At 46.6% G+C, this 109,980-nt stretch overlaps 1 long non-coding RNA gene across 1 annotated transcript; it reads right to left on the bottom strand.

The window, feature by feature from the left end:
- Window positions 1-26,278: 26,278 nt before the first annotated feature.
- On the bottom strand, window positions 26,279-96,422 carry LOC142601970 (uncharacterized). The gene is made up of 4 exons (XR_012835531.1): window positions 96,377-96,422; window positions 48,543-48,585; window positions 27,064-27,183; window positions 26,279-26,718 (listed from the first exon to the last, which is right to left on the bottom strand). It is a non-coding gene; the product is annotated as an uncharacterized LOC142601970 (long non-coding RNA).
- Window positions 96,423-109,980: the final 13,558 nt, after the last annotated feature.

Below are 109,980 nucleotides of genomic sequence, written 5' to 3'. Positions count from 1 at the left end.
GCGGTCTAATAGCTTTCAACCTGTGGCCTGTTTCTCTGTGAATCCAAGCCTACTAGAAAGGTGCTTAGATTGCTGTAAAGGCATTCATGACTCCACCAGAAAAACTTGAGTGTGAAAATCAAAGCTGTGAAAAACACCAAATTTTGCACAGATGCCATGATAATAATAAATAAAAAGCAGGCAAGAGGCTTTTCGATGAGCCGTTAAGACTCATCAGCTGAGTTGTCAGCTGGAAAGGAGATAGTTATTTTCCCTCTTTTCCAAAACAGGAGTTTCTTTTGCCAATATCTATCTGGATTGATATCCTATATGCTGGGGACACTGTTTCTTCCCCTTCTCTGTTCTTTATCCCAGCACTCAGGCAGAAAACTTAGTTTAAGCACAGTTGTGGTTATCTTCAGTATCAAGATGCCCTGTTAGAAAAGCCTCAGTTGTCCTATATAGTCAGAGAAAGAATTCAGAACAAACTGATTGAAAACCCAGGGGATGGGAGAAGAACCTTCCCCCTCTGCTTCTCGTGGTCCCAAAAATCCAACACTTTTTAAAAAGGACGTAATTCCACATTTTCTGCCAAACTTGCCATTGTTTCTTTAAGCTGAGGTAAGATTCCAGGGTTTTTTGTGCGCTTTTCTTTTTTTGCTTATATGCAGCAATAATTCTACCAGTACAGGTATCAGCTGGTGCTAGCACGAGCTGCCATCGGATGAAATTTGTGATCCAGGTTTGTTAAAACTAGTCTCATCAGGCTCGGTACTAGGTAAGGGGCACATGCTTGCACAAATCTGAAATGCTGTTGAAGAATTTGGTTTTCAGGCTTTCCAGCCTGTTGCCATCCTGCCTGAATTTGGTGGGGAGGGAACATAAGGCACAGAAAGCAAACTAGTTTTAACATTTCCCAAGATTCACACTTTTCACTTAGAAAAGGTGTCATTTTTCCCCAAAATCAAAACAAGAAGAATAAATTGCAATGAAACAATCGCGCAGTGTCTGTTTCTGGACCTTGCGTTTCCTGCAGATGTTCTCCTCTGGGGCAGTGGTTTGCCTCCATGCGATGCTGAGCCTTTGGGGACACGTTCCTGCACCTCAGGCATTTTTGCAAGGTGTCAGCCTCGCTTCTCACCTTTATTTGGCTGCACATCCATTTGGTTGGAGCCCCCGAGGCCTTTATCAAAGCCCAGCAGAGCCAATAGGGAAATTTCTTATTAATCCAAGGAGCCTTAGATGTGAATGCCAGTTTACAGACCTGTGGTGGAGGAGAGAGGCTCCAAGGGAGATGGAGGAGAGACCTGGTCCAGCTCTCCAGGGTGGCTCTCCGGCACAAAGTGTAGGAAATTAGGACAAGTGGCAAATTGGCTCCAAAAGCACCTACTTAGGTTAAAACAGGCTGCTGATGTAGCTGCACCCACCGGGAGCCACTTCACTGCTACACCCCACCTTGGAAGTGCAGGCTCTGAGAGCTTCCATGGGCAGAAAATCAAGCTGGATTCAAAGAGAAATCCGCCTGCGTTTCATCAGTCTCTCAACAGAATCTATCAAATGCAGCAGATCAGTCAGGTTTTGCCTGATCTGCTCATTCCAGCCACCAGCACGAGCCTGGTCCCAATGATGGTGATCTGGTGAGGCAGTGAGCCTGAACCAACAATGAAAAACCTGTATTTAAGCAACTAATGAGAAAACCACCTCTTTGACTTCGGCACACATATTGCTCAAGCCACCAGAAAAGAGTAAGGACTTTGTTCCACCCTCATCATCATTCCTATCTAGTAAATTGGCAAGGAGTTAGGACATTGCCAGTATTTCCACAGATGCAAAAAACACCCCACCCCCCAAAAAAACACCATAGCCCATTACTCACATCCCCAGAGAAATCATAATAAGAGAGACAGAGTTTACCACCTTCAAGCAGGAAATAGCTGCCTTTCTAATGCTTGCTAATTGCTTCACTTAAAACTAGTTTGATTACTTGGCACCGAGACAGTATTTTAAACCTGAATTATTGCTTGGAACTTTCCTTTCACCTACCAAGAGCCTAGGCCATTAAAAATGTGTAGCAAAGGTCTCTCTGCGAGGCGCAGGATTGCCTGTTAACTCTTTTATGAATCATAAGACATGTTTGGCTTCTGGGACAAATGTCTTGCCGTCTTAGTGTACACATCGTGAAAACGAAAGTGTTCTTTATTAATACTGCAGCAGGCAGAGACAAGCGTGCACGTGGAGAAACGCAGGTTGCTGAAGCAAGTCACAGTACGGAGCTATATCAGCCTTATTCCTAAAAGCTGTCACCTGGGGTGGGATCACATTTTCACTTTCTGAAACCAATAGGCCAAATCTGTCACTCTAAGATTCAGGTGAAAACAAATTCTTTCTTAACTTGGCTTGGCTTTTTCCAATCCGGTGGGAATTACAGTGCTACTTTTAGGGGGTGAAGGACACCAGGGCAGCAGTTACCAGAGCATGAGTTGTACGTACTGACCTGCAGGAGCAGACTGGTTTAGGGCTTGGCTGTATCAAACATTGTCATTAAAACTGCCTTTGTCACAGCACTTCTTTAGGATCAGAAATTAACTTGCATTTTGTACTTGACAGGAAGTTATTAAGAAATCTCCACCGTTACAATAAAACTGATGCTTAAATTGCAATCTTTCAAAAAGAATTTGAATCTCAATACGAAGCATCAATAAGGTAAGCAGCAGCTATGTGGTTGGTACATCCCTGAAATGTCTGTTCCTGAAAGTCTGCCTTCAGGTGACATTCAGGTCTGGGGAAAAAAACAGGCTTCATGGGAAGGGATGTGTGGGACAGCACCCAACATTGATCCGCCTCTCCAAACCCTGTACAAAAAGCTTTAGGGGGATTTTCAACCACCTCCAACACCAACCAATTACATTTCCAATCAAACTCAGTATGAAATTTCTTTATCCTCTTGGAAAATGAAGTTTTTCACAGCTACACATAGGCTTTCACGTAGGACAGGGAACAGTTTGGGCTTTGTTGTTGTCCATGCTACTTGGGAGCAGCGATGCAGACTCTGACCTCTCATTTATCTCCAAGGAATTTGTCAACTCACAGCTTTGCTTCAGAAAGCCAGTGAAATAAAATGTACAAGAAAATGGTGATGACATGGGTGTAAAACACAGCCTGAATCTAACACAGGATGTTTTGAGGCAATTAATCAAAATATGTGGAAGAGGGTGGGCTTTGCTATCGTGCCATTGCTTTTTTAAGCAGCAAGCATCCAGAATAAAATTAACACTTGAAAAAGTCTTAAGTGCAACTCAGCCACAGGGAAAAGGCTTCCTCTTTGCAGGCCTGCACACAGGTCTGTACCCAGCAAAGCTTTACCCAGATGTAGAGTTATAGCCCCTGCATCTGCACTGCAGAAAGCTGGGACCATGCTACCTATTTCTGCTCTGACCAGGGCAATTGTTAAATTAGAGAATCTCTAGTGGCCAGGAGAACATTTTGGTCACTAACTAAAATGTTGGCCTATTGATCAGGAGGCAAGGAATGAGGTCAAAAGGAACAAAGGTATCTGGGTCTACAGGCAATTGGAGGAAAACTTAATTTTTTTAATTTTTTTTTTTTTTCATTTTAGGAAGCCACGTGTAAAGTTTTCCATGGGAAGCAGACAGATGAAATATGCAGATATAAGTGGAAGAAATACTTAATGCTATCAGTCAAATGATGGCTCTGAAGGTGTCTTTGCAGCTGATGTTTTTAAGTCTCTGTGTCAGTTGGGAGAAAATGAAGCCATGGGCCAGTTTCTCAGCTGGTGCTGGTGACTAAATATTAGTGATAGCGGAGAGTCCCAGCTGGGTGCTTATGCTTTAATGTCACCAAAACTGAGGATAGGAATTGAAGATTAGCATCAAATAATCCTCTTTCTGAGGTGACACCCCCACAAACCCCTGGAAAAATGTTTTCAGCAAGACTGCGCTTAGTTCAGACCACAGGACAACAGAGAGAGGGACACAAGACACTGGCCACTGGTGTCCCACCAGCCCCTTCCAGCTCCAACCCCAACAATGCTCATCATGCTGCAGGGCACAGAGATGGAGGAGCTGCCACGGTGGTAGCCAAATACATCTTCTTGCATGCTGCAAACCCCAAGAAATGCAATTTCCTATGGAAAGGTAGACTGGGGCAGATGTGGGGAAAAGCATCCTTTAGAAGGGTAATATCACAGAAAAAGAGGCAAGGTAATGTTTAGGAAAACACTGAAGATGGGTCCTTTTATTTGAGCAAATGAAATCCAGGCAGAAAGCACAGACACAAAGAAATCTCAGTCAGCAGACATGCCCTGGGCTGGGAGATGTCTCATCTAATCTCCAGTGTCAACACCAATTTTCAGTGAGAAAGGACACTACCAGCGCTGAAGGTGATGCAAGTGCCACCTCTGACATGACAAATACCAGTTCCAGCTTCCTGAATACTAATTTTGACACCCAGCATGACCGTAATGGGTGCAGGATTGATTGAGTACACCATGCTATAAGAGGAGCTCCTTAGCTTGCTACATATAAAAAGCCACCCCATGCCTCCAGGATAAACATTTGTGTTTTTATGATCTTTTCTCCTCTTCAGCCCACTTCCTGCATCCTTTACCAGCCCCCCAAACACTTGATGAAAGACTTATAAAGATCACGGCAGGAACTGAAACTTAACATTTTTGTTTTCAAGCTTCAAAAATATTTCCCAAACATCTCTTATTCCTCTACAGGAAATCCCTTTTAAAACATTCTCCAGTGAGCAGTTAAGTAGTTGAACCAACACACATACCATCTCAAGTTTCTGCTGGTAATTAATAAACCAACCGACAGGATGGCAACTTTTATCATTTCGAGATAAATGTTAATGTGTCTGGTTATATCCAGACCTGCGCTGATGTGATCGGAAAAGCAAATTAGACAGTGTTGTAGTAGTCTGCTTAACATTCCTTCTTTTGTGCTATTACTGTTAATTTATTCCTTTAAGCCAATTTTTGCACTGTCACTACTGTGAAGGTTTTCTCAACAATTTAATTACAAAAAAGAACCCTCTAACATGAAATTGCTACAGGATAAAAATCAATATTTAAAGTGTCAGCTTAAAAGCAGCTCATATCTTCTGTGTGTGTGAGGGGGAACATGTGCACATACCCATCAAGCCTATTTGAATGTGTGAATTTATAAACTCTCCTTTTTTTTTGTAAGGAAAACATTTGCCTTGATGTTCTATCATCCTTAGAACTAAATGTTTCTTGGTTAATTGAATAAACATTTTTGCATTGCAGAAAATAAAGAGAAGTTATTATCCCTTAAAAATTCCATACATCTGAGGAGGTCCAAGACTTTCTGAGAACCCAACATTTTATAAAGATTTTTGAGCATGCATAATTTTTTGCCCATAAATGCCACCCACTCAGAAACAAAGGAGCTAAAGTAGGCTGTAATTACTTCCCTACACAATAGATTCCAATTGCTCCTATCAAGAAATATTACATAATTATTATAACTTAGGTCTGTGATTATATATTTGCTCAAAGGAGAATCACACATAATAGAAAGCAGTGGGACTTATGGCTCTTCATCTATTGTGTCAACTCATACATTTAAATTATTTGATTAGAAAACTAAATAAATACCTTGAATCCTAAACAACACATTCACATCAGCTGTCAGGATTGAAGGAAGTGATAAATGATGGGGCACGCATATTTGTATTAAAAAAATGGAGAACTGGGAGAATAGAGAGGAGAGGATATGTTCTGCGTCTGCTTATGTCCGTCCATCCATCCATCTATCCATCCATCCATCCATCCACTGAAGTCGTGGCTGTCCTCTATGCATATATCTCATGAGGAATTTACAAGGAGATGATAAATAAGATCTTCTCTCCATAGAAGATGAAGACAAAGGTCAGCCTGTGGAAGATGTCAAGAGAAATCAACTCCTCCTCATTTTCTTCTTCATGTTCTTGAAGACTCACCCTCTCCCCTCCCTCACACCAGCTGGGTTCCTGGCTATTTGTACAATTTTCCAACAGAGGCAGGGCCCGCACATGCTGGGATGTGGGAGGATGAGGAGGCAAGGCTTCACAGGGGCTTACCACATTTCTCAACAGTTTTGCACGTCTGATTTAAATCGGCCATTTTTCATGCTCACAACTCACGCCTCAGATAACCCGCATGTCTTTGGTGCTACCAGCACTTAGAATAAGTCCTCCTGCTTCATACCCTTGGATAACCTCTACAAAACAAGAGGCAGACAGCTATCAAAACCAGGACAAGCTATTAGCTAGAGAGAGCAGGCTCCGAGGACCAGATGTGGGGCTGCTGCTGGAGAAAACTGTAGAAGTTGGCTTTCCCCTTATAGACGCACAATCCCCCTCGGTATTGAACTGCAGTTCGCAACGCAGTCACCTGTGCTTTGCACCAACACTTTGGATTTTCTGACAAGCAAAAAATAGAATTAAAAAAAAAAAAAGAAAATCCTTTTAGGCCTGCAAAATGCCACACCCATCACAGTAGCGTGCGAGAGAGGAGGACACCAATTCAAATTTTGGCATCGAGTCCAGTCATCTCTGTTAGGAGACGGGGTGCAGCTACATGGCCATCATGTACGGCGGCTGCCGATCGGTCTGTGACCGCACACTGGCGCGGAGCCAGAGTAACTTCAAAGAGAAATGCCACAAGAAGCTGATTTTTCGTGTGTGTGTGTGTTCTTTTATTAGGAATTTTTATATTTCTGCCTAGTAATAGCAGAAATAATATCACCATTTCCCAAAGTGTAACAAATCTAACGTGTCGTACATATTGGATGGAAGTAATTTAACATGAGCGCTCTTTAATTTCATAGATCTCTATTGCAAACAGTTCTTGGTTAATGATCGGGAGGTTTGCTGTTTTGCCTTTTTAAAGTCAAATCTTTTGAAGTCCAGATGGAGAGGGTTTTTTACAGCTGCGCGGGAAGAGTGACACTGATACATGCTGAACTCTGCGGGCGGTATTAAAATTCTGCCATCTACTTTAAAAGGATTTTTGAAAGTCATTTTAAAGGGACATCATCAATTTGAAGATCACTTTGCATCTCATAGTATTACAAGTAATATTTCAGACTACCACACGAAGCCAGCTGTGGGGAGAGAAATGGATGCTCTGTGCCAAATAAGCCTCTTTTTGCTCTGTATTTTGACAATATTTTGCACTGGACTTATAAAAGCTTCAGGGGGAAGTTGCAATTCTGTGAGCAGCCATCATTGCTACTGGATGGCCAGGTAAGCTCCAGCACCGGCTGCAGGTGCTTGCACCAAGCCCAGCACTTCCAGGAGCAGCTAATGGCTGGGACTGGCCTTGCTCCTGCACTTACAGGGATCTTCTTGACAGCAACCAGAAGTAGAGAAATGCCGGTGTTGATTTCCTAAAAAGAACGTCATCTTTTGCAACACCCTTCAGCATTAAGAGAGCATTTCGGGATGCAAGGAAGCCTTCTGGTTCCAGCTGCTTTTGCTTCCGCTGTGACCTCTTTTAGTTTTTATTAAATCTTGGTTAGGAGTGTTCATTGTTCAACACACAGACCTCTAATTTACAAGGGGCTGGGACTGTGCTTAATTTGCAGAGAGCAAAAATGCTTCAGAAAGGGAAAGTTGTCCCCATCAGAGAAACTTCTGGAGTGGAAACAATGACCGAATCACTTGGAAAGGAAAAATCCAGTGCAGGGAAACGTGAGCCGGGTGGTGGCCTAGAAAGGGGTTGAGGAAACTAAACACTTTGCAACTGAAGTATATTTTAGAGTGGGGACAGGCAACATATTTTAAACTCCTTTTCACAGTCACCTCACCTGCTGGGACAACGGTTTTATGAGATGAATCCATCTCATCCCTCTCTGTTTAATTCACACGTCAGCTTGCAGAAGGAATGAAGCACACCTGGGCACGGTGGCCACAGCCAGGGCCAGGACGGTCTGGGTCAGGGCTGGATCCATTCTCCCTTGGCATCCTCCCTGCAAGTCAGTCTCTGGAGGTTTGAACCTTGTGATGTTTTCTCTTCACAATGTATACTCTGAGATATGTATGTATATTCCTAAGGAGGATGGGCTTAAACTAATCCCGACACAGTTCCCTTTTATATTCATTTTCTTGGGCAGGTATTTGTACAGCAGCATGGACAGGTCCCAGAGGAGCCTGCTTTGGGAAAGTGTCACTGCTTCAGGTTGTGGCAAATTTTGGTGAGGTTTTTCCATTAAGAAAGTGCCGAACCAGCATGGCCCTGAACACAAGAAGCACTGGCAGAAGAAATGAAGCACACTTGCCTACACGTGTTGGGCTGTTGAGGTTTCTCAAATCACCTGCTGTAAATGAATGTCAACAAAATCCCCAAAGTGCTTCATTTTCCTCTAACACAGATGCACACGGAGATGGCCAATATCTTGGGGCTACAGTGTCCTCCTCAAACACTGGGGGTCAGACTTAAAGGGATCTAAACTAAGGAAGAAGCTTCAAGCCTAAGATTAAAGTGGCATGTTGGGCTGTGCCTTTGTTCCCCTTCAGAGCACCCGGCACCTCAGGAGGTCATGAGGTTAAATTAATTAGGAGACTGGGAAGCCATCAGGTCCTACAGAAATTAGTATGATGATGTAAATCACTAATCATCATTTTTGCCCTGTTCTGGTCTGTCATGAGGATCGATATCTATTGATCAGCTGGATCCTAGCAGCTGATAGCTAGTCCTCAATATCTGCTTTTTCTGTAGTATCCCTTTAAAACATGCATTTTAAAAATACTCTTATTCGCATTTAAGTCATTTTACATGAACTTAAATAACTGGATTTTATTTATTTAGTCAAAACCATTCTGCAAGATACACCATGCTCAGCATTACAGATGCAAGTGTTAATAACGTCCATCAAGAACAACTGCTTATGAAAAGCCTCCCCAGTATACCATAAACACAGAGAGGGCCACAGGTTTGTGCTGCGGCAGGGAAAGGTCCCTCTACCAGGCACAAACCCCATCCTCTGTGATCTTGAACCCCAAAAGTGCCATGGCAGGGGGGATCTCATTTCCCTGACTGGATGGCAGCGATGCAGAGATCTTCACTGCAGGTATATAGAGCAGAGTGAGATGGGGATGGATGCTAATGCACAAACCAAGACAGACCGGGGAGGGGGGGGACCAAAGATGTGGGCAGAAATGGGGGAGCAAGCGGGGAAGGCTGGCAGATGGGTTATGTGGTCAGAGCTCCCCCTCCTGATAGCTCAGCACCAGCCCTTTTGGGACGTGACCTCTGGTTTTACCCTCTGCAGGGATGGAAGCAGAGCCAGGGCTTTTGCTGGTGTCTCTCAGCTCTCTACGTTACATCCAAGCTCCTCTCTGGTCAAACTGCTAGAAAAAATATAAAGCCATTACGTATATCTTTAATTAAATTTAAGGTAGCACTGGTGTCATTTAATCTTCAGAAAATAGCCTAACGTTGCTATTTCCCTGATAAACTGGAATTTCCTTCCAGTCTGACACGGTGATACGCTACAGCCCTTTCTTTGGGGAATGCTAGATTTTCTTTTTCTTTTCCTTGCACTGGTGATCCCTGTGTAATTTCATTTAGCAATGCCACTGTGCTAGTCTGGCTGGAAGGGAAAATCCTCACACTTAAATAACTGATCTGGAGATCCAGTTCCTGAGGAAGAACCAAACATCTCCTGCAACATATTAAGACTTTTCTAATTTGGCTTTACATTTCCTAGAAGTTTTTGAACAAAATGTGTGAGTCAGTGGGGCCACAGACCCAGAGGGAGCACCCAGCTTGTCACAATTTATTTTATCCTCTGATTTCATTTGGATTTCAATTAGACTCATCATGGGGATAGAGAAACAAACAAAAAAACCCCCGCTAAATAACAAAAGCCATAGATACATTCTACAGCCCTTGCCTTTTGCAATATAATTACTTTAACATGTAGAGATGGGAGAGAGGGGTCTTACCCATAATACCGGAAAGCTTTTACGGAATAACACAGAATTATTAAACTTTTCAGAAAGAATCCAGTTTGCAGTTCCCACTGCACATTTACCTGGGCGATTTTCCCTTTTCCTGTGGCCGAGAATCACTTTGTATTACACTTTTGCGCCTATAAAAGAAGCCCTTGTTCACAGCTGCCCTGAGGTGCTCATAATGTTATTGGTTCTGTGCTAAGAAGTTGGGGTTGCTGTGAATTCCTGCCTTGTGGCTCTCCAATTCACAAAAGTACATACATTTGCTGAGTTAGCTAGGCTTCATGGTGCCCAAAATCCCGCGGGGAATGAAACGTCCTATCGGAGGAAGCTTTGAAACTCTAGTTGCTCTACAACACTTTTCTGGGGCAGGAGAGCACACAAAGCATGCTTCTGTGCTGTATTTACCGCTTTTTTGTGGATCCAGTGCATAAGAGCTGCATTGAACCTTTGCAGAGGGGAGAGGTCTCCCCTTGGAAACATGCAGGATGCAATGGAAAAAAGAAAAAAAAAAATCAGTGCTTTTCACTCCTTACTGAGTCCCTTGTGCCCTGCACACAGGTGGCTGCCTGAAGATGCAAAAAACACTCACGGGTGAAGGGAGAATCAGCCAAAACAGTAACTTTCCTGGCTCAGATGCACTTACTGAAAAATAAATAAATAAAACCAAGGCCGGTCGGCGCACGGGACGCCTGCGGCACTCACATCCCTGCCGCTGCCACAGATAACTGCTGAGTGCTATCGGAACCACTTGCCGCAATGCTGAGAGCAGGGACACGCTGCAGATGTGTCCCCTGACACACAGCCTGCTCTTCCAGCGTGGCGGCTTTCTTCATTGAACACCCGTAGGCAAAAGAGCCTTTGAAAAATGCCTGTTTCTGGCACAGCTTCTCAAATGTATTTTCTTCATTTTCTTCCAGCGCTAATTAGATCCAGGTGAGAGCTGGTGGACTCTAGTCTGGGGTTTGGGGTGGGGGAATGTTCAGGCAGGATGAACCAGCCAAGCACCAGTTAATTTAGCTGACAAGGTGCTGCCCAATTAAAAACCATCAGCAGTAGTTTCAGATTTTTTTTTGGAGGGATGGTGTCTTTTGTTGAGCCCAGCTTTCTCCAGCACATCTCCTGCCAGAGGTGAGGGCACCTGAGAGACGGTTCCTGGAGTAAGTCCCCCTATAGAAGGACATCCCTCTGCCCTGAAGCCCTCTCCCCATGCAAAACACATTGGACAACCTCCTGGAGTGGAGAGGACCAGAGCGGATGCTGATTGCCAGAGACAAGGCCAAAGGTGACAACATCCTAAAGTGCAAGCTGGCACTTCAAAGGCTGGACAGTCCGGTCCTTTCTTGCACGGCATGACATGGGATTAGCTGCAGGGGGTGATGTGGACAGCTGACATGGGATTATCCTAGGAAGAAGGGCATTACCGATGCTGTTTCCATGCCATCCCTGCTGTGGGAAAGCAGTAACACATCTGACAGCTCGCCCTCACTCCAGGAGTCATACATGTGCTCAGGACACATCCCAGCTGCTCATCATTTCCGATCGCGGTGGATTGCTGGTTATGCTTGTGTGCTCACACACACAAAGCACATGCAAGCAGGCAACATAACTGGCACGCTATTTCCTCACTTATAATGAAAAGCCCTGGCTGCCTTAGGCTCCTTAATCTGAAATTAAATTCTACATCGGCTGCAGCTGATCACGGAGCAGGGCATGGGGTGGCTGCGGAGCAAATCACAGCTCAGCACTCCAGACGTTTGCGCTCGCCCCTAACGCCCATGTCATGTTGCCACCAGACACATTCCAGAAGTCTTCATTTTCTAGGCATGAAAACATTTTAACAATAAACAGAAATTCTTCCGATTACATGGTTATATTCGGCTGCTGAAAGCAGACTCTTATTAAGCTAGGCAGAGAGCAATTAATGTCATGTAGGGAGCAGTCTTCCACATGGCAAAAAGCTGGACTAATATATCTTTCCCACCTCCAACAGCTGGGACCATGAGTTAAGGCTCCAAGTTTGCAAAAGCTTATTAAGGCACTTGCTGTAAGCATGTGAGCAGCTCTACTAAAATTGGAGCCTGGTGAAAATCTGGCTGTAATGAGATCTGTGAAGGTTTTAGCATTAAATTTAGTGAGGATGGTGTTTTCTCTGTAAGTTTCAAAGGGTTTTACCTTCATTTCACTCCTTCCCACCACTTGCAACCTGGATGGATATTTCTTCATTGATGTGCCAGACATTGAAATAATATAGAATTGGATTTCAAATCTGATTGAGCTAGAAGATCTTCACCAACCAAAATCTTCAAAGTTCTTTATTTCTACCCTTTTTCCAAAGGAGTCTTGATGCTATTCTCATGTGTCTGCAGCACACTGCAGCTTCTAAAGAAAGAAAGAAAAAAAAAAAAAACCCATAAAGAAACCGAGCCACAAATTGCTTCACAATTATTTTTACCACCTAATTTGGTGCACGAGGCTGGAGGCTTGCTCTTTGCATACTGTAATCCTGCCACAAACTCAGGAACAGCCCGAAAGGCCATGGAACAGATGAGATATTCATTATCATCTCTCTCATGTTGCAGCTGTGACAGAGGCCCTGGAGAATTTGCCCAGCATGATATTTGCAAATGCCTGTTCGCCTCTATATTAGCTCAACTAAAGAACTGGTGCTGAGGACGACGTTCCTCCTATCGCCCACCTCCCATGCAGCAAACGCAGCCGTACCACCTGTAAAGTGCAATCTGGACCAACTTTCCTGGAAATCTCCGCCCAGGCTTGCTGTCTGCCTGCTGATGCTATGCTTGGGACGTGGAGCAATGAACCCACCACAGCTCAGGCTGGAGTCTCTCATGCTCAGCAAGCCAAAGGCTCAGGATGTTCCAGGATTTATAGATTTTTGCAGTGAATTATGGTGCTCACTGATGAGACAGGGAAGTTACAGTAAAACCACTAACTCCACAATGAAAGGGCTTTTATACGCTCTGTTGCAGTGGTGGTTATGGCTGCCAATTTCGTACAATTCACTTTCAAGCACAAGAGCAGCACAAACTGGTTTAAGACGATTTCTGAATGATGAATGCTGACTTGAAAGGTTTCCAGTACGACATAATTACTCTGCATTAATGTGCAATGCACAATGGTCTATATGTATCTCAATGGGAATCTCAGTGGGACTTCGTGGGCTCCTTTCCAAGTAACCTCTGCCAGGAGTCACGTTTAGAGTCCCACAGGCTGACATACAAATAGATCCCATATTCATTCCTGAATTATTTCTGTGCAGAATCAGATGTGAGAGATCCAGGGCCATATTCACTGGTGTGTGGCAGCACACAATTGTACTCAGCTGTAGTGAATACAGCCTGTTTTATTTTCTTTCCTTGGCCTGCTGTATTTTGCTTTGGCTAATGTATGCACACCTTAATCTTTAGTCGCCCAGAAACAGACAATTCTAATGAACTCCCTATGGCTTTAAACAAAGATATGTTTTCAGTAAGTGAGGTTGGGGAGGGGAGACTCAACCACTTGTCCTGAGCAAAGGCCAAACTGAATGAAGAATTAATTTACTTATTCCCAGCTAAACACCATGGACTTTGAGATTTCACCTAGCCCTCAAAATGAACTGTAATCCTTTATAATGATTGTCCTTCTGCAAAGACCATCCCGGTACTGTTGTTGGGTAGATAATTAAATACTCAGCAACATTCACATCATCCTGATCAGTTTTTGAATGCCTCAACATTTGGCAGGTATTGCTTTTTTTATCAGTGCTAGAGGCCCAGGTACTCTGGTGATGAGCAGAGGATAAATTTATTCAGGGAAAAAAAAAAAAAACACAAAACCTCTTACTAATCAGTTCTTGGTCCAGAGTTAAAACTTCTCTCCAAAGCTCAGAGCTATTTGAAGCAGGGATTTTCACCTGGGCTCATTTCCAATGAGCATGATAGCTGTATTAATTTTGTACCACCACACTGCTCTTAGCCCTGGGGTTATGGCACGCTGCTGCAATTTGCCTCGTGGGAAAGCCAGTGGGATGCTGGGCAAATGAAAGCAACCCTAATCACAGCCAGCAAGTCCTCCTCCCAGAGCCAGTGTCTCCAGCCCATGGGATAGAGGGGGAATATTTTATTAACATTATGGGTGAATCCGCTTCCCTGTTTGGTTTCGTGCTGCCAAATGCCTGGGGTGGAGGCAAAGGCAGCTGTGAAGGGGCTGTTAAAAGGACTTGGAGGAGTAAAATCAACGGTACAGAGAAGTGCAGAGATAGGCAGCTTCAAAGGCATAAAGATAACAATGGCTGGACACATCCCAGGTGGAGTGGGTTATTCTTCCTAGAGCTAAGCCTTGGATCAAAGGAGACCTCAAACCTCCAAACCCTGGAAGGCAGAGCAGGTTTGGGTGGGTGATGGTGAGGGTGGTGGCAAAAAGAGATGAAGAGCAAAGGAGGATTCCCTTCAACATAGTCAGGGCAGGGCATGAACAGATGAGTTCATTTCTCGCTGCAAGCAATTAGCTGCCTGATACAAAGCAAGAGAAGGTTGAGTTTGTGCAGAACGTGTAGGACCCATTTTTACCTCAGGAAGCAAGGTTTACATGAGGACACAGCCTGTTGGTTCCTTTCCACCCTCAAACTTTTGAACCAGCTTGCCAATTTTAACCACATTCAAAAGAGGGGTAGATGCCTCCAAGATAACACGCCTACTGATTTGTTTCTCACTGAACAAAGAAATATTCATCACCTTCATAAAAACAGGGAAACCCAACCAAGCACCTCTGAAAAGGGAAAGGGAAGAGGAATGTCTCTAGCTGTTCCCATTGGCCCCTGGCTGGCTGGCAGATCAGCTCATCCTTATCTCCCACCCACCCAGGACACAAAGAGTAGAACAGTTATGAGCCATAGCGGTTTCTGAGTCACACTTCATCAGTTGATGCCCTAGGCTTCAGTGCAAAGCATTTTCCCAAGCTCAAACCCACCAGATTCACAGCAGGGGTAACACAAGGGTGTTGGTACCCTGGGCCCGTGACTAGGTGAGGAATGGTGCCTGGGAGGGGAAAGTTCTGAACTGAAATCTGAGGGGAAAGTACTTAGACCTCAAGGATGGTTCCCCCCATAATGAGACAGCAAACCGTGTGAACTAAATAAATAAAATGTAGTAAGTAATGGATGAAGCTGAACTGTTTGGCTCCTGCAGCGGCCCTAGTACAGCAGGAACAGAGACTCAAGGCTTCTTGTCGGAGCAAAAGGATGTTCTAGTAATTAGGACATTCACTTTTAGGTTAAGACATCCATGAACAGCCTCTCTGCCACAGATTTCCCAGGTGGCCTTGTGCACGTTGCTTGCCCTCTGCCAACTTCCCATCTGTTGAACCTCCCTACAACAAAATCATCAATAAATCACTATAGCCCTTTCTGATTTGGTCATACTTGAGGTCTTTGAGTTGTTTAAGAGAACAAACCTGGGAATGTAGGCAGGTATACTGATACAATTGTACTTTTACCAAAAAACATGCAGCTGAAATCCCAGGACTGACTCGCATGTCTCTTTTCCCAGAAGTACCAGCCTCTTCCAGCCATCTCGCAGCCCACAAAAGTCTTTCCCTTGGCTTTTTTCAGAGCTGTGGGGCCAATGCTCTTTCATCTGCATCCCTGGCTTCCTGATGGGTCTCCATATCTGCTTTCAGGGTTTTGTTTTAATTGCTCCTTCCTTATCAACCCTGTCCCCAAAGGTCATATGTAACCATGCCGTCACCAGAAATCTATTTAAACAAGCAACACCTGGTGAAAGCCCTTCTTACACACACATTACACGTGGGGAGAGGTCAGGACAGTCTCAGATACTCGGCTCCCTTGGGGAACAGTTGCTGTTTCCAGGCCAGGTTTATAGGAAGCAACTGATATAATTGGAAAAAGGTCATTCTTTCAAAAGTTCATTTTTTTAAAAGTTCTTTTTTTTTTTTTTTCAGGAACAAACCCTGCCTCCGGCTTGAAATATTAGCATTGCAAACCACAACAGCTGAGCACTTCTTGATTTTTACATTGGCGGGGTGACCAGCTGGGAAGGAGAGAGCTCTTCTGTGGCTAAGAGCCTGTCTTCCTATCATGCTTAATGTCAGACACAAATACGTTGGGGTTCAGCCCAGTTTCTAATTCCTGGGTGTGGTGCTGAGAGCTGCAGCCTCACTGGGGATTTGCAAAAAGAGCAGCCGGGGCTTGTGTAAACCCCTGTTTGCAGAGGACACGTCTCCTTCCTAGACCTGCTCACGAGCACAGCGTGGCCAGTGCCAAATCCCACTTCTCCTCATATGCCTGAGGACCCCGTTAATGCAGAGGGTTGTTTGCACAGACCAGCAGGAAGTAGCCTTTGGCCAGTAAAAGGAATTATTACCGCTCCCCAAGGACCTTTGCAGTGTGGTTTCTGGCCTGTCTCCACTCTGCTTTTTGTTTAAAGTAATCTCCATTGGCACTTGCTTTCCATCCTCCCCCAGCCAGCACTCACAGACGTGCTAACGGCCCCGTCAGCGACTCCAAGCCGGTCCCACCAACCCCGTCTCGTCCCACTGAATTCAAAGGAAAGCAGCAAAATGCCATGCATACGTGCTTTAAAATGAAGCTTCTCAGAATAATGCAAAACCATTGGCAGTGCCACTTTTACCAGCTCCAGGGCCAGAAAAAAACCTGAATGCAGCTATTTATTATCTGCTTTGCAGAAGAACCAGTTTAAGTTTGACCCGGGTGAAGCCTGGCTAAGTCTTGCAGCTCTTTTCCCAAGCCCAAAGGACCATCACCTTTGGGTCTCTAAACACCGTATCTAGCTCCTCTATAACTCCCATCCTGCTACCAAAAAACCACCCTCCAGACTGACTTGTTTTAGCAGATATATCCTTCTGGATAAATGAGGATTCAATAGTCTGGCAGTGGACTTAAAGACCTCCAGCTCCAGGTTCAGGTCCACCTGTGAACTTGCCCAAGGCAGCATGGCAAAATGGGGCAGGGAAGCAGGAGATTTGGCCAGGGAGGGCTCGCTCAGCCAGCACACGCTCTCCCAAATACAATTCTGCTGTAGCTGCTCTCAGGAGTTAAAGGCAGCAGAATCTCCACTTTATTTTAAATTCTGACAATACACCCAAACGCTGAGGTTTTGTCAGATCTCCAAAGACTTGTCTTCACTACTAAAAAGCAGTTATATTTCTTTTTACTGGAAGGTAACTAATGGCCAGCAGCTCCCTTGAGGTAAACAACACAGCCGAGACGGAGGACTTGAGTTTCACTGTGGGTAAACTCACCAAGGTCAATCCTGTATCCCCGCTTGAAGTTGACCTCTGAAAATTTATCTCACAGGGTGCTTTAGTTTTACTGTCTCATTTGTGTTTTTACCTCAGGATATTGGATGAGCACTGGTTCCCGTGGGGTTGAAAAAAAAAGGATTTTAAAAATTTAGCAGCAAAGGCAAGACCAAACAATCCTTTTCAAGGGGAGAATATCTCTACAGGGGCTAAAACAGCTGTTCTTTGTATAAGTCGACCGACACAGATGTATATGCTTTTCCCCACTGGCAGAAAACAGTGTAAACCAAAGAGACAAGCTTGCACTCTCTAGGAAATACTATCACCAAAAAACCGTATCACTAGCAAAGTGTGTTTCGCTCATATAAATCTACCAGCTCTTTCACAGCAAAACTATGGAGGAGGAGGGAACTCTTATACTGCCAGCAAGTTAACAACATTTTTACAGGAGATATTCTACTCCTGGTAAAAACCCAAATACAAAAACACAGCCCTGGATTTTGGGCCAATAGAATTAATGTGAAATTGGAAAAAAACAAAGTGCTTGCTGTTTGCAAAATTGCATTATGCTTTGTTATGAGTAATTACACAAGGAGAGTAATTTTTTTAAGAAGCCTGTCTCCAACACAAGACTGCTTAAAATGATTTATATCTTAAAAGCATACAGAGGGTTGAAAAGCGAACTAAATCACATTTTGCCCTCTGCCATGCACACGTAAATACAAAATGGTACAGCTGAAATCAGGGAGTTGTTTGTTGTTTTCCAAAGCACTTGTGGACACTTTGGCCCACCAATATTTTAAGACTGACCCAGAAAAGGATGGGAATGTCCAGTCTGTGCCCTGGATTTTTCAAACACAACTGGTGAGTTTTGGAAGAGCTTTTAGGGATTTTCTCTGCCACCATTGATTGATTACACCTCTCCTTCCAACGAAACAAACAAACAAAAAGTTCAGATATTAGTGCCTTTAACCTACTGGCTGTTGAATTTTCATCAAGAGATTTCCAACTTTAAATAATGTATTAATTTGACCTGACCAAAAGAAGTAAGAGCTAAGGAGAGCGCAGAACTCCCAGCAAAGTGTTCCCTTTCCTTGCCCTTTCTTGTATGATAAAACTACCCTTTTTCACAGAGATTTTCAAACAACAGAGTGCTACAAACACAACATGAACCTCTGATGTAGGTGGGGCAGGAAGTTATACTATCTTCAGCTAATATAAATAAGCATAAAATAACAGCAATCTTTGTGGATTTACATAGCTGCGTATCTACCCTCTGACCATCCATGCCCTCCCCTCTTTCTGGAAAATCCCCTTGGGCTTAGAATGTACATCATCAAGAAACAAAGACGGCACAAGCCCATTATTTTAGCTTGCATGTCATTTAAGGAATGAGAATACTTTCTTTAATAGGGTGTTTGCTAGCTGTTTACTGAAGAGATTGTCTCTTGCTGGAGGTCATTTTCAACTGTACTGCGAGATCTGCTTTAAGGAGGCTGCTTAGTGCAACCAGAGCAACGTCAGGAAGGTCTGAAGAAATAGACTTTCTGAAGTTGTTTTTTATTTTTTACAGAGGAAGTTGCTTTAACCTAGATATCTGCTCAGAAAATATATTTTCTGTTCCTAGGTTGTTTGACTTTAGGAGAACAATAAATTCCCAAGAGTTCTTACAAAGATCAGTCATGCCTCTTTGTTTTAATGGCATATTTTGAAGTTTTGCCTCCAGAATATTGATAAGAATCAAAGTAACTTTTGATATATGGCATTAGATATGCTTCAGGAATAAGATCCCTCTCAAGTTAGACTGTCTGCAGACAACTCGGACCACCCACTTTCAGCTTAAACACAGCCTGTTCAAAGTCTACAGTGATTCAGATCAGAGCAGTAACTGTCTGCTCAAACTGTGAGATCTTGACATTCATCAGACATGTCCAGCGCACATCTGATAACACAGCTTAAACTGCCCAGGGCCATTGGAAGGCAGGTGAGGGAGAGCTAGGAAATATCAAAGTTGGAAACAGCCTAATCTTCAACTCAGCACACTACACATTTTGAATTTCACACGCATTCCACAAAATTCCCCAAGTCCCAAAAGCTTTAATCCAGTCACTTTGCAACATATGTGTGTTTTATTTAAAAATAAATTATTCAGTATTACTTTTCCTTTCTTGTATCCAGCTGGCAACATTTTCAGTTAGTTTTACAGGAGCCAACATAACCTCCTGTTAGTTACGGTATTGTCCATTTGTCTACATCTTCAAGTAATTTTCTGCAAAGCCTTTGGACAATGTACGCAGTTGACTTTTCAGGCAGTTAACCCAGTGCTCTAGCGACTTCACATTGACACTACCAAGACTTTGGCCATGCATCTCCTAGACTCTGTGCCAATGATGCTTGGAGATGGGCACATCACCGAAACTAATCCAGTTGCCTACTCCAGCTAAGAGCTACCACTCAGCAGCTCATTTCAGGGAACTGACTGTGGCAGAAAACTGCTGCAAAGATAAAGCATTAAACTAATGTGTAAGAGACATCACAAAGAGAAAACAGGCATCTACAGCAGACAGAGCGATGGAAACATCAGTGCTGAGGTTGGTAGCTGTCAGAAAGCCCCTGGAAAGGAAAACTGAGAAATGTTTGATCAGGAATAAAGAATAAGCCAGAAATCCTCATTAGACAGCTACATAAGACTATGACAGGTCTCCACCTTGAATATTGTTATTTGTTTGCCTGTCACCATCTCAGCAAGGCAACAGTGAAACAGAGATGGCACAGAGGAGGGTGACCAACACGTTCAGGGGTACAGAAGCTGCTCGGTACCAGGAGACAAAGACACGGCCCTGTTAATCCCAGGAAAGGAGAAAAGGAGAAAACAAAGCTCATGAATGGCCCAAGGGGGGTGAATGGGTAGGTTTTATTCACTACCCCACATATTGCAAAAGCCTGTGAAATTATGAGTGGCAGATATAACCAGCAGCAATAAATAGCCAGCAAAAAAAAAAAAAGAGTTGCTTCATCACGTATTATGGGTTTAACTGTAGTGCTCCTCACCCCAGGGCACAGCAATGGCTGGAAGTTTCCTTTGCTTAAGCAAAGTTTGAGCCATATTCATAGGAGAAAAGCCCCTCGAGGTCTGTTAAAGACAAAGATACCAACTTTGACCTGTGAACTCTCTGCATTGCAGAGCAGTGGAAGTGTCTATTGGAGAGTTATCACTACATGCAAGTTTTCTCCTGCTACTTTTCCCCAGGCATCTGCTGCTGGCTATGGTTGGAGGCAAATCAAGGTGTACTTTTTTACAGCTCTGTGTGCTTTTCACCCAACCCAATACAGCTGCTACACCTGCCTGCAACTGGGGTCCGTAACTCCCCTGATAAGAAATTGTTTCTGCACTCACTGCGCTCGATAACTTTTACTTCTTCAGCCGATGGAGAAGTTTTTCCTGTCCTGCAGAAGACCACCAATGAGCTGAGAAGAGCTTTACCATGCAGGTTTGCCTTCTTGCCTGAGCGAGAATTTTCTGCAGGGAAGCAGCATGGGAAGCTGGAGGTGGTTTTGCCACTTACTTACACATTTGTCATGTTTGAGAAAGGCAGGGAGAGATCTCTGAGGATTTAGGCATGACTGACATGACGTGAACATTTGAATTGATGCAGACATGTGCAGATGAGGCTGGTGGTCTGTGACTGAGAGGAGAGGGGACTCCTGAGGCGTGCAGGGGGACTGAACAGAGACAGTGATGTGTGTGACAGGATACAACAGCAGGGACAGGTGATGGGCTTTGTTTTGCTATTTCACAAGATGCCAACAATCCGTATGAATTCATGAGGAGTTATGTGTGGCCTTGGGTAAGAGAGTGCCTCCTCCAAGGAAAGGGCATCAAGGTGCCTCCAGACCTGGACCTTGTGTCCTGAACCAGACAGGGCCAGAAAGACCAATCTTCCCACCTCATACTTCTGCCTCTGCCCATCCTCCAAGCGTTTAGGACATTGCTTGGGAGTCTGGGGAAAAGTGGAGGCAAATGGCTATTCCCCAGCTCCCTACTCTTGCCCTGCCACGTGGCCTTCTCCAGTTTTCCAGGCAATGACTCCCCAGCTCTGTTGCCTCCCTCCTGATTGCTCTTGCTCTGTAGGATCAATAACCATCACAGGCCAATCTCATGGGGTGGACCCAGGACAACATGTACTGTCAGACAAGATTATTTTGCACTATCCAACAGGAGACACCATTATTCTGGGAAAAGCGGTGCCTTCCCACAGCCAGAATTGTGATCCATCACGACCTTTGCCTTGCAACGCTTAACATGGTCAAGTGCAGGATGGCTGGCAGCCCAGTGCCTGTTCAGCATCTGCCCCTTTCAAAGCCTCCCAAGCAGGAAGAACACAGGCCGGAGGGTTCATCACATCTTTGAAGGTCATGATGCACATCTGCAGCTCGCATGATGGGAAGATTTTGTGCCTATGGGCCAAGCTGAGCTGAGACCCTGGAGATGAACAAATGGAAAACCCTGCAGAGTGCAAAAGGGAGGTGAGGGTCTTGAAGGCTCCTTCTAATGGCCATCTCATGAAGAGGCAGCTGGGAGCTCCTGGGCTCACACAGAGGCTGCTCAGCCCCAAAGCTGCTCTCCTGGAGCAGGAGTCAGTGGCACCAGGGCGACAGTGCTGACAGAGATTTGTTTCAACCAAGGAGGATAGGACTGCAGAGACGTGGTGCAGGACTCTGCACAGGTACTTGTCAAAGTGCAGTGAAGGCATGTCTTTCCCCTCTCCTTGTTGCCCAGTTCTTTGTCCATCTGTCTGTCAAGACCAGCAAGCTGAGCGAGCACAAACTCACTGAAGTATAGGGATGGGTTTACACATTGCATGAATATAGGGATGCACTCCTGCATCGCTCGCAGCCATGTGCAAGGGGGTGGCACAGAGCCCCATGTGAGAGGGGACAGGGCGGCGATGGGCACAGGACTAGCTCTCCCTGCTGCTCTAACCTGCCTAAATGCCCTGCCCACATTTGCAAGGCGAGGTTTGTTTGAGAAAAGATTTTTCCTGCCATTTCATGTACTTTACCAGACGCTGCAAGCCGTCTGCGTTTCACATCCTGGCTGCCCACGGCTTCTTTTTCACCCCAACCGCTCCCCGCGTGCCATGAAAATCTGCGTACTGCATATGTAAATGTAAGGAGACACGCGGCGGTGTGCGGTGATGAAATGGCTGTTTCAAGAGGCCAGCAGCAGCACTGAAGAGTTATTGCAGATATAGCCCATTTATTTTATACAGCTTTACATATTTTCAATAGCTGCTTAGCCACATCCTTACCTATAACACAGGGCTGCTTTGAGCAGCCGTCGGGGGAGGGAGGGGTTGCAAATAAAATGTTGTTTCTGAAGGAGCTCTCTTTGCTCCAGGGTAGCCCAGCTTTCACTTTTAACAAGTTTTTTAAGAGGGTTTACAGCTGTGTGCGAAGGGAGCTGCAGAGCGTGGCTGCAAGGGGTTAATGCCTCCAATGGCTGGCACATGCCGCCAGCACTGAAGATGTCCATCCATCTGTCCGTCCATCTGTCCATCCGCCCATATGTCCATACATACATACCAAACCCAGAAAAGAACAGCAAGCCCCAGCCATGGGACATTGTGGACAGATTGGGGCTGGCGGGCTCGAGACTGCCACCAGGAGCTGAGGACATCACCCAGTGAAGGATGGGCTGTGGGACCATGACAGCACGTGGGGGCCCAGAGGGGAAAGGCCTCCACAGGGTCCTATCCCCAAATTTCCCCAGTCTGTCCCATGTGACCATTCAAGAGGCACCCTCCCTGTTTTATCGCAGGTCTTACAGATGTTTGAAAGCATGGGCAGGAGTCCCAGCTGCTAGAACACAGTAAACATTGCTTTTTGCCAGGGAGGGAAATGTTTCTGACCCTATGCTTTCTGGGGGAAAAAAAAACCATAAAACCACTAAAACCTAAACCAAGAGAAACAGAGTCTGGCTGCACCCAAGAGTGTAGAGAAGTAGGCCAGAAGTAAAAAAAAAAAAAAGGTTCTGCAATGTATTACACTAAGCTTTTGGCCATTTGGCCCCAGCAAACCAAGTTTTGGGAGTGATTTTTCATATGCAGCAAGATTGCCAGCCTGCATATTGGCTTGAATTAAAAGGTGACCAGCAACAAGGTGGAGGGACCTCAGGGTAAGAGCAGGAGTCCCTCGAGCTGTGCCTGCTCCAGCAGTGACCCCCAGGCTGCAGATGTCGCAGAGAGGGGTTTGCTGATGGCGTGTGGAGAGAAATCCCCTCCCTGGTCCAGAGGTACCTGTCATTTTGCAGATGCTCGAAGTCCACACATGAGTCCAACCCCATTGCATACCTGACCCTCCGTCATGCCAGCATGTCCCCTGCTCTTCATCGTTCTGTTCTGCCCAGTACAGAGCAATGACAATCATTGCTGGAAGACATAATTGCTGTTTTTCCGTAGGAGGGCACTGCAGAAAATATCTCTGCATTGGATTTTGGGGTCATGCTAGAATTGCAGAAAGATCCAGCACCAAGATTAAGCAAATGATTAAATATGAAAATGAGATTTTAAAAATGCTATTATTGATCTCACATAATAGAAAGCAGTTTCCATATTCTAGTTAAAAAGAAAGAAATCCAAATTAGACAGCCTCTTATTAAAAACCCTCCGCTCTATTTCTTGGTCTAGTGAAATTCCCACGTGCGATTTTTATTCTGCTGTCTTAAATGATTGTCTCCTTTTAATCATCAGCGAGAAAATTAACCTGCTGAACAAAGACACTTTCAGCATTTTCATATTCAGTCGCATAATAAAAGACAAACTTAGGCTAAAACATCCAAATTGCTGCAAAACCAAAGGAGAGACAAAGACATTCCAGGGGGAAAAGAATCTGTTTCTCTGAAGCACAGCAATGCACTAAACTTCTCTGAATCCCCACCTGCACTTGTCATGTGCCATCCCCACCTTAAACAGAAGAGTAATTTATCACTGCATCACTTCATTACTTTATTAGCTGTAAACACAGCAAAGGCCCACACCTATAAAAAGCATGTTTAAGGCGGTAATTAAAGCAGAATAATTGACCAGCTTGAGGCTGCAGCAGGGAACTGAGTGCCAATCTGGTATTTTTATTAATACGAGAGCTCACCCAGTGTACGGTGACAATGAAGGCAATGGTGGGATTTGAAGGGGGTTGCAGGGAAAGGGGGGGCTTGGTGCAAAATTACTGCAGAGCGTGAGCTGAATTCAGGTGCCTGCTGGAAGCGTAAGCTCTTTAATTTTGCCATGCTCGGCTATGAAGGTCCCTGGAGAGGTGAGGTGGCTGTAGTTTAATCAGAGTCATCTATTTGTTCTCAAGTGCAAGGACTCCCTTCTCTCGTGCATTTGAGCAAGGTCATTGTTCGGTGCTGGTAATGCATGAACGCGCAGCGGCTCCCTCAGATTGCTCATTAGTATTCCGTACGTTACACGGGCTAAATTTGCCATTTCATTTAGAAGGATCCTGTTTGCATTTTTCTTCTATATCATAGGCCTCATCAGAAGAAACAGGTGCTACTGGGAAAGATCCAATAAGCATTTATGCATATTTACAGCAAATACTGGACACAGCTTTTTGCTTAACATTCTGAATATTCAATGAGGAGTTCACTCTATGCATTACAAAAGACAGAAAGGCTAATTTGAAATTAATGCTGTAAATATTTGCAGAAAATGAGGGGTAAAAACCACAGCAGGAAAAAAATCCTGCTGTATGCCAGGGTTGGAGAGAATGGCCCAGAGACATACTGGGCCAGAGCAAGCCTGGACCTGGTGCAGGGTCTGGTTCAGCAGGACATTGGGCTGCACCTCGAGATGCAAAGCACCACTGTCCTGCGGTGACAGGGCTGCTTTAGTCCCCTGGTAAATCCAATGCCCAATTCTTACCATCATTTATTCCAACTGTCTGATGAATCAAGGTGCTAATGAGTTAATGCACTTATGTGTTAAGTCCAGTGCTGTCCCGAGCAGACCCTAAGCAGGTGCTTGCTTTCTGTCACGGCTTCTGCGGGAGCACCCACGGTTCCTTGAGGCCCTGCTTCCATAAAACACCGTTTGCAGATAATTCAGTGTTAGTGCAAGAACATGCTTTTAGGGATTGCTGAGTCCGAGAGGATCAGCCCTGGACCTGCTCCGAATTACCCCAAAACTGGTGGGTTGGCCCATTTTCTGTCTTTTGTCTGCAATGAGTTGCTGCCAGCACAATCAGCTGCCGTGCAAGAGGACTTGTGCCCAGCCTGGCACGAGCAGGAGAAACTCAGTGAAACCTCTCCGCTCCACAAACCCAAGGCACGGGCACAGCTACTGCAGTGGTTGAGAAAACCCACGCTGATTTCTGCCATGCATGATATAGCCACAAGCGCTTCCTCTTTTTTTAAAAGATAATTAGGGATGTCCTTTTTGTCGATATCTATTTCCAGGTTTAATTCATTATGAACCCCATCTTATGCCACCGAGAGTGTCAGCCATTTTTGCTTTTAATTGCCTATTCCGAGCATTAATGTGTGCCCATGTTCTTATGGAGGCTGTTAAAAGGTAAACTCTTAAAGTTCCCAGGCTCTCGTAATAACACAGAAAATATCGTTCTTCACACCAGCTAGACTGGTGCCACAATTATGCATTGACTGGCTTGGCTTTAACATTATATCGCTTCCTGGTATTTGAAATATTCAGTTAAAAAAAAAAAAAGTAAATAAATAAAAAATCTGGTCCCACCAGGAAACAGAGAAAGTCCCAGAGCCTCTGAACGCTCCTTACAAAGAACTCCCTTAAAATCCTTCCATGAAAAAAAAAAGAAAATAGGAAACTCGGCTAATAACACTTTTCTACATAAATAATGTAGATTGTAACTGGCCTTCAGAGAAGCCTGAGCACAACAGAGGTCTCTTTGTAAGGCCGAGTACTGATTACATGCTGCTGAACGCTTTCATGATGATAGCTTTTCATACTACAGCATCTCAAGCACACTTAAAATTAATAAGCCAGGCTGCCTCCTCCCGGGCTGCACCATCCCGGCAGACGTGCCCCGAGATGGGTATAACCCCAGCAGATGTCAAGTAAAAGGACCTGGGCCTTTCCCAGAAACGTTTCCAGGGCTGACAGGCTGCACGAGCTCAGGTCCCTGCTGATGTTCGCCTCTGCCCTTATACAATAATAAAGGGATTAGACAGCACGTCTACCTGAAATGGCAGGAGACAGGATCTGGTGACCCCCGAGGTTACCCCTGGTCCTATTCCTTAATGAAGCAGTGAGATAAGCCCTAATGCATACATATCTTTGGGAGAGGAGATTGCTATTAAAGCCTCTTGCGAGGACTTTAATCCCAGAGGTGGCTCTGCCGGGTCCGTGGGCAGCGCCGCTGTGCAGAGCTGCTGCTGGGCCAGCCCGGGCAGGCTGCTTCGCCAGGCAGCAGAGATGTTTTGACAAGATCCTCCTTCAAAAAAAAAAAAAAATCAGTATCCCCCCTAATCTCCCTCCCCCCAATATTACACATGCAAAAATAACCTTTTTTTTTTCCACTTCCCAATGGGAAGGTGTGGATGTAAAGTAGCACCTCTCAGCCCTGGTGGGACCCAGAGCTGGGAGCAAAGCTGCCCTGTGGAAACCTCTTTTGCTGCACCATCCAGTTTCATCACTCAGTTTTTGGGGTGCTGGGGACACTCTAGGCTCTTGTGCGAGTTAAACACAGCTAGCATAGCTTAGCAGTGCGAGGAGGACTGCACCTGCATCCTCTCCTACCAGGAGCTGTTTTCCTGGTGTTTAAACATGTGATGCTCACCTTTAGGTATCACCATCTCTAAGAGATCTTGGTCCCCTTGGCTGACTGCACAGGAAGGTGGCAAAGAGCATGATGCCTTTTAAGCAGATAAGAAATCCCAAGAAGACCAAGTTTCATACCCTAAATGGGAAGCAGAATATTTAAATCAGAACTTGGGGGCTGAAAGGCACCCAAAGGTCCAGGCTCAAGTGCTTGGCTTACAGCTGCATTTGCAAGGGGAATAAAATGAAAATACTCATGTTCTTTCTTAGCAAGAAATCCTTGGTAGAAATCATCGTAGTTTGCACGCAGAGACAGGTCAGACTCTTAGGTGTGTGTTGAATTGATATGTTATTGGTACGAAGAAACTCCAAACCTAAAAGCTGAGAATAGCTCACTTCTAAATGCGAGCACAAACCTTGAAATTAAGCACAATATTGCTTCACTGCGAAAACTGCCACAAAAGAGCTCTATTTTCTGACAGCCAACATCCCAAATTAAACAGCTTCCACGTGTGTCAATAAAAGGCATTGGGTTCATTATTTGCAGTCCCCCAGTGACAATTTCTAGTCCCCTTTGGTAAATGTCATTACGGTTCCAGACAGACATCTGCATCATGGGCAAATTGACTGATAAATGCTCCTTGCCGGGAAAGCGATTCCTGATGCTGCAGGCAGCTTTGCCAGTGCATGAGGTCTGGGCAGCCTCTCCCGGAGCTGCATCGTCTGTGCAGGTGGGGAGAGACCATTGGATCCGGACAGGGCGCTGGGTGAAACTGGACTGTCTAATGTGTAAACATGACCCGGTCCAAAGTCCACCGCACCAGCAGGGAGAGGCTCTGGGTTTCCTGGTTACAGTTCTCCCTCCTCTTCACTCCCAGTTTTCTACTGCTCTTCCCCAAGCAGTTTTCATGTCCTGTCCTCACTCTGCCCACAGCCTACTTAGCTCTAGACATAACTCTTCCTTTTTTATTCTCCACCAAAGTGAAGGCTATCAATGGATAACTGTGGAAACTGCAAGTGAGTTGTTCCCAGCATGGTGCAGCTGTGGGCACGCGTGGGGAACTCTGTGTTGATCCTCTTGAGGAAACCAAAGGTCTCACCTACAGCTTGTGGCTCTTCTGGTGGGGCCCAGGACAGGACCTGCAGCAACAAGACCCAGACCATGCACAGAGGCACATGCTGGATTCGCCTGGCTCAAAAATGACATGTCCCTTTTCCTGCCCATCCTCTGGTGTGTGACCTTATTCTTGCACAGCATTGTGCAGAATGTCCCGAATAAAAGTTGCTGGACAGGAGAGAAGGAGCATGTAATTTTGGTCCAGGACAGATGGCAAGCCTTTCGCCTTATATTATGAACTCATATTGCATTAAATGAACCTTCACTTGGGCCTCCTTCCCCTTCAAACTGTCCCGCACTCAGTAAATCTACTTGAACAGAGAATTTAGTTCATTCCCCAAAAGAAAAAAACTTAATTGCTAAGCAGTTTATTGGGGTTTCTAATTGATCAGCAGAAGCATTGTTAACCTGGGTATTTGGCAGCGACAGCAGACCATTCCTGCCTGACGTGCACTGTCGCTGCGGCATGAGAAAAGGCACAAGAAAAAGCAGCGGGGCTGACTCTGACCCCACTTTCTCCACTGGCCCAGGACGGCTTCCAAATTCCACTTGCATAACTAACAGCAAAAGCAGGCCCAACATTTTCTGTAGCAAAACTGTCTTTGTGTTGAAAAATTAACCGCTAAACTCTGCTTTCCAGTAAATGCCAGGCTGCTTTTCGTTCACTCCATCGCTACAGCTTTGCTTAGTTTATTATTTATGTCTCCTTTCAGAGTTTCCCACCTGCACCATCTCTATCAATGGGCACGAAATAAAAATCAATAGCAGCCGTCCTGCTGGTCGAATGGCACAGCAGCAGCTCTGGTGTTAGATCCCAGCCAGGAACCAGTGGACGATCGTGCTGAGAAAACAGGACCATTTTGTGCATGCCTGGTGGTTAACTCCAGCTCACTCTTCTGCAAACCAGGAGGTTTTGGGGGCTGGATGTGTGGAGAGGGAGGAGCAACTGATGTTTAGGGACATGGGGAGCCAGTCACACACCTGGGAGGCTGCAAGGAGCATCATACCTGGCTGGTCCTGGCTGTCCCTTTCATCCCTTCCCAGCAGAGATCTGTTCATCCAAACTGCCAGCAACAGGGATTTCTACAGGCAAAATACAGGTGTTTCACTGTCCTCCTTACAAGTTCTTGCTCAGCTCCACAGTTTGGAGGAAGACAGTGTTGCATCCTATGGATTAGTCCCCTATGGCATGGGGAGGCTGGAGTTCGAGATACATGGCTAAGCCTGCATGAAATTCCAGTTCAACTTTGCAGATGTGTTGATGCTGTCACTTGGTTCAAAAAAAATTATGTACCACCTGGAAAGAGTGATCCTAAGTCTTTAAAAGCAATGATAATTGGCGGTGAATGTCTTGCAAAGAGTGAGAAAGAGCAGAAGAGAAATTTGGCTCCTGTTCCTAACAGAGACACTCGGAGAAGGTATTAAGTACCTCTAGTGTCTCCGACACAATATCCAACTCCTCATCTTCAGTAAAAAGGTAAGGGTTTTTTTGGCTCTCCATGTATTTAAATTTTAGGTCAATCTGTTCCCCACCAGCTTCACGTCTTCCCCCTTACTAGTGTATTTATAGAGAAATTGAGTGCAGCCCAGTTGGTCTACAGGACAGTAAACTGGCCATGGAGATTGACTGCCCAAACATAATTTGCACTGGTAAGGTATTTGCATAGGGTTACACAGCAGTGTTCACCCCTGCATGCCTCTGCAAGGCACCTTCGAGATGGCTGCACTGTTCGATGCACAGTGAAGCACATGTGTGCATGCTCCTGGCAGAGGTGCTTGGGTCTGTTCCCAAAGGCTGGGCAAGCTGCAGCATGCCCAGAAGTAGCCTGTTGGACTCACATAGGCTCAAAGACATGTCTCCCTGCTATAGTCCACATCCTTTCCATGTTACAGTCTCTAGAAAGGGAGAACATGGCTCTCAGCAGAAACCCAATGGAAGTGCACTGGGTCCACCTCGGCCACATGGACATTGCCCACTGGTTTATCATCTCCTTCCAGGGACACAGGACACCGGCAGAGTCTCAGTCTGAGCGTACTTAAGGGACACACAGACTGAGTGCCCTGCGGGACAGGCGCTCACAACAACAGCCCTGAGGGACTCCCAAATGTCTCAGGAGCCACAGCCAGTGCCAAGCACGAGGATGAATTACTCACAGCAAACACAAGGGAGGCCGTGGGACCATTAAGGAAGCCCAAATCACAACCAGCCCCTCTTTGCAGCTACACTTTGCCCCATCTCCGCCAGTTTCATCTCCCCGTGTGCTGTTTTGCCTCCCTCCCTGTGGCACCAGCCTTATGATTCAGCAGGAGCGAGCACAGCCCAGCTCAGACAGGGAGCGGCTTGCTGAAACCCGGCTCCTCCGGTATCCATTGCATTTGTTGCTGAGCACCATCAGGTTGCTCTGAAAACACAGTGGAAGTAGTATGATTTCTGGTGGCTGCCAGGTTTTCCCCATCTTCACGCCTCACCCCCAGCTGCCAAGGACTTGCCCCCAGGAGATGGCAGCTCGCCATGTTTGTTGATGCTTAGTGGTGCAAATGGACTGGAAGGGCACCAAACCCAGGCAGGCCCCAGTGAAAGGGCTGCAGAGCTGGAAAGAGGGGAGAGCGTGTGAGAGCGACTGGAAGCGCCCCATGCCTTTACACCAGCCCAGAGGCACTGAGAGCCCACTGGGACCGTGCAGAGGCTCAGCCCCAAACCTAGCATGGAGGAATGAAGGGGGAAAAGGAGAATGAAAAGCACAGAAGACCTGAGATTGCATTAAATCGTATCTGAATCCAAATTACGCCTTTGTAACAGAGAGGACTGTTGAAAGCCAAGGTAGCCCATTGCTCCTAAACTGCATCCTTCCCTCTGAAGGAGGTTGCATGGGTCACCTGTCTCCTGCGTATGGAAATCTTTACATGTCTTACTCTGAGTTATAGGGCTGGAAGGAAATGGGACAGCTCCAGGACTCTTTGCCAGGTCCTACCCCCAGGGCAGGAACCAAAGCTGCAAGTGTTGGGCCCAGGAGGGTTCATATGTCCAAATTCAAGACCTCTCCAAACAGCCAAAGGGAAAAACTTTCCTCGTTATCAGAAAGAAGCGCTGGCGTACAGCTGGGCTCAAGCAGGAGAGATGTAGCCCACAGACACCTGATGCTGGAGGCATACCCTTCCCCTAGCAGTTATTTAGAGTTCTAGTAATTGCTATACCAAACGTTATGCTCCTTACAAAACACAAGACAGCAGCAGAGGTTTTCAGGAGACGCGTCCACCTGTGGGGGACTTTCACCCCCACGTGCTCCTGGTGCTGAAGGTGGGTGCGCAAGACTCCTGGGATGCCTGTACAACAGCATCTGCTCTCTGTCTCTAACTCGGAGAGCTAATATAGCAATTATGGCAGGCTCAGGATTTTATAACTTGTAAGGCATAAGCATCCCCCCAAGAATTTTTAAAAATAATGTAAAAAGCCTTATGTCTTATAAGGCAAATCAATGGTACAGTGGGGATCTGTTTCTCACTCTTTGTACAACTTACTACTGCACTTTGCTGTTCCAACCTTTAAAATAAACCTGTACTATATTTGCAAGAATCCCTTTGCCATCACAAGGAAGTGAGAGAGACTTACAACAAAAACACAACTTCCACAGAAATCACACCTTCCTAAACATTAGAGCTCAGTGTGAGAGGTAGCACCTCCACAGTTTGCAGGAGCAGAGACAGAAGCAGAAAACACTGAAAAGGACAGTGTGCCTTCTACTCTGCTGGCCTCCGGCAAACCGCAGCCCGAGTCCAGCTGCGACTTGTGTTCATAGCTGCCGGGTCAGCAGTGCCCGTGCATCCAGGTGCAAAACTCACAAATTACCCCAAGGCTTCAGCTATACATAGGGGAGCTCTGCAGGTCCCTGCTGAGGTCCTGCCTTTAAGGGAAAAGCCACGCTTTCCAGTGGCAGTGCCTGACTGGGACAAGCTCCCCAAACCACACATCTGAAGTGGGGGTCCCACCTCCTCAGCCGTCCCCGGTAGTGGATTACACCAGCCTGGCTCTGCGCACTGGCTCTTGTTCCCGTCCCTGGGAGGATGGGGCAGAGCCTGGCCAGGGACGGGAGGGATGCCGCAAAATGCTGTGATAAATGCGCAGAGCTCCTGCGGAGGCTCACTGGTAACAGTAAAAGGAGCTTTGGCTTCAGGGTGAGCAGGACCAGGATTTCATCCTCCCTGAGGAAATAACTCTGTTTAACTTCTGAACTCTGAGCTAAAGTAGCCCAGGCAGAGATTTGTGGTCCGTGCCGGGACGGGAGGAGGTTTGTGTGCAGACTCCAGCCAGTCTGCAGAGCAACTTTCTGGAAAAACAGTTCAGTACAAGAAGGCACTTTGTCTCAAACTTCCCATTTGCTGCGATCCATTGGCCTCCTCGCTGCTGTAAGGCTAGGAGTTTTGACATCATCTCCTTTGCCCAGCAGAAACCCAGTGATTTAACAAGCCAGAAAATACATCCTTCTCTTCCCTTTTCATCCTACAAACTGAGACTGCAAGCTGATGGGAGCAGCTACCAGTACCACTGGGACTCTTGGACTGCCTCTGTCTTGTGCCAGTATTTCTGACCAGTGTACCCACTGGAGACACAAAATCCTGGACCAGCCATGGCCAGTCTGGCCTGGCAGGAGCTGAACATTATTAGCTCAGTCATTAAAGTTACTTATACAAATATAGGAAAAAAAATACTTGAAGACTGGGAAACAGCAAAGATCTGCTGCTTCAGCTCAGTCTGCTCCTGGAGTAGTGTCAAGCTATCCACAGCAAGTGGAGAGCAGACTGCAGCACCGCTTAATCTAGGGACATACTTGTATGAGTGTTTCCTCGTCCCTCTGCCGACCCGTCGGCTCTTGTGGTTTCTGTAAAAACTACTAGAGCTGCAAAGAGGCAGCTGTGTCCTCAGCAGCTTTAACCATTTCCATGCCAGCTGCCCTGAGAGCAAACCGCAGCCTGCACCCCGCATCCAGCCCTTCTCAGCAGGAAAGGGTGAAAGAGGTAATAAAATAAAATAAAATAAAATAAAATAAAATAAAATAAAATAAAATAAAATAAAATAAAATAAAATAGCATGTGATGGACATTAGCTCTGTCAATAAGTTCTGACCCCCACTGATGATGAGAGTAGGAGGAAAACGTAGACTGAGAAGAACATCTATCTTGTCAGGACAATTTTGTCAAGACTTGAGTTGGTGATTTACTGGCTGGGTTGTACAAGTTGGACTGCACCTTGAAACAGCTTTCCCTTGATGGCTTTGGTTTTCTGGCTTCAGCCCCTGTTCCTGAGCTTTCAGTCTATTTCCAGCTTCTCCAGACCTGGGGTAAGGTATACAGAGGAAGTTCTTACTCCACTACATCACCCCAAATGTTTATGCCTGGAGCATACTCAAGAGCACCTCCCTGACTCCATTGGCAGTGGAGGCCAATGTCAAGAGCAGGTCATCAGCCATGGTCTCAGGAGAGCCCTGGGAAGGCAGCCGGGTGGACAACAGTTAGGTGGGAACATAGCAGTGACATAGCAAGCTACATTGCACAGCCGGTAAAGAAATTATAGATCAGGAATAAAATATGAAACACACATGAATGCAGACCCTGCTGCCAATAATTTTCACTCTTGGCTCAATTACCATTGCTCTTTTTGCAGCTGCACACATGCAGTCATTACAGAGCATTTTGGCTAAAAGCATTTTGTCTTCTTTTTATGTCTGCCAGCTGAATCAAAGGTCTCCATGCAAGTAATGTGCACCATGACACAATCCATGACACTTTCCTGGGGAGCTCTGAATCCCATAAAGCAATAAATTGATTACAGCATGGAAAGACATGCAAGATCCTCATCTTTCTTCGATGGAACAGAGACACAAGTGTTGTCCTCATGAAAGGCCACATCTCTTTCTTTCAAAGGAAAAAACACTGCCCCTGAGCAGGAATAAACTGATTTATGGCTAACGTGATGAACTGGGGTCATTAATAAAAACTGTCTTCCCTCTGGGATAATTTTCTGGCAGCGTTATCTGAGCACACACCTTGCATCTTCTTTCCTGATGAGACATGTGCCACACACAAGGTCATGCAACAGGGTAGCATGCTTCTGATCCCACGTATCAGATGCAGCATGTCAGGGCGGGGAGGGGGAAGAAGGGAGGGCACAACAAGGGGCTGTTTTCTACCCCCAAAGCCCAAATGTGGGCAGGAGGTTGTAGCACAACAAACCATCGAAGGGGCCATAGCCATCAGAACACAGATCAGCCCAACCCAGGAGGGGATGGCTAGGAAAGAGTCTGAGCTGAAAGCAGTTACTGGTATTTCTCCAGCTTCCAGCCATTTTCAGCACAAGGGTTTCCCAAGACAGATGTGGTTCCTGTGCAGTTAGCAACCCTGGGTGGATCTCTCTTGCATGAACTTGTTTAGTGTTTCCTGGAGCCCCCATCAATTTTTTAACATCTGTATCCACAGCTGGTCAAGGGGCTGTGGTTGTTCTACAGGCAAAAGACTATCATGGGAAGGTTCACCTCCTTTTGTTTGCTGAGTTTCTCCTAGCTTCCTCAGATACCCTCTAGTCTTTGTAGTCGAAAAGAGAGTGAAAAGTTGTGCTTTCTCTCAGTAAGTCTTCCAAAGTAGATGTCTTAAGATGCCTATCTAACAAACCCAGAAGACATAATTTTCCTGACACTGATAAGCACATTTGTAACTCTAATCCTAATTGCTCTGTGACCTCTGTGATATTCTGTCATGGGAAGGGTTGCTGGTTTAGAGTTCCCTCAGGTAAAACCATGCCAAACTCCTGGTGAATTACTGTCAGCTCATGTTAAGGCCTTCCCAAAGGAACTTGTCCATTGCCAGCAATAAATCTCAAATAATGGAAGAATTCAGTCAAAGCCTTGGTGCATCTAGCCCTGAAAAACCAGGCTGTTTGCAACTATTTCAAACAGAAACCTCCAGAATTGCTCAGGCAGTTTTGAAGCAGGCCTTGGCCTTGACACTCAAGTATCAGGAATAGCTGGTGACTGGCTAGAGGACCTGTGGATTTAAAGGCATAAACCCCTTTCACATTGCAAACCATTAAATCCAGAGCAAAGCGAGTCCCCACAGAGAGCCGCAGCATTCACTGCATGTAAGTGACCCTCCATCACTTTTTCCACACAAGCTGGTGTGAGCTGCAGGACACCCCCCAAGTGAGACTCACATGTGCTTGGCTCAGGTAACGCTGTATCCGTGGGTGTAGAAAACAAAAAGTGATACAGGAAAAAAAAAATCAGTCCAGGAATCTTTCTATACACATCAGAAAATACATCTAGATTTATAGTTCTTTTTTCCAAGCAAGGCAAGAAATCTTCCGAGTCAGCTGCTGGAAACTGTGAGAACATGCCAGAGAAAGGCTCTCTTTCTAATTCAGACCTCATCTTAAGCAAAAGTTTTGGGGTCTCCAGGTGGCCACAGGGTCCGCTGTTCTCATGCTACTATTGCAAGTCCTGCTTAGCAGAATTATCCTGATTCCCAGAGATGAATGCACACTTGGCCTGTTCTTTTCTGACAAAATTCAGCTATAAGAGCAAGGTGTCCAGATGCAGACTTGGATGTTCTTGAAACCTTGCCTGTAAAAGTGTTGTGGAAAGTGAACTAACTGGGGGGAAAAAAGGATAATGCTACAAAATCACTGAGATTTAATTATTACAGGATCATTATGCAATGCTATAAGCTCCCAGCGAATAAAATTATGTTACTTCTTGGGATAGATCCGAGCCCACAGTTTTACACTGCCTATTCACAGCCACAATGGCAATGATTTAACATGTAAATTAATGTGTCTATCAAGCTTATCCAGCATTATCCTGATTAGTGATAAGCATTTTCAAGGAGACTTTTACACTCAAAAGTTTAAACCAACCCCTGTTAGAGAGCAGGAGGGAATCAAACACCAGGAGAGAACATCTGTAGGTGAACTCTGAGATGGTCCTGCAAGGATGCCCATGCTAAGTGCTCACAGGTGTGCAAATCAGGGTGCACCAACAACAGCGGCTCTTCAGTGTCTCTGCTGCATTCATTTTGTCTTGCGTCGGTTTGTTGAGAGGAAATTTGTTTCTTCTTAGCTTTCTGCCTCCTTCTAAACCAGCACATTTCATCTCTGTGTCTTTCTTAGGAAATACTGTGCTGCTCCTGGGGACTTTCACTGGCCAATATCCAAGTTACCTGTTGTCCTCCCTTTATCCCCTGCCTTCTCATCCGTTTTCCAAGACTACAGACAGCCCGTTGCAAGGAAATCCTATTCTTCCTGCTTGTTTGGAGAACAGCTAGTCTCAAGGTCACTTTTGTATATAAATCGCAGATATCATTATATTAGCACCACTATTCAGGCATTCAAAAAACAAATCTAAACAGGAGAGCTCATCAGTTTAGCTGTCTCACGGCTAAACCTCACCATAATGCATGGCTTCCTTTCTTCACTGATTACAGTACAGTAGATTCATTACTATTATTTTTAATTTGGTTATATACAACTGCATGATGTCTTTTAATTGCCTTTTTTTTTTTTCAATTGAGCCACGAAGGGATGTAAGCAAATTATATGGCTTAACAATTCTGCCTACTGCAGACAGACTTGTGTGGTCAGTGTACCAAAGACACTGTGAAAACATTACCTTTTACTGGAAGTGTAAACTCAATAAACCCCCAGGAGAGCAATAAAAATGCAGTAGCCAGCAGATTTAACAAGGACATGCTCAGTGCACAGTGTAATCTTATTATGTGCTTAATGCCCAGTGGAATTACAGGAATTTGATTTAGCAACATCAGATTTCAGTTTCTCAAATTATACTGACTGCTTACAAATTAAGACTGCGATTTGGGATAATTGCTTTTCATTTGCATTGGCAAAGCCCATGTATTATATTTATTCTCACTACACTGTTTATATTTTTGAAGTGTCACGGAGTATTGCCTTTGGGACTTAAACTGGGGTGATGGAGAGCTTTCCTTTGCATCAACGACACTCATGTTACTTCCCCATTAAATCCGAGTAAACGTTCTACCCTGGTGATCTTTATATGCTTGAAAGGTCTGTTTTACGGTTTCCCAAACCTGACTGAACACAGTGAAAGATGAGTGAGTTTCTGGTGAAGGACTCTGTCTTCCTCTCCATCAATCTGATCTGGGACAGCGTCATTGGAAAGTCAGTGATCTGTAGATGTACAGTGAAGAAAGAAGTGCAACACTGTCCTCACAACCATACCAACATTATACTCAGGAGTGTTTTCTCATTTGACCCTTTTTTGGGCTCTGCCACTGCAGTGTGTAAATGAACTGGAGAGAATGAGGCAGTGAGTGATTAATTACCTCTGGGGAGGGGAGTCACGATGTCAGCAGGGCCACCACTGAACTAGCCGGTAACAGTAATGCTTGCAGGACTATGAAGTGGATCAATGAACGGCTATTGAATGGCATGAGGGCATTATGAGCACTTGAGCTTTGGAACAAATGACTTCGTCTCAAGAGAAATTAATTAAATAATTAAGTCTAATGGAATGAGCAAAGGGCACAGGAACACCTCTGGAAGAAGACAGGAAATATCTTTGCTGCTGACTTCAGCTTCCATGTCTAAGACATCTGTATAATCTTAAATAACCCTCTCTGTGCGAACTACAGTGTACAGCAGCATTACTTGATTTACTGAGGATCATTCATTCAAACTGGCTCATACAGCAGTAATTCCCCAGGATATTGGCATATCCTGGGCTGGAAAACCTTTACTGCTCCAAAGTCATTAATAGATCATAATGAGTTGATTAAAAAATTAACAAGGTAACAATTAAGTATTGTACCATTGGGCAATAAATGTAGCTGCAATTGGCAAACACATCAACAGACTTCTGAGCAAGAAGCACTTCTGTTTACTTCCTGCACAAGACATGAATCCAATGGTTCTTACCTGAGGCTGGGGGAAAAAAGTGTCATTTAAGCATTTTATGATGGCCATGGATATCACCTTTGTTTTGATGAAGTAGAACTGAACCAGCAAGCCTTTTAACCTGTGATCAAGGCATTAGGTGGCAGGTCAGCTGTAGGTAACTCAGAGACAGCTACAGAACTTCCCTGACTCAAGACTCATTTGGAAATTTAACTTGTTCCTTAACAACACTGTGTAAAATGACAATGAAGTCCTCTAGCATTTTCCCAGACTTCAACTCATATTTGCCAAGGGAACAAAAAACCAAAAAAAAGGAACACTATTCCAGTAGCTGCTGTGGCAAGGCTGCTGCCCAGGGCTTTCCCGCAGTGCTGGGACCCTTTTCCTAAGTTGAATAAGAGGTTTGGACACCGTATGTGCAGCCCTGAGCCCCTCCACAGGTGCTGTGGGATAGTTCTATAAGTGGTCAGCAATAGCCCCAGTGCCCAGCCACCACCTTCACCACCTTTGAGACCCCACTGAGGTAGGACTCATCCTTTCTCTGCATGGCCACGAAAAGGGTTCCCTGTGGCTATGCAGAGCCCCAGTGTCCCCATAAAGCTCTGGAGAGCCTAACCAGACACGTACAGAGAAAGATTTGCCCTGGACCTGGTCTTTCAAAGCACAGAAGGGTTCACCCAAGATCAGCAAGAGAGAAACCCAAGGCGCCAGGTTACTGCTCAGCGCTTCCTGGCAGCCGAAACCAGGGAGATCTGTTATAGTCCTTTCTCCACTTCTCCAGCTCTGGTTCCCAGAAGGATTGTGTTCAGAGCTGTGTTTCTGGCACTATTTTTAATGTACTTTTAATCTGCCCCATCTGCATTTCGGGAGACGCGGCTCAGTCACCTTTCCCAACATAACGCCTGACAGATTTATGTGTGTCCGTTCTGCACAACCATGCTGCACTGTGCTGTTAACCTTCATTAAGATGTTTTAATAATTGAATAAATTATGTGCCAGACATGTAGTTTAATCCCAGAGTGTAGCGAAACAGAGGACAATGACATTAACTGCAGCCTTAGAATAAATATCACCATAAATACCACTAAGCAGGTATCACATGAAAACACCTGCCCTTGACATTAAAAAACATGCCCAGCCACACTGAGAGGGGAATACAATACATAATACATTACATCTTATCTGCATCTCAATACCATTAAATGAGCATGGTTAATGCTTTAATAATCTGCCAGGGAACATTGTGGGCTCTGCATCTGAGCTAACCCATGAAAGAGGAAACTCATCTGTTGCCCTGAGCAAGATGAAATATCATGGGCCACCCTTGGCAAAGAGGGATTTTTTTTGTGCAATGACATAGGGAGGGTTCAGGAGGAGTCAGTTCTGTCACTGGTTATCCTTCAAAGAGTGACATCAAATTAGGAAAGGAGGACGATCTCACGGAGATGCCTGTTTGTCCCGTGGAGGGTGGATAAGGGATCCCAGGGGAAGTGAGGATGTGTTGGGGAAGCGTATGAGAAATGAGGGATGGACAAAGGGCCCTTCCCCAGGGTATCTCAGTGTAACTCACAGACCTGTCTGCTGCTAAGCAGCATCTCCCAAACCCCTGTTTGCACCCCAACCCCGTGATGGCCACAGGTGGTTCTGTCTCCCATAAATGTGTCTATCCACTTTAAACTCATTTGTAATCTTTGTCCTCTACAGTTTTAGGGTGCAGCAAGTGCCCCTCCTGATGCACCCTGTAAAGAAATACTTCCTTGTGGTTTTGCACCTCCCTGGCATCCTCCCTGTCCTTTAGGAGGGATGGTGCATTGGTGAGAGCTGTGCTCCACACCCTGCATGGCTTCACAGATCTCCATCACACCCCTTTCCCAAGCTTTCATTGTGTGGCAGTTTGTAACAGATACTGTACTTTTAATTAGTGAGAATGAATCCACCAAAGGCATTCAGAGCCTCCTTGCTTACCCACGTGCAAGTCTAGGGAAGGTTGGGTAAAAAAGACAATTTGGGCCAGGGTGGGTTTGTTTGGATGCACACAGTGACCAGCAGGACAGGACAGGAGGACGTTCAGCCTGCCAGAACTCACAGGGCAGGTTGGAGATTAATTTTCCAGCTTTTAATTTATCCGTCTCACCCAGGAGTTCGGTGTTTTCCCTTCTTTATATAAATATTTTTTTCTTGTGCTTATGATTTTTGTGTTGTAATAAAACAGCTTCAAAGATCAAAAGCTCTTGGGGGGTCTTTCGGCACCTTCAAGGAATTAAAAAAAAAGAGCTAGGTTAGCGGGGGGAAGCCCTGCTTCCAAGCAGACTTGCGTGCACACATGTTTCCAACCAATGCTTTCATTTTGAAAGCAAGCAAGGAAACCAACTTGAAAGTCAGTAATTTTCTAATTTTCTTCTATAGGACAAAAAAAATCTAATGAGGAATTTTTGTTGGAAGATTTGGGAAAGCAAAATCCAGACCCAGAGTCCAGGTATGATGCTTTCCTCATTTGCATTTGCACCTGCTAGCAATCAGACTGGAATTTGCTGGTATCTATTGCTTCCTGATCCCAGTCAATTTACTGTAAAAGAAAATCCAGATGTAGGCACTAAACTGATTCTTTAACTGTCCCTGTTGGCAGCAAGGTTTGGGGACAATTTCTGTTTATTTGCCCATTGCTAGGGCTACTGGTCCTGTGAAGGAAATCAGCAAAAGTCAGCAGAAAACAGTTGTAAGATTGAGCTGTAGAGAAAAAAAAAAAAAAAGAAAAAAGAAATCAGAGTCCCTTTGGGAAAAAATGCTGGTGCCATTGAAATCCACATCAAAACTTCCAGTGAGTTTAATAAGGGCATGTTTAGGCCCTGTGCCTAGTTCTGCTGGCAAAAGAGCATTATCAGTAAAATGCTAAAGACCCTCAACGGGACCTGATTTCAGCAAGAAATTAATATGCAAGGCTCCCCATTCTAGCTCTATTTTTGGGTACTGCAACACATTATCCCAATCCAAATTGGGAAAGAGAAATCTAAAAGTGCAAAAGCCATTTCGCTCCATGTTTAGAAAGAAGCTGACATATCTGAAGCAAAGATTTAGATTGAGCTGCGCTTATCCAAAGGAGTTTTCTTCATTTTACAAGCCCCAGCAGATTTTCCGCTGGGACAGACTCACTTTCTGCACAATCCCTGGCCAACATGGGAAGCCGCAGCCCTGTCAGCGTTTCTGTCACCAGCACAGAGAAGAGGCAATCCCAGTTCAGCTTTGGCTCCCATGGGATGCATTTTAGTGTGCTTAGGCTGGATTTTATGCCGTCCCATATCATTCCTTCACCTCCTTATTTATCATTTAGGAATCTGGTCCCCCGCCCTCCTGGCTTTGCCCTACATCCAGAGAAGGGACATGGGCACATGCAGCATCGCTGGTAGCGGCTGAGGGCCGATGCAGGATGTGCTGCAGGATGTTAGAAGATGAAAGAGGACTGCTGTCCCCAGCCGCGTCTCCTGACCCCCCTCCGCCAGGAAGAGCCGGCAAGCCACTCCGGCAGGCGAGCAGCCCCTGCGTTATCTCTGAGAAGGGCTCCGGCGTCATGGTGGGGCGAAACAGGGAAAACAAACCACTCACTCACCCTGTCTCCAGGGGGGTTAAATGTGAAGTTTAGATTAAACAAAGCATGTAATGAAATATCTTACATTCCCATTAACGGAAATCATAGATGCAATCAGGAAGGACGAACTATGGGGTCACGTTTCCCCCTCTGGCACCGTCTTTGTCTCTCACACCCACCCTCATGCACCACTCAGACCCACACGTACACAAACACACAACCGCTGTCCTCCTGGCATGCTCCCCTGGGCATTTACAGGTGGGACGTCCTCCCCGAGCGGCAACCCTTCGCACCACAGCAGTGTCAGGGCCAGCAAAGCAAAACAGTCCAGCCTGCTTGGGATTGCCAGGGCTTCTAAAAATAATCCAGGGTATTTTATAAGAGATTTAAAGGTTAAAATCCAGGTGAGAAGAGGTCCTTCACATTGGCAGCCGGTTCTGCAAGCTACTGTCCCCCCCAAGCATCCCCGCTGCCCTCCACAAGCCCCTGCTGCACCCCCTCAGCCCCCCTCCGCTCTGTTGGACCAGCCTTCCCCTTCCCCTCAGAGCCAAAAAACCTTTGCATTTCTAAACCTAATTGTTTTGTCAGAGCAAACTTTGAACTACTTTTGAAGTAGAAAAGACTAGGCAGAAGAGAGGTTAAAATCTCCGACGGTCGCAGCCTTGCAGGGTGTCCTGGCTCTCGCCGTGCCTCCCTCCACCTGGGCAGCAAAGAGCTGCTCCCACGTGCTGGGAACAAGCAAGAATTAAACAAATCCCATCTGCCACCGCCGCCGTCGGACCAGAGCACCGAGAAAACGCACACCGCACCACAAACACTGGGAGAGCTGGCAAAACGTCAGGAGGGTAGAGCAAGACGACGCCATGTTCACAAGCTGTAATCTTGTTACAGCTATGCCGGGCAGTCGAAAAGCTTTTATTGGGGCAGGAGAGTTGCCATAAATAAGTCTTTCCAGACATGAAGATTTTCAGTATTTTAACTTTTGGAGCTGCAATTCCCAGTGAAGGTCATTGGCTTTAGGCAATGGGTTTTTAGGGAGAAAATCTGAATGAAGCTGATTTAGTCAACGAGCCGGAGGCCAAAACAGCTTATTTAGCCCATGACAGAAATTAGTAAAATTGTACACTTCTACAGAGGCCCTGCATGGCCACGGGTCTCCTTTCAAGAGCTGGGAAACACAAAATGTTCATTCCTCTCCCAACAAAGCCACACACAGGGCATCTAGTGACAAACATCACTCCCCCCCTGCCCCTCTGCAGCTGCCCCCATGGGCGTGAACCACGCTGGGTGGAGCACTTTTTTTAGCTTTCAGCCTCCCATTATGGCTGCTGTTCCCATTCACTTCAATGGACTTTTTGGTCCAGCTGAGAAGAGAAGTTGTGGTATTCGTCCTGCCATGCGCTCACCTCTGCTGATTTCGAATCAAAGCATTTAGCAGGACTATCCTCCAGCTCAACCAGACTTCACAGGTTTCCATTTTCAACACAAAGGCAAACACACCCGAGTGGAAAAACATCGTTTCCCATGCCTGCCTCTTCCTACCTGCCAAAGTCAGAGGGCAAGGCAAGATTTGGTGTGGCAAGCAGCTCCTTTTCGTCATCCAATACTGCGTTTCCTAAGGCTTTGGCGGTGCTGCTCCACATCAGCAGCAGATCTGTTCAGCTGGGGTTCCAGGAGGGTGGTTGTTTTCAGGGTACAAGGGCCCTTCTGCTTTCCAGCCAAATAGCTACAACTAACAAAAACATTGCTGGTAAACCATGTGTTAGCAACATATTCCTGATATAATCCAACTAGATTTATTGTTGGCAGTATGAAGATTTCAGCAAGGCACAATATGATTTTTTTTGAAAGACCACACCTAATTAGCTGCATTTAAAGTAACGTTCATTAGCCCTTTTTCCACAGCAGAAACTAAACAAACATGCACGCTGACCAAGCAGAACTGAGAATTTTTTTTCCTTGATTGCCTTCTGCATCCCAGAGGCTGAAATTTGCTTTTTGTTATGAATGAGTTGATTTTTTGCAGGCTCTGGCAATCCTTTTTGACTTCACATCTTCCCCGAAAGCTCTCCACCATTTCCTCAGGGAGCTCTTCCCACTATCAACATGCAAATGCTGAGATCACAAACCCCGTATTCAACCCACGCACTCCAGTAAAGAGAATACAGAAGAAAACCATCCCCTCCGTCCTACTTCTCAGTACCTGTCCTGCTACATCAGGGTTAGCCCCTTGTAGGAAAGGACTATTTTGTTAATAATTGACCTGCTTGTAATCTGCAGGGATAATCCTTTTCTTGCTAGGGAGCTGTATCTCACCCGAGCACAGCCCCTCTCCAGCAAATGCTACATTGCATCTTGGTAGGAAATGCTACATCTGGGTGCTTTTGTCACTTCACAAAAAGCATCAGCTTACAGAGATGATTTATTTAGTCCCAGATAACAAACAGACACCCCACTGTTAACATCTCTAACAACATGTTCACCCTTCAGTAAGTTACCAAGAAAACACTTGTAGATCATTACTTCTGTCTAAAACTCATTTGGTAGCTCCATCACCCTCTCTCCTAAAAAGCCCCTGTGGCTCTTTAAAATACTAATTAATCTGTAAATGGATTATTTACTTATTTTTACATCAAACCACCATTTATTCTTTCTTCTAATTCTCCTATAAGCAGGAGAAAGCTATGCTCCCAATGGATAAATTGAAAAGACCTCCTAAGCATGGCACCCAACAGGCCTACACATCTCTCTGCCATCCCTTCTCCAGGCTGTATTTTGATGCTGGTACACAACCTGGACACAGCTCCAGGGCTGAGCAGCCCCATGGCCAAGCAAGCCATGTCGTTGGCTGAGGGAACAGCGAGAGCCCTCGTGGTACGGACTGATGGAGGTCCCACTGGATGCAGGCACAGCAATGTAACTGCTGTTAGTCAGATGCAATGCAGATGTCTGTAACTATTTGGGATGCTGATTGCTGTGACTCAGTGCAAGGTCCTCAGCCAACTGATAGCATCATAGCACAAGGAGGATAATAATTTCTGATTGCTACACGGTACAGCAACAAAAGCCGTCTCAGGGCTCCTGTTCCATTTTGGCATCTGCTCTGTGCAGCATTACTCATCATCTACAGAGACCTCTTAGTCTATTAAGCAAGGAACTTGAAGATTTAGTCTTTTCTAATCATTGTACCACCAGTGCGGCTTGAGGAATGAATACTCAGCCCAGCTCCCCTGTCCCCACCCAGCCTGTCCTCTGCTCCTCATGCTGAATACATTAACTCCACCAGAAAATATTTGTGTGCATCAAATTTGGTGGGGACTGGGATCCAAGCCCCTAAAAGAGAAAAAGCCAAATATACATTAAACAATAGAGACAACTGAGTGTTCTGCAGCTTGGAGAGGCATGTAGAGCATTCCGTCATTAAAACTTAAACATAAAATAAATTAATTATATATGGCAACAATAGGAACTAAACCTGGTCTGTGTTTTTAAGGCATCCTAATTGAAACCAGACCTGGGTTTGCACTTCCTTTGTGGTCCAGGTGGACGCTCATTGTCCTCTGAACATAACGAGGGTGCTACAAAGGCTTTTCCCCAGCCCTGCAGCCCCTGTTCAAGATCACAGCAGCTTGCTCAGTTTGAGAGCTTTCTTCCTCTTGTTATACAATGCAGGGAGAGGAAGCAGGGGTTGTTATTGCTGCACTGAGCTTGGGCTTTTGATAATATTAAACTGTTTAGGTTGGATGTGAAACCTGACTTTGTCGAGAACCATATGGTGCTTAAATGATGTTGCTGCCTTGCAAGTCTGCAGGGTGGAAAACAGGCCCAGGTTCCACAATATCTGCAAATTACCAAAGCTGTGAATTTAATGAAGAAGGAAGAAAGATTAAGGAAGTTCTGTCTTTAGTGGCAAGGGTATAACTGAGCACAGGAATACCCAAGGGGAAGAGAAGATGCCACTGCGATAAATTACAGAACATGCTTAGGTGTGGATTTAACTATGCACTAAGAAAGAAGGAGACTTCGAGGAGCTCGGAGCTCACAAACCTTAAGCTGAGACACTATCCTCTCACAGGCTAGAGGGAACATCATCACCATAAACCTTTTATAATTGTAATGATCATCATAATTTTGAAAATCTTATTTGATAATGATCAATAGTGATCACCTGCAATATTTCAAAGCTTTGCTTTTATTAAAACACAGCATTTGCTGCATCAGGGTTCAGTGCGTAGTTGGTGACACTCATCCAGAGAGCACACCACACTGGAGGGATCTCAGTCGGGATCTCTGGGACCAGCACACAAACAAGATGATCTCTCAAGGGTGTCTACTATTTTCTGCCTCTTCAGCAGTGCTGTACGTAGCTGGTGAAGTGCTCCAGCATCCTTCGGGATGAAAAGTGTCATGTAAGTGTAAAATAATACTGTTAAATGTGAGAGGAAAATATGCACTCATGGCCTGGAAGCATTCTCTGCAATGGCATGAAACATCAATCCAGACTTCCTCAGCGGCAATAAGAACCATGGGAGTGTTCTTCTCCAATATGCCCAAGATCATATATTACTTTTCTGCTACAGCAAGGACTTTTATTTTTTTAAAAAGAATAAAAACCCAAAACAACGAACAAAAAAAAAAATTTAAGACTCTTTAAAAATTATCTTTTAATTTATTCTATTCATCTCAGGAAAGGCAGAACTACTGGAAGAAAAACCTCGGATGTAAGAAAATTTCTACGACAGAACTGGGGCTGGCAGCTGAATTCATTGCCTTCCACACTTGCATCATGGGGAAAGCCCTTAGAGGGCTGTTACCAAAGGACAGGGATGATTTCTTATGGCCCAAGCCTTCCAAGAGGTGGCACAAAAATCAAGACAATTCAGATAGATAGTCTTATTAGCACCTACATCCAACCCTGAGTATACATCTGCTGAAGGCTATGGCTCAAGCAGGGTGCACCAGCTCCTGCCAAGCCACCGCATTCATTGTCTGTTGCTGTAGCAAGTCACACGATATAACCTAATGGAAAAGGTCCACGTAAAACCAGCCCAGGTATTCTGCTCTGTCAGACAACAGTTTCAGTTCTCTGAAGGTTAAAAATCATCTCCTAATGGTCAGCCTAAATTACTGATGGTCCGTTTGTGTCTTCTTGTTCCTTATGTCCGATAGTTTTAATATTCTCCCCTCATGCTGGTGTTCAAGCCTAGATACACTTGTGGAGTGAGTACATGTCTCCCCAGCTCCTCTTTGGTGTGTAAAGAAGGTCCCAAGAACCCCAAGTGATGGACATTCCACAGCCTCCCCACTCTTCTACCACACCGTTTTGCGATTCTTACATTAAAAGTTGTGACTAACATTTAATCTAGACCTCCATTGCTGCAGATTAGGCCTAATTTGTTTCCTTCCTTTTTGCAGCAACTTTTGATACTTGAAGACCATCTGGACATTTCAGTCCTCTCTGGACCACAGGTTCCCCAGCTGGTTTGCTTCATTGCTTTCTGCATTGCCCCAGGTGCAATTCTCCCATTTGAACTAGCAAGAAACAAGTAACTGTGAACCAGGTGGACCTTCATTAACACTGTCATCCCTTTCCTGCCCCTGGTTTTGTCTCCCACCATACACTCAGTCTGAACTCTGCTCCAAGCCAAGCAAACCCAGCTCTTCTCATTGTTCTCTGTCCTTACCATTCCTAGAGCTCTAGCCACCTGTTTTTCACAACAGACTTACTAATATTTCAGGACTGTATCAACTACTGATACCCACAGGCATCTCTTTTCCTCTTGTCTAGCCTAACTAGCAAGCTGGTCCCTTGTAGTGGGAAATCCCATGACTCTGCGCCCATGCTGTCCCATCCCAGCACTCTCCCTTCCCTCTCCAAAGACACCCACCTCTTCCCAGAAGATTATCCAGGACTCTGTATCAGGGACATTTCCCCAGCTCATGTTGTCCAAGGTGTCACAAGCTCACTGGCAACTAATTAGAGCTCATTTCAAGGCCAACTCTTGTGTGACTTCCCCAGCAATTTCTTCCCACCCCCCCAAAAGTCTCCTTTTAGCCAAGTCCACTAGTTCTCTCTTTTAGACTTTTTATATCCACTCACATCCAATCCTTGTATTATTCTTCCCCTGTCAGCTCACCTAGTCATTTTTCACAAGGCACTATATCAAGTACTTCAGTGAATCCAGCTAGGAAATGCCATAGATCTAATCTATGTCTAGAAAAATCCATTATTTTATCAAAGATATCAGATTCATACAACACAATCTGCCTTTGCTAGATCCAGGCTGCATTCTCTCCAATTTCCTATTTACCTCCATGCTTTATTTTTCTCCCTGAATGTTCACTTATATCCATATAATTGGGGTCAGACTGCTGGGCTCCAACCCTTCCCTCTCCCCTTCTTACGTACAGATCTGTCTTTCCTGTTACCTTCAGTCATTGCCTGCTTCCCCCAGTTTGATACACTCGAGAGCCACCGTTGCTACTGGATGTGCAATGCAGCATTTTCTGTGCTCTGGTCTGGAGATTTTCTACCTTGTTTCCATCCCCTCACCACCAGCCTGAGTGCACTCAAGTCTGAAATTGGTTCCTCTCATGAATGTGGTAATTTCTGCACCCACAGTCTCATTATCACTCTCCCACCTGGTTTTGACTTAATGTTCACTTCGTTGCCTTACTCACAACTGGGGCAAGTGATTTGATTTGCTTTCAGGCCACACTTAAGGTTATCTTTAATATCAGCCTCAATCTCATTACACAGAAAACTTCACTCCCTTCCTTTTAAAATACGTCTATTGAGCAGAACTATATTTGTTTAAATTTTCTTCTTATTTTTTCCAGACCATCAGCCACATGTGCTGCTTTGCTGATGGGCCTTACCTCCAGGAAGAGGGCCAGGTAGTCTTTTCCTTGTAGACATCTCCTGCAAAGAGACATCAATGGAGAATGGTTTTAATTTCCAACTCTGTATCAAGAGCTTGAGTCAAACCACATCCACCCAGCCTTTGGGACACGTTCCCTCCTTGTTGTAATCGCAGAAACACTGATTTCTATTTCCAATTTCTACTTCCAAATCCAATTTATAACAAGAAAACCCTGAGGAGCCCCGGGGTGAACAGCAGGTAATGAGGAGGAGTGAAAAAGACAAATAAAAGAGACACGGCTCAAAATGACCCTGTAGGGAAAGACCTGGGGGATCCCTCAAGCAGCCAAAGGAGAGGTGGGCAGAGCCCATCTGTCCGCACCCCAGTCACCACCCTCGTAAAAGGGAGAGCTCCCAAATATACGAGATCATTACAACCAGGAGCTAAGCCCTTCCGCAGTGCCTGTGCATGCCGTAAGGGGAAAAAAGTGCTTCTGCTAGCACCGGAGAGGTTTGCCAAGGAAAGAAACAACTGCTGGCAGCCTCAGCTCCTGAAGATGTCAAAATGAGTGTTCAGATCTTGTCAGAAAGACAAATTAATGTCCAGATGGGCTAAATCTGATCCATCCAAATGAATGGAGCTGTTACTGATTGATACCAGTTAGAAACATGACCTACTGCCTAGTACTCAACAAAGCATGGGTATTCACAGTTTTTAGGAACCAAACGCTACAGGATAAATAATCTGGAAAGTCTCCTCCATTTTCAGAGTTGCTATGTTTTTATTTCTAAATGTTTGATGAGGACACAATTTGCATATTCTCCCCACTCCCATTAGCAGCAGATTATGGCATGGAAGCAGCACATTTTATCACATGCAGAGCTAACACTTTGCTTTGGCATCTGTAACGCTGGAGAGTAGTCATTTCCTCCTGGGCATTTTCGGTCTGTCTTCCAGGTCCTTTTAAGTCAGATGGTCAGAGCTGTGTCTGACAGTGTACTAGGACGGAGCTTCAGATGGAGTTAATGGTCATTCGCCCTGCCCCCCGGCCCCCCCCAAATCATTAGGCTTAAGCAAGAAAACAAGCAAGGTTGCTCCAAACAAAGCAGCCCTGACCTAACCCCCAGGAGCACATATGGGTACTATCTGGGGCTCTGATGAGGTCAGGAAAGTCTGCAGTGACTTTGGTTGTCATTAGAGATTTCATTACAAAATAGCAGTGTAAAGGTATTTACATGATTTGCACTGCCTGCACCCCACAGTCACCTAAATGTCTCTGCCTTGCTGAAGTCAATGGGCAGTAGTCATCTGTCAACCTAAGGATCAGAGCCGTGCAATTATTTGGGTGCTCACAGGAGACAGACCCACTTCAGGAAGCTGGATTTGGGTTCTCCAGGGACTCCACGCTTAGTCCACCCTCTCCCCTTCATGTGAGCCAATTCCTCCTGCCTTATGCATCTGAACCCCTTACTGCACATGGGAAATTACTTCTCTTGCAAAAGTCAAAACCAAATCAGCAGCACTTCTGAAACCACGCAGGAAGCGCTTTAGAGGGGACCTATAATCTTAACTTTGGTCAGCCTCATTGGAAATTACACTGCACAGCACGAAAGGCATCAGAGGGAAAGGCAAAGCTACATCTCTGGAGTCACCTATGTGCTGTGAAAAAGCGGATTAATTTCACACTGAAACCACAAACGCCAACCCTCCATGCTTCATGCAGGAATGAAACCCCCAGCAGAGCCTCCTACCCAGCTTCTTCAGACCACCCCGCTTCCCTGCCAGCCGAAACACCCTGATAGCGACAGCCAGAAGAGTTTTTATCAGTCTCTTTCCCTGGTTTCCCATTATTCCTAAAGATTTGCATTGCTGCGGAAATTCCCAGCATTTCAATCTGACCACAAACCTTCACTAAAGAGACTCTCTCACAGTTTATTATGAGTCCATTTTATGAAATGAATGTGATGGTAGTCTACTAATTGATATCTGGCAGGAATTAAATGAGAATGACTTCTCATGCTGCTGCCTCCCTGGCTGGTCAGTTCTTTCATTCCTCTATGCATCAGTCAAAACTGAGTTAGAGAAATTGCTGCTAGCATTTGATCAAAAGATGCACCAAGCCGAGATCTTGATTTGGATGGCACGGGAAAGGCTGCTTCTCCAGGAAGGAGACGTTGAGAGGGTAAATGAGTGACCCTCCGAAAATCTTTACTGCAAGTTTTACTTGCTGAACATTTGGCAAATGTGGAACTTTTACTGGCTAATTTCACATAATACAGCTTTTAAGCTAGCAGAACAAAAAGTAGATGGGAGTAAGGAGAATTAAATAGCAGCTATTAAAAGAAAAATAATCTTGCCTTTCATACCTCTCTCTCATTTTTTCCTACCTCTTTTTTTTTTCCCCCTCCATTGTTTTGGCAGGTGAATTTGATGCACTAAATCCATCCCTGGTGGTACTATACCAAACCAGCATTTATATGTCAGGAGAAGAGCAAGTTTTGACAGTAAAAACCCAGTTACAGGCCACAATGTCATTACATATTTTTTCTGTGTTGCTGCAATGTATTAAGTGAAGCCTTGCTTAGAAAAGTGGATGTAATCAGTGAAATGAGAGAGCCTAAATAAGTATTTACACTATGGAAATCAGAATGACTTCTCTAGATAACACTTCTTGCATGCCATGGAAAAGCATCTTTTGTCATTATGATAAAGCAGCATCAAAACAGTATCTTTGGAACCAATTTTATGCAAAACACCCATTGCAGCTGAGTAGATGGGTACACTATTTTGATTTCACCTCGGCTCAAATTTTACTCTAAGGCCCTGACCTTTTTCATACGTGACAATATTCAGATAAACATAGCTCTGCTTGTAATGGGTACCTGTGAGACTGATTAACCAAAAATAAGAGTGTGCATTAGGACTGAACTAAGTTCATTTCACATGGAAATAGCTTGCAAAGTGTTAGAGGACCCAGTCAGGGAATACAAACAGCAGCATGTGGATGAGGAAGTCAAAGCACTAAGAATAAATTACAAATATGTCACCAGCTGCACAGTTGTGATGGCTATTCCACACCTCAGAAGTTGCTCCTCGCATAATTTCAAATAACCGATACATCCATAAAACATCTGATTGAGTTAGAGTTGGTTAAAAGAATGCTGTACTTACTGGAAAGTCTAAGGTGAAATCTGCATAAGGAGAAAAAAACTGTACTAGCAAACACTGGAAGTTACATTAAAATATCAATCAGTATTTCAGGTACACCTCTCCTTCATTAGCCTGGGTTAAAGTGTCAGTGGATATGTTTTTGTAGTGCAATGATTATTTAACCAATAGAGGATCCATTTCCAAATCTCATCATGCATGGAATTTCTGATAGTTTCAATTTACAAACTCAGAAAAATCCAAAAGAAGGGCTGGATCCTGCACGGTTCTTTCTTTCCTCCAAGCATGCCGTTGGGTGGATTGTTTTCTTTACACCCCCCCGTGCTCCCTCTCTTTGGGCCTCCACCACCATAAGGGCAATATCACGTCTCTTGGCTTGCAGGATGCTATTTCTGGAAACACCATCTTGCAGAAAGCCATGGCATGGAAGTTATGATTCATACATTTCATAGGAGCAGAAGTGTTAGTGAATTTGGGCAGGTGGCGAGGTGGCACCGTGAGCATGAGGTGGCATGACAGATGTCAGCAGCCAGGAAAGTATGCTCCAGAGATGCAAGACACGAAGAGTTACAAGCCCCTGGGGAGTTACATCCACTTACATCAGACCTGGGAAACTGGGCATCATAAGCACGCTGGCATTTAATGTTTTGCCTGCCATTTTTGCAGCTTATGTCACACTGTGTCCACGCCGTCTTCTGTGTCTGAAACTTCTCCCTTCTTGGCTTCTGTTTGCCTTTCAACTCCGCCTTCACCACCTCTCCCACTCTTTCCCACACCACCGCTCAGGCAGGACCAAGACATGACACCATTTCCCCTGCAGTCTTCCCCCTCTCCAGCCTTGGCCATCCCTCCTGCTGCCCCTCACGCCTGGCACTTTCCCCTCTCCTTCTTGCCAACACGATCACCTTGAATTCAGCTCCTTCCCCAGCTCTGTTGTTTTCTCTCCTCCGGCTCCAGTCATTTTTAACCGACTTAATGTAAAGATCCTTAACTAGGGAGACACAGCACAAGAGCAGCAAGAAATGCTTTGCAACACTGCATGGTCCAAGGCATTTCAAATCTGAAATATTTTCTTAAGTGATAAGTTCCTCAGCAGCCCTTGCCCAGCCTTCGTATTGCAAAGTGTTGAGGTTTGTAATAAATCATAGCTTCCACTAAAGCCGGAGCATGGCCCAGCCTCAGAAAGGTGTTGGACCAACTCCACAGCTGCTTTCCAAAGCATCCATCTTCACCTCACACTTTGTGCTGCAAACAGGGTTTTCAGACCTCTTTTTCAAACTGCTCTGAAAGGACTCTCTTATTCTGAGGAACAGTCTTAATAGGGAACTTTTCTTATTTGGTGGGAAGAATGGATGCTCCTCTGTGGGCCAGGGGAGAGAAAATAGCTCCTCTGACAGCAACAACCCCCTGTCCAAGGCTCATGATTGCACAAGGAGAGGGAGCCTGGAGGAGTAGGAAGAGGAGCCCGACAGAAATTCAGTGGCACAAAGAGCGTTAATAAACCTACAAGCAAAACCTGACACAGGAGGGAGAGCAGCACCAGCCACAAAAATTTGTGAGCATCTCTCTTAAAAAGTAGGGCTGCTGTTAGGGACCGCAGTGTCCCATACAAAATGAGGCAGCAGCAGGGAAGGATGCTGAATGCTGCTCGGTCCCTCCCTGCCGTGCCAGCAGCTTCACAGGCTGTCCTGGGCACAGCGTGATTGAGAGCCCCAGGGCTTCCAGGGCCAGGACAGCACAAGCCAGCTGGACCCCGTTTTCTGGTGACAATCCACAAATCCTTCCCCTTCACACGTATAAGCCCATTCATCTCGCCGTTCTTCGCAGCGCTGGCCATCTCTCGTATAAACACTGTGTAGTGTGTGTGGCGCGCTGCAATACTTTAAGGACATTGGAATGCACTTTATCAGCACTTTTAAACACTGCAGCTTTATGAGGGGAGCCTGAAAATGTATTTACCATTCCAGACCACGCACAGATGTGCTTTTAATATAACATCCTGATGTTTTTCTTCTCTTCTCATGACCCCTTGCTGTCCAGGCAAGGGTGCTCACCCTTCCTCATGCCACCAGATGCTCCAGGAATTCTCCCTGGAGCACCAACCACCAGAGATTTCCCTGAATCGAAGCAGCTCCTTCATGTCTTCTGCTGATGTTCTTCTATGGGTGCTGTGAGGTTTGCTTTATGAGGACTCTCCTTAACCACCCTCACTTGCCACATGTGTGTTTCCTAACTGATGTCACCAGTATTTACATCTCTCCAAGGACCTTCCTCCTGTGCACCAACCATGTGTGCAGAGCTGTTGACCGCTCAATGTGTGGCATAGTAGGTCATGCAGATTGCCATGGACAGATGGATGACCCGGAGCTCTTCTGGGCTCCTCCCAGGAGGCTGAAAGCTAGAGATATTTGGGACTGAGGGGAAATGCCTTCTGTGGTGCTGAAGTCACCATGTGCTTTGAGGCAGAGCCTTCAGGAAGGCTCTCCTGATCTCAGGCCCCCAGCCTCAGTAGTAGTGAAAGCTCCGCAGTAGTGAAAGACAAACAATGAAAAATTCATCTTGGTTCTGCTGGTTGTAGTGGGTCAAGGGAAAGAAACCCTTCCCAACTAAAGGAAAAAAAGAAAAGAATCTAAAGGGCAAGAAAACATGGGGAAGCAGGAAGGAAGAAGAACGTGCAGAAAGGTCTTCCCTTGGGAAAAGCAAGAAGCACTTAAACCCATTTTCTCTAATCTGAGCTGCTGTATTTACAGCTCCATTCGGCAGAAGTTGTTTCCCAGCTATATTCTCCTATAGCTGTGACGTCTCGCTTCGATATTTACTATTTATGTAGAGCCTCCCAGGTGTTACACCAGGAGAGCTGCCAGGCCCAGCAAAGGCAGAAAAGCAGAGGCAAAACCCCCAATCCCTCTCTGGTGCCAGCTCTCAGTGGCTCACAGCAAGCTGCTTGCAGAGAACCAGGATCTTCTGCAACACACAGAAAGTCATCAGCTCATCCAGAGGCTGGCATCTTACGCTAGTCTTAACTACGAGGTTACCCTCCCCATTTCTGGAGCAGGGCTCACACATGTCCCCGTGGGTGTTGAAGCTGGTGCCCCGAGAGCTCAAAAGCAACCTTGGGGTGCAGCCACATCTCGGTTGCTAACGGCTGAATGAGGTCCACTGTGACCACTGTGGCTGATCACAGGCAACACAGCACAAGGCAACACATAAAACCCACAAGGTCAACAAATGACAAGAATGTAAAATAAACTCAGCAGGGACTGGCTCAACAGGAGCACGATTTGTTCCTATGTGAAGATCCACCTGAGACCCTGCACACCATTTAATCCTTGGAGCTGGGGCCAGCTCCCATTTCTGTCAAGGGAAGATTTTCCATTTACTTTAATGGATCTGGAACAGGCCCAAGCAGAGCTGTATAATAAGCAGTGTTTTTATTCAACAAGAGAAATAGCCTGCTCCCTGATTCCCTCCTACTCCTCTGCACCAGCTGTAGGTCAGAATCTGCCACTCCAGATTTTCAAGCTGAGTCTTCTCCCAAGGAGCTGGGTGTTTGAAACAAACCACCCAACCAAAGTGGCATTTTCAATGGGGAAAGAGATTTATCCAATTGCCAAGGGCAACAGCTTCAGATGATGAGCTGGACTATGCCTGACTCAAACATCCACTCGTTTTCTGAAGAATGCCATGTTGATATTATACCCCTCTTAGTTTCTAAACTGGGAGCTTCATACCTCTTTACATTTCCCTTTAAAAACATTTCTTATCTTGGAGCAGTAGCAGGAGCCCAGACAAATACACAAGTTGAAAAGACAACAGAAACATTTTGTGCCAAGGAAGGATGGATGTAAGTGAACCTGACTCTGATAACCATGGAAACAAAACACACGTACGAAAATGATTCACACTGTTTTGAGGACTGTTCTGGAAGGCAATAACTTACTGCTTTAGAGGCAGCACAGCAAAACACCGCAACCAGAAAGCCAGGAGAGATGGGTCACAGAAGGAGTACAACTTGTTCTTAGTCCTCCTAGAACCCAACTCAGGCCAGGAGCCTGCGGTAGTGAAACCTCAGGGCATACCACTGCAGCCACCATCATCTTTGCAGCTAACCTGTGTGCACGTAGGTGTGCTGCCAGCAGTGGGGTAAGCTCCTTCCCACAAAGCTGCATTCAGTCTCCCCCCCATCACTAGAAACTGCAGACTGTGGGTTAAAACCATGCATGAAGGTCTGCATGTTGGGGAAGGGAGCAGGACAGTGGAGCCAGCCACCAGCCAGCACCTCTCAGGGTCTCAGCTACAAGTTTCCTCCAGCTCACCATCCCACAGGTAATCCTTTGCCTGACGCAGTGTCCAGGATCTCCAGCCTGCAAGCTTGGGCTGAAAGAAAATATATAAAACAGATACTGCAACATGCCCAGGTCACTTTCTGCAGGGCTGTCACACAGCATCGGACAGCCCGTCACCCCCAGTCTGCTCCCCCTTGTGCTGTGCACGTGTGGGACCTCCTCTGCTCTCCCCACGTCTCACGCTAACTCCTCACCAAACAAACAAACAAAAACCACACATACTCCCCCAACACACTGTAAAACGCCTGAAACACAGTGATAGCTTTTAATCCTCCTGGCAGCACATTACAGCAGCTTTCAAACTCCAAACAAGCTCTACACCACCATGGCCTTACTTGTGAAATTATTTATCATGGGTTGCTTTATAGAGTCTTTTATAAGCTTCATATTGGCTAATAATGGCCTGGAGGTCTTACGTCCTCCAGCTTGACGGATTCCATGTTTACAAGGCTGGGAGCTTGACTCCTGGAAGAGATTTGCAGTCTGGAGCCATGCTGTCTGCCTGACCGTATGCAATGAGTATCATGTATGCATTAAGTGTTGTGTTGCGCCTCGAACCCAGGGCTAGGCTGGGCGATGGGTGCCTGTGTCCCATGAGAAGCAGAGTCACACATGGCTCGTCCCCTCGCATCCTGTTCGGAGTCAAGTATTTGTCACCAGGCGTAAATGAGAGATGTGCTTGCATCTGACAGTGCCCCCAAATAAAGTGGAGGCTGGCAAGGCTTTTTGCAGCAGGGTTTTCTTGGCTGTGGTACGTCAGCTCTGGGTAACAGCCATCCCTTTGGAAATTATTGGAGACTTTAGGAGTTTTCCAGTTGCTCTCCACCTCAGATTCCCATGTCAGGTGGGATCCCAGCCCAGGGAGCACCTCATCTCTCCATCACCCATGGGAGCTACAGGTACAAGATCCTTCCTCAAATCCCCTGGGAGGTGCAGATAAAGCCAGACCTAAGAAAATGCACAGTTTGTTTATTATAGCAGTCAGTTCACAACAGATATTAACAGATGGGAAGCAGTGAAGAATAAAAATGTTGTCGTTGGGTAACAAGCTGGTAGCTTTTCATTCAATGACCTAAAATATAGGTATGGTTATGACATTAGAGTCAATACACTGGGATTTGGGACTTATAAAATAATACTCAGCTACAAATTACACAGTAGCTGTAAGATTAAAAGTCCAGAGATGCAGGTAATAGCTTTGTTAGGGGTTTTCTGAGTGCATGTGTTTGTATAAGCTTATATATAAATGTAAAACAAACACAGTGTGAAAGATGAGAAAGCTCTTCTACAATTTCATTTTTTATTGACCGAAACAGGGAAGAGCCATAAGGGAAAAGGTAAAAGCTTTTGTTTTGGAAAATGACTGCCGGCTTCGGAGAGGTGTAACTGGCAGGCACTAGTTAAGAGCTAGGTGTATTAAAAGAACCTCCTGTTTACAACTAAATCACCAAAATAAAAAATAAATAAAAGAAGCAAAGAGGCACCCACAAGAGTGCCATTTTTTTATCTTTTTTTTTTTTTTTATGGTGAGCTTTCTCTAGGCAACAATGAGAAGAGACTAAATTCTTCCTCTCAGTTCAGCATCAAGAAAAATCTGCAATGGGGAATGGGCAGCCACAAACACCCACTGCAGTTGCTACCTGAACACTGGGATTTCTTTTCTTGCTTGGAGGGGAGGGAAGGAGGCAGCATCCAGGGCTCCTGGACTTGATCCAAGGAGTTGCAAGCAGCCAGCCAGCACTGCATTGAACAGCAAGAGGCAACCGGATGCAAACACAGGCGTGTCATGGCACAAATGCCGGCAACTGAGCTCAGCCATGGCTCGAGAACCGGCAAAGTTTGCTGATCTGTACAAAGTCTGCGGTGTCAGCTCTGGTATCCCAGAACATCTGGTTTAGCCTCAAAAGGGAGGGAGCAGTCACAGGTCTGTTTCTGATGTCTGCTCTGCATGAGCTCCGCAACACAGGGAAAAACCAGCCCACAACATGGCCACGTCTCGTGGTCATGTCTGCGAGTTTTATGGTGCTTTCATACTGCCGGAGCAACCAAAGGAGGTGGGGGTAGGCGTGCACCTTCCCCAGCTGGCTGGGCTGATGCTGAGCACAGAGTGAAAGGAGTTTGTTCGGGATACCTGCCCACGTGAGACACCATCCTCAATTTTTGCTACTTGCCCAACACCGGTTGCCAAACAAACTCGCTGACGCAAGGCGGGCACTCATGAAATGTTGCAGTCCCACCACCCCGCTCTGTACTTTTGTTACCAGCAATAGCATTTTGTAATAGCGGCAGAAACCAGATGGCCCCAACATGAAGCCAGAGCACAGCAACCTCTGTTCCTTCCATTTTCAAAACTTTCCCTTGAATCTGTTATTCACACAGGTCATTCTCTGCAAGGTTAAATGAAAACTGCAGCATGCTCCATACCTGCCAGATAAAATTAGAGCTTTCATTGCACAGCACTCCAACACCCTTCCCTTTCTCCATGGGAAGTCACAAAATTATCACCAAGCTGCTTAAACGTGACAGCAGAGAGGATTTGGAAGAGACATTTAGGAGCAGGAGAGCAAGATATGTTTACTGGAAGCTCATTCCAATGAGAAAAAGTAAGATGGTTTCAGTTGCTGAGTAAAAAGTGCTGGTTTAACGGTATAGCCAGCAGGCGAGATGATGACATTTTCTAGGAGACTGGAAAATGCTTGGGGCCAACATCACACAGCACACAAGAGATGATTCAGTCCAGGAGATTTAGGTACTTTTGAAATAATAGTTAACTTAAATATCTTCTCTCATTTGATAGCCAGAGGGCATTGAAGGCTGAACTTTTATAAAGCTGGAAGATCTGGGGAATGCAAAATGTGTTCAACTAGGTGAGAGAGCTCTTCCTTTTAAACACTTTCTGAGTGCACAGCCTTCTGCAACTGCAGAGTGCTGCCACTGGTCTCCTTCAACCTCAGTGTGTCTTTCTTCTAATACCAAGTAGTGCTCAGGCCACTTTCCATTACCACAGCCAGCCTTTCTCCGAGTCACAAGCTGTACAAACATCAGTCCCATGCTCTCGTTTTGGAACTGCTGGCCAGGTGCTTAAGGGCAGTGTCCTGGCACTCCCCATCATGGTCCATAGGCAGAAGTACCTAGGACTCAAGTGTCCCTGTCATGCATATTTACATGAAAGTCAGTCCTGAAATAAAATCTCTGTAATATACTAGTTTTGCCTTCTGCTTTGTGGGCAGCTCCCTCAACTCTCTCCTTTGACTGCAGATCCCAAGAGAGCTACTCCTGGCTACCTTCCCTTTTCCCACCTCTTCAGTGTGGACTTTAAGTGCTGAAGTTAGTTTCTTCCAAAGCACAAAATTCCATGGAGGAACACAGGAGGTCTGAGAAGCTGCAATAGGTCATTTACTACTTATCAACAAAAATGAGAAAGGAAACCAGAGCTGATACTGCCAGACTTCCCAGAGCTGGAGTTTGCTGGAGGCATGGCAAGCTCTCAGATCCGTACATCAGCGGTACTCTGGCAACACAGCACAAACAGCTGTTTGCACGTAGGGCACATAATATGGAGTTTCATGAAGAATTCAATCAGAATCCTTACACTAATGGCTGGAAACAGCTACGTGTGAGATGATCAAGATAAAGTGGTATGTCATTTGTATTTCTACAGGACCTGCAGAGACTGTTCTGTTCCTTCTCTCGATAGACAGTCTTCGTTGGCTGTAATTAGTGCAGCAGTGCAAGGTATAAAACAGTCATTAGCCTGGGCAGGAGAAGGAGAGGAGCAGAAGAAAATCACCAGCCACCATGCATGGAGCAAACCCACCAAAGCAGGATATCACCATTGCTTCCAAGCAAGCTGAATTTGCAAAGGGGAATCCAAGAGCTGAAGCTCAGGCCAATGTAGACACAAGACTCTTGTTCAAATATTTAGGGCATGACCACAGTATGTTGGATTTTTTGTCTCATATTGGCTGCCCAGAGCCTGGAAACATACCTGGAAGGCAGTAAGCACTAAGCCTTAGAGTCCGTCTTTTTGCCAGCTTTCCAGGAAACATTTACTTCTGATTTCACAGTTTCAAACTCAGGCTGTCATCAGCATACAGCTCGCTATAAAATGGGGATAAGAGGTTCTTACACTGTTATCAAAATCTTTTGGGGAATGAGGGGAATGGAAGACAGGTATTCTAGTAGATACAGACACTTCAGTAGCTGAATAATCTTCTTAAAGATCCTGACTGTGTCCCAGCCTCCTATTCTCCCACCTCTGTGGGGAGAATTTGCTCCCCAAGCTCTGCTGCACTGGTCCAAGGGCTTTGCAGAGCAGAGGGAAAGGCAGCGCTGTGGTCAGCGGCTGCAGCTTGATCCTTCTCCCAGTTAGACCAGCACCGTGAAAGCTGGGGTGAACATGACTTTACCAACAAGGCTACAGGACACATGGGAACAACTTCCAGCTGCGCTGTCCCGACTGGCACGTACAAACCACTTGATATGTATAGTGAAACTCAGAGCTTTGATATTTCCTTTTATCTCAGAAGGGAGGAGAATTGCTTCCCCTGTAAGCCTCACCTCCTTCAGCCACCACTTTCACCTTCATATATCTACAGGGACACATTTAAAGTAAAATCTACCCTCCAAGGTCACACTGATGTTTATTGAGAAGACCTGCCCTGACACCAGAGAGTGCACAGCGAGGGCTCTCATCTGCATTTCCCTGGCACGGGCACTGTCAGGAGCACTGGTTAGCAGCAGGGTAAGGGACACTGGGACAACCGTGAAAGAACAACTATGTTTTTTTCACCCTAGCAACTTAGGCTTCCATCCCAGACGATGCAGACCACAAGGTGTGGAAAGAGGAGCAAAAATCTGCCATGGTCACTGTTTTTGACCAATGAACAGGCTGTTCTTTGACCACCAGATCCCAACAGCACTTCTGAAATCCTCGTTTGCGGGACAGGAAGGCAGCTCTTTTCTTGCGGCGCTCCCTGCTGTAAGCTGGGATTTATGTAATTACACCACCAGCACAGCCCAGGGCATGTCTGGCCCTGGCCCTGAAGTGAGACGAGCAGTGGGCTGTGGTGAGCCCTGCCATGGCCAAAGTGCTGGTCTCCGAGCCATCCAGGGAAGAGCCAGGTGAGACGAGCCCTGCCCGGACCACACGTGGCAGGACTTGACCCTGGGACACACCAGACGGAGAGATACCACATGGCTGGTTTTGCTCCCAGGAGCAACAATCTCCTCGGACCGCCTCTTCATCCATCTCACCCCTTCAATACTTGCAAAACTAGCCATCAGTATTGTTTGTGAGACACTAGAATTATTTTTATGAGCAATGCATCTCTGTAATGTGGCAAACTTTAAATCATTCTGCGTATTGATCGATCGTATAGTGTGTATGCATACAAATAACCAAAGTTCATGCCTAATAAAGTGCATTTCCCACCAAAGATTTAGTGAACAATGCTTCAGAGAAATAGGCTAATGCATAATTGATCAAGCTTCCAGGAGTAGAATCACTTCTGAAAATTTACAGTTCTTTTGATTATGTTGGCAATGTCCAGACAAATGTTGGGGTAGGAAAAAACATTAAATTAATTGCAAGTAAATACTCACTTTTCATTTGTTTCATGAACTGATAGACATAGACACATACTCTAAATATTGAAACATAGACACGTACCCTAAATATTGGAAAATTAAACTTATTTCTCATTTTGTTGTCATTAGTGTTTATAAATTTACGCCATCCGGTGCCTCAAGCATGGGCACAGGCAGAAGCCCTGGCACCATCGCCTCGGGATGCCTCAGCACAGAGGAGGAAGCAAACACCAGCTAAACACAGAAATGGATTTCAGACACAATTTCATTGTGGAGATTAAGAGCTCAGAGCAAATCAAGGGGCTGCTGGGCGAGACGTTACCATGCAACAGCAGTTCACATGCTCCTGGTCCCCCACCGGTAAAAGAGAAGTGAGGCGAATTACTCTTCTGTCACAAGCTAAAGATATCACACTGAGACTTACTTGAGTTCACCCTCCTGAGAAGGAAAAGAGGGGTTTTTAGTAGCCTATCCTATAATAAATTGTCAGGTAAAGCAACAAACCTGAAACAGCAGCTAGAATTCAGATGTAATTCTGATTTTTTTTTTTAAAAAAAGATACGTTTCAAAGAATGAAGGCAATTAAGTGTTTGACTCAAGCAGCAAGAAAAGATGTGAATCTCTTGGGACTCTTCAAGTGAAGAAAAGACTTTTTCTGGAGGTGGGAAATGGCCAAACACCGGTTCCCAACATGAGCCCAGTGACCTGTGGGTAACTTCCACAGTCCGCACCAGGCTGATATTTAAACAAGAGGATCCCTCTGTCTCTTACACAAAATAAAGAGGTGACACTTGGCCAGATCATTCCTGGAAGTGTCTGTGGCCATTTTGTGCCCTGACCAGCTGGTAGAAGCACAGGAATGACAGAATAATTGAGGCTGGAGGGGACTTCTGGAGGTGTCTGTTCCAAGTCCCTGCTCAAGGCAAAGCCAGCTTAGAGCAGGTCATTCAGGGCATTTTTGTAGTTGAGTTTTTAATATCTCCAAGGACTGAAATTCATGCCTGTTTCAATGTTTGATCACCCTCATGATCAAAAACCATTCCCTAATACCAAATCAGAATTTTCCTTGTTGAAATTAGCATCCAAAGGAAGCAACTTGGAAGCCTGAATAAAGCATCGCTATTGCTGGAGATCACCTCAGCGGTGAGGAGCATTGGCACAGCCCCAGTTGGGTTTGTGCTCCAGTGCAGGGTTAGAGAACGGTCTTGCAGGACCACACCAGCATCCCTCACACTTCTCTCCCAGGACATCTCGGCCCTTTCTGCTGATTGTAGCAAGCTGTTGTGTGGTCTGTGCAGGGAGGCTGCAGCCTGCCAACACTTTGCTCTTTTCAGCTGGTTTAATTATTCTCTCATAATAACTCTTCCCCTTTTTCTATGAAGAACAGATGATCAACACGGGTTGCATGGCGTTTCAAAAGCTGCTGTGGATATTGAGGGAGAGCTTTCCAGCCACCTTCCTCCCCCCCCCGCCCCAAATCCACAGGGGCTGAGCTTGCTCGACTGACTCCGGGGTCCTAACTTCAACAATGACAGTGTTGCCAATACTGATATTAAACTAAATGCTTTCCATGTTGGGGCACAAGTAACAGCAGTCAATATTTTGGTGAGGCTGAATTACAGGCAGCAGTTGCAACAGCTGCCTTTAGTTTTGGCTCTAACACCCTGCTCCCCAGTGAGGAACAACACACCATTTGATGAATTCCACACTCTGTTCTTGAGTTACAGTTTATTAAAAGATGGATTAAAACATTGGCACAACAGTGGCCACAGGAATATTTTTCCAGGAACATCATCCCAGAAGGCTTTGGAGACACAGAATTGTGTCTAAATTGGGACACCATTCATACACGGTTTGAACTGGTGTTCAGAAAGCCAATGCTCATTGTTAAAGAAGTATTTTGTTACCAAGAAAAAAAAAAAAAAAAATCTATGTCCTCTGTGGGCTCAGTATTGGCATACATCATTACAGGTATGGTAAAGCCTGAGAAGCACCTTTTGAGCTTTGAAATCAAAGTATAGAGACCAGCAAGACTTGGAAAAACATTGATTGCAAACAGCTGGTAGGCATCACATGTAAGCAGCAAGATCAGCACCAAGTTCAACACGTTCCAACTGCGCTGTCTGGATGCAGAATTTAATGCAAGTTGTGCAGGAGTTGAGTGGCCCTTCCAGGAGACAGACTTTACCTGTCCTGTATGAATCCTGTATCCCATTTTATTACACACACTCCCAAGTCATGGCTTTTACAGAAAAAGTGAGACTCTCTGACTATGATCCAGGCTTTAGCATCATGGAAAATTCATCATGAGTAATCGAGTTAGTTCCACACAATGCCATGACAAGTTATAACTCAGGAGGAGACAGGGAAATGGTGGGAGCTGAAGTCAACACAAGCCAAGAGGCAGCAACAAACCCCTGTTTGAGCTGAAATTCTCCTTCACCTCTTCACTTTTCCTGCTGAGCATGCAAAATTGTTCAGGAGATCTTAGCCAAACCATTTGGGGTGAATGAAGACACAGGGCAGAGACTGAGCCTTCAGAGCTGTGGATTTGATCTCTGGTGCACTGGGGAAGCCCGAGTTCAGCTGTCTACTCGCGTGCCAAGCCAGTAATCTGGCCACAATCAAAGAGGTGAGAGCACTCACCAGTCCTGCTCAGCCCAGCATTTCCCTGCAGCTGAGATGCTCCATCCTTTGGAGCATTCCAACAGAGGGATGGGAGATGCATTCCTGCGCACAGCACTAGCTATCATGGACATCAACTCTTTCCTTTTATAAGGGAGCCGCACATCTCCAGTGCTGTGAACCATTCAGCCAGGGTCAGAGACTGAAGGGTTAAATATTAACCCAAGTACATGCCAGATTTCAAATTAACTAGCCAGTGTGAAAAGGAAATTAAGCTCCTACATGCATTTAAAATATTCCCCATGCAGCTTAGCCGGAGGACTGCATGGAGCCGCTGCAACGCACTGGCCACTGTGCTGTGGCCAGACCTCCTGGAAAACATTTGCTGGATTTTTTTTTCCTTGGAACAACTCCCAGCTTCACCCTGAGAAAAAGCGCCTAAAAAGACCATTTTGTGGAATTACACTGAGATGCAGAGCTGCCACTTGCTGGCAGGCAGCAGGCATGTACTGTGGTGGCCACAGAAGCCGTGGGCACTAATGAGGTGATAGCAGCAACGAGAAGGTTCACAAGGTACTGTGCGTGCTGCAAGGATGGGCAGGGGAAGGGCACCCCTGGCAGACTTTTTTCAGATATTTCTTTTCCTCACTGCTTTATCCATGAACCACTCCCCACCCCGGGGGAGCCTTCACCAACCCACCCCCTCCACTATGAAGCAAGGAGTTAAGGCATCATCACCCTGGCACCTCTTGCCCTCCCCAGTCGTACTTTCCATTTTCATCACTAACATATACAGACACGTGCTAACACCCTGTCCTTTGGGGAGCTGGCCTAGATTTTCCAAAGTCTGTCCTCACACCACAGCACGTCAGAAACCACTGGCAGATGTGTGGAGGAGTGGGAGTGGAAACTATTTTACATTTCGTCTGCTTTTGTGCTTTTGCATTTGCTGTAAGGGCCTGCAAGCTGGGTTCAGTCCCATTGAGATATCATAGAATCACTGAATGGTTTGGGTTGGAAGGGACCTTAAAGCCCATCTAGTTCCAACCCCCCTGCCATGGGCAGGGACACCCTCCACTAGCCCAGGTTGCCCAAAGCCCCATCTGACCTGGCCTTAAACACTTCCAGGGAGCCAGGGACAGCCACAGCTTCTCTGGGCAACCTCTGCCAGGGCCTCAGCACCCTCACAGGGAAGAATTCCTTCCTTATATCTAATCTCAATCTCTGCTCCTTCAGCTTCAGGCCATTCCCCCTTGTCCTGTCACTCCCTGTCCTTGTCACCAGTCCCTCTCCAGCTTTCCCATAGCCCGTTTAGGGACTGGAAGGTGCTCTAAGGTCTCCCCGGAGCCTTCTCTTCTCCAGGCTGAACAACCCCAACTCTCAGCCTGTCTTCATAGGAGAGGTGCTCCAGCCTTCAAATCATCTTCATGGCCTCCCCTGCATTAGCTCCAACAGCTCCATGTCCTTGTTATGTTGGGGATCCCAAAGCTGGATGCAGTACTGCAGGGGGGTCTCACCAGAGCAGAGGGGGAGAATCCCCTCCTTCGACCTGCTGGTCACGCTGCTTTTGATGCAGCCCATGATATGGTTGGCTTTCTGGGTTGTAAGTGCACATTGCTGGGTCATGTTGAGGTTCTTGTGTTGAGATACTCCTTCTTAAAATGAGATTAAAAATATTTTATTTATTTTTAACTGTACTTCGTACCACATAGGCTCTCAACCCACCATAACAGCCCTGCTCCTGCATTTCTTTGAAAATTAGCTTGCACATAAGAGTTCTTTATTCTTAAGCTGTGTGTGATGTGTCCCAAAGCTGGGTTGGCAAAAGGATGCTATCTTCAGAAGTGAGTAAATATTTTCTCGAGATGGGTACCACGAGAGTCCTTTCCACATTCCCTCCCAAAACTAGACAGATGTGCATACAGCTGCTTCTATAGCCTAGTACCAGCCTTCACAAAAGGCAGATTTCTGAGAGCTGCTGTTGAGTGCTGAAGACAAGCCAGCTTGAATACAAGAGGTAAATGAATATAACACCACTGACAACTTCCACAAGACTGATCCCATCCTAAACAAGCCAGCCTTGCATCCTCTCTATCTCAGCTCTGATAACCCTGCTCCTGCCAACAGGCCAGTCCACTGGCAGCCTCAGTTTGCTGAAATCAAAGTCTGTTGGAGCCCAAACCCCTTCCCTGGGAGGAGCGTGAGGGTACAGATATCCCTCCCACCTAAAAAAACTCCTCTTTCCTACAGATGCACCCAGCCCAGACCGCCAGATGTGTCAAGCAGAGCTCCATCGTATGGGCTTCCTGAGATGGGAACAAGGGCTTTTCATTACTGTACGAGAAGTAATTTGCTTCGCTTGCAGCTTCAGCCAAATCGGGCCACACATGCAGAAGTTTGGGGTTTACATTAGCATAACTCCACTGGCTTTTGCCAGACCGTAACAGATGTCCCCCATGTCTATGGCAGGTTGAGTTCAAGTCAAGCCCCAAAATAGCACAGATCTCTAGCAGTGAAAAGACAAAAGTTAATTCTTCCAGTTCTTTTACCATATGTTCTATTTTGGTATGTAGCATCTTGCAGTAGAGGGAAAAAAAAATCTTATATGCTGACATAGGCATTCATTATAAATATTTCAAGTCTGTCAGTCAAGCCTTTTTCATCTCACCACTTAAGGGAGCCTTCATCCACACAGAGGACCTCACTCAGAGCTTGATGTGAGTGTGGGATCTTCAGTGAGAAAACACCTGCAGGTGTCCACACCTTAATGCAACCTCCTCTTGGAAACCAGAGTATCTGCTGTTTAAAGGTGCAGCTGCTGAGAACTACCACAGGCTTTCCAAAGCGGGGGGAAGCTCAAGGAAAGAGCAGTTCCAACCCACAAAACAGAAGGTAGGATTTTGTCCTGAGGGCAGGCTACAGTTTCTAGTGCACTGTCTGCATGTCCCTCACATCACAGCTGTATATAGTACTGGAGATCAGAGTGTTGTTTTCCAGAGGAAGATGTCCCACCACAATGTTCTATTGCCCCTATCCAGACACAGTGACATTTCTCTAGTTTGAAGGTTTTACAGTTTTTTCCCTCCATTTTAGTTGCCCTTAATTTATCTACACAGGAGACCTGACCTCTGTGGGAATCTGTTTTCCTATCAGAAAGCACATTGGGGCATCCCACCCCTTCAAAAGCCAGCTCTTCCTTTGTATCTGCAGCTTACAGTGCTGACTGCACTGCAAAGTGACATAGCTGGAAAATGACACGGTGACACTCACATCAAGGAAAGGTGAAGTCCCCAGAAACACAGGCATCTGAAATCAATAGCAGCAGACCCATTTTATCTGCAGAAGACTTCCTCCAGGCAGGCAACAAGTGAATTACAGACATTTTCATGTCCCAGATCTATCCAGACTCAATCTTAAGCCTCAGCTTCACAAATCACTGCACAGAAGTGGAGCAGAGCCCAGACGCATCCCTTTAGCTGGTAGCAATACTGGGAAAGATGCATCCCTTTACATTGACATAAATCTCAGATCATCACAGCCACACACCAGAGGAACATGCATGGTCAGCTGCCACAGCTCAGCTATGGCTTAGCAAACTACACTTTTTTCTCCATCGACCATTCACAGGCACACAGTTTTCAAATGCAGTCAAAATTCAGAAGGGCTGTGCAAAGCCAGAGGAAGCAACCTTGATCCCGCAGAAGCTGTCACTGGTGTCCTGCCTCTGACTCAAACAGCTGCTGCAGAGAAAAGCTTAGAATTGAAAGATCAGCTGGGTAATAAATCATTAAAAAATAGTTCACCTAATAAAGATGATCCTTCCTTCAAAAGGCTTGGTGATTTATAGCTTGCGTATCACTAAATCAAATACATCTGTTCTCTCGCATTTTACAGTTTCCATTTTAACCACTCCTAGCACTGGCCTCCATGATAGCACCTGGCACAATGGACAGATATTCCCTTACCTCTGCAGTGATGCCAAGCTCTCCGGGGCAAGGAGGGGATCACCGTGCGAGGCCAGGAGAGGTGCACACCACGCAGCAGACACACACCACAGTGAGCAACCTACGTCTTTCTCCGCCAGCCCCTCTCTCCCACCATTCTCCTGACCCCACCATGGCTCTCCCACTTCCTAGCAGCATGACAACCTCAGTCCCCAGCCAGGGTCCCCTGCAGCAGCGGTTTCCCTGACATTACCAAATGGGACTCTCTCCATCAGCATTTCTGGACACTCGCAGTCCCGGATCTCTAACACTTCCACTAACAAACCCTCCTTTCCAAGCGCAGGAAAAGGGCTCTTCACCACCAACTGCATCCTTCTTCTTCCCAGCAGTTCTCCAGGACCACTGTGCAGGCAGCCATGTGCACTACCAAGGACTGGGACCAGCACAAAGTGCTGACCACATCCCAAACGCACCACGTGGGGCCCAAAACCCCCTCACTCTTCCAAGCTATCTGTCTGTTACAGGAACAGCAACAACCATCCCGGGAGAAGAAAAGCTCCTCCTCATCCAGGGGTGTTGTGCCTTCCCCCCAAAAGGGTCACTCTCACCAAATAGGAGGTGGCATACAGAACTAGGAAAAGGTGAAGTGTTTTCCCTAGCAACAGGAGAGGCGTGTAAGTGAGCGGGAGTCCTTCGCTGTGCCTGCTCTGGCACACACGGCTGCACTGATTGCAGTCAGGGCAATGAGGGAGCCAAGCTGTAATGAGTATCCTCCAGTGAGATAAGGTAAATTCATGCCACAGTCTTCCAACTGAATAGCTGTAAATACAATCAGGGCTGGATTTCAGCCAAGGCTGTGTTCAGCTGACAACAATTTACAATTAGAAATGAGGCACAGTTTTCTTTTAAATAGTGGGACTGCATCCCCAGGGCTGCAGGGGATTTTCCATTGCTGGCATTATTTAAACTGAGATTGGATGTCATACAAGATGATAGAAATTATGTTGGATGAGTTGATTACTTTTTGACTGTATCAGCCACTACCTCAGATACTAAAGGCTCATGCAAAGAGCTCTCATGAAATAAGAGCAGAATCTTATTTTTTAAGATTACCTTTCCCGTCCACATAACTAAGCACCAGAAGAGCCTAGATAGAAGGTTGTGTTAAGTGATTGATCAACCCTGTGGCTCGCCGAGAGATTTCAGCTGTGGCAGGCATCTCAGTGCACTGATAATGCTGCTATCGTGGCTTTGGGCTCACCTGCACTTTTCACACCACCCCAGTGGGACTCTGCAAGCCATAGTGGAGAAGGCAGAGAGCTTCGCACACCCACACCAATAAACACTGGCTGCTCTCATGTCCTTTTCTCTGGGGACCCTGTCCTACTTGCAGGAGGAGGAAGGAGCCCCCACCGCTATAGGTAAGGGATGGGGCAGCACAACTAAGAGATCAGGGGGATGGACCAGACACTGTGTCCCAAAGCTCCAGATGATTGGGGAAAAGAGGGGAGTGAGGAAGAGGGTAATCCACATAGCCCCACTGGGTCCAAAGTGCTTGTGTTTGTCTCCACCGAGTTATAAATTTTGGCTTGCACCAGTGAGTCTAACCAAAAAAAGCAACCAAATAAATACTCATTTGCTTCTGCAAATCCTACATCCCTCTCTGGAAACATGCACACAAGTAGTTACACCCCAGTCACCACCACCTTCTGCTCGAGCCACCGACACCCCCAACCTTGCAAAGCTCCTGCAAACATCAGCACCCCTTTGCACCGGGGCCACATCCCAGCCAGCAGCCCACCAGCTCCCAGGGTGTGCAGCCCCTCCTGCACCACTGCCAGCATTTCAGGCTGGGACCTGGCCATGCCAGGGAAGGTACTGAGGGTGTCCTGGAGGCAGAGCATGTCCTTGTCTCTCCTTCCTCAGGGGTCAGTGAGCGAGGACCAAAGCCAGTGGTGCTGGAGGAGGCAGAGGCCCCAGCTTGGCCCTGGTCCCAGTTGAAGACATGATGTAGCAAGCACTTATCTATCTAGAAGAGGTCAGTCAAGTGCCTCCCACTTAATATTTAAAAGCTGTTTCTCTTTTCAGCCCCAGGTCTCTGGAGTGCTCGTGGCTCATAGCACAACAGACCACATTCACATTTTTCAGATGTGTATAAATGTTAAAAATAACCTGCCAGGTTTCTCTTCAAGCAGAGATGAGATCAAGCCTCTGAATAGCCCATTGCGACTCCATCTCAATTTGTGGTGATCCTTGGGGTAGAAGGGAAGGGCAGGGGGAAGAGGTAAAGGTATTTTATAATGGAAAAAGTGATGAAACTGCCTGTCCCCTCCTCGCCGCTCTGCACACCGCTGCACAATCTCCTTGCTGGGTGAAGAGCTGTGTTGCGGGAATGGGTCCACAAAAGACTCAAGGAAATTTACATCATTGCTGAGCAAGGGCAGCTGGTCGCAAGAGGCAGAGTGTTACCAGGCTATGTGGCTTGAGATGGGACCTGATTGATTCCTGTTGCAGAGTAGCCTGCTCTTGCACAATATTGCTCCTTTAGCTGATTAAGCAGGAATGCAGTTTGCAGCAGGAGAGTTACGCTTGCAGTCCTGGGGAAAAGAAAAAACAACAGGAGGAGGAAAGAAGATGTTCCTATTGCTTGAAAAGACACCAGGGACGGGTGTTAAGATCATGGCTCTACCTGTGCACCACTTCTGTCCGGGTCAGGGCTTTGGGAACACGAAAGGGTAGATTATACAGGCACAAAACTGCAACAGGACTCAGAGAAAGCTGCAGCGGCCTCAAGAAGCTGGTACCCAGGCACCCTGCTCTGGGTCTGGGTGGCAACCGAGGCTCTTGGCTTTGCACATACCATGAGGGACAGGGCAAGGCGACAGCCGCTCAGGCAGACCCACCTGCAAGGTTATTGAACCTGCATTCTTAGGAGTCACATTTTACTGTATTCTCTGGATAACTGAGGAGGGGCATAACTGTTGCCCCTACTGCTACAAACGGGTTTCTGGAAGTTGAAAGGAGTTCAAGAACTGATTTTTTTTGTTGGGCTGGGAAAGATTTTTGAGGGGAGCTCACCTTTTGCAGTTTCCATACCACTATTTGTTCAATAAATCTCATTGCCAGCTGGATCAGGCTTTAAGATACCAGACAAAAGCCTGGATGCATTTCTGTATTGGAAGCCTGACTCCTGGGTGATGTGAGAACAGGAAGAAAAGGCAGGGCAATGCTGAAGGGCCTCATATAAACAATGGGAAGAGTGAGGAGGGTGTATTTCTGGGTATTGCCCCATGCTCGTATCAGCACAGCCTGCCCCAGAGCCCCTTCAAAACCCAATGCCCTTTGCTCCCTTACTGCAAGTCCCACCAGGTCAGCAGACAGCTGGTTGCCTGGGACCACGTACAGGAGCACGGTGCTCACCGCAGCACCGGCGGCTGCCTGTCAGCATGATGGATCAAGTGAGCCAGCAGGATCGACCGCAGCCAAGTTCGTGCGTGCGACAGAAAATGCTCAGACCAGGGGCCGAGGCCAGACTGTCCGAGCATCTCAGAAGCTGGCCCTGGAGAAATAACTCCATGGACCCACCGACCTGTGCGGCCATCAAGTGCTTATTTGTTTAGTTGGGGCATATTGCTCTGCTCGCCAAGAGAAATCTTAGAGGGTGTTTTCTTTGTACTGGCTGGGAGGAAGGAGAATTTGTGGAAGATCCAGAAAAAGAAAGGAAGTTCTGTGGTTTGGTTTTCTTAGGGGGTTTCCCCCCTAGAATTTATTTTTCTTTCAGTTTGGAGAGATAAATCTTCTCTCATGCTCCACTTCCAGACAGAGCGGGAACAAAGGACAACAGACACAAGACAGAAGGAAATCACCTCGTGACAAGAGAGACAGGAGAAGGTCAGGCCCAGACTTCTCAGAAGAACAAAAAATGCCCATCAGTCCTGCAGACCAGAAAGAAACAATCCTCCTCTCCCCATTGCCGTGTCCCTCCTCAGCAAACCCTCCCCCAAAACGTGGCAGATTGGAGAGAGGCCAATCATTGCCTCATCAGCATTCAGCAGCACCGCCACAGCATGTGGGGGACGGAGGCGGTGAGCAGGGAGAAGGCAAGGCATGGCTCTGCCTTACACGTGCCCTCTTCAGCCCTGGACCATCCACACCACGGCATGCTCAAGCTCCTGGCACAAGGCAAAGATCACAGATGGCCCAGAGGGGCACATGGACACGGATGACACACTTTTGCATGCCAGCCCCTGCCAGATGCAGCATTCGGGGTTTGGAAAATGGAAGGGGGAAGATGGATGCACAGATTGGCTCAACTGTATGAATCCTCCCCACAGAGGCCAACAGAATGACCCTCAGGTTTCCTATTCCCTTCCCAGCTCTGACTTAGTGTCAGCTCTTCTTCCTCACTTCTGCACTGGGTGGGAGACTGGAGTGTGCAGGGGAGAGGACAGAGGGGAAGGGAAGGATCGCTTGTGCAAAAATATTTGCACACTGACACGGGGACACACAGATGCAGGATCTGTGCAGCATTAGCCCAAGTGCTTTTGGCCAGGGAACTTCTTATAGTAGGTGCTGCTGATGGGGCCAAGCACTTGCTGCTCTGCAGTCCCTTGTGCAGTGGAGGGACTGGCTGAGACACTTCTCTGTCACCTCTCATGCTGGTACAGGTGGCAGCTGTAGAAGCAGGAGCAGGGCTTTGGCTGATTTCTGTGTGGCAAGTTTACAGGGACAGCTAGAGCCAGTCACAACATCACCTCTCTCCTGACACCTGAAAAGACATGCCATCCTCTTTCCCACTCAGTCTATCAGCAGCAAAAGGGCCAGATGGCACCTTCTAGCTCAGCATATTTCTGTGGGCTAGCAATGACCTATGGGAGCCCTGACGTGCAACTGCAGCACCCAGTTTTCCAAGCATCCTCCTGTTTAGGTGCTAAGGGCTGTGTGGCTTCAAGGTCAGAGGAGGTCAGATGCATCAAGCCCTGTGCAACTGGTTAAGATGTCTTCCTATCTTGCTCTCTCTGAGTCCTGGATCCCAGAGCTCTGACACTGCCTCTGTACCCATTTCTTCTGTCTCAGACCTCACTGAGATGTTGGTGCCAGGCTCTTCATCTCCTTCCCTTTGTGCTCCATCCTGCATCTCTTCCTGCCTGTTCAGCTGCCATCTCTCTTTCATGTCTCACCTGATCTTCAGCCACAATCCCTGGCAGAGTCCATGTCTTCCAATTTCCACCCTAGATTTGCTCCAGTCCAGCTCCCACCCTGCAATCTCCATCTCCAGGGCCGATTACCTGTCATGCCAATTCTCAGGACCCATTGTCCAGCTGCATCCTCCCAGTCACTTTGAAACAGCCAGCTGTGGTCTTTATTTTCAAGTCTTTCCTCCCTTGGCCTCATGACTACGATCTCTCCTTTTTATTTCCCCAACTTCTTAGTCACTCCTTGTGCTCCCCAGAATTACGCTGTGAGCGGTGTCAACTCCCTTCTGAGACTGTCCCTTACCAAGATGCCTACAAAAAGGCATGAATAAGACTAGTCATGTGCTAAGACCTCTGGCCGTTCAATACTTTCTCATTATTTCATTGCACTTCGCACTCTGTCTGTCATCTTCTGAGGGCTCTTGTCTTAAGCTATGATGCAGCTATGGGCTGCTTTCTGGCACACAAATATCCTTTCATTTGGAGCAGCCCGTGACAGGGCCTCTTCAGCATGAGAAAAATTGTATATAAATAGCACACAATACACCTCACCCTTGTGATCACTGCAGGGACACAATTAATGAACAAGCCCATGGTACATAAAGGTGCATTCAGACTATGAATATCACAAGCATTTCAAAAAATATCCTGTGTTATCTTCGCACCATAGTCATGACTGGTGGGATTTATTTTCTCAAGCTCTTTCCAATGGCACTGTCCATCAGTCCTGTTATGAAGGTCTTGGTTGCTATTACAAAGGAAAATTTTGATTCATCAGTGGATTCGGCAGTAATTTTTATGGCTGTGGAGCAAGGAAAGTTGATTAAAAGAATCATATACAGAAAAAAGATCAGGATGCATCAACTGTTCCTCTCCCCAGTGATAGCATATTTGGCGTTTGTGTTCCCTACCCTGTGGCCATCTACAGATGGGGCAGAGTAGACCCTCTTGCCTAAAACAGCTGAACCACCATGCACAACACTTATCAGAGTCAGGATCAGAGCAAGCCCAAATTATTGCACATTAAAAAATATTTAACATTTTATTGTAGGGAGAGGGGTCAGCCTCCCATTGCTTGATGAACCATCAAGTACATCCTGCCAACAGCTGGAGAGCTAATTACAGCCCCACGCCTTCCCCACGGGACCTCATTCCTTTTCCCAGAAATGTGGCGGGGGGAGGTCCCCGCTCATACCAGTCTCCCCATGTAGGAATGGGGCTTGGTTTGTTTTTATGTTCTACATACACACAGAGAGCTGAGACCTGGGAGTCCATCTGAAGAAAAAAAAAAATCGGAAATGTTCAATGTGCATAAACTCTTTGTTAGCCTCTTTCCAGTTTTGTTTTTAATGGTTTGTCTCCTATTTTTAAAATCATGTTCTCTAGGACAAAGTGAAGGAGAGGGGAACCCCAGTTACATAGCTTTAAGTGGTGCCTCTGGAGCACATTATTTATCAGATGCTGGAGTTATAGGCAAATGCAAGCGGTAGGTTTTGGTGAAAAAAATTTTGAGATTTGGCGGTGAAGGGAATCTGTTAACCCCTTCTGAGGGATCTGAAACAGACAGCTTAAGAAACCAGCAGGTGATGTGGGTAGGGTTCTTTCAGAGGTCTTTACCTTGACAAAAATGTGGCAGGTTTCTACAGAATGATAATTGCTGTGCTTTTTCAGCCCTGATGACCTCTCAGGGCCCCTCAAGTGCTGCCTCCTGGCATTATGCCATGTTATAAGCACACACATCCCAGTTCACACACTCTCCACTGTGAAGTTTCCACCACTCTGCCATACAAACACCTTGACAGCAGGCTACAGTGTACAGGGAACCACATATATCAGCAATGCAGATGAAAGAAAACATGGTGCCCAGATATGCAAGTATCCTAATTCCTGCAGTATGGCTCACTGACTCTGATCCCCGTGCCTCAGCTCAAGGGGTTTGACTGTCAAACAGGACAGATCCTACTACTCTGAAGGGCAAGCAGAGGCAGTAACGAGGACTGCAGTATGGCAGACAAACTACAGACTCAGTCAAAAATTAAGAATTCTCCTCCCTAACAATGAGCCAAGGGCTCTGCTCCCCTTCTTAGATACCATTTGTGGATGGCGATGAGAGACTGTGGTTCCTCCCACTGGAACCAGCCACAGGCAAGGTGGTGGCTCCAGGGAGAGGCCATAGCACTTCTGCCAACCAGTGAGTCCAACACTGTCATTGCCTCTTCATCACCACCACCAAAGAGGTCACGATGCAACCTGCAGAGCAGAATGGGTCCTTCGAGGGGAGAGGGGATCTCCTCTGAGCCCTAGCGTGCATCCACAAGTGATTCCACCTCCCAGTAGGGTCCCAACATTGCTGTTTTCTTCTCTGTTGTGCTCAGCGCAAAGACAAGAGCTCCCGGGAACGCAGGTGGAGATCAGCAAAGTGCTGTTTAATATAACCACTCTTCAATACCATCTCCTTGAAAAATACCGGTGCGCTGCATCAACACACAGGGGTTTATTCGTATTAGATGACTGAGTCTGAGCCCACCACGCAGCAGGAATTTTTAATGTTATTGTTCTGCCTCACTAGCATTAGATTGAATGTCTACACCTCTATTTCTCTAAACGTTGCCCATGCTCAGATGCAGAGAGGCCTTTTCCTTTATGCATTATGCACCCTTGCAGTCTGTGGTGGATGTGATCAGAGCAGGTTAAAAGCAAGCCCAGCCCCACTCTGCCAAGTCTGTGCTTTAGGAATTGGAAATTGTTTACCATTGGCCATAATGGCTATTTCACACAAACACCAGAAGCTCAGATAGAAGCTATTGATAAAATATTCTGTTAGCACTACAGGGAGCTTGCTTTGATGGCCCAGCTGTGAGAACATTTGCAAATGTTATACATCACACGCCTATTAGAAATAGATGCGTTTGCTGAATTTTGAAAGAGCTGGCTTAACAATATGAGTATTACATGGAAAGACGCCAACGTGACACTATTACTACATCGTTATTTAAGATTTTAAGCACATCAGGTTAAAAGCATAGGCACTGTTCATCCAAGCATATGAAGGTGATGAAATCATTTGCACATCATCCATTCCAAGAGCCTAAGGACAGGATACTATCAGATCACCTGGCAGCATCTGATTCTTAAATTTTCTCCTGCTTTCACAGTGAGCCCAATCCCTTGTGTTTGCCAGGAAAACAGGTTTCAAGAGAAAAAGAATCCACTGTTTCCTTGGTTATTTGTTCCAGTGGCTAATCACTCTAATATGATACATGTGCAGCTTAATTCTGACTTGCATCTGTCTGCTGTCAGCCACAGGTCCTTGTTCTGTCCTTCCTGCAAGGTACCCAGGGGTTTATCTCCAGGGAGATGCTGCAGTGATAATAGAGGTCACATCACCATCTTCTTGCTGTGAAGAAAACAGATAGAGCTCTCTAAGCCTCATGGCGCAAAGCATCTTTTCCAGTCCTCAAGTCACTTCTGTGCCTCCTTTCTCCAGGGACTAATGTCCCAAGCTAGCTCTGCAGGGCAGTGAAAACAGAGCTCTGGTTTCTACTCCACATTCTGGTCCAGCTCTTCTGTGCTGCATGGCAATCTCCGTCACCATCTCCATGTCCTGGAGCATGACCACAGTGTCTCCAGGAGGTGACAACCCATTTAGCACAAGTGACCTCTTGTTTCTCTCTGGATCTGGTACAAGGTGTTCAAATGCACACTGTGTGAACAGGTCTGGTTTGCCAAGGAACCCAGGTCACTGTTATTATCTTAACTACCTCTTGTCTAGTCCCACATTCCTTTCTCAAACTAAAAAAGATGCTTCAAATGTCACAGACCAGACAGATTAAGGCATCAGGGTTACAGCTTTAAAATCATGTCCAGAAGAAACTCCTATGCCATTCATTTCTTCCCTCTTTCTCCCCTTGGCACTGCCATTCATCACGTCTCTTTCTCTCACAGCCTCAGATCTTTCCTGCAAGAAGAGAATAAGAAAGAATGAAGGAAGCCTGGATGAGAAATGCTTGTGGTACATATCATCCACCTGTGTGGTAAATCTCTTCAGAACCAGGTATGTTCTTGCTGCTAGCTATTGGTTCTAAAATGTTAAAGGCAATAGGTGCCTTATAGCCTCCACTCCAACAGAAATTTGGTCTCTCTAGCAAGGTAGGAGGTAGGTGATGGCTTGTTTTGCATAGTCAGTGGAGCCTTTGGAATCAGCTCCTGTGAGTATCTTCCCCTCCACGATGGATGACCATCCCTCCATGTACAATGAATGTCTTCCTCTCCATCCATCCGTGATGGATGTCCATCCATCCATCCACAACAGGTGTTCATGATGGATGAAGATGACATGTACACACACAGAAGGACCTGGGACACCACATAGTGTGTCCCACCTGGGACACACTCAACCCAGGCGCTAGAAGCTGGTGGGCCGGTGCAACAACCAAGCAGCCGCCTGCGTCTGCACTGTGCAGCTCTGCTGCCGTGCTCCTCCGTGCGCACAGGCACGCTCTGTTGGAGGTGCGAGAGAGAGTGTCCTTTCAGCCCTTCTGCTTCAAAGTGGAGGGATGTTTTTCTGCGAGACTGCCACAGGGATTTTTAAACAGGCATCCCATTCACGCAGAGGTCAATTAATGTAGGCACCTTTGGTGGTATTTTCAGAAGCCCCCAGATACCAGAGGGTTTTGAAACACTGCCTGCAATCACAGAGCTGGGCTCTGTGATTACCTGGACCCACATAGCAGCACTGAACGCTAACTGGCCCCAGGTTTTGACAAACACTCATTTTGCTCTACTCTGTATATACCACCACCCTGCAAGAAAGAAGGGCTGGTGTAATTAGGGTCGCCTAATTTGCTGGTTGCTGTATTATCCATGCCCAGAAGCTCCAGGCTGTTTCCTTCTCACAGCCATGGTGATGAAAGAGCAACACTGTGCAAGAGAGCAGCAGTGGCTGTGGGAGACAAGGAGACACTGTGATGTTAAACCTATTTTTTTCTCGCAGCCCAACCCCATTCCTCTGTCCCTTGAAACATCCTTGCTCTGAGTGCCAAAGCGATAGCATCAGAAAAAACAACTGTCACTTGAATCTCCTGGAGAAAAAGGCCAAACCTCCCGTGCCCTCTGTAGAGTTTACATAGGGGGGAAAAAAAAGAAACCCAAAACATCACTTGACTCGGCAGGTCTGCTCCTGGGAACCCAGAAGGATGTTTGACCTTCTCCAGACAAGCACAGCAGTCGCTCTGCGCTTCCAGAGAAAATCTCTGCAGTTCTGGGAAGTTCGGGGAGGGATTCAGAGGAGGCACCGAGCTCTCTCAACCAGGAAACAGGAGGACAGGCTGCAAAACAGTTCCCTCCAGGGAAGCCTGGATGGGGAGAAAAGAAATAAAATTTTTCCCACACTGAGATTAACCCCAATATTGGTGTTTCTGGACAATAACTTTTTTGGGCAACACTCTTGGTTGGGCTTTGTCAGGAAAAGAAGGAAGAGCAGCTGAAACATTAACACTTCCCTCTATAAGAAGCCAATCAGACAGTCCTCAGCACAGACGAGAGCGGCGTTTCCTCTTGCAGTGCTGAGCCCTTGGAGATCCCTATGCAGATTTGGTACCAGCCATCAGGATGCTGAATGAAAGGGACATTTAGAGTGAGCTCAGACATGGGACAAATGATGCTAATGATAAATCCATCCCCCGACACGGGATGGACATGGATGTCCACAGCTAAAATAAACAAATGGTCTGGGCAAGCTGACAGGCTTGTTTAGATTCTGCTTGGAATAAATTGCAGTGCCCTTTGATCCCGTGATGTTTTTGGCGCCTGTGTTGCGCCCTAGCAGCAGGGTATATTTTTCTATCCCGAGGAGCAAGTGGATGCAGCTGCCTATAGGTGATTTATAGTAGGAAGTGATTCACAGGAAATCAAAGCTTCTCACACAGTAAAAATTGCTGTCTTTTCACCTCCACCATCAGTGCAATGATTAGAGCTCTGGGGACTTTGGTTGGGAAGATCAGCAAAGTGTTTTGTGCTTAGCATAAATCACTTTCTGCCATGACTCACAAAGGATGCTCACAGTGGGCTGCACCTGTCTGTACATCCTGATGCATGGGCATTGACAGCATTTGCATTCAGTCCCGTTCCAGGGATTTGAAATTCATATTTCTGTGCTCTCTGCAGCAATGCATGGTGGATTCGGGATTTGGATTTCCTCTATTAATCATGTCATCATTTGGGATTTGGATGTCCTGCACAACTTGTAGTTCAGAATGGGTATGAGCGCTGCAGGGGCATTGTCCCTGGCCATATACCCTCACGAGCTATGCCACACAAGACTGTCTTTTGTCAAATGTCTGAAGCATGTAGCAAAATTAGGGCTACATTCAAGAAAACGAAACCCTACCAAAGTATGCTTATCACTAATAATGCCTCTGGATCACCAGACATGTGATTTAGGAGCTGGTTACTGCCTCCAGTTTCTGATAACTGCTCACATCAGTCTCAGAAGCCAACGAAGCACTTGTTTATTACTGCAAAAACTTGAGACCCCATGGAAAATTCAGCAAATACCCCTGTGCTTCTAAGAGAAGATTTGGCTCCTGTTGTATCCACTTTGAGTGCAAAGCTGAGTCAAATGAGGAGGATTTGCCATCAGCATAATCAGAAACATGGTGAAAGGGAAGGATGGGATTAAGACTTGGCTGCTGGCAAGCATATGTCACTAATTGTGCGGAAATTTCTATGCTCAAGCTAGTGATAAAAATCAAATAAAAGAAGTGTGAAAACTCAGCTCTGGAGCACACGCCTGGCTAGTTAAATATAGAGGCGTGTGTACACAAACATACAAGTCCATGCTGAATGTTTATTAATGTTTATTAACATAAATAAAGGTCCTAATCTTAGCTAGTGAGCATCAGGGCTCCCACTCGAAACATTAAAAAAGTCAGCTATAGCCCCCCCAGCTCCTCCTTGCCTCCCCAAGATCCAGCTCCCAGGGAGAGTTTTCAGCCAGTCTGACATCTACACGGGCAGCATTTCCCTCTGTTAACCCATGACTTTTGCGCAGCTTACGTCTCCACAGCATCCCCCATGCTAAGCAGCAGAGCGGCAGAACTACTCTTCTCAAATCTTTCTGGGTTTTCCCCTGTTTTGTCCCTCAGACACAGACTGCCCCTCAGGGGGTAGTTAAAACCTGGGGAGAAGCTCCATTCTGGGGGGGGGCATTCCTGAAAACTGCCTTCAAGGTAGAGTGCTGAAGTCCTAGACTAGTTTGGGCCCACAGAAGACACCAGAGGAGGGACTTGGCGGAGCTGGGAGAAAGCAATGCTCTCTTACCATGAAGAGAAAGGCAGGGCAGGGAACAAGTGTGTCACCTGCAAATGCACCCTTACGGGAATCGGACCACATGCATAGGCATCGAGGTAAGGGGTATTTATAACCACATCCCTGGCATGGCCTTGACACCACTGAGATGTAGAAACTTAGCCCCACCGATTGCATTTTGCAAAAGCAAAATCCCAGCCAGCAGCAGCTAGATAGAGGAAGATCACAACAGTTACAAAAGCAGCAAACACGGTCCAGTGACACCAGTTGCATGGGCAGACTGGGACATGCATTGGTGCATCGCCATTAGTGCAGACCTTGGAGATTTGGGGGGAAGAAATCCAGTGGTATAAGCATAGGGAAGCAGAGGTGGCTTGTTTGTTCTTTTTGCAGAGGAGGCAGGATCTGACCCTACCTGAAGGCAGCAGAGGCTGTGGGAAGCACCAGGAAGTACAATGTGCTCCATCTTTCCTCTAAGCACTTAAGTGGTTTACTGTAATCAGGGCAGCAAGTCTCTGTTTTATTTTTGCAAACCACTTTCTTTGTAGTGGATATTTGGTCTGGGGAAACTTTTTCGTAGTCATTGCAATAAGTTACATTTATTGGCAGCAGTAGGAAAGATTCAAAACAACTCAGCAAACCAGGATTATTTCTCCAGCACAATAATGACAGGGATTTGAGAAATCTTGCCCCTGTGCTTTGTCTTTCATCAACATGAGACCAAAAGTGTTTCAGCCTGGGAAAATTCCAGAAGAGAAAATTGCAGCAGAAAGTCTTTTTCATGGCTTGCAAGAATTGCCTGTGAAAAGATATGCCCACCCTTTTCCACTGGGAAGCCTTCCTATTCAAGGTGGTTAGCCGTAGGCCTTTCCTCTAGAAAGACTGCTTGGTCCTTTTTTTTTTTCTGATCCATCCCCCTCTCACTGACAATATTGTCTTTCAAAACATACAGTATGTTTATTTGATCTTCCTTTATTTTAACTAGAGATTTGATTTCTTTCCTGATTGGGTGGGATGCATTTAATTAACAAAAAAAAAAAACCCAACCCAACCTCATTCATCCTCATGACATTGTAAACTATGCTGTAGTTGTAGGTAGATACAGGCATCCTGTTTTTCCCTCTCCGTATCTGATGAGGCCAAAGAAGCAGGAGGATAATCATGTCTTTAGGGTAGAAAAAAAATATGGATTTTTTTTTATAGACCAACACATATTTCTCCTCTGAAATATAGGGCAACGTTGCCAGCATGAGGCTAGGATGGGGATAGGAAATGAACAATCAGCCACTCTTCCAGAACTCTGTTCTGATCAACAGATCTGGGTCCCTTTAGCCTCTTCGGCATAGCTCCAAAATTGAAGAGAACAGAACAACTGCAAAACATAGCCCTGAAACTCCATCCAGTTCTCACAAACACACGCAAGTACATGTATTTACTGAGCAATAATTCAAGCACTCTAATTGTATTTTATAGCTCTCTTCCATGCAAGTCCTGAAGCAGACAGGCAGATACTACTTAGTCTTCATAGAGAGACATCTCTAAAACCTTCTCAAGTCACCATAGGTGGGATCCCATCTGAGATTAGGTGAACTAAATTTAGGTGTCTATATGTGAGCTAGGTGTCTAAACTCCTGTTACCACATCGTAAATATTAAAAAACTTCATTTTTTATAGTCTGACATATATTGAAATATAACATTGCCAAGTGAGACAGCAAATCAACAATGAGTATCTCCAAAAGGTGGTAAAGCATCAAGATAGATATCAAGAATTAAAAGCAATTCAAAAGAGGACACTTAAGAATAACTGGATACTGTTGAGGCACAAACATTTTGTCTGCTATTTTGAGAGGTTTTAATTCACATTGCAAAAAAAAAACCCCTCCAACATTTGGAAGATTGTAAGAGACCTTGTATTCCAGCCATAAATCCTTCTGCTGTACCTAAGAGACATGACTCTTGAAGAGGTTAAGTTCTTGGTAAGTAAAGTTCTTAGCAAGCAATCTTTTCCCACTGAGTTGGCCTCTTCAAGTTTCTATTTATGCTGCTAATGAGGTTCCCACAATCTCCGGGAAGCTGGTCTGAGTTCTAATTAAACAAGACTTGAGGAACTATTCTGCCAAAGTAAGCGCTGGATCTACCCACCCCATTGACTGAGTCATGCAGACTGGATAGATGCAGGCTGGAAATGTAAATCATATATTGACATGGAGAGTTATACTCTCCAGTGAGGGTGCTTTCTACAGCTGCGGCATTTATTAAACCTCTGCCATCATCCAAAAACAACACTCATAACTTGAACAGTCCCCAAGGCTAAGGAATCTTCCAGGACTCTTCTGGCCATGTTCTGATCAGGAGATCTGGGCTCCTCTGACCTCTTGAACATGGTCCCAGGCGTTAAGAAACAGGACCCTGGAAACTACAGCTCTGGGATTCCATCCAGTCCTTTACATAAAACACACATGCACATTTACTGGTAGTAGAATATGCTTGTGGAGCTGCAGTATTCCAGAAACAACCATGCCATAGACATGAGGACTACAAATGCCAGCTTGGCCTCAGGCGCAACGTGTCTCCATGTCCTTTCCAAGTCAATATTTATTATATGAATTTACTTATTATCGAAACCATTTTAATGGGTAAGTGCTAAAATGCTTTCACTCACTCCAAGTCAAAATGCCAAGCTATCCATTCAATGGAGGCCACAACTGTGTCCTCCCCATGAGTGTCACTGTAAGAAAAAGGGACCAACTGAAAAACACAAAACCAGCTTCTGTTTCACCCCCATAAGAAACACGTTTTCATAGCATTTTATGTCAGGTCCTGATGAGGGCCAGCAAAGAGCAAAGAGTGGAGTAACTCTCCAAAGAGACGTGTAGCAGAGACAAGATTAGTGTTTGTTCATCCCAGGCCAATACAAACCATCCAGTCTGTGAGCACTCAGGCATGTGACAGTGTCTGCAGACTCTGACCAGACAATGAAGGTTTTCCAGCCAGTGCTGTGAGAAAATGCCATAGTCCCCAACCTCTCCATCCAGACTGAGGAGGAGCAATCTTCACACGGCCTGCACAACTTAAGGAAAACAGCCTGTACATCTATGTTAAAGGGAGATGTTTTTACTCAGGCCAACCAAGAACAGTGATAGTGAATAGTATGTTCAGTTTTCTAATTATATCTTTCCATGGAGGGAAGCAGTTGGCCACGACCATGTTATGTGGCTGGAAGCATTTTCACCCCAGCTGGGGCTGACAGAAAGGGAACAAAGGAGAAAGTTCACATTCTGTCTTCTTTCCCCTATGCTAACCTCAGAAAGCCTGTGCCTAGCCCAGGCCAGGGGTGAAGATAAGTCCAGGCTGTGGAGGTGGTGACCTCCACACATTTGTGGTTCCAGTCCCCGCATTGCACAGGTCTGGTCAGAGGGCAGAGCACACTGAAACATCTCTCTAGCCTGCACACCTGGGCACTGCAACACGGGAGGAGGAAGCTTCTGGTGGACTCGCTGGGGTCTCAATCCCAGATGGAAAGAAGCTGTTATAACCACCTGAGAGCAAGGACTCCCGCCAGGCATGAGCGGAGAGGCTGAGCCACCCCTCGCTGTCAGCACTGACTTCGCGTTCAAACCTTCGCGCCTGCAGACCCGACTCATTTTTGCTAGGCCGCTGTGCACAATGAGTAACACGGCACAATGTTAGGTGCCAGGCGGCCTGTGCTTGTGAAGGACTGCGTGAGCTGATTGCAGTGCAGACCCCGTGGGATCAAACCGTTAGGGGCCATATAGACTGCAATAACACTGTGGAAACGTTCCTTTCTCCAGCAAAATATTTAAACGCTTTTTGTTGATAAAACAGTGTTATCATGGGAGCTGAGTGCCTTAGAGGAAATATTAACAGCATATGTGGTCAGATAAGCAGGAAGGCGTAAGCGAGGAGCTGCTGCGCTACACGGCTCGCTGCTTGCTCCTGCTGCACGTCAAAGCAGCTGCATGGAGAGGGACCAGGGGAAGAAATGTAAGGAATCAGTGGCAAATGTTAGCAAGACTCAGCTCTGGAAATGTCCTGCACGGTAACAGCAGCAACTGGGGAGCCCAGAGGCACAAGGCTGTTCAACCCAGCCGCTCCACAGCCTTCGTAGACCCAGTCGAGGACCTGCTGGCATCAGTGGATGGACTCCAATCGACTTGGCTGGGGCTTGAATTGGGCCCTTTAGGAACCGAGACAAAGGACTAAGCGTCTGACTTTAATTGATGACTCATCCATCACCACAGCCCAAACTCCTCTTGACAAGTAGAGGGAAAAACCCACAAATTAAGTGACCATCGCCTGCCTTCTCCTTTCTTGCTGATTGTAAAGGAGAACTTTTGACCTTTCTGCCTCATACATCATGGCTTGGCAGGAGCTGGTTGCTCACCCCGGCTGAACTGTGCCATGCATGTAGCCCCATACAAGAGGTGCCTTTCACGTGCTAAATGATCCTTTCCTCCCCCCGCCTTTGCTCTACCACAACAATATAGAGAGGGACAATGGCACAGCTCCATGGCAGAAGGAGGAGGCTCTCATTAGAAGCCTCTCGTTAGGGATGAAAGACTGGCTAGATCATCCTGCTGTCATTTTTGCTTCATACTGATTTCCAGAAGAGGTCTGGTGGGAAGCATAAGTGTTATCCTGAAAGGCTTTTTCCCTCCAAGCAAGCTCACCAGCAGCAAACTCACTTGCACAGGGCATGGTTAGGATGCTGGCAGTGGGGACAATAAAAGGCTGCATGGGACTGGGCATTACAGAGGTAGCCAGCAGTGCGCTGCGGACAGGACAGGAATTCAGAGAGCTCTTCAAGGACTTGAGGCAGGCTTTGAAAACCTTAAGCTTACCCTCCATTAGTGGGGTCAATCACATGCCAGGCAGAGTGGCTGGGATAAGCCCCCTGCAAAGTCCCCCAGTGGCACAAAGGCCAGTAATGCCTGTGTAATGGTGCTTGGGCTGCAGCCCAGGGGTGCCTTTGAGATGCGCACGTGGAGGCAGGGCTTCTTGGCACAAAAATGGGCTCTTCCTCCAGAAGTGTCCGTGTCTAAGACAACACCGCTCTGCCAATAACCGAAGAAGAAGGCACGAGTGCTTCGAAAGCCAGTGAAACAGATACGTTCCTGTTACCAGGGAGCTGGTAATTACTGGGGAAGGCAAAAACGTGCAGGCAGCTGACTGCAAAGTCAGGCATTTGCTATAAAATCCTTCCTACAACCCTATGCCAAAATATTGTCTAAAGGCAGCATTTCTTGTACGAGCCACATGTCCCATTGTCCCACCAGCAGCAGAAAAATTTTGGAACAGAAGCCACCAGTCATGTGTAGATATTGTGCAGGGGAAGTTTTGCTTGGTTTGAATTCAGGGATGAATTGGGAGACATTTCACCTCTGCTACAAGGGCCATGAAGATAACGCATAAGATGGAGAGATCTCAGATCATCCCCAAATTGATCTTCACCCCCTGAGCTAGGTTTTTATTGTGACAACTGAAAGCACATGTTGCTTAAAAGACCGTATTTGTTGCATTACAAACCAATACAACAGTGCAAAAATTTAATCCATTTGCTTGGTATTTTACCTTGAAATCACCCTGCTTTGTACCTCAGCTTGCTCTGCACCTATAAATTTGGGAATCAAAGCCTGAAAACCCAAAGAAGGTAAAATAAAGGGAACCTAAAATGGATAGCTCAATACTTTTAAAATGTTGAGCTTTTATAGCAATTCTAAGAGGTAGATGGGGCTCCATTCATTGCCTTTTACACCCAGACCATGATCAGATCAGCACTCTCAGATCCTCTGCAGAGCTTCATGTCCAAGCAAACATCCTGCTTCTGCCAGCTCACCTTGGCCCCACTCACCCAGTCCTGCAGAAGCATATGACATAGCTGCTGCTTCCCAACTCTGCTCCATCGACCACTCTACCAGCAAGAACAAGCCTTGCTTTTGAGCTGTGGTGTTCATTTAACACACCTTCACTTTTCCAGGAACACACCTGTGTCTTTGCAGCCTCCTTGGAGGGCTCCGCAGCCCATGAAGGGCGGAAGCAGGCTGCCATGTGGAAAGGCTGTAATCCCCATTTTTATGACCTTCCCTGCAGCTGCAGATAGTCGCTTGTGTGCTTTGCGCCCTGTGCTTTCTCAAAACAAGCAATTCAAGCACCAGTTTGGGCTAAAGGCAGTGGGGAAGGGAAAAGTATCCCTAAGCACAATGAGGAAATTCAACATCGCTTCCACTGCCACCAGTGCTCTACGGGTCCCTGCAAGAGGTCTGAATGCCTCCACCAAGGCACTGACCCATGTGCGCTAAATTACCATGAAGCACAGTTTCCAACAAGACAAAGATGACTCCAAATGCATCTCTGAGGCTGCTGCTTTCAGCACATCTGTCCTCTTAGCCCTCTTCCTCAGACAAATGTTTCGAAACCAAACAGGTCTCCAGCCAAAACCTGTCCTGCTCAATGGGCACCTGCTAAACACCACAGCCAAATCCTGCACCTTCCCCATCCAGACCTGCTGGGTTAACTCACAGCTCCACTTATCTAAAGCCAGCCCAGACCACCAGCACCCATCAGTGTGCTCCATGGCCAGGTGGGAAGCACTGGCAGTACTGCTGTCTGCTGCAGGGTAAATACCAGTCCTTAAACCGTGAGTGACTCACGCAGAAAAATCTGACTGTCTGGGCAATGCTTTTTGCAAGCACTTCCACTGGAGCTAACGCAGAAGGAAGATAATAAGCAAAGCAAAGCAATCACAAACTGAGTTGCTGGCAAACATAGATTAAACACGTTTTAGTCTCAGTCATATGTGAAACTTTTAAGACACTTGTATAAGGCATTTTCACTGGTCAAAGTCTTACTTAAGGCCTGCAGGGAACAGTATCAGAGATGATGAAAAAAGTGGGAAGAAAACAAATCGCCCGTAACTAGATTTTGGTTAAGTGGGAGAAACAGAACCTGTGGACCAATCTCCTTAACTGGGAAATCAGACCAGAACCTGCTGAAAAAAGCCCTTATTTCTGAGATGCTTAAAAACCATGGTCAGATCCAGCTCCCTGTTTTGCAGCTCTGGTAACGGTGCATTTGAAGGCAAGGAGCCATGCAGAGCTGACGGCACTGTCGGAGCATCCCGGTGGGATCACACCTTCCAGGCTGCAACACCTGAGCCGCAGATGAAAGAGCTGAGCTTGCAGCTGGGCAGCCAGGTTTGTATAAACATTCGGTGCCCTCTTCAGAGGGGCCATTACATCCCAGTTTGATAAATGTGTAGAGGGAGAACCTGGGATGTTGCTCTCCAGCTGAAACCTCCTTTTTCAAATCCAGGGCTGCTGGCCTGAACTCTTATCAATCACTCGGTAACGGTGGTGTGCGCAGGCTGTAAGGATCCAGTAAGGGCAAATCCCCAGTCTGCCGCAGATTTGTGTCCTGAAAACTGATACAATCCTGAATGAAACAAAGGAAAGAAGGGGAAAAAGGTTTGGTGAAAGAAGATGAAGGCATCTGAAAAAGCTGAGGGCTTGGGGGAGCAGGGGAGAAACGTTTGTCACTGTGTGCAGAAAAGACAGCATTGAGAAGAGAAATGGCAGATGGGATCCTCTAAGCTTCATGCACATAATAGTTCCCATCATCTTCTAGTGAGGGACCTGGAAGTGTGGGAGAAAATCAAACAGTGGTGACACTGGGGTGGTGTGCTGGAGCTATTTCCACTGCGGGGAGTTCAGCCCTCAGTTCATACAAGGGGGAGAGAATCACTGTTTTTATGGGCTCAGAAAAATGCATGAAAATTTTCACACACACCCCTAAAAAGAATAGCCCACGAAGCTCTGCCCAGTACCTCTGTGTCTGTGGACATGTCATTTCTCCAGGACAAAAATTAAAAAATTAAGAAACAGACCCTGCATTACTGCATTCAGGTCCCTCTTTTGGAGCATGGCCAGGGGCTAGGTGTCAGCAGCAGATCACCGCCGTGATCAAGAGAAAGCAGCTTCCAGCATCGATTCTGAAAGCCTGAAAAGTATTTGATACCTTGTCCAACGCCCCCCACCTCCATCCCCAAAGCTCCTTGAAAGAGAAACATCTGTTCCCTCAGGACTTTCACTCCATGTCATATGGCCACTGCTAAGTGCCTGTCCCCAGGCACAGCGAGGGTCCTGCTGCTGATAAAGAGGAGAAGGGGGCTGGGAGCCCAGCTGGGGGCAGAGAGCCCTCTGGACCACGGGGGATGGAGGCGAGATGAAAGGCGTGTGTATTTTCCCAGGTGATCCCAATAGCATCTCAAAGCCTCGGCTTTCTCGCTCTGGCTTTAGCTCCAAAACAAACAAACTGGTGCCAATGTGAATATGCCGAGGGCTGACTGATTTGAGCCTCTTGTTGTGTTTTCACAGTCAGCAGCCGACTGGAATTCAAAGGAGAAGGAAAAAGAAAATAATAATAGCAGATTGATAAGATTCCCCAACCGTTTCTGGAAAACACAGGGCTTAAGTCCCAGCCAGGCTGTGCGAAAAACGGGCCCAGAGAAGCCAGGGCTGTTCCAGCACGAGAATATCAAAGCTAAAAACAAGGGGAGTTGTCCCAGCAGGGATCAGTGAGATAGCGGCTCGTTTTCTCTTTCCTCCTGCTGCACCAGATAAGAGCACATTTTGGGGACATTTAGACCTCCCAGGGCTGCAGCACCATCCAGCAACCCACCAAAGCCAGCAGCACAGATTCCAGCGCTCTACCAACAAGCCTCAAACGTCTCAGGTCAGGAGGATCTTCCCGTGGGAGCGCATTGGTCCCTGTGCATCTGTGCTGGTATTTCTTCTGCCTGCTCGGAGGGGGCTGAGTGTTCTCAGGCTTGCAAATACTGCTGGAAAAAAGGGACATGGGGACACCTACTCTGCCATTCCCAGCTGCACAGGTGGAAGACTGTGTTTGTGTGTGATTGCTGCAAGAGCTGCTCCCCACGCAGCTCACAACCCCAGTCTTTTCCCATCACATGAAACGAAATCCAGCAGCCTCCCCAATCTGCTGCGCAGCTCAGAGATTAGTGTTTCTGTTTCAGACCTAAGGAAAGACTTAATGTACTCAAAAACTTCTCTCCTGCCCCCCCACCACACAGTTATACGATCTCAGCAAAATAGAGGCTCCTCTGGCAAACCTCTCTTCAATCACAGCCTTCAGGAGTAGGAACAAAGTGGGATTAAGCAGGAGAGAGCAGCTGCACGCTGCACACCAGGTCTGCACGCAGGGCAGGCTGCTCAAAGGCAACACCGCTCTGACACCCACCGGTGCCTCCCAGAGAGGAGAGGAGACCTCCGAGGCCACCAGAGACAGACAGACAGACAGGAAAGGGACAAGGAGCTGGAAAGCAGAGACAAGCTGTCAGGCAGTTAACGAGGAGGGGAAGAGTTGATGAGCAAGAAGCAAAGGACCGAGTCTCCTTGCCAATTGGAAATGCCTGGCAGGCAGGAGGGGAAGGGTGCGGGAGCAAAGACAGGCTGGCAAGACGAGGATATAATTAACAGGGTATCAGTTCCCCTAATAAGAGCGTGCTGGGATAGCAGCATGCTGGCTCCTTGCTGACCTGCATAAGCTTCGTGGGCTCTTTGAAGTCGGCTGCCTGCCGGGGCTGGGGCACACATAAACACACCCGCTGCGCGTCCCATCCCGGCGGTGGCACACGTCGTGCTGGCTGCAGAGCTGAGGGGATTATGAAGCGTTATGATTAGTCCCTGGAAATCCCTGCGTGTGTTTTGGCTGATGGCAGCCGCTCTGATAAAGTGTAAAGAAGGGGACCCGCTGGGCAAGTGCACTTTTACCATCTTCTGCCCTGGCTGCAAAGTGAATCAGCCTCCGAGGCATCTCCGAGTCTGGGAATTTCTGTTTGTGTCCTTGCCAGTCGCCGTCTTGCCTCATCAGACCCAGTTTTGGCAGGGAGAGGGATTCAGTGCGTATCTTAAATCTTTAAATCCTGGAGTTACATGAGTTATTAAGAGAAGCACAATGTTGGAAAGAAAATAGGAAAACCTGAACCAAATCTACCTCAGAGGTCTAAAAACAAAGGGGAGTAAAAAGGTCCCATGTTAACTAAAAGTCTTGTGTGACTCCTAGGTTCACTTTTGTTCTCGTGGGATGCTGCAGAGCTGCAATCCCACCCGCAGGACTGATATTGCAGGTGTCCACATGGCTGTGCAACCTTTTGCTGTTCAGACCATGGCTGCGTCCAGCTCCACTGGGCACAAGCTGATTGCAAATCCTAGCTCTGGAGACCTAGAAGCTATTTACAGGGATGGCTGAGAATCACCCATCTCTGCTATAAGTACGAAGGAAAGGACAGTGAAGCTGTGGTCTCTCATGTGGTGGCAGGGATGCTTCAGCTGAGTCCCCCATCCCCTGCCCACCAGCTCTGCCCACATCAGGGAATAGATATGGTTTGGGGGGAAAGCCTCGTTTAAGAGAGAAAAAAAAAGGGGGTTTTTTGTCACCTGGATGATCTCCACAATCCACTAGCAAGATAAAAAAGGCAGAAGTGAGCAGCTGGAAACGCGGTCTTTGGTCTTTAAGAGAGTGTTAATATAGTTGTGAAACCACAGCCTGAGGGGACATGTCCCTTCATCACAATTCATTGCCCATCAGGAACAGGGGACATTTCTCCCGCTCTAGTGAGGGGTGGGGATTTCTGACATGTCCTTACAAGGCAGCCTGTCCCCAGACCATCCCCCCCATCAGTCTGCCTGGAGACAGTCAGGGACCAGGGACACATGCCACCCACAACAAATGAGCATGTTTCGGATCATGTCCTATTAAAAGATCAGCAGTACAACATGGAAAACAATTAAAAAATGACAATAATGGATGAGTTCATTCCACCCTGTCTGGAGACGCTGTTTGCCATTCCCAGGGCCAACCTCTGCCCTGAGGACCCAGCCTCCAGCTTGCAACCCACTTCCAGGGGGGAGCCCCCCTCCTACCAGTGGGATCCTGTTGTGCTCCCTTGTACATCCTACAAACCCTGCTTAGGGTTGCGACCCTGTGTTTAGGAGAGTCAGTGGCCTGGGCTTTCCGCACAGGGCAGAGTTGTTTTGACTTCATTCAAAGGGAACAGAAATACAGTCTGCAAATGTAGCCATCTAGGAAAGGATCCACTTTTGTTTCCTAAAATTTAGCATCCTCCAGCATCCAGTCTAATAGCAAGCATTATTCTGCATTTTGAGCCAGCCCAGATCTAATCATTTACAACAAAATAATTCATCTCCCTTACCCTGCCCAGTAAATACTCCCAATATGTCGCTTCAGTGTCAAACTTCCCAGAGTCATTACCCTCCCCAGCATCAGACTCCCCGGCGACGTGCAGGGTAGCCTGAGCCAGAGACTCCTGCCACAGTCAGCAAACGAGCGTGTTTTACATTAGGCACATTAAGAGGAACGGTCCTATTGCAAGGAATATTAAATTAAAGGAAAACAGCAAGGAGAAGGATTCAATGCTGGTTACACACAGAGGAACAGAGGACCAGACCTAGATTTAAAGCATGTGGAAGCACACTGTAATTTCCTTGGTCTATTTGAGCTGTCTAAAGTTACAGACGCAGTTATGGTTGTTTTTCATAACTCCCGGGACCGATGGCAAATTCACTCTTATGTTATCTCCTTTGCTTCTCAGGGCAGTCATGTTATGCCATAAAGTCCTTTACCCCATGAATCTAGAAAGGGAAATCCTCTGTGGTCCTACACTAGAGCTCAAACGAGCAGCACAGCCTTGCTGAAGAAGTGTATGTGTGTGTCTGTGAACGTGCATTTGTGTGTGTAGGTGTTATCTGACGCATCTGCCGGTGCAGCAGCCCAGGGCTGTGAGGTTTCTTGCCTATGGCACAGCACCAGTGCTGCAAGCCTTGCACTCAGACCCCAATAAATCAGCAAACCTGTCCTGTCTCCTCACCCGGGCAGACTCCAGCTGCATCACCGCCACTTGCTCCCCAGCTAGTCCCCCCCCCCCGCAATCTTTGCAGACATTCCATGTATTTTTTCCTCCCCTCCAGGCTTTTCCCACCTCCTGTCAGCCTGTAGTACTTGGGGAAAAAAAAATGAGATTCCCCTTCCAGGATTTACTAATACCAATACAAAATGCAAAACCACCAGCACTTCTGGATCATTGTCTTGCCACATGGGATGGCTCAACCACGAGCAATGCTCGGGGCTTGTGCAGAGTCTCTCATGCTGTGTGGGAGCAAGGCAGCAGCAAGACAAACCAAAAAGCTGAAAGTAACACCAGGAAAAATGGGGAGAGAAAGATTTTCAAGGTGGTGCGAAACTGAGCCCATGGAAAGAGTGGAGACACCAGCAGAACAACCGGCATGAGAGATACCACTTAACACTTCTGGCGTGTGGTTTTCCAGGTGAAAACTTTCATGCACTGTTCCCAGGGTCCATGGTACATACAAACAGTTGGGGATAAAGTGGGCAGCACTTGGATCCTCCAAGCGCATAATTGGGGTGAGATACTGCCCTGCAGCGAAGCGCTGGTAGTGATCGTGTGTTCTTAGTGTTTTCTACCTGCAAAGTAAAATGAATTCATGACAGCACCTTAAATATAGGTGTTTTACTTGTGCATGAGACAGGTGAAACAAGCAGTCACCATCGCTCTGTTGAAGGGTGGTCACTAGTGAAGGCATAGCAATACAGCAGCGTCTGATGAGGTGACCATTCCCCACATGCAGCGTCTCCCACAGCAGATGCTAACGCTGCTGGAGCCATTCTGCCAACTTACACCTTTCTATGGACATTTTGCACCGTGTCCATTTTGTAAATGTAATCCAGGTCTATACCCGAGGCCACGTACTTCTCTGTTTAATCCAAAGTGACTCTACAGAGCCTACAGAAGCTAAGGTCTAGGAAAGCCCTGCCACAACTGCTGTGTGTTGCATATTCATGGAGCAGCAAGAGATCAGAACGACTGACTCCTCTGGAGTTTATCCAGAGCCGAGGTGGACCCAGGGCTGCAGCAGCTGGATCGAAATGGGGAACTATTGAAAGGCTCAGCAATGCTGGACAGTGTGGCTTGGCTCCTTGTAAAGATAGAGGCCAGAAGGAAACTTCAGATCTTCCTCCAGATCCAGATTTTTCCAAAGCTTGAGCATGCTTAGATCTGAAGGTCTGGCTTGGCCTTCTCTCTGCTGCTAACAGCATTCAGTGTGAAATGTACAGCATGCCGGAGAGCGCTAATGCCTTGCAGACCTGGGTTGTGTCATTCCCCGGTGTTATTTATACAAAACTATTTTAAAAAACAGGGTGAAACTTGTAGCAGTGGCTATGTGGAAGATTCATTTTATCTAATTTTATCCACCTACAAGCTGCATGCCTTACACTAGACACCCAACTTAGAGATGGTTGAAGTCTTCAAGGCTCCTTCACAATCAAAGGGCAGAGCCAAGCCTCTCTAGCAGGTAAGGTGTCTGTCCTAACCTCGACACCCATCCTGGGAAGAGCAAAATCACCTTCTAGCCATGTGTCCCTCTCCACCAGTCACACAGTCAGCTCTGAGAAGTTGCTTCTGCTAAACACTTGGGCAAATTAGGTAAGATGAGTCTTGTTGGTGTGACTAAAGAACGTCATTCCCATTTTCAGTAGTGACTCAGGCACCCCTAGCCGGATTGTAGCCCCAGCCCCAGCTGAGCACCAGGCAGTCACATCCCCCAGCGGGATGGGGAGGAGAATGGGAAGACAAAGGCAAAGCCTCGGGGGGGGGGGGTGGGGTAAGGACAGGTTACTGGGACAGCACGGGAGAGGGCAGCAACAACAATTCTGTACTTCACAGAATACACAAAACTGGTGACACCCAATGCAGTTTCTCACCCAGTGACCGTACAGCTCCGACCCGTCCCGAAGCCGGACCGTCCCCGAGCCACGCGCCCTGGAGCCGCATCTCCCCCTCCCCCCCCATTTTATATTGGGCGTGACATCACATGGTAGGGAACACTCCCTCTGGCTAGTTTGGGTCACCTGTTCTGGCTGTGTCCCATCCCGGCTTCTGGTGAGAATTAACTCTACTCTAGCCGAACCCAGTTAGATTCATCAGGAACCTAACAATACCAATAATGATTTACAGACTGTTAGGGTAAGGGATGCCAGGCTGTTCGCAGACTTTGGGTTCATTAGTCACGTAGCTGCCTGCATACTTTTGAAGAAGTTTCTTCCCTCTTTGGTGTCCCATGTCTAAAAAGCCTTGCGCACAAACCTGCACACAGCTATTCTATCCAAGGCAAGACGTAGGCTCTTTGGGGCAGAGCTGACTTGTCTGAGCAACACAGGGCACACCATCTCCCAGGTCTGGACGTTGAATACTACCATGATTCCATGAATGGGAAAGAAAGAACAAGTCTGGCAGGTGCCGATGAAGACCTCAGTGCATTTGTCACTCCCTCTTCAGTCACATCTTCCCTTCTCTGTGCACATCTGAGGAACTTCAGGTTTGGCCGGGAGCAGGCAGCACCCTGCCTCTAGCCCTATCTCCTGTTCTTCATGTCTGCTCCAGCAGGACTGCAGGAGATGATACTCCTCTCTCCACCTCGTGCCCTTCTAAGGAAAAGGAATTGGGCTGAATCCAAACAAGTCATGGGGAAAGCTGAAATGAAGCTTTCATGAAGTTCCTCACCCTCCACACGACGGACAGTGGTGTCCTTGGCAGAAATGAGCCAAAAATTGCAGAGAAGGCAGCAAAGCAGGCAATCGCCACAGAGGTACATCACGCCGTACAACAGCTCCTGTACCTGGCCTTGTTAGCATCAAAGTCCACATGCTCTGAGGCAGATCATCTGCCTTTCATTAGGTCTGGGATTATGCTGAGAGTGTCTCATTAGATCTCCAGCTCTGCCAAACCAACCCAACCGGCCCGCTCGGTGCAGCAGCAAAAGTGTCCTCTCCATCTGTACTACTGCTGCACGAGCCAGCACGGCTGCATGAAATCCAAGGTGGCCTGACAGTAGTTTCCTCTGTCAGCAAAATCCCAAGGAAGGAAAAAAAGGAAAAAGAAAATAAGAAAAAAAGCTGCAGGGGGAGCAAGCACAGCAACAAGCTGGATAATGAGCTGCAATTCAAAGCCAGGAGGATATCTGCTTATTCCCCTGATTTACCCACAGCATCTCAGAGCTTTCCGCTTTGCAACTCCCATCCCAATGCTCAGCGAGTAAATAAATACTCCCAGAAACGAACTGCAAACATTAGTCACTGCTAAACATTCTTGATTTCTGTGAGCTCTTTTCAATCACCCCAAGAAAGCTGAAATTATCTTTATTAAGATAATTGCCTCACTGTAGACAGTTTAGTCTGTCGTCTGCAAAATGAAGAATGACCAAAGGAGCTGAATCTGCTCCATGCCGCATCCTTGCGTCAGGGTGGGAGCCCGACGCGCTCGCTGCATGCTGACAGCGAGCCCTCCCTGCTGCCTGGCTGCCCACAAAGGCTGACGACGTCCCTTCAGAGGCTGCTTTCAGCACTCCCCCACTGCTCTCTTTCCACAGCCCTCCAGCCCCGAAGGAAATATTAAGTGTGAAATATTACAAACCAAAGAAAACCTTGCTTTAAAGGCAACACATTCAGGAAAAGGAATAAAAATAATAATCAAGGGGCACAGCTAGGAAGACGGCTTTGAAGGGCTGGTGGCATGCTCGTTAATACTGAACGTTTCTACCTCTCTGTCAGAGCAGGGAGGGATGGAACAGCCAGAAGGTCAAAGCTGAGTTGAGGAGTAACAGCCAGAGCACTTTGTACTCGAAACAAGGCTTGGCAAAACTCTGGGAAATCAAGATTTCTGTCAGACTTTGCAAACTATTTTTGTCACTGTTGTTGCTGGGCATTTGGAGACAAAATAATAGAGGTTGGGAGGAGAGGGAGGGCTGTAATTTAACTCAAGGACCTATGTCCTCTCCGAGGCTCAGAGGAATGGATGACCTGCAGATATTGCTTGTTGGCTTGCACACTGTGTAACATACCATCCACTGCCTCCCATTTCCTCTCTGCCTTTTGTTTGTTTTTTTTTTTTTTAGACAAGCTCCCTAGGCTGTGTTTTTGCTCTTTTTCTCCTAATCTTTGTTGTTTCAAAGATTGTTGGATCTTTTCTCTCTGCTCTGAAGAGCTATGTTATACTGAGAAGGAGCCAAATGCGTGCAAGCTGATTGCGGTATCTGAAGCAAACTGGAAATCCTCCCATCTAGACTGCTTTCAGGTGTCTGCTCCTCGGACCTGGTGCCGGGCACTGGCTTATTCTGCATCCATTGTATGGGATGAGCAGTTTGTACCATCATTCCCAAACCCACTGCAGCTACAACAAGGCAGGGGGTTTAAATAGTTTGAAGATCTGGTGTTTGTTACCCTGATGGCCTTAAAGGAGGTGGGTACCAAGTGGCCGTGCTCAGCAAGACCCTGGTGTCTTCTTCAACTGCTTCAAGCTGCACAAGGTCTGTGGGTGGTGGCATTGCTCAGAAAGCCATCATGTTGCACGCTGGCAGATCAACAAGCTCTGATCTGCTACGACCAGGTGGGAATGGTTTCACCCCGTGGTATTTGTCCTTTTTTCTGCCTTTATGCCTGAGGACACTGATTAGGAGCAGGCAGCACTGAACAGGGAGGCACTGAGCTCCTGTAGACCCTGGATTAAAAATAAGGCGAACGAAGAGACCTTGCTGCAATGTGCATCCACTGCTTCCAGGCGGTCTCCTCTGCTGGCTCAGCGCTCCCCGCAGGAACTGCTCATCATTAAACAGAAATGAATAACTAGTCCCTCCTTTCCTTTCCTTTCCTTTCCTTTCCTTTCCTTTCCTTTCCTTTCCTTTCCTTTCCTTTCCTTTCCTTTCCTTTCCTTTCCTTTCCTTTCCTTTCCTTTCCTTTCCTTTCCTTTCCTTTCCTTTCCTTTCCTTTCCTTTCCTTTCCCTCTTCCTTTTTTAATCCATTGCACAAGCATAGTCTGGAGAACATTTTCTACAGCTGCCTATGTGTCACCCGTCTATTTTCTCAGGTCCCTGGAAACAACAGGGCCTGGTGTTTGCTGTTGGAGGCCGGGGCGCAGCTCTGCCGTGCCATCTGTTCGGGGCAGTGGGACAGTCACACTCTCCTCCTCCTGCCTGGAAGTTGTGCAGTGGTTCTGAAAAGGGAGCCAGACGAGGTGGCCATGAGCATCCTGCAGTGGGGCAAGGGCTCCTTCCAGACCCCCAAAGAAGGGAGAAGGTGACCCACGGGAACCTTCTGCCTCTTGGGAAGCCACAGACGACTTGGTTTTGGCTGGGGCTCAATGACAACCAGCAGAGGTTGGTCTCCAAGGCTCAGATGTTCAACACGAATGATTCATCAGGGAGCTAATAAAATAATCGATGTTGGGGATAATGCCCTCAAGTAATTGATAACTGGGATCCTCCAGGTAACAGCTGGTGCTGACAAGTAATAATCGTCTGGCCAAGAGAAAATTGCCGCAGTGCAGATCACTGTCAAAGATGTCTGCTGCATGTGATAGATATCACTGGTGTGTCTCTCTCCATCTCCTGCTTCACCAATAGGGAGTAAATCCACTCTATTGGAAACCCCACGCCTGCTCCCCAATTACATCTACCGCAACTAGATAATTTTAGAGATTGCTCCCCAGCCACTACCTACCCTGAGCTTTACAAACAAAAATAATGATCACTGCTCCTTGTTTTATTACAGGTCTGTTGAGCTCAGAGACCTCAAAATGCCACCTTGCAAATATTAATTCATGATGCTTCACGTTTGCTTCTGGTGTCAAGGAAACGTTCACAACCATTTTCAGCTAATCATAAAAACAGAGGCTGTTCCTCACTGTTGTTCTCATAAAAAGTGCTTAGAAAAAGTTGACTAAGTCATGTGCTCCATGCATTGCAAATGTTGTCTTTATTTTTAAAAAGCATAACCACACACTCATATTTTTGTGCCCATTATAAATCAGCTCTGTTTGAAAACTAGACAAAAAACATCACATTGGTTTAGCCTCTGGGCTTTTCTTTTGTTTATCCACAGGTCTAGATAAACCATCGACTGCAGCGAAGGTTAAACACAACAAACCAGAGCAATGTTGTTCACCTGTTTAAATTAATTTGCCCTTACCCATGAATGCTGTTTGTGGCTTCCACGGCTGCAGGGCACTCCTGCACAGTAACCTTCAGTCTATACACTGCACCTGCCCTTATATCAAACACCTTGGGTAACCCCAGCTCCAGCAATTTAACCCAAATTCAGAGGGCAAAGGGGCAATTGCACCTTCAGTTGAAACATCTGGAATGCATCAAGCTGCCAGCAGTCCCCTTGCACTCTTAGCCCAAAGTGCTACATGTGATCATGTAGTTAGGGCCCAGTTCAACAAAAGCACCTAAGCCTGAGCCTAATTTTAAGTTAACTTTGTGCCAAGTACTCTGCCGAGTAGGGGTGGGTGCTTGCGTGCCCTGCTAATAGAAACCATGTGTGTGCAGGCAGACAGAGGAGCCTGTGACTCGATGATTTTTCCAGCCACTTGTCAATCATGTGTTTCCCTCTGCAAATTCGCCAGTGACAAACCTAGCGCCCAAAACACACGGATCCTTCACAGTCGCTTATTTATGGTGCTAAGGCTCTAAATTGGTACTTGGTAAATCTCCTTTGCGAGGGAGCTGGGTCAGCGCTGCCAATATTATAATACAGCCTAATCATTTATCAGTTCTCCCCTTCACACCATTTTTCCTCGTCTAACAGCTCCGGCTTTTGGCGCTGAATACTAATGTCACAGGCTCATCAGTATGCTGGAGGGCTGCATGTGCATCTCAGCCACGCACACTGATAGCATGAAATCCATGCAGGGCATAATGAAAATTCACACACAGCTCCATAATACCATCAGCATACTTTAGAGCCTCTTACCTATCCCTGACATAAAAAGCTGGCCCCAGATGTCCCATGGATTTGGCCCTGCCACACTCATCACCACAGACAGACAAATCTCCTTTGTGAAAAGCAGGTGAGCTGCCCAGGGGAAAAAAAAAAAAAAGTCCTTTCCAGGCTGGCTCTACCTTTCCCATTTCTTATGCAAACCTTTCATTTACACAGCTTCTCCTGCTGTCGCACTGAAAGCATGACCTTGAGCAAAAATTCTTTGCCCTTCTTAAGGCACCTAGCAAGCTCCTGAAAGCACAGAAGGCCACACAGGGAACTGCAGGAGATCAGCACCCCTGTGGGGTGTGGGATGGGATACAAACCAAGGCAGCAACCACCTTGTCTGGACCAGTGGGGTCTACCACTCCCTCCTCCAAGAACGGCATTTGTCTGGATTTCATATTTTTATCACTGTATTTCCATTCCTTGTGGCATGTCCCTGTCCAGGCAAAAGGTCCATGCTGTGTTTGGGGCAGAAGCCCTGCAAGTGTCACCTCCACCCAGGAGCAATGGGGCTGGGGGGCTCCTTCCCTCCACTGCATTTCTGGGTTTGCTCCATAGCACTGAGTACTGACACAATGTCTCTAAATGCAAATGGCAAGATCCTCACTCAGAGGGGTAGATCCTGACCACACAGGGAAGCTATCCAAAATCTAACCCAACCTGCCCATCCATAACCAGTAACCAGTGAACCTGGCTTGGGGTGGAGAGGCAGCCTCAGGTCTGTAAGGACGGACACCTGAGTCCCGTTCCGTTTCTCCTTAGACACCTGCACCAGTCTTAACACCACCCACCCCCCCAATTTATCTGCTTGCCTGAGTCAGGACTCTCATAATGATTATATTACAGAAATAACAGAGAGGAGAGCAAAACCTCATGGTCCCAGGCACTGAGCAACGGGATGGGGACAGATGATCCGTGCCCCAACGCCCTTATAGTATGGCTGGGTGAGAGAGAAAAGCTAGAGTGGAAACAGAGGGAAAAGATGTACCTAAAATCACCCAGTAAGGTAGCGGCAGTGCTGAGAACAGATCCCGCTCCCAGCCCTGGGCTCAGCACCCTACTGACCTGCCCATGTCACCTCTCATTTCAGAGGAATTCAGAAAAGAAACCAAATGTAACACAGAAATAAAACACACGGGGCTAGTTAGCTGTCTCCTCGTTATATCGCTCTGTACTAATTGTCTGCTCCAGCGTCGGGGCTCTCTCTTTTCATCCGTACATACAATATATCCACTGTTATCCCCTCTGACTGCAGTCGCATGACCCAACCATGAAAAAATGGTTCTGATTCATTTACATTAAAGATGTGGATATTTTAAGGGGCATAGAAGACCTTCTCTCGTGATTGTTAAATGTCCACAGTGAAGCACACACAGTATAAGCCACTGGGTCATGAAATGTAGCATTTCTTTCATTCTTATCTCCTTTCTCCAGCTTGCCAGAACACTGCAAGCTATCATATTGATATATATGCAGCAAAATCTCTGTCCCAGAATGGGGGGAAAAAAAAAAAAATTGCCTTTAAACAACGTTGGCTTTTGCCAGTGAAATGCATGGCTACAACTGCAGAAAACCCAACACAGGTTATTACAAATATTAAATATGAGTAACCAAAGGATAACAAGAAAGTGCAGCTGTGAGCATCGTCTCGATAATTTGCAGCAAGCTGTGTGGTGCCATAGGGAAGCGAACATAGCTGGCACGTGGATGCACAGACCGGAGTTTTCTGGGCAAGCTGAAATAAAATCAAATAAGATAGAGAAAACAGGTTATTCTGCAACCAGACTTCAGACTCAGTTCCTCAATTAGCTTTCTGATGAAGCATTGCCTTTACTTTGAACCCACTCCTGGGGGAACCGGCATACAGCTGATGTATCTGATGTGCAGACCACTCTCACGTGCTGGAAATGCCTATTTACAAGCAAGGCAGATCAGAGGAAGAAAATTACGATCTCAGCCTCCCGCTCCCAGCCCTGCCAGCTCTCCTCTGCCTCCCGCTCGCTGTGCAAAGCCTCTGACCCGACTTTTCTTGCACTATGCCTGAGCAGTCAGCGAAGACTTCACTGCCACAAGTGCTGTCTGGGTCAAGGGATCGGTCGCCTCAAACCCACACACACATCCCACAGACCTTGGAGAAAACAGGAATGTAGTCTTGAAAGTCAACTGCAGGTACTAAAAAGACCTTCAGGAGTGGTGTCCGGCTGACAGCAGAACCGGCGTCTGCAGGAGGCACAGCAAATCACAGCAGCGGAGGGACCTGTCCCCAGGCTGGGGACATAAGGGACCTCAGGCATCTATTAATGAGACCTAATAATATAGTATCCATACACGGAGCGATCAGTCGTGTGTTCTGCAGCCATCATGCACTGCAGTCTATCTTTATAAATTCGCCTCTATTTCCCCTTTTGTAAGGGAAGAGGAGGAGAGTCTCTAGCTCATTCCCACATCTTAGAGAAAAAATCCTATATTATTAATATGGTCATCTGTCATGCTGCCTGCTCTGTAAGAAATGCACTTCTTTTAACACAGAAAGCAATCCTTTCCTATGGAAAGGAAACAAATGTAATCACTACTAAGTATCACTAGTACTTCTTGGCTTTTGTATCTGGGGCCCTGAACATCTTGATATTCTTCATGGATTTTCAGCGCTGACCAAAAGTTCAACTCACTGCAAGTGAAATTTCTGGAGGAAGCTGGGAGTGTCCCATCTGAAAGCTATAAAGAGCTCCATGAAAAACAACAGAAAACACTCATACGCCTGCAACAGATTTATTTGTTGGATTAAGAAAGTCTTCCCTAAAGTTGCATTTTATGTCCCAAACTCGGGAAAGCATCCCCAACCAGGATATCACTCAAACACATGATTAATTTTAAAGCAGACATGCCAAATACACAATCTGTTGGCCATCTCCAACCTGCACAATACATTCACCATGCACTATGTGTCATACTCTCCATAACTATATTTTCATTCCATAAATTATTTTTCTTGCATTCCTGACTGCAAAGACCAGCGACCTGATGAAACCAGCGCAGCAGCATCTGTCTGGCTGTGTGAGCAACCAGCAGCAATGATGCTGAGTTGCAAATACCATGGACCCCCTCCTTTCAGATGGAAGCCAGAAGTCATCCTTCTCATCCCACACAGTGAATCTGGGTCAGTACTCCCAAATTCCTGCTTTGTACCCACCATGGTTCCTCTGGATCTCAAAAGGGGATCTCACTCCTACCAACCTCTCTGGGCTCTCCAGAAAGTGTCCTGCTTACTGCAAGCACCCCAGTCCATGCCTTGTGCTCCCAGGGGAATTTGGCTGCAAATTCTCCATCTGCAGCATAGCTCAAATGTCTTTCCTGAAAGAAGACCCCCCAAAAAGAAGAATTTAACCAGCTATCTAAAGAAAGAAAGGAGGAATGCAGAGAATGAATCCACCAACATCAAAACCCAGGAAGCTGCCTTTTAGCCACCGAGAAAATCTCACTGATAGACTTGATTTTTCTCACCCCAGCCGGGAGTAATGTTTTCTTTCCTTTTTTTTCTCCCCCCCCCCCCCCCTCCCCCCCCGGTTTGCTGAATGTGTTCATTCTACAGGGTTTTTTTTTTTTTTTTTAAAAAAAAGACAACAGACATTCATGGCTCCCAGCTGTCAAAAGCCACAAAATGCCTGAGGCTGTCTGTCTTCTTGCAAATGCTGAAGTAGTTTTCCTGTAGTGTATGTTCTCATTAATCAAGTTTCAGACTCGGCTCAGTCTATATCGCTGCCTGTAAGATGAGAGAGACACTTTAGGGTCAGTAATGTAATACAGCATCACCAAACCTACCCCGGCATTGTCGGACACAAACGTGTCAGCTGGGCTCTTCTCCCACTGAAGTCAGTGGGATGTTTTTCTTTTAATGATGTGGCTCAATTCAAAGCCAGGATCAATGACAGAAGAATAGAGATAATACCTACAGATTGGAGGACCGTTTCTTTGAACATCATCACGAGAAGAAAGCATAGCCTCAGACCTATGAAAATTAAATAGTTGTGGTGGGTTGACTTAACTCCATCTCAGCCAGACCTAATACAATAGTGTTTAATTTCCACTGAACCACTAGACACGGGCCTGGCTGGTGACTGGTGGTGTTCCCTGAGCTCCTCTTGCTGAAGTGCAAGAGCAAACAGGGTCCTGGGATGGGGATATGTGTGGGGTGCCGAGAGGGAGAACAGCCCATTCACCATTTGCTTCTGGGAAAACATATCCATGCCTGGGGTTCTCACTTCAAAAAGAAAGTTGAAAAGCTGTAAATGCTTCAGGGAAGAGCACTAAAAATGGGAAAAGCCAGTCTTGAGTGAGGTTAGAAAGTCAATCTGCTCGCCTAATGCAACAGACAGTTCAAAGGTGCCGACGCTGAGGCCCGTAACTATTGCAAGAAGAGACATTTTCCAGTATTGGAGCCTCTTCTGACTGGCAGAGGCAGAATCACGTCACACGGCTGCAGGTTTGGGCTTGAAGACATTCGAACTGGAAATACAGAGCTACAGAAATTGAACAGTAGCAATCATGAAGAAGTGGAACGATCTCACCAGCATCCTGGCAAGCTCACGGAACCTCGTATGCTCCCGCTTAGCCAGCGGCTGGGCAGAGATGGTGCAGCTCTGGCATGCACCGTGCCCGTGAAACCCTCTCATCTTGCTCACGGCCATGGGGATTGAACAAGTTAAAACTGAGGCCAGCAATGAGCAAGCAGTGACGTGACCCACCGCTCACTGCCAGCTCAGCAACGTCGCCCACGGGGCTAACCTACCCAACGCGGGCTGCAGCAATTGGACGTAATTGCCCCTTCTTGACGTTCTCACCTCCAGAGAAGCCACAAAAGGGCCTCCCACATCTCCGGCAGCGGCAGAGGACCTGGCCCTCGTGTGGGAGCCCGACAGGCTGCTTGCGAGGCTCCTCTTGGCCAACGTGAAGGATTACCTTCACTCTGGTAATGAGATATTTCACTTCTTGCACTTCTCTCCTTTAAGTCAGGTGGAGGGTCAAGGCAGGACAGCTTCACCATGAAGCATTTGTCACATGTCAATATTCAATTAATGGCTGTGAAAATGTACATCTGGAGTCTGGTGGCAGCCAAATGACATGAGGGTCACCACAGAAAGACAAGGAGCAGAAAAGGGAAGAAGCAATAAATACAGGCAGAGTCCTGCACGTGCTCCTGGGAGAAAAATGACTTTTCTCCACCTCATTTCATTCACAAAGATGCTTTTGCTTAGAAGGTTTCTATCTTATCTCATCATTCAGGTCATCTTTTAACTGCTGATAATTTTAATTTCAGCAGGCACTTAATGTGCTAATCAAAACTGATGGCTCTCAGCAGGACAGAAAACCCCAAGCATTGATGTGATTATTGGTCTTCTAAAGAAAAAAACTAGCATGTAAAAAAACACCAAGCCACACTTTTGTGTAGGGATTATTTACTGCTCTCTTCAATCCACATGCTAATTCACCCACATTGGTCTGCTTTATACCCAGGGTTATCCAGGCACACATTACTTCATCTGCTGCATCCCAGAGCAGCAGGGACGTAGCACAGGGCAAACAGTAATGGGAGCTCCCTGTTTCTTGTGCCACTAACCACAGGTCTTCTGCTTCTTAGAAGCTGACAGTCAGGCCAAAATCCCACACCTGCAACCCCAACAGGTGCCCACAAGGACTGCACACCTATTCCTTTCAGGAGCAGGGCTTGATGTGGGGTGAGGGTGCAGATGTGGCCCAGACATTCAGGACAGTAAAGGCACCTTGGGCAGAAATTTGCTTTCCTCAGATTCCCATTCCAGCTGTGGGGCTGGGGACCCAGCTGAGGAGGTGCCTTCAGGATGGGATCCATGTCCCCTACCCCTGCCTTGCTGCAACCTCCTGTGGGTGGACTCACAACTAAGGAGAAGAGAAATTTCTCCTCTCCTTTCCCTGAGTCAGGCTTGTAAAATACGGCCTCTTGGAGAGACCAGCACGCTAATAAATCCTAACCTGCCTGGGTGACGCATGGTTGCATGATACGATCAGTCCCGGAGGGAGGCAATCACTGCCTGACAAGATTAAACTGACGGGCCACAGTGGGTGGGCAGGATAGGGAAGCTCCCAAGCAATGGTCCAAGCCTCCCTCCAGCCCCTTCACATGCAGCGGTGCTCCCCGAGCAGCCCAGTGTTTGACAGAGGAGGCGACTGCAGCAAAGACTGCAACCAACTCACCCAAAGCAAAGCAGCCTCTTCTCCAGTCAGGAGCAGACTTCAGGATTGATCCCAAGACCGAGGGTGGCATCTTTGCTCCCTCATAGCTTGGATATGCAGCATCCCCTGATCAGCAAAGTCTGGACTCCAGAAACTACTCCACGGTCTCCCAGGATGGTTCAGATAAAAGAAGCATGGATAAAAGCAGTAAAATTTCTCCCAGGTTCCAAGATAACTCTTGCAGCAATGATGTCTCTGCGCTGCTTTCCTCCCCAGTATCACCAGTCCCTGTTGATAACCAAACCGCTGTGCCAAGGCAGCTCACACCCGAAAGCCACACAGCCTCAATGCACTCAGGAGAAGGAGCATCCCAAAACCAGACAGCAGAACAAGACACCGCACAGCCAGTTCCACTCCAAACCACCCTAGATCCCAACAGACTCGTGCAAAGCCCATGCTGGAGGTAGCTCAGTGCAGAGCCCAAGGCATGTGTCTGTGCAAGGTTGAGGGCTGGAGCAACATGGCTTGAGCAGTCAAGTCTGGTGCTCCAGGACATGATAACACAGAGCAGACAGCATTAATCCAGGTGGCATTGAACTGGATTGTTGTCTGCCAAGCAGCACATAGTCCAGCAGCACTGACTAGCTCATTAGAAGGTATGAATCATAGAATCACAGAATGGTTTGGGTTGGAAGGGACCTTAAAGCCCATCTAGTTCCAACCCCCCTGCCATGGGCAGGGACACCCTCCACTAGCCCAGGTTGCCCAAAGTCCCATCCAACCTGGCCTTGAACACTTCCAGGGAGGGGGCATCCACAGCTTCTCTGGGTAATCTGTCCCTACAGCCAACCCCTTACACCCAGCATGTGGCATCCCTGCCTGCTCATGCTCAGCCTCAAGCCTGCTATGTGGCCATCCTTGGCAGGGTCCAGCAGCCCCCTCTGAGGTAGTTTTCATGGAGATATGCAGAGAAAAACAGCCACTTCTGCAACATTATCTTCTTCTCTGTCTACCTACCGACAGCAAATTTCGGAACTCAGTGCTCAGGCAGCAGTGCACAAGGGCATCTGTGGCATAAGTGAGTTTTGAGATGCTCAGCTGGCAGCCTCTTTGTGGAAATACTACAATTCCTTATCAGCCTGGGTCCTCTTGTGTTTCGTCTTTCAAAGAAATTCAATTAACCTGCTTCCCTTTGTACTTAGTACTTCTAACGCCAAAGAGCATCACCTGGAAGACCTTTTATAGGCACAATAAATGCCATGGCAACTGCAAAGATATTTCCAAGAAATCCCAGCTGCAGCCTTTGGACTGCAAGTCCAGGAGACATTTCCCACATCATAATTTCTCTCTTTCAGTATCCTCTGTTTCTGGGGAAGTATTGACTAAGTGTTAAGCCTCCAGACTGAATTTCTGATTTGATCTCTTGAAAGAGCAAGAACCCATCATTTCAATTTATCTGGAAATGCTTGTACAGAAACACTGATCACTGTGATTAATTGGCACATCTGCGGGAGCATCCTGTTCAGGAAAAAATTAGACTCAGTTCTACATGGGTTATTTACGACCCAGCTGCTCCAGCCATTAAAATTGCCCTGAATATCTGCTTTCCCTGCCACAGTTTGAACAAGCAGATTAGTCCCTGAAATCACAAACCCCCGTGTTTTCCAGCTCAGTACAGCTCATCGCAAAATAAAGGCCCTGCCTCAATAAATAGCGCTGTTAAGGGCACTCCTGCTGGAACGAGCCTTCCTTAGCAATGCTTCGACTCCGGAAAGAGCCTGTTCTGAGCACTAAAGAAATCCATCAGAAACAACCTTGGAATTTGTATGTTTATATCTGTGTAGCTGTGGAAACACAGTGGGAGAGGGCTGTTTTTTTGTTTTGCGAGGCAAATAGAAAATCTATGATACTCTTCGATATTCCAAGGCTTCCCTCCCCTCCCCTTGCAAGCAAATGGCTCTCACCCAAGCTGGGGTTTTGTTATAAACACCTCCCCTGCCCCAGCATAGAGCAATCCAGTGTTGAGCATGTTCCTTGGTGTCCTCACCCCTAATTGCTCTCAGACTGTTGCAAAACATCGTTGTGTTCCCGGCTGGATACAACAACCTGAGGGTTGGCTTTGGAAGAGATGGGGCTGACCCCCAGTCTTGCTGCATCCACACTCCAGTGGGGTGTCTGGGAGACACACAAGGAGCCTCGTTGAGAGATGAATCACCTGTTCCTTGGGATGAAATAGGTTCTTTTCTCTACAGCTTGCAGGAGGTACTGCTGAGACGGCAGAGAGGCTGGAGAGCACAGTGCAAAGCATCTGCTGAGGCATGTCTCTGGCTGGATCCTCACACAAACAAGTGCCCCAAAACTATCCACAGGAATAATTTAGCTTATCTTTTTCATTTTCACTGCTTCCCTTTTTTCTCTCACTGCTCCTGCTCCTGTCCCTACCTCCTTTGCACCACTGCTGGGAGGCTCCCTGCTGCCTAATTTCCTTTCAAACCTGCAGCCCAGCCTCAAAGGGGTGAAGCCTGAGAAGCACTGAACTGTTCTGCCCAACAAGTCACCATACTGTCCCACCACCAAAAAGATCTTTTCCCAGCAGAGCAAGTCCCCTTTGCATCTCTGCTTTCTCCCTCCTTTGAGTCAGGACTCCTGCAATGGGAGCAGACAGACTCCGTCCTACTGCCAACTCAAGCATTCATCAGCATTTGAGTAACCTCCTTCCTGGCATAGAAAAACCTCCATCCAGACCTCTGTAGGGCAGTGATCAGCTCACAGACACCCATGCCACAACCCCCTCACAAAACCCCATTTAAAACTACCTACTATTTACATCATGTCAAAATTTCTTTCCCAAATACCTGCACAGCACCAAACGTGCCAATCCCAGCTGGAGCCTTGAGCACCACTGTAATGTTAATAATAGGCACAGCCTATTAGTGCAACCCAGCTATTGCATATTGCCGTACACACAAGCTTCTCTTTAATGATGTCTGCGTGCACAAGGTGTTATTCCCTGCAGCAACTCCAGTGAACAAAGTAACCTGGGGCAGTAAAACATGCTAGTCTAAGGTAGGGTTAAGTAGCTGATGATAAACTATCATCACCACCATAATCGAAACCCACGCACGCAGCACCAGATGTATTCAGCATCCTGCAAGCAAAGGCTCCAGGCCAGCACTTAGTGCCTTCTGAGCCAAAGGGTTTTCCCAGAACTAGGCTGAGCCTGGAATAAGTCTTGGGAAGGGAACTGCTCCTTGTGGCAGGACTACCCTCCAAGTGAGGGCATGGAACACCACCAGAAAAGGGGCATGGGACTGGCATTGTCCTCCATTGGCAATGCAGGAGCAGAGGCTCCCTGCTGCCAAAACACCCAAGCAAGCTGTGGGGAGGAGAAGTTGCTCCATCAGAGGGGATTTTCCAGACCATCTGTTGTAACCGCACTGTCAGCCTCAGCCGTGAAGGAGGCAGGCCCCAGGGCTGGAGGCTTCCCACTGCTGTTGTGTTCATTAGGAGGAAAAGTGTTGTTAAGTGGTGGTTAGTGATCAGCCGGGAGGCAAGGTGCTGCCCAGAGAAAGGCTTTGCTGGATGCAGGGGTGCGACCACATTGGGGGCTCTGGATTCCTGCCATTGCCACTTTGTACAAGTCTCTTTGTGGTCAGATACCAGACCACAGTGCTCCCCAGGAGCATTTAACAGCCACAATCTTTGCACATGGTTTCTGCCCCTGGTTGCAGCACGGGTGAGGAAGGGAATAACCCTGGGAGCAATCTGCAGTTTTTTGGGGGCAACAGAGGCAGAGGAGACCCCCATGCCCATGCTGGATGTTATCGTTGGCCTCCTGCTGCCGATACAGCACATGCTCTGCCACTCCTGCATTTCACAGGGATGAGATACAAAGGATACGTGAGGGAAATGAGGGCAATTAGGGAGACAAGTCCATTGCTGTGCTCTTTGCATCTGGGCTGCGGCAGGAGAACCAGAGTGTTTGTGTGCTGGGGCACAGATGGGCATCATTGATTTCATCCATGCCGGGCATAGAGCTGTGGCATTAGGCTGCTGGTCCGTAAGGCTGCTGGATGCTTCCAAGTCACAAACCCTGTTTTCATGTGCCCTGGATGGTGCTCCCTGCACGTGTCATCTCCCTGAGGTGGGTGTGAAAACTGTTGGTTATAGCAG

The sequence above is a fragment of the Balearica regulorum genome, chromosome 5 (assembly GCF_011004875.1).
Source record: "Balearica regulorum gibbericeps isolate bBalReg1 chromosome 5, bBalReg1.pri, whole genome shotgun sequence".
NCBI lineage: Eukaryota > Metazoa > Chordata > Aves > Gruiformes > Gruidae > Balearica > Balearica regulorum.
This window is presented reverse-complemented; position numbering and strand designations above follow the sequence as displayed.